Consider the following 143,816-nt stretch of genomic DNA (forward strand, 5'->3'; position numbering starts at 1 on the left):
CTAAGGATTCAGAAAGCAAAGTCAGCCTTAAGCTATAGAGATCAGGCAGTGATAGAACACACTTTTAATTCCAGGACTCAGGATTAAGAGGTAGATGGATCTCTGTGAGTTCAAGGCCACCTAGATCTAGACAAGGCTGATCCAGTCCTAAAGAGAAACAGCTCACACAAAGATGATCCCAGCACCTGGGATCACATGCCTGTAATCCAAGCACTAGAGGGGTATAAAAGATAGGAGCAGGGTCTTTAGTAGTCAGTATCAGGCATTCATTCTCCAGCCACATTGAGGATAGGAAGGCATTGAAGTCTCAGCATTCTCCAACCACACTGAGGAGAGGCTTCAGTCTGAGGTTTGGTGGAGACAGGATCACTGTTCAGTCTGAGGTAGAGTGAGAGCTAGTGACCAGCTGATTTGCTTTACTGATCTTCTGCTTGAAGCTTGAACCCTAACATCAGTCTCTGGGTCTTTTATTTATCATGTTACAGTTCATGTGGTCACAGTATCTCTTCACAGCAATAGAAATTGGTACTAAAACACACAGCATAACAAAAGTAACTGAGCAGACTATATACATGTGCCACCACAAATAGTTTTGTACAGTGCTGAGTGAGGATCTACCCCAGGACTCCACAATGCTAGTCATGCACTGTACCAGCTGAACCTCATTCAGAGCTCTACACAGTTTCAGCTTCTAATTTAGTGGTGCAGAGGCAATATCATACGTCTTCAATAGAAATCCTAAATCACGTGGGGACTCCTGAGACATTCCAGTGAGGGATTTCTGGAAGAGATTCAATGAGTGTATCACATCAGCAGTGTGAAGAGACTTGATTTGTTCAGCAACAGAAGATATAATCTGTGGGACAGCACTGGGCAGCTGGAGAGCCCTCTGCACTTGCTAGTCTCACTGCTGTGAGTGTGGGGAAGTGTTTCTGCATGACTCTGCACGGGAATCCTTCTCATCCTGTCCCTGCTGGGTGGGAAGTCTTGATTGTTCAGCAGCTGCCCTGAATGCAGCTTCCTTCCCTTTCTCATCTTGTAAGTGCCCAAGTCCAACTCCAGAGGAATACTTGTAGAGGCATCTTGCCTTGACAGTGAACTTATAGTAGTGGCCACACCTTTTGGGTGTGGTTTCAGGCAGATGTGACCCCTTTAAGGTAGAGGAGCTGTGGGTGCATGCTCTCTTGGGTAGGGTAGAGCATGGAAACGGCAGAGACTATATCTTCTGGAGCAGGAAGTCCATGGCAGTTATTTACTCATATATGCATAAGTGCTTCCCCAATAAAACACCTATTTAACATTTATCTTGGGTCTGGTGAACTCATTTAAACTCTGCCTTCAGAACACTGCAGTTCTCTGTCCCTTATCTTGTTTTTCTTTCCCTTTCGGCCACACCTGCTACCCAAATCCAGACCCAGCCATGCGCTCAGGTACAAGAAAGTCCACAGAGAAGGCTTTCTTGCTATTAGGCACAGCTTTCCTGAGGGTCAGGATCTTTTAGGGTGATTGTGACATGAACTCGAACAGATGACATACCAAGTTCCTGTGGCACTGAAAAATGTCCCAAGCTCCTGGAATGGCATTGCTGACCCAAGGCAACTGGCTCCCTCTGGTGTAAGAATCTCAAGATATGACGTGGTTGCACCCCATTGGCTGGGAGCTCTGCAGTTTCTCATTGCTCCAGCCCTCAAAGCTTTGAGTTTCATTTCCTCCTGGGTGTCCTGAGGACTCTTCCACTCTAGTGTGCTGCCCTCCATTTTCTCCTCTCCACAGAGTCAGGATCTCTTGGTTGATGTCTGAAGATGTGAGAACAAATTTTGGAAGACTTTGGAACAAAGTTTGGAAGACTTTAGAAGAAAACACTCTTTGCTCTGGTGAGTTTAATTTGAAACTGAGAAGGGGCAGGGAAGGAGGGACTGCTGGCTTTCTGCTGGTTGCTCTAAGGTTGAGGAGCCAAATGGAGTCATGACCTTGAGGAAGCCAGATTTCAAGATCCACAGAGGTCTGGGTATTTCGGTAGATGGAGAGCACTCTGTTCTTTCCTAATATTTAATTTTGGGATTTACAAAGAATTTCCTTTTTCCTAGACAGATACTGCTCTTTATCCATGCCTCCCATCCCCACTGACAGAGTAAAGTTAGAGTGGTGTATGAAAACAGAGTTTAAGGTCTCTCTGTGTAATGGTGTATTTACCCATGATTCTATGAATTCATTTCCTTTGCTTCTGTCTCTGTGGTCATAAGTCCCAAACCTTCTGCAGCCTCTTAAACGTTTACTTGTACTATCAAACAGCTCAAGTCTGTGGAGAATTACTAATATTACTTAAAAGTCATTGCATTTGCCTAGCTTTCCCTTGGTCCATGTCTGTCATGCCTAAATGAAATTCAGCCCAGACTAGTAATTCCAACTACAAAGACAGCTGATGCAGAGAGATCCAAAGTCCAAGACATGCTTGGGGACACAATAAGACCATGTCTAAAGAAAAAAATGCCCAAAGGGTGTTGCTTATTGGGGTGCAGTTAGTGTGGTGGGGGTGGTACTTTCAAGTTTGCACTAGGCCCAGGATAATATCCCAAGGAAAGAGACAGAGATGACAGGGAAAGAAAGAGAGAGTATGCGTGAGAACACTGGGAGAGCACATTCTTTAGAAGTCACAGCTTTTCTGTTTCACTGGGGCATGACAAGACATAGCCCAAGCTAACCTCATGTAACTGCCCTTTGTCAACATGGAGGTATTTTGGTTACCAGGCCCTCAGACCTCTCAGACTTCAGAGAGAAAACTGAGAGCAGGTGCAAGAGTTAGGAAAAAAAATCTAAGTGCAAAATGACTTGTTTCTTTACTGTTCTGTGATCCTCCAAAGTTTCCAGTTTATATACACATACAGACACTATCAGAATTCTCTGGCAATAGCAAGGTTACAGGACCTATATTTTTCTGGGTCATAAGAACAGATAAAGAATCAAGCTTGGATGTGCCACCCCTATCTTGAAAGTCCTGAATGTGACCCATATGAGGGACTCCTATCCTGACTAAATGTCCTGATAAATAGAAGATTATTGTAGGGAGCTGGCTTCTGAGTCTATCTCAGGGATTGGAGCAGAGATTAGACTGTGGCAACCAAGGTCATTGACTGCATGACAAAATTTCTCACCGGAGGTCGAAGAGAGTGCGGTAAGTGACCCACTAAGCAAAAGAACAAGGCAGACTTTTCAATGTCCATAGCCCTTGTGGGACAAATAGATCCAGTTATGAAGTATGTACCAGTATATGTTCTATATATCAAAATGGTATAGCTAAATGAAAAGTCATCTGCCTGACTATCCACAGATATATGTGCTCATAAGTTTGAGTTACAATCATGAGATTACATATACACATGAGATTACACACAACAGTGCAGGTATTGGGGGACACCAAGCTGCTTTAGCAAAAGTGAACAATGGCTTTCAGAGTCCATGGTCCTGCAGATCTTGTCTGAACAGGATTAACCTCCATCAGATAATCATCCCTCTTGAACACTAGTTGACTCCTGCTATAACTCTCATGGCCCCTGACATGTCACCTGACACTGGGTTTACAGGTGGACACTGAAGCCCCAGGACTTTTCTACCTTTCAAGGATCAGAAATACTCCAGATGGATTTAATGGTCTAAAGACTGATAGATGTTTGCTCTTAGGAACATCTTGAGAGTCATGAAAGGTAGGATAGGGAGCAGGGAATCCCAGTTTCACCCAACGCAATGTAGTCACTAGAGGACACAGGACAGGTCTCCTGTGTCCCGGTTGACTTTCAGGATTGTCAGGAGCCCATCCTCTTTCCCTTTACTCTCTCCTGGTTTTAGTCAGTTGTGGATACCTCTCTTCTGAACTTAGCATTGACTATCTTTACAGCCATCTATTAAGAGACAATACAATACTCACATTAGATTTGTCCAGTTTTCAGATTTGCCATCATCTAGGGAGCACACATTACATTGTTCCAGATAACATTACTTAGTTAAGGAACCCTGGAACAATTTCTTTGCCCAGTCTATTTGGAAAAATTTCCATTTCTCTTATGACATCAATACTTTGAAGTTTCATCAACCTTAAAGAAACAGTTTCACCCATAACTTGATATGCCATGCTGGTTGGTACCCATGGGAGTCCTGCCTTTTTTTCTGAAGAGAACTGGAGGGGGGGTGGGAGGAGAGAGGTTGGGGGTAGGACTGTGAGGAGAGGAGGGAGGGAAAATTGGGGTCACTATGTAAAAACAAAACAAAAATAAATAAATGAATCAATACAAAAAAGAAAGAGTTTTACTTGTTACAGAGTTTAAATCCACCAGGAAAAGACAACAGACTCAACTTAAATTATAATTAAATAAGTTTATTAATTACTGCTACTAGGCTTTCAACAGTTTTAAAGACAATTCAAAGGCTAGTCACACAGAAGAAGCTGGAGGAGGAGTTTTTTAGGTGGCAGCACAATTGTCTCCTTTGTGTACAATGTGTATCTGAGTGAGAAACTGCTTGTACTCCCTCACCTGTGAGGAGCTCTCTCACACAACATGCTACACAGCAGAAAGTGGCCACAAAATCCAGAAGCAGTTAATTACATCATAGTACTTTTACAATTTGGGCAATGTTATCAAGGAGTGAGAGTTGCCAGGAGCTTCTCTTTTAGGAATTTAGAATGGGTTTTCCTTAGCTATCACATACTCCATTCACAAAAGAAACAAGCTGTCTGCAGCTTTATTGTTTTAATTGAAAAAAACCTAGTTATCCTTCCTTGTTGTCTTTTTTTTTTTTTTTAAGATTCATTCTTCTGGAATGGGGACCATTTGAAGGATGTTATATCAACCTAGTGCAATGGAAACTAAGTATTGGATGCCTGGTTATTGGGTATCCTCCACCACCGATGCAATAAGCCAATCAAGCCAAATTAACAATTCAGGTTTAATAAATAGGGCAAAGCAACACTCTAGTGACTCTCAGGAAGGCAGGAGGGAAAGCATGTGGCAGGTCTGAGGACCAGGTCTTAAATAGCCTATAGGTATGGCCTTGAGCAGCCCTGAGGGAGGGGTTGACCCTTGTTGGGCTTTCTATGGGGCTGAGTATGGGGATACAGCAGCTCCAGGGGAGGGGCACTAAAGATAGGGTTTGTAATGGGAGGAGTGAGACTTGAGCATTGAATGGGGCCCTGAGCTAGAGATCCCAACAGTAACTGCTTAAGATATATTAAAGCAATCCTAATATTAAAGCAACCCTAATGAGATTTCTGATTAATGGGGGATATGGAGTTGCAACTCCCAATCTCTTGTCACCAAACAAACTTCCAGTGGTGGGACTTGGTTGTATTCATTGAATTGTTGACCAAGGCAGTCACATGGAAATCCCCAAATAACCCAGGCTGTTGACAAACAAATGATTGCCCTCTAGAATCTGACAGTAGAATCTCATTGCCTAGGACAACAGCCACAAAATTCATTAACCATGAAGAACTTCAGCTGGTGCCTACAGGAGCCTTCACTCCTACATTCTAGCCTCTTTGGTGCAGGCAGGTTCTCTGCAGGTGACCAAAAGAAGTGCAAACACCAACCAAGTCACAAAACCTTTACCTACAGTCTGTCCTGCCTGCAAACTCTGCTAGGGCAATGGTGGCACAGAACTTGTGACAGTAGCCAACCAATGTTAGATTTGACTTAGGCCCACTCCACCAGAAGAAACCCATACCTGACACTGCAAGGGTGACCGAGAAGTAGACAGTAGGTATCCCAGAGACCTAGGGTAAAAACCAAACACTATTGGTTTTAAAAGAAAAAAGAAAAACACAAGCAAACATAGTTTCATTTTGTTTTCAGTTGTGTATTTGTGAGTCGCCTGTGTGTATACACATTTGGAAGTATTGTTGGGGTGGTTAGAGCTGGTGGATTCCCTGAAGCTAGAGTTATAGGCAGCTGTGAGATGCTTTGTGTGGGTGCTGGCAACTGACCTAGCATTATCTGCAAGAGCAATAAGCACTGAGCCCATTCTTTATAAATGACCCTTTTTTGATTCATTTATTTATTTTGTTTTAGTGTTATTTTATGTGTATTGGTGTGTGACCTGGATATATGTCTGTGCACCACTTGAATGGTTGGTGCCCACAGATGCCAGAAGAGGGTGTCTGATACCCTGGAATTGGAGTTACAGACAGTTCTGACTCATCTTGTGGGTGCTGAGAACAGAACAGAGGTCCTCTAGAAGAGCAACCAGTGCTCTAAACCTATGAACCATCTGTCTAGCCCCTAGTATAGACATTTTAACAATATGCAAATCCATGACTACAGGTATCTTTATATATAACTGTATCATCTTTGATGTCTTTCAGTACTTTTATAGTTTTTGTGTGCAGGTATTTCATCTTACAGTAATTACTTTTCCCAATCATTCATTCATTCTTGGTTTTGATGGTTTTATAAGTATAATAGTTCTTTTTCTTTTATTAAATTTATTGACTCATTTCTTTTCATTTTATGTCTACAGGTATTTTGCCTGTATGTATATCTCTGCTGCATATGGATACAGTGCCGTCAGAGGCAACAAGAGAGAGTGAGATTTACTGGAACTTGAGTTACAGGTGCCATTGGTTTTGAACTCATTATTTTGCTGGTATTCATTCATGGAGTCTTCCATCAATTCTTTGCCTAATTTCTAGACCAAGATAAATTCTCAACGTTTACATATACATTTTGCTCAGAACCCGCAGCGGTTGGAGGCATAATTCCACATATTCAATGTTCTGGCTATCAATTCTCTTCTGGCTGTCATCTCTTTTTCCTTTGGTGAACTTATGGGGTAGAACAAAGGCCTCCAAACGAAGACTCTAAAGGGATGGTTTTCATTCCCTTTCAGTGTATTAAAGACAAGTGAACCTTGTAACTGGTCATCTTTATATATCTAGTGCAGGACTTGACTTAACCTTGTGTACAAACACATTTGTTGTCATTTCTTAAAAGGCAGTAAGAGAAATCATTGCCTATGAGTCTCAGGAGATGGGACTCCAGGGCAGCACCAGCTCTTTCAGGTCAGAGTCTTGTAAGGAGAGGATCAGAGACAGTCATACTGACTGGTGCTGATGAAGGAGGAAGTACAGTGGTGGAAATATGAGTAGCTTGATGCTTTTAACACTGAAGATGTGATGTTGTCCTGGGAAAGAAAGGGAAGGATAGAAGGTAGGTTACACAAGACTGTTGGAGGGAAACACTTCCTTTCTGCTCCTCAGTAAAAGTAAATAATAATTCTGCATCTGAAATTTGTCATTTGGGACCAAATATAGTAGAGCACTTGAATGTGTGACAAAATGCTCCCATGGCTATGTCACTAAACTTCTTTCCATATTTCTCTCCTTTGTTTTTTAGCTTATCACCAAGGGCCATTCATTCTTCTCTGCACAGTGTCCATGATCATTTTCCCTTTCTTACTTGTCCTGCTTTTCCTCATCCCAGTCACACAGGTACATGAGTAGAAGTGTCAGGAGTCAGACCAGGCAGAAACAGAATCACAGCAACAATGGCCTCATCAGTTCTGGAGATAATCAAGGAGGAGGTGACCTGTTCTATCTGCCTGGACCTCATGGTGGAACCTGTGAGTACAGATTGTGGTCACAGCTTTTGCCGAGCCTGCATCACACTGAACTATGAATCCATCAAAGGCAAAGAAGAGGAGGGCATCTGCCCTGTGTGTGGAGTTACTTACCTGTTTGGGCATCTGAGACCTAATCGGCATGTGGCCAACATAGTGGAGAGTCTACTGGGGTTCAAGTCCAACCCAGAGGAGGAGCAGAATGTCAATGTCTGTGCACAACATGGAGAGAAACTTCAGCTCTTCTGTGAGAAGGACATGGTGGCCATCTGCTGGCTTTGTGAGAGATCTCAGGATCACCGTGGTCACCAAACAGCTCTCATTGAAGAGGTGGCCCATGAGTACAAGGTAAGAAGTGGGAGGGTGTGGGACACAGAGCAGAAGACAGTAACAGTTGGGAATTGTCTATTTGTTGTGACAGATCAATTACCTGGACATCATAGACTTAAGGGTTGATATATCATTCCATTTTTTCCTTATATTTAGAGTCCTAAAAAGACATGGTGATTTATTCCACTCAATTATATGAGAATCTTCTGTACTACAAGTACTAGGTTAGAAAAAAATTTTAATGGAACTGTCCTTGTGAATTTGAGTCAATGGCCAAGAAAAGCCAAGAGCAGAAGAACATCTCATGTATTCCGTATTTATCTTCTTTCAATGCTCATGTCAGATTCATTCATATTACCTAAAATCCAGTCGTGACTATCAACACTGAGTAGTACTCTGTTGTGTAAATGTACCACATAGTTGAACAGATATCCTATGTTGTATGAATGTGCATCTTTTGAGTATATGCCTTAAGAGTGGAATTGCTGGATCTCCCCCCCCATTTTTTATTTAAATAAGAAACAAGATTGTTTTACATGTCAATCCCAGTTCCTTCTCTTCCCTCCTCCCCTACCACCCCCCAACTAAAACACTACCTATCACATAACCTTTCTGTTCCCCAGGGATGGTGAGGCCTTCCATAGGGGGTCTTGAGGGTCTGTTATATCCTTTGTGATAGGGCCTAGGCCCACACCTGTGTGTCTTGGCTCAGGGAATATCACTCTATGTGGAATGGGCTCCCAAAGTCCACACCTATGCTAGGGATAAGTACTGATCTACTACAGGAGGCCCCATGGATTTCTGAGGTCGCCTCACTGACACCCACATTCATGGGGTCTGGATCTGTCCTATGCTGGTTTCCCAGCTATCATTCTGGGGACCAAGAGCAAACCTATGTTCAAGTCACTGTTTCTGTGGGTTTCACCAGCCTGGTCTGGACCCCTTTGCTCTCCACTCGTCCTTCTCTGCAACTGGATTCCAGTTTAGTTCAGTGACTAGTTGTGGGTGTCTGCTTCTACTTCCACCAGCTTCTGGATGAGGGCTATTGGGTGGCATATAAGTCAGTCATCAATCTCATTATTAGGGGATGACATTTAAGGTAGCCTCTCCTTTGTTGCTTAGATTGTTAGCTGGTATCATCTTTGTAGATCTCCAGACATTTCCCTAGTGCCTGATTTCTCTGTAAACCTAAATTGTCTCCCTCTATTATGGTATTCCCATTCTTGTTATCTGCTATTCTTCCCCTGACTCAACCTTCTCTGCTCTCTTATGTCCTCTGCATCCCTCCTCTTCTCCCCTTCTCATTCTCCTAGCTCCCTCCCCCCTCTTCCCATGCTCCCAATTTGCTCAGGAGATCTTGACCCTTTCTGCTTCTCCAGGGGACAATGTATGCCTCTCTTAGGGTCCTCCTTGTTTACTAGCTTCTCTGGCAGTGTGGATTGTAGGATGGTAATCCTTTGGTCTATGTCTAAAATCCACATCTAAGTGAGTACATATCATGTTTTTCTTTTTGTGATTGGGTTACCTCACTCAGAATGGTTTCTTCTAGTTCCATCCATTTTCCTGCAAATTTCAAGATTCCATTGTTTTTGGTTTCACCCCTCCCCCACTGAGTAGTACTCCATTGTGTAAATGTACCACATTTTCTCTATCCATTCTTCAGTTGAGGGGCATCTAGGCTGCTTCCCATTTCTGGCTATTACAAATAGTGCTGCTATGATCATCGTTGAACAGATTTCCTTTTTGTATGGATATTCTTCTTATGGGTATATGCTTAAGAGTGGAATTGGTGCATCTTGTGGTAGATTGATTCCCATTTTCTTGAGGAGTCACCATACTGATTTCCAAAGTGGCTGTGCAAGTTTGAACTCCCACCAGAGTGGGGAAATGTTTCCCTTTCTCCTCATCCTCTCCAGCATAAACTGTCATTGGTGTTTTTGATTTTAGCCATTCTTATAGGATTAAAATGGTATCTCAGAGTTGTTTTGATTTGCATTTCCCTGATGGCTAAGGATGTTGAACACTTTCTTATGTGTCTTTCAGCCATTTTAGATTCCTCTATTGAGAATTGTCTATTTAGTTCTGTACCCCACTTTTTAATTGGATTGTTTGGTGTTTTGGAGACTAGCTTCTTGAGTTCTTTGTATATTTTGGAGATCAGCCCTCTGTCAGATGTGGGGTTGGTGAATATCTTTTCCTAGTCTGTGGGCTGCCATTTTGTCTTGCTAACTGTGTCCTTTGCCTTACAGAAGCTTCTCAGTTTCAGGAGGTCCCATTTATCAATTGTTGATCTCAGTGTCTGTGCTACTGTTGTAATGTTCAGGAAGCAGTCTCCTGTACCAATTCATTCAAGGATACTTCCCATTTTGTCTTCTAATAGGTTCAGTGTAGCTGGATTTATGTTGAGGTCTTTGATCCATTTGGACTTAAATTTTGTACATGGTGATAGACTTGGATCTATCGGCAGTTCTTCCACACACCAGCATCCAGTTATGCCAGCACCATTTGTTGAAGATGCTTTTGTTTTTTTCCATTGCATAACTTTAGCTTCTTTGTCAAAAATCAGGTGTTTGTAGGTGTGGGTCTATATCAGGGTTTTCAATTCCATTCCATTGGTCTACTTGTCTATTTTTGTGCCAATACCAACTGTTTTTAGGACTATAGCTCTATAATAGAGCTTGAAGTCAGGGATGGTGATGCCTCCAGAGGTTCGTTTATTGTACAGGGTTGTTATGGCTATCCTGATAATTTTTTTCTATATATAGTTGAATATTATTGTTCTTTCAAGGTCTGTGAAGAATTATGCTGGGATTTTGATGGGGATTTGAATCTGTAGATTGCGTTTGGCAAGATTGCCATTTTTACTATGTTATCCTACCTATCCAAGAACATGGGAGATCTTTCCATTTTCTGGTATCTTCTTTAATTTCTTTCTTTGAAGACTCAAAGTTCTTGTTATACAGGCCTTTCACCTGTTTGGTTAGAGTTACCCCAAGATATTTTATGCATTTTGGGGGGAGGCTCTTTAAACGGTGATGTTTCTCTGATTTCTTTCTTTTTTTCTTGGTAGAATCATTTCTATTTTATTTATTTATTAATCTATCTATCTATCTATCTGTCTGTCTATCTATCTATCTATCTATCTATCTATCTATCTATCTATTTGTAAGCCCCCACTCAATCCCCTCTCTGCTCCTGAGGGAGGGTGAGGTCCTCCATAGGGGATCTCCAAAGTCTGTCAGATTATCCCAGGACTAAGCCCTCCCCAATGTGTCCAGCATGAGAGAGCATCCCTCCATGGGGAATGGTCTCCCAAAGTCCATTTGTGTGCCAGGGATTAATACTGGTCTACTCCCCGAGGCCCCATATATTGCCGAGGCCTCCTCAGTGACACCCATGTTCAGGGGGTGTGTATCAGTCCTATTCTGGCCTCTCAGCCATCAGTCTGTGGTTCCTGAGCTACCCCTTGTTCAAGTCAGCTGTTTCTGTGGTTTTCACCAGCCTGGTCTCTACCCCTTTGCTCATCACTTCTTCTCTGCAACTAGCTTCCAGGGGTTCAGTTCAGTGTTTAGCTGTGGGTTTCTGCCTCTGCTTCCATCAACCACTGGATGAAGGCTCTAGGAATGCATATAAGGCAGTTATCAATCTCATTATCGAGGAAGGGAATTTAAGATAGCCTCTCCATTATTGCTTAGATTGCCAGTTGGTGTCATCCTTGTAGATGTCTGGAAATCTCCCTAGTGCCAGATTTCTCTTTAAACCTATAATGTCTCTCTGTATTATGATGTCTCTTATCTTGCTCTCCTCTATTCTTCCCCTGACTCAACCTTCCTACTCCCCTATGTCCTCCTCTCCCCTCCTCTTTTCCCCCAGTCTTACTCCCATCTCCCTCTCCCCTCCCCCCATGCTCTCAGTTTGCTCAGCAAATCCTATAAAATTCTCCTTCTCTGGGGTACCATGCATGTCTTTCTTAAGATCTTCCCTGTTTCCCAGACTCTCTGGCAGTGGGATTGTAGGCTGGCAATCCCATGCTCCATGTCTAAAATCCATATATGAGTGGTACATACCATGTGTCTTTTTGTGACTGGGTTACCTCACTCTGGATTGTTTCTTCTAGTGCTATTTATTTGCCTTCGAATTTCAAGATTCCATTGCTTTTTTCCACTGAGTAGTACTCCATTGTGTAAATGTACCACATTTTCTTCATCCATTCTTCAGTTGAGGGGCATCTAGGTTGCTTCCAGGTTCTGGCTATTACAAATAAAGCTGCTATGAACATCTTTGAACAGATGTCCTTATTGGATGAATGTGCATCTTTTGGGTATATGCCTAGGAGTGGAATTGCTGGATCTTGTGGTAGACCGATTCCCATTTTCCTGAGGACTCTCCATACTGATTTCCAAAGTGGCTGTACAAGTTGGCACTCCCACCAGCAGTGGGGAAATGTTCCCCTTTCTCCACATCCTCTCCAGCATAAATTGTCTTTGGTGTTTTTTATTTTAGCCATTCTGACAGGAGTGAGATGGTATCTCAGAGTTGTTTTGATTGGCAGTTCCCTGATGGCTAAGGATGTTGAGCACTTTCTGAGTGTCTTTCAGCCATTTTAGATTCCTCTATTGAGAATTGTCTATTTAGTTCTGTACCCCATTTTTTAATTGGATTGTTTGGTGTTTTCGAGAATAGCTTCCTGAGTTCTTTGTATATTTTAGAAATCAGCCCTCTGTCAGATGTGGGGTTGGTGAATATTTTTTCCCATTTTGTGGGCTGTCATAATGTCTTGCTGACTGCATCCTTTGCCTTACTTCAGAAACTTCTCAGTATCAGGAGGTCCCATTTATCAATTGTCAATCTCAGTGTCTGTGCTACTGATGTTATGTTCAAGAAGCGGTCTCCTGTACAAATTTGTTTAAGGGTTCTTTCCACTTTCTCTTCTAAGAGGTTCAGTGTGACCAGATTTATGTTGAGGTCTTTGATCCATTTGGACTTAAGTTTTGTGCATGCTGACAGATATGGATCTATCTGCAATCATCTATATGCCAGTGTCTAGTTATGCCAGCACCATTTGTTGAAAATGCTTTTTTTCCCATTGTATAGTTTTAGCTTCTTTGTCAAAGATCAGGTGTTCATAGGTGTGTGGATCAGTATCAGCATCTTCAATTAGATTCTGTTGTTCTACCTGTGTGTTTTTATGCCAATATCAAGTTGTTTTCATTACTATAGTTCTGTAGTATAGCTTCAAGTCAGGGATGGTGATGCCTCCAGAAAGTACTTTATTCTACAGGGTTGTTTTGGCTATCCTGGATCTTTTTGTTTTTCCATATAAAGTTGAGAATTGTCCTTTCAAGGCCTGTGAAGAACTGTGTAAGTATTTTGATGGGTATTGCATTGCATCTGTAGATTGCTTTTGGCAAGATTGCCATTATTACTCTGTTGATCCTACCTATCCAAGAGCATGGGATATCTTTCCATTTTCTGGTATCTTCTTTAACTTCTTTTTAATGACTCAAAGTTCTTGTCATACAGGTCTTTCATCTGTTTAGTTAGAGTTACCCCAAGATATTTTATGTTGTTTGTGGCTCTTGTAAAGTGTTATTTTTTTCTGATTTCTTTCTCAGCCCATTTTTTGTCTGTATATAGTAGAGTTTTTTTTTTTTTTGAGTTAATTTTGTATCCTGCCACTTTGCTAAAGGTTATTATCAGCTGTAGGAGTTCTTTGGTAGAGCTTTTCGGGTCACTTATGTAAACTATCATATCATTTGCAAATAGTGAAAGTTTGATTTCTTCCTTTCCAATTTGTATCCCCTTCATCTCTGTTTGTTGTCTTATTGTTCTAGCTGGAATTTCAAGTGCAATATTGAAAATGTATGGAGAGAGTGGACAGCTTTGTCTTGTTCCTGAGTTTAGAGGAACTGGGTTGAGTTTCTCTCCATTTATTTTAATTTTGGCTGTTTGTTTACTGTATATTGCTTTTATTATGTTCAGGTATGTTCCTGTTATCCCTGATCTCTCCAGGACCTTTATCATGAAGGGGTGTTGGATTTTGTCAAAGGTTTTTTCATCATCTAGTGAGATGTTCATATGGCTTTTCTTTTGCAGTTTGTTTATATGTTGGATTACATTGATAGATTTTCATATGTTGAACCATCCCTGCATCCTTGGGATGAAGCCTACTTGATGAAGTTGAATGATTTTTCTGCTGTGATCATGGATTCAATTTGCCAGTATTTTATTGAGTATTTTTGCATCAATGTTCATGAGCGATATTGGTCTGTAGTTCTCTTTCTTAGTTGTGTCTTTGTTTGGCATGGGTATCAAGATTATTGAAGCCTTGTAAAAAGAGTTTGGCAATGACCCTTCTGCTTCTATTGTGTGGAATACTTTGAGGAGAATTGGTATTAGCTGTTCCTTGAATTTCTGGTAAAATTCTGCACTGAAACCATCTGGCCCTGGGCTTTTTTGGTTGGGAGACTTTTGATGACTGCTTTTATTTCCTTAGGGGTTATAGGTCTGTTTAAATTGCTTATCTGTTCTTGATATAATTTTGCTAAACGGTATTCATACAGAAAATTGTCCATATCCTTTAAATTTATTTTTGAATTTTGTGGAGTAAAGGTTTTCTTTTTTTCCCCCCAGTTAAAATGGGAAACTTTATATTATGTATATTTCACAACTTAAATAAAAGAGTACAAATACATTCCATAGCATAGATAAAATTTAAATAACATTATCTAAATTTTGTCATACAGAAAATACTCATGTGAACCTGTTGACAGGAAAATGTTTATAATCTTGCTATATATATCTATGAATATTCATAAAAGCACTGAGATTTAGTTTAAATTGTTTGTGACACATGAATTATACTTCAATGAAACTGTGAGGACCACATTGATTTGACCCCTAAGGAGAAGTGGTATCACATAAATTATAGACCCACTTTCCAATGACATACTGAGAAAGAACAAAGTTAATAAAAAAGGCTGATTCAGGATGGTTGGTAGAAGATGAGGGAAGTCTGTGTCTGTTTGCTTGTTTCTCCAGTCACAGGGCAAGAGCAAAGGCAAAACTGTAAAACAGGAATGAAGCTGACCAAAGACCTTTATCCTGGTCTTCCTCCATCACTGAGCCACTTATGCAGAACAGTCCTTTCATCTCTGCCCCAAGCAGCATCAGCTACATCCAGGCCTGAACTGGAAGACAGTCTCGAATAATGGAAGCCTTTGTGGAGAATGTATCAGAGATTTCTTGTCTTGTAGCGTGGGTAAAGTAGAACAAGAAGATTTGTACACACACAGACTCTCTCCAATGCTGAGGCTTGCACAGGGAATGATGAAGGATGCAGCAAAGGCTCACAAAATCATTCAGCTCCTCAATCAATCCAAGGCCCTTCTAGAAAAGCAAATTCACCCACGGCTTCTATTGCATTATCCAAATCTCTCCTCTGGAGGGTTTTCCTCTTTCCTTGTTGAGCACAGCAGTAGGCAACTTTTGCAATCGTTTCCACGAACAGCTCGGCGGTCTGCGCCAGGATAAAGATGGCTTCCTATCACCTGAGTTTACTTCAGGGTCTGCCTTCACCAAAGCCTTTACTCTTTCGCCAGAGGCAGCCTGGAGAGCCCCGAGTGAACTCGTTGGGGTTTGGGTATGCATAGCTGCTACCTCCCCTCAGGGAGCCTCCTCCTTTCTGGGCATCCCGCTCCCTGCAACAGCTGCCAGTGCTGCTGCCATCCCCACCCTGAATGTGCTGTGTGCGATCGCCAGCCCCTTTCCCTGGTTTATAGATTTTCAAAGTATGACCTGATGATTCTCTGGATTTCCTAAGTTATGTTCCATTATTATGTTCTCCTTTTCATTTCTGATTATGTTAATTTACATGTTCTCTGTCTGCCTTTTGTTTTTGTTTGGATAAAGATTTGTCTATCTTGTTGATTTTCTCCAAGAACCAACTCTTTGTTACACTGATTCTTTGTATTGTTTTCTTTGTTTCTACTTTATTGATTTCAGCCCTCAGTTTGATTATTTCCTGGTGTTTACTATTCTGGGTGAGTTTTCTTCTTTTTGTCTAGAGCTTTCAATTGTGGTGTTAATTATCTAGTGTGACTATTCTCCAGTTTCTTCATGTGAGCACTTAGTGCTATGAACTTTCCTCTTAGCACTGCTTTCAAAATGTTCCGTAAGTTTGGGTATGTTGTGTCTTCATTTTTGTTGAATTATACAAAGTGTTTAATTTCTTTCTTTATTTCTTCCTTTATCTAGGAATGGTGCAATTGCGCATTGTTCAATTTCCATGAGTTTGTAGGGTTTCTGCAATTTGTGTTGTTGCTGAATTCTAACTTTAAAGCATCTTGGTCTGATAAGATACAGGAGGTTATTCCAATTTTTTTTGTACCTGTTGAGGTTTGCTATGTTATTCAGTATGTAGTTGATTTTAGAGAAGGTCCCATGACCTTCTCTGAGAATATACTGAGAAGAAGGTATATTCTTCTGTGTGTGGATGCAATGTTCTATAGATGTCTGTTAAACCCAATTGGGTCATAACTTCTGTTAGTTCCTTTGTTTCTTTGTTAAGTTTCTGTTTGGTGATCCTGTCTAGTGGTGAGAGTGTAGTGTTGAAGTCTCCCCCTATAACTGTGTGAGGTCTTATGTGTGATTTGAGTTTTAGAAATGTTTCTTTTACAAATGTGGGCGCCTTTGTATTTGGGGCATAGATGTTCAGAATTGAGACTTCCTCCTGATGAATTTTTCCTGTGATGAATACGAAATTAACTTTTTCATCTCTTTTGATTGATTTTAGTTTGAAGTCTAATTTGTTAGATAGTAGGATAGCTACACCAGCTTGTTTCTTGTGTCCATTTGATTGGCAAATCTTATCCCAACCCTTTACTCTGAGGTAATGTCTGCCTTTGAATTCGAGGTGTGTTTCTTGTATGCTGCAGAAGAATGAATTCTGTCTTTGCATCCATTCTGATAGCTTGTGTCTTTTTATAGGCAAGTTAAGACCATTAAGATTGAGGGAAATTAAGGACAATTGATTGTTAATTCTTGTTCATTTTGGATTTGTTGTTGTTGGCAGTATTGTGTGTGGATTTACCCTGCTTTTGCTTTTGACTTCTGTTAAAGGGGGATTATCTATTGCTTACATTTTTGTGAGTGTTATTAACTTCCTTAGGTTGGAGTTTTCCTTCCAGTGTTTTCTATAGGGCTGTATTAGTGGCTATGTGTTGTTTAAATTTGGTTTTGTCATGGAATATCTTGTTTTCTCCATATAAAGTGATTGAAAGCTTTGCTGGATATAGTAGTCTTGGCTGGCATCCGTGCTCTCTTAGAGTTTGTAGAATATCTATCCAGGACCTTCTGGCTTTCAGTTTCCATGGTGAAGTCAGGTGCAATTCTAATAGGTTTGCCTTTATATGTTACTTGGCCTTTTTCCTTCATTGCTCTTAATAATCCTTGTGTATTCTGTATGTTTGGTGTTTTGATTATTATGTGATGAGGGGACTTTTAAAAAATTTTTATTAGTTCAAATTCGGAACAAGCTTGCTGCACATGTCAATCCCTTCTCCCTCCCCTCCCCCCAACCCTTTCCCCAAACCCCCACCTGCCCTCCACCACATTCACCCTCCACTCCCCAGGCAGGGTAGCGCCCTTGATGGAGCTCCCCAAAGTCCACCGCATCATCCTGGGCTGGCCTAGGCCCTCCCCCATGTGTCCAGGCCAAGAGTGCATCCCTTCACGTGGGATGGGCTCTCAAAGTCATGAGGGGACTTTTTTGTGGTCTACTCTATTTGGTGTTCTGTAGGCTTGTTGTATTTTCATTGGCATGCCTTTCTTTAGGTTGGGTAAGTTTTCTTCTATGATTTTGTTGAATATGTTTACTGCACTTTTGAGTTGGTTTTTTCACCTTTTTCTATACCTATTATTCTTAGGTTTGGCCTTTTCATGGTTTGCCATCTTTCCTGGATATTTTGTGTTAGGGATTTGTTGGACTTAAGATTTTCTTTGGTCGATGAATCTATTTTTCTTGGTGTATCTTCAATGCCTGAGATTCTCTCTTCCATCTCTTGTAGTCTGTTGGTTATGCTTGCATCTATAGTTCCTGGTCATTTACCCATCTTTTCTAATTCCAGCATTCCCTCAGATTGTGTTTTATTTTTATTGTCTCTATTTCAGCTTTCAAACCTTGCACTGTTTGAATTGTTTCTAGCAATTTTTGGTTTGTCTTTTCTTCATTTCTTTAAAGGATTTTCTCATTTCCTTTTTAGGGTCTCTATCATCTTCATGAAGTTGTTTTTAAGGTCGTTCTCTTCTGCTTCATCTGTGTTGGGATGTTCAGGTCTTGCTGGTGTAGAGTCCCTAGACTCTGGTGGCATCATATTGGTTTTTCTGTTGTTGAATGTGCTCTCATATTGTCTTCTTCCCATCCCTTCTTCCAGTGGGTGCAGTTGGGGGTCTCTTCCTCTCCTGGTGGGTATGGGTCTAAATTTCTCTTCTGGTGGGTGTAAGCAGGTCCAATACTCAGATGGGTCTCACAGGGGGTGCAGGTGGGTCTGAGGTACTCCCTGTCTCAGTGGGTGGGAACTGGACTAGCACAGTGCTGTGAGCAGACTCCCGGTTTCTTTGTTCGCTTGAGGGTGAGTCCACCTGCCTGCAGTCCCCAGGCCAGGAGATCCCAGAGTGGTCAAGTAGAAATCGGGCCTGAGACAGGGGCCCACACTCACCTCTTTCCTGAGTGGGGGCAGTAGTAGCTCATCGATATCAGCACACTCACAGTTGCTTAGTCTGCTAGGGAAAATTCGACCTGCCTGCAGTACCCAGGCTAGGACATCCTAGAGCCAAACAAATTCTTAGCACAAAATATCCAGAAAATCTGGGACACCATGAAATGGGATAGAAGAAGAAGTCCAGTTCAAAGGCACAGAAAATATATTTAACAAAATCATAGAAGAAAACTTTCCCAACCTAAAGGACATACCTATGAAAGTACAAGAAGATGATAGAACACCAAAATAAAAAGTCCCGTCAACACAAAATAATCAAAACACTAAACGTAGAGAATAAAGAAAGAATATTAAGAGTTGCAAGGGAAAAAGACCAAGTAACATATAAATGCAGGTCCCAATTCTCAATGGAAACAATGAAAGCCAGAAGGTCCTGGTCAGGTGTTATGCTGATACTAAGAGACCCTCGATGCCAGTTCAGATTACTATATCCAGCAAAGCTTTCAATCACCACCTAGGGAGGAATCAAGATATTCCACCACAAAACTGGATTTAAATAATATCTATCCATAAATCCATCCCTACAGAAAATACTAGAAGGAAAACTAAAACCCAAGGAATTTAGCTACATCCACAAAAACACAGTCAGTAGATAATCTCACACCTTCTGGGATTATCTCTTTCCTATGAAGAGAAATGCACATACAATGCCATCACTAAGAAAAAAACACACCTTAAAATAACAGGAAATATTAATCATTGGCCATTATTATCCCTTAATATCAATGGTCTCAATGGATGAGCTAACAGATTGGATATGAAAAAGAATCCATCCTTCTGTTGCATATGAGAAACATACCTCAACTACAAAGACAGATATTACCTCAGAGTAAAGGGTTGGGAAAAGACTTTTCCAATCAAATGGACCCAAGAAGCAAGCTGGTATAGCTATCTTAATATCGAACAAAACACACTTCAAACTAAAATCAATAAAAATGTGAAGAAGAGCTTTTCATATTCATCACAGGAAAAATCCATCAAGATAAATTTCAGTCCTGAACATCTATGCCCTAAATAAGAGGACACTCTTATTTGTAAAAGATACAGTACTAAAGCTTAAATCAAACATCAAGCACCACAAACTAATAGTGGGGACCCCACTGTCACCCCTGGACAGGTCTGCCAGACAGAATCCTAACAGAGAAATAAAAGAAGTAGCAGATATTATGACTCAAGTGGGCCATTCCACCCAAACACAAAGGAATATTCCTTTTTCCCATGACCTCATGGAACTTTCTCTTAAATTGATCACATACTTGGTAACAAAGCAAACCTTAAAAGATATTAAAAAATTGAAAGAACCCCCTGTATCTTATCAGACCACCAAGGCTTAAAAGTTGGAATTCAACAACAACACTAACTGCATAAAGCCCTTAAACTTATGGAAATTGAACAATGCTCAACTGAATCACCACTGGGTCAAGGAAGAAATAAAAGACTTCCTAAAATTCATTGAAAATGACAGCACAAAATACCAAACTTACAGAACATAATGAAAGCAGTGATTAGAGGAAAGATCATAGCACTGAATGCTTACATGAAGAAGCTAGGGAAATCCCACATTAACAAATGAATAGAATAACTGAAAGCTCTAGACAAATGAATCAAACCCTCACAGGAGAAGTAGATGTCTGAAAAGAATTAAATTGAGGGCTGAAATCAATAAAATAGAAACAAAGAAAACAGTACAAAGAATCAATGAGACAAGGAATTTGTTCTTCAAGAAAATCAACAAGATAGCAAAACCTTCATCCAAACTAACCAAAAGGCAGAGCTAGACTATCCACATTTACAAAATCAGAAATAAAAAGGGGGATATAAAAATAGACACTGAGGAAATCCAGTGAATCATCATTTCAAAAACCTGTACTCTACTAAATTGGAAAATTTAAAGGAAATGGAAAATTTCCTGGACAAGTACCACATACCAAAATTAAATCAAGACCAGATAAACACATTAAATAGACCTATAACCCCTATGGAAATATAAACAGTCATCAAAAGTCTCCCAACCAAAAAAGCCCAGGCTCAGATAGTTTCCGCACAGAATTCTACCAGAATTTCAAAGAAGACCTAATACCAATACTCATCAAAATTTTCCACACAATAGAAATAGAATGAACGTTGCAAAACTTTTTATGAGGCTACAGTTGCCCTGATACCTGAACCACACAAAGACACAACTGAGATAGAGAATTACAGCCCAATCTTCTCCATGAACATTGACTCAAAAAATTCAATAAAATTCTGACAAACCAAATCCAAGAACACATAAAAAATTATTCACCATGACCAAGTAGGTAGGCTTCATCTCAGAGATGCAGAAATGGTTCAACATAAGTAATTTCATCAATGTAATCCACCATATAAACAAACTGAAAGAAAAAAAAACACACATTAGATGCTGAAAAAGCCTTCAAAAATTTCAACACCCCTTCATGATAAATGTATTGGACAGATCAGGGATACAAAAAACATACATAAACATAATAAAGGCCATATACAGTAAGCAAACAGCCTACATCAAACTAAATGGAGAGAAACTCAATGCAATCCCATTGAAATCAGGAACAAGACAAGGCTGTCCACTCTCTTTATATCTATTCAATATTGTACTCCAAGTTTTAGCTAGAGCAATAAGACAACAAAAGGAGATCAAAGGGATATAAACTAGAAAAGTCAAACTTTCAGTATTTGGTGATGGTATGATAGTATACTTAAGTGACCCCCCCCCCAAAAAAATCTACCAGGGAACCTGTACAACTGATACACACCTTCAGTAATGTAGCAGGATACAAGATTAACAACAACAACAACAACTCAAAATTAGTAGCCCTCCTATATACAGATGATAAATGGGCTGAGAAAGAAATCAGAGAAACATCACCCTTTACAACAGCCACAAATCATATAAAATATCTTGAGGTAACTCTAACCAAACAAGTGAAAGACCTGTATGACAAGAACTTAAAGTCTTTGAAGAAAAAAATTTAAGAAGACATCAGAAAATGGTCTCTCATGCTTTTGGATATGTAGGATTAATACAGTAAAAAAGCTATCTATCTATTTTGACAATTCTATCAAAAGCAGTCTACAGATTCAATCTAATACCATTCAAAATCCCAGCACAATTTTTCACTGAGCTTGAAAGGATAATAGTCAACTTCATATGGGAAGACAGAAAACCCAGAATAGCCAAAAAATTCTGTATAACCCTGTACAAAGGAACTTCTGGAGGCATCACCAACTCTGATTTCAAACTCTACTATAGAGCTACAGTAATGAAAACAGCTTGGTGTTGGCGTGAAAACAGACAGGTGGACCAATGGAACTGAATCGAAGATCTGGATATTAATTCACACACCCATGAATAGCCGGTGTTTGACAAAGAAGCTAAAAATATAAAATGGAAAAAAAGAAAGCTGGCATACCTGAATGTCAACATGCAGAAGAATGCAAATAGATCCATATCTATTGCCATGCACAAAACTCAAGTCAAAGTGAATCAAAGACCTCAACATAAAACCAACCACATTGAACCTAAAAAGAAGAGAAAGTGGGAGGTAGCTTTGAACATAAGTGTATACTAGACATAAACCTACTGAGTAAATTTGGAGCATGGGGAATAGGTTGTAGGGCGGAAGGGGAGAGGGGAAGGGGAATGGTGACAATGTATAGCTCAATAAAAATAAAAATAAATTTAAAAACAAGAAAAAGAATTGATTGAACTGGAAACTGAAGATTTACATACTTTATGTGCATAAATCATGGCATAAGATTTTTGAAAGGAGTTCTTAGGCTTTTTGTCTTTCCAGAAAGGTTTCTTGGCCTTTGGTTAGGAGCAGCAGTCCTACTAAGCACACAGCTTGATTCTGCTACAATTCCTTTCCCACAGGAGAAGCTCCAGGCTGCTCTGGAGATGCAGATGGCAAATGAGAAAATATGTGATGAATGGGAAGATGACCTGCAAAAGGAGAGAACTTTCTGGGAGGCAAGTGTGGACCCAAACTCCTAAGGGAGTTAGCATGATGCCTGGGTGGGACCTGGTCAAGAAGCTCCCTGAGTCTTCATTCCCTGGTAGTTAGTTGATGTGGAGCTGGGGCTGCACAGTGAGTGCATCACAAATGAGTCTGGCTGTGTGAGGATCTGACACCATGGAGGGACCCAGTGAGAATGGGCACTGAGTCCTGGGTCTTATTATGTGGTGTTTTCTAGAACTATGATTGTTAGGGAAGATGATTGGAAATAGTCACAGTTCTGTTCTTGCCGTTAGGCTAACTGAGGGCTTCAGAGGTTGAATGAGGAGTATTGCAGGCAGGAACAGCTGTGTTAACACTGAGCCACACCCAGGCATCCTGCTTTGGTGACCTAAGATCTTTGTTTTGGAATGTCATGAACAGACACTGAAAGGAGACACATGCTTCCCTTAGACTCCCTTCCTTTCCCAAGCTCAGTTCCCTGTGAGAAGTCCCCATCACAACAGTGGTTTTCTGTCCTCCAGTACCATCAGGACAGTGAATTCCTCTCCCTTTTCTTATTCATCAAGAACCAAATACAGAGTGATGTAGAAAATGTTCAGATGGCATTTAAAGGACTTCAGGAATTCCTGGACTTCAAGGAGAAGAGTGAGAAGCAGAAGCTGATGCAAGAGAAGGAAGATGTTATGAACAGCCTGGCAGAGTCTCAAAATGAGCTGATGAAGCAGAGGGAGGCAGTGAGAGACCTCATCTCAGATGTGGAGCATCAGTTGGACTGCTCAACCATGGAAATGCTGCAGGTAAGACTGCAGGATACTCCAGCATCTGAGAGTCAGGAGACCTGGAAGCCACTTCCCTCCCTCTGTGTGGCTGTGATCTCCCTGTAAATGACAGTATGGCTCTCTGTGCCTTCCTGAACTGTTTCCTGAGCCAGTTTCAGAGGCTGGGGAGTCATTGCATGCATGGATGGCAGAGGAAATTGCATTATTTTTAGCTTATCAAGTACAGTACAGAAGCTGAACCTTGTAGAGAAGATGTGTTACATCATGGGTAGTTACTACCCTGCTATAATGCTGAGCATGTGTGAAGCACATTTTCAGCTGTCACTAGTCACTTCACCTGAATTTGAAAATAGTAGACACTGTTTCTCCCTTTGGATATTTGGAGACTTTCACCCCCACTGCCTCTGATTCCAGTGGTGTGGTCAGTGTGAGGGAAATTACCATCCAAGATCTCAGAAAGTTTGCCCTGCTTCCATGTTTGAGTTGCTGAGATGAATAGTGTCTTCTTTTATCCTTACATGTAAAAGTTTGTGTTGTATTTTATCTCTATCACATTTTTAAGTAATTTAAACCAAGGGCATATCCTGGTGATCAATATCTCTGTAGGAATTTGTTTCTTGTGTTTCAATTGTCAATGCTATAGACCTTGGTAGTTCTAGGAACTTTTAATACTCCCTTTATTGGTTGCCATTGTGTTGTTTTAATTATTATTGAGAATACTCATTTATCACCTATATTAGATGGAATTATACATATATGGCTAAACTAAGCCAGTTCACATAGTTACTAACTACAGCTACCATACTCTACAAGACTGAAATTATATCTCTTGACCAAAGAATCTGCCCATCATCCTCTGCCTCTAGCCCTTGTTGTCACAAATTCTAATCATTACTTTGTGAGATCAGTTTTTATACATGACATATATTTAAATAATTACTTAGTGTTGACTCTTCCTGTGCCCAGTTGGTTTAATATAACATAAATTTTTTGAGTTCAGCCATGTTACCACAAATGGCAATACTTCCTTCTTTGAATGTCCCATATTTTAACATATATGTGTAATTTGAAAAATAAAGGATCCAGAAACTGATATTGGGGTTTAAGCTTCAAGCTGAAGATCAGAGAATCAAAGCAGCCAAGCCAGGAGATGTTACCTTTACCCAGCTGAAATGGCAATCCTGTCTCCATGAATTCTCAGGGCCAAAAAGCTCTCAGATCTTGTCTCCTCCTCCTTATATTCCTTTCTCCTCCCAGCCATATTACTCCTGTTTCTACCTACCTAGTGCTGGGATTAAAAGTGTGTGATCCCATGTGCTGAGATCACCTTTGTGTCAGCTATTTTAGGACTGGAATAATTTTGTGTAGTCCATGAGGCCTTGAACAGAGATCTGTCTACCTCTTAATCTGAGGTCCTGGGATTAAATATTTATACCACCACCCCTAGCTCTATAGCTGCTGGGATTAAAGGTGTGTATCACCACTGCCTGATCTCTACAGTTTGCAGCTAACTTTGCTTTCTGAATCCTCAGGAAAGCTTTGGTAATCATAAACAATATATCATCACCACATATATGCTTATCATATCATTTTTATCAATTTATCTGTTGATTAGTTCTTGGTGGATTCTATTTTTATCTACTGTGATAATGACTCAGTGGACATGACCATACAGATGTCTCTATGAGGACAAGTTTGAGCATCAGAATTCACCTATAACTTGCACAATTACTTCTCTCCATAATTCTTTTTACTATGGGATCTATTTTGTTGATTTACATTAAATAAAAATAAAGTCATATGTAGCCAAGCATCTACTACCCACGATCCCAGTACTTGAGAGCTTCTCACACATGGAAACAAAAACATGAGAAGCATACAACAATGGAAATGAAATAGAAGTTTCCCAACCTACAGCCAGGTGTATTGCCTCACTCTTTAATCCTAGCAGCTGGAATGCAGAAACAAATGAAACTACAAGTGTTTAAGACTAGCCTGGTCTATGTACTGAGTTCCAGGCCAAAAGGGTTACATAGTGAAACCCACAACTGGCCAAGTTGGAGAGAGTAACAGACTTCAGAATGTCAAGTTCTAAATGAAATCATATTGGGTTGGAGAGCTGGCTCAGTGGTTAAGATCACTGGCTGCTATTCCACAGGTTCTGAGTTCAATTCGCAGCAACCACATACCATGTTGTAGCTCAACACCATCTATAATGGGATCTGATGCTCTCTTCTGGCATGAAGTCATACATGAAGATAGAATACTCATACATTAAATAAATATTAAAATGGAATATATATACTCCACCTCTAATTTAAAGGCCCAGGGATCATTGCAGAAGAAGGGGCAGAAAGAGTGTAGGAGCCAGAGGTGATGAAGGTCTACAAGGACAACAGTGTCTTCTGGACACAGTAGCAGCACCTATGAACTGAGATTTGTTGTGACACCAAACCCAAGGCCTGTGCAAGCCTAAACCACACCAAATTTCACTATGTAAAGAGGATTTAGGAAGTCCAACCCCACCCAAGGAGCTCCCGGTAATTGTTGTTGTTAGGAGAAAAGTCACATTTATCTAAGAATTATGTAACTTTAGTTAAATCTACCAGTATCCAGGGGTAATCCACACACGTGAGAATACTTGCAGTCTTAGATGTCAAACTCAGGACAAATGGCTAACTGAAGTGCCTGCTTAACATATCAAAGTGGATCTGGTGGGTCAGGTCTTCAAAGCTTTCCCATATAAAAGATCCAAAACAATATTGGGAAGTTGAAGGATATTCATTAATATGAATGCATTTGCAAGTTAGACAAAGAGATAAAAAACAAACAAAAAACCTCTGTCTATCTTCAGTTTTCCTAAGTAAGATCAAAGTTTAAACAGAGAGTCCAGGGTATGCACACAAGAATAGTCCAGGTCAAGGTATGGTCCTGTCTTTCTTCCATCATCATCTTTGTTAGACTCCTTTTATAAGGTAGTCTGGCAAGTAATTAAAACTGTTTGAAATTTTTAGGAGACCAGCTCTCCCTCCAGCTAGATCTTCCTCCAAATCTGAGAATCCTGAAGAAATTGCCATTTTTGGTCATGCTCACAGTTTCAATGGTTTGTCAAATTGAGAGAACACATGTCTCTTTAGATTAACTTCTCTTCCTGAAAGGACAAGTGTAGAGAGAAGAATAAGAGGAAGGGAGAAATGATTAGCTGGGTTTTAAGTATCAGACAATCTAAGCTTCTGGTCCTTGTGGCTTCTTCATTACTAACATATAAAATTTTGTGTTAATGATTAAAATCATATGTAAATCAGCTTCTAATAATGTTAGTTGCAAGCAGGGTAATGGATAGCTAACATGTAGCAAGTGAAAAGTCATATGTTTACGTGTTTAGTAGTACATATGGCAAAACCTATGGAAGCTTTCAAACTATTGTTTTTTTTTTTTTCATCTTTGGTCTCCAAAGTCTTGTAGTATGAGACAGAAAATAGTCGATTAATTTACATGTAAGTCAAGTAAAGAGCCATGCATTGTATTTATATAAAGTCTTGGAGAACTATGGGGGTGACTGGCTTGCTTCTATTTTGACTTTGTCTCTGCTGTCAGTGAGAGCATGACCAGGATGTGCAAGAACATGCAGAACATGTTTTTAACTGTGTTTTTTCCCTCCTCTCTAGGGTGTGAATTCTGTCCTAACAAGGTATGTGTGGGCTGACAGGGAAGATTAGCCCATGGGTGTCATGGGTTTGGGGGATTTAGACAAAGTGTTATTCTGAAGTTCCAGGGAGGAGGAGGAGGAGGAGTGGAGGAGGAGGAGGAAGAGGAGGAGCAGGAGGGGAAAGGCAGAGTCTGGCTCTTTTGTAACTCTTGAGAACAGATTTATTCTCCTTTAGGGGACTGGGTAATGGGGAGCCCCAGAGTTAGGCTCAGCAGTGGGATGAGGCACATGGAGCCACAGGTGCTTTCAGACTCCTTGTGGTTCCAGCATTCTCTCCACGCTGTGTGCTTGTGTCTGGCTCTGTCTGCAGTTAACAAGACTTGATTCATAGATTCATCCTAGCTAGGATGTGTTTTCCTTGTTTGCAATGTTCACAGAATTGCATATTGGGACAATTCCTGGGATCTGTGTGTTTCTCCTGGGGATGGAAAAATCCAGAGTTCCTTTGTTGTTGCATTTAGCATTTTCACAAACAGACTTGAGTCTGTGGGCACAGCTGTTCCCTGTGAGCCACATACTTCAGAAGACTGGAAAGCTGTGCCCTTGTATGTAAAGAGTCACATCCAGGCTGTCGACATCAGGCTCATTCTGAACATGTTATTATTAATTGGGTGCTCCATCTTTGCCAAGATTGTCATCTTGAAAAAGAACTTGAAGATTCAGAAGCTGGAGAGAGTGACCATATTGACAAAAGTATTTGAAATCTTCGCTGACTCCATATGGTTTTCTCACACTGCATGACTCTAATACTCAGGAGCAGTTTCTGCACCCAGACTTTACACTACTCTTGAAAATACACATTCCTTCCTTCCTTCCTTCCTTCCTTCCTTCCTTCCTTCCTTCCTTTCTTTCTTGCTTTCCTTCCTTGCTTTCTTTCCTTGCTTTCTTTCTTGCTTTCCTTCCTTGCCTTGACTTGCCTGGAACTCACTCTGTAGACCATGCTGGACTTGATCTCAGAGATTAACCTGCCCCTGCCCCTGCCCCTTAAGTGCAGGGAATAAAGTCTGTGACTTCATGCCTTGCCCAGACATTAATTTTTAGTTTGATTTGTTTTAGAATTTGCCAATTCATCATTTCTTAAGTGTTCTAAGAGGGAAGAAGTGAGATGAGGGATCAAGTAGTTTGACTGTACAAGTGAGGATTTCTACTCCTAAGAATTAAGGCTTTCCCAACATCACATAAGCAAGTAAGGGGGGTGTGAGTGTGTCTCCCATATCTATAGAATTAGTAGTCTACTTTCTCTTTACCTTCTCACTATTCTCTAGAAAGCTCCAGGACATCTATCATTAGAATGATAGGGAGTCATTTGTGGTCAACGTTACACTGTCTGAGATGTGGAGGGCAATCTTTTGTCCCTAGGAGTCAGACCTTAAGATTAAAACAGCCCAAAATGGTCCTAAGAGAAAAGAGAAGGATCTTCCAAGCTTCAGATCTGAAAGGCATGCTGGAAGTGTTTCATGGTGAGAATGGCTACATTATGTGGTTAACTGGGGGATTCTAGCTGTGGTTGGGGCTGCACTCTCTGGGAAGAGAGTGATTTTTCTGCACATGGGTAGAGGGACACAGAAGAGCACATAGTGTGTCCCAGTGATTTCATCATATTTAATGGAAATAATCATCCATCTGATCCTATATCACAATTTACAATCCTTTCCCTAATCTGCAGAGGAGATTGACTTTAATGTTTTGATTCCTTTGCTTGCTTGTAATGGTGTGAATTTTCATGATTTCAGAGCTCATGGATGCCCAACACTACTGGGGTAAGGAGAATTCACACCACTATATGCCACTCTCTTCTTAATGCCTTTCAGAATTAGTAGTCTACTTTCTCTTTACCTTCTCACTATTCTCTAGAAAGCTCCAGGACATCTATCATTAGAATGATAGGGAGTCATTTGTGGTCAACGTTACACTGTTATTTCTTTATCAAGCCTGATGTTTCATGCTACTTCTCCCAATATACACAGCAGTCTGCCTCTCCTTTACTTTAAACATGGCTCCTCCAAGTTCCTTCTCAGTTTCTTCTTAAGCTTCTGCTCCTTACATCACAAAAAAGGCTATACCTTGTCTCTCATGTGACTCTTAACTTACATGTCTCATTTTCTGCAGTTCATGTGACCCTGCCTCGAGTCTACAAGAAAAATGTTATCATTAATGTGGACAAAAAACAAATACAACATCAAAATAAGAATACAAGAAATAGAAGAATGTTTAGTATTTTTGGGACCTATGATTTAGGTGTCCTTGGATATCCAGCTATCCACTCAGGGAAACATTACTGGGAAGTAGACGTGTCTAGAAGTGATGCCTGGCTCCTGGGATTAAATGATGGAAGATGTGCTCAACCCCAACATCATGGATTGAATAAAAAACCCTTCAAAGTCATGTATAATTCTGTTGTTAAACATTGTGTATATTATCAGCCTAAACATGGCTACTGGGTTATAGGTAAGAAGAATAGGTCTGTATATAATGCCTTTGAAAATCGTTCTGTCACCCACAATGCCAGTGTCTTGGTCCTCTCTCTGACTCATCCTCCCAGTCGTGTTGGAGTTTTCCTGGACAGAGAAGCTTGCACTCTTTCATTTTATGATGTCTCCAACCACGGAGCTCTCATCTATAAATTCTGTGAACCTTCCTTCCCTAATACAGTTTATCCATATTTTAATCCTATGGAATCATCAGAGCCAATGACAGTCTGTGGACCACCCTCCTAAACCCTCATCTATATCTGCACAGTGCCCCCATGTATGGTATATCTCATTACATCTGAGCTCCGTGGAATCATTTCAACATTTTTTTTTTTTTGTATCTTTGGGTACAGAAAACCATGGGGTTGCCTTGGCCTAGATGCCTTGAGAAACATGTGCCATAGGTTTCTCAGGTTAGAGTCCCTGGCTCCTGGGGTACAATGTGAGACCTGAGAGACCAAAGGACTCTCTAAGGCAGTGTAGTATTCAGGCAATTTTAGGTTTCTCTGCATGTTCCCTTAGTCAAGGAAGCATGGAAGCTTCATAGGAAATTGGTCTTAAGACAATAATCTTGTATATCCTGTATAGCTTGCAAATTTCACTGTATCCTGGCAACTGCAACTGTATTGATCTTGGAAATTACCATTATATACTGTTCCTGATAAAGGTATAAAAAGTCTGATTGCGCTCAATAAAATTGTCACAGTCTCAGTCTTGCTCTGGCCCCTCCAACTTGAGTGTGGTTTCATTCCTTGCAGCTATTATCAGGTGACCTTGGGCAGTAAGTAAGCACTGGCACTTACATTTGGTCTGTCTATTTAATAATCTTCATTCCGCAATACAAACCAGTATGGATTTTTTCCTTCATCTAGTTGTCTGTCTGTTTACAGAGCAATAGTAATTCATCATCTCTCACATTCCCAAAGAAAGTGCTATTTTCCTCATTAGGTGAAGTAAAACCTCTGCTACCCTCCACTTCCTGTTTTGTGGTACCACAGATGGAAGCCAGGGCCTTGTGAATGCTGAGCAGGTGCTCTGCCACTAAGTTACTTGTCTCAGCTCTGCCATGTTTCCACAACCCCATTCCTCTGTCACTGACAAAAGATGAAAGAAAATTTTTCTGCAGCTCATCTGTTGGTTTTTGAAAATATATGTAGGCATTGCTAGCCTATGAATGAGTCCTTAGTTGTGGGAGCATTCCCACTGGGCTATACCTGGTGTGGCTCCAGAGTGTGAGCACCTAGCCCTCATCCATCTTTTGTTTAGCAGATACCTTTTCCCCCCTGTTGCCCTATATGTGATTCTTACCTGAGAATTTCCCAAGGATACAAAGCCTATGCAAAACTTGGTTGGGGTAATCCCAGAAAACTGTGGTACATCCAGAGTGGAGAATTTGCAGTTGGTGTTGTCCCTTTGGAAGCTTCATCAGGTTGTTTTGAGGATATGGAAATCAACTTGCTAAGGTGTAAAATTTGAGAACAATAAAAAGAAGCCCTGGGCAAAAGGAAAGTGGTTCAGTTCTTAAAGGCTGAATCCACCCTGTGGCAGAGAAAGGCTATAGTCAGTCTTGAGATGCCTTTGAGTCTTATTTCCAAGGACCTGTGTGAACCCAATACCTGTGCTGCAACACTTACTGCTAGTTTAACCATAATGCTTATGCTTTAAAACTTAAGAAGGAAACATCTCCAATGGTACCCACTCTAATACTCCCACTAAGACTGTGTGTTCTTAAGTACTGGGTTCTAATCCTGCCACTCCACATAGCCATGTCACTCTGCGTAACATCCCCAAAAGCCTATGCTTCGTGGGGGTTTTGTTTTGTTTGTTGTTATTTTATTTTTTACAATTTTACTATAAAGATTTCACACACACTGTAGGTCAGTGTCAGAAAATAAATTTGAAATGTGTTAGAAGGCTCTGAGTATCCAATCCCAGCAACCTGAGTTCAGTCACTTAAACCATCTGGTAGAAGGAGGCAGATAACTCCTACAGATTAACCTCTATGTTCAAACACATGCTCCAGTAGACACAGGCCTAGACACATACACAAATGTAAAATGAATTATGTCATTTTCATAAAAGAGGAAGTTCAATGTATATCAGCCATTCATTGAACACTCAGAAGATGGTTGTTCTGTTAATTTGGGTAGATGTTCTTAGTTTGGTGTTCCATACAAAAGTGGGCAGCTCTGAGGAACGAAGATTTGACTTTCCTGATATCTTGCTATTAGATTCTGGGATCTGTCATCGAGTCTATTCCAAAATTTTGTAATATCTATCATTATTTTTTACTGGTTACATTTTTGAGAAGATAATTGTGGGACTATACTTGTTACTTATCAAGTATCCAAAATCCTATGATTTTTCCACTTTACAGTGGATGTTTGTTATTCTAAATCTTTCTGCCAAAAGCCGCCTGAGCCCCACTGCCACGTGTGAGCTTTACGACAGCCGCCTGCCCGAGTTAGGCCCAAATGAATACACAGAGAGACTTGTATTAGTTACAATGCTGCTTGGCCAATGACTAGGATTCTCATCTGTTGGCTCAGTCTCAATTATCATACATCTATATATCTTATAAGACTTATCTTATCGGACGCCTTATTGGCGTCCCTCCTAGCTGGTGGATCACATCATGCCGCTGGAGCAGGAGCCGAGGGGAAAAGAGGGCCCTTCCTGTTTCTCTTTCACTTAAATATGAGTCTCCTTGCTATGTCACTTCCTGCCTGGATCAGCACTTCTCTACTACATTTCCCAGAATCCTCTTTGACTCCTAGTTCTGTCTAACTTGCTGTCTCATTGGCCAAACAGTATTTTATTCAATAATCAATAAGATAAACATACACAGTAGTACATTCCCCATCAGATGTTAGTGATGATAATGATACTAATAAACTTAGCCTTGTGCTGTATTATGAAATAAAAACAATAGAATGCTCCTAGTCACTTACATTGCTCTGGCATGTAAGTGGAATCCACTAAGGTGCTATCTTGTTTTCTTTTCAATGTGATCAATGTGACTGTACTAAAGGATTTTGAGGTTGAGTACCATAGTCTGGCATGATGGTTCTGATGCAATCCCAGCATTCAAAAGGCAGAGAGAGGAAGATTGCTATGCATCTGAGGCCAAGCTTAGTTACAGTGTAACACCCTGTTTTGTTTTGCTTTTAAAGGGGAATATGCTAGGTTTTGGATGAGGTAGGTGGTTCAAGGGGACACTGTAAGGGATTACTGGGGAATAAGGAGTTTATTGAGGAACCGTACTATTGTAAATAGACAGAGAGACAGAGAGCACAGTGGGTGTTCCCAGGAGAGTTCAGGCCCCAGTACCAGAGAAGATTGAATTGAGGGATTCTGGAGAGCATCAGGATTCCTGTGGTAGAAGAACACGACTTTTCTTATATGCTTTTAGGATGGGGGTAAGTTCACAGCAGAAGCCTGCAGTCAGGATCTCAAATTTCCAGGCAGGAAACAGGACAGATGCCTACAGGACAGTAATTCTATCATGGGTATTCACTTAGGTTAGTGTGGCACCTACAAGGCAGCTACTGGGGATTCACTTTGAGTAGAGCACCATTGTGTCTCTATCTGTGACAGTAGAAAGGCAGTTACAGGGCAACATGTAGATTGGAGATTCTAGTATTACATGCTGGCAGAGTTTGCATCAGCCACTCCTGAACATCACCATGCTGTGTTTTAAGAATTCGAATGCCTGGGGCTGGAGAGATTGATTATCAGTTAGCAGCACTGACTATTCTTCCACAGGTCCTGGGTTCAATTCTTAGCACCCACATGGCAGCTAATAGACTGTAACTCCAAGAGCTGGCACCCTCACATAGACATACATGCAGAAAAAAATACTATTGCAAATAAAAACAAATAAATTACTTTAAAAGAAGAATTTAATACCTGTAATATAAAATCACAGATAATTTTTGGAAAATTATACATTTGTTCAAGAAAAAAATTCTAACTTCATAGCTCTCCAGTGTTCTTTTTGGTTAGTATTTCTTCCATAACTGTATTTCATGGAAAATCCTTTCCTCTGTTTGAAATAAATGCCAATGGGTATTGTGCACAGTTAGAATCACACACATTTGTGGTACTGCTCAATGACAGTGTGGCCAGTGCTGTGTACTCCTGGCCACCTTCATTCTTTTCACTGAGGTTAGAGGCTGATGGCAGACTTGAAGCACAAAGTCAAATCTTTGCACAAAGATGGGAGTGGAATTGTGTTTGCAGAGAAAGGTCATGAAGATCTAGATGGCTGTCTGAGAATTTTATGTTTTTAATTTCCAAGAAGGCCTTAGGAAGAAAAAGGGTGTAAAAGACAGAGACACAGAGCTCATTCCTCTGTGTGATATTTTGATTGTGTTTTGACAAATAAAGCTTTCATGGAATCAGAGGGCAGAGCCTGCCACTAGCTGACCATAGAGATTTAGAGGACTGTAGACAGAGAGGAGACAGGAAGTATTAAGGCTGGGCTGAGAGAGGATCTCATCCCTTTTGGATAGAGGAATGGAAGAGGTAGGAAGCAACTGGTGGTTGCTCCCTGTTCTCTGATCTTTCAGGTTCTTACCCCAGTATTTGACTCCTGATTTTTTATTGATAAATATTAATTGTATTACAAATTCAACCTGTATTTGCCAGTTTGAGGTAAGAATACTGCCTGGAGTTGGAGACTATCCTGAACACTAGTGAGTTTTAACCCAGTCTGGGATATCAAGTAAAACTCTGCCTTGAAAACAAAACTAAACAAAAGCTCTAAAGAATTTTACATACTTATTGACTATTGAGAAGAATGAGAACATCAAAACATTGATTGTCAGCCATTGTGTCCACAGCAAGAACAACAGTTCAGGCTCTTGACCTCATCAAGATGTAAAGGATGGGTAGGGGTGTAGCCCAGGGATGGAGCACTAGCCCAGCATTCATCAGGTCCTGGGTTCAATCCCTGAAATACAACGATCAAACTAAAACAACAAAAGCAAAAGCCCATGGTCTCAGCACTGGGGAGGCTGAGCGAATTGGAGCTCAGACAGAAGTTGGGCTCGGGTGTACTGTGAGAGCCTGTCTCTAAAGAATAAGAAAAGAGGAGGAGACAAGTATGTTAAACAAAACTCAAACTACAGTGTCATATCTGCTGTCACTACCTATGCCATATTTTAGTAGATAGCAGAATATAAGGAACAAATGAGATAGGAGTACATGAGCAGGGCTGAGACTGAAAATGGTGACTGCTCATTGTTCCCGTACACAACTTTCCCTTTTAGAAAGATTCTCTTGTATCTCAGGCTGTTGGCATCAAAGTCCCCTGTTGCTCAGAATGGCTTTTGAGCTCCTGATCCTCCTGCTGCCAACTCCAAGTCATGGGATCCTGTGGTGGTTTGAACAAGAATGGCCTCCATAGGTTCTATCTTTGAATACTTGGTTCCCAATTAGTGGGACTGTTTGGGACAGATTTGGAGGTGTGGCATTATTGGAATATATGTGAAATGAGTGTGAGCTTTGAGATTTCAATACATTTTGGCTATTCCCTATCGAAAAATTTTAAAGGTCTTGCTTTAAATTTTCTCTCAGAGGCAGAGGCAGGTGGATCTCTGTGAGTTCGAGACCAGCCTGGTCTACAAGAGCTAGTTCCAGGACAGCCTCCAAAGCCACAGAGAAACCCTGTCTCGAAAAACCAAAAAAAAAAAAAATTTTTTTCTCTCAGGATTCAAAAAAAAAAAAAAAAAAAAAAGGAACTACAAAAAAATCTGAGGGAAAAGGTATCTATTCACAACATGATCTTTCTATCCATGTCTCTTTCTTCTCTCTTTCTCATTTCTCCCCAGTTCTTGGGGGTATAGGTATATATATATACTTTTGCAACAGTAATTTTTTTTTCTTTTGCAATAAAATGTTAGGCTTGAGTTTCTTAGGGTCAACAAGGCAGATAAGATTTACGCACAGACTAATAAACTAAAACTGGTAGAAGAAACTTTTAGCATCAATTGCTTAGGGCTGTAGGTCAAAGAGAGGGTCTAAGTTTAATTTGTACAAGAAACAAAAACGACCCCTTCCAGTGCTCTGGCCTCAGTTGTAGCACAGGCCTTTAGGAAAGTTTACTTTTCCCTGAGGATGAGCAAATGGGCTGATTATGTTGGTTGTATCTTTCCAGGGGAAGCAGGAAGGAACAGTAAAACTCTGAGCTAAAATCTTGAGTTAATAAAACAAGAAGTTTGAGAATCGTTTAGTGCAGGGTTATCGCTTCTCTATCTGCCAGTGAGGTAAAACCAGGGCATGCTTATTTTTCTATCCATCTAGGCAGCTGTGAATCAACAACTTTGGGCATGTAGTATTTCTATATCCTTGGATATCTGGAAATATCTTACATGGTATGCTTTTGATGGGCCTTAAACACTGACCAAATACCTGTTAATAAGGATAATTTCAGGAAGGCATATCTCTGCAATTTCATAGGAGCAGGGAACAAGGACCTGATGGTGGGAAACAGGTCTCATACATAGCTAAGGAATGTAATCAGTAAATTAGAACCTGTTAGTGGAGAACAGATTTTACACATAGCTAGGGAATGTAATCAATAAATTACAAATGCATGGGAGAAATTGTTCCCAGTAAATGATCAGATAGTGCTAAACTACAGGAAGTAAATCCCAAGTTTGTAGCTGAAAGGAATAAGCTACAGGAAGAAACTACAGCAAGAAACAGCCACTTAATTCACAAGACTATAATGCCAAATGCAGCTTTTGTACTGGTTAAATCCCCTTAATTCTTCTGAGTTGTCTCATGATATGATAGCTGTATAATTAATGTATGATCTTGTGGCTTGTAACAATTTCCAGTGTCTCAGGTTTGTGTCTCAAGGGTGACCTCTTACCTTCTGCACCAGCACCATGCCTTCCTGTTTGCTGCCATGCTCCCCACTGTGATGGTCATGACCTCTAACCTTTTGAAACTGTAAACCCCAAATCAAACACTGTCTTAATAAGGTGCCTTAGTTATGGTGTTCGTTATAGCAATAGAACAGTAGTTAAGATAGACTACAATCATGTGTCGTCATATCCAGGTTTGTGCGGAGCTGAGAATCCACCCCAGGGCTCCAGAATGCTAGGCACGTACTGTGCTAATTGTACCTCATTCCCAGCTCTTAACATTTTCAGCTTCTAATTCAGGGGATGCGGAGGCAATATCAGAAGTCTTTAATAGAAATACTAACTCACGTGGGGACTCCTGAGATATTCCGGTAAGGGATTCCTGGAAGGGATGCAATGAATGTATCACATCAGCACTGTGAAGAGGACTTGTCTGTTCAGCAACAGAAGATATAATCTGTGGGACAGCACTGGGCAGCTGGAGAGCCCTCTGCACTTGCTAGTCTCACTGTTGTGAGTGTGGGGAAGTGTTTCTGCATGGCTCTGCACAGGAAACCTTCCTATCCTGTCTCTGCTGGGTGGGAAATTTTGATTGTGCAGCAGCTACCCTGAATGCAGCTTCCTTCCCGTTCTCATCCTGTAAGTGCCCAAGTCCATCTCCAGAGGAACACTGCAGGTCTCTGTCCCTCCCCTTGTTATTCCTTCCCTTTGGGCCACATCTGCCACCCAAAGCAAAACCCAGCCATGTGCTCAGGTGCAAGAGAGTTCACGGAGAAGGCTTTCTTTCCACAAGGGGCAGCTTTCCGGAGGGTCAGGATCTTTTAGGGTGATTGCGACAAGAACCCGAATAGGTGACATAACAAGTTCCTGTGGCACTGAAAAATGTCCCAAGCTCCTGGAATGGCATTGCTGGCGCAAGGCGACTGGCTCCCTCTGGTGTTAGAATCTCAGATAACATGCTCGCACCCCATTGGCTGGGAGCTCCAAAGTTCCTCTTTGTTCCAGCCCTCAAAATCTTGACTTTCATTTCTCTCCTGGCTCTCGTGAGGACTCTTCCGCCCTTGTTTGCTGCCCGACATTCTCTTCTCTCCACAGGTTCAGGATCACTTGGTTGATGTCTGAGGGTGTGAGAACAAATTTAGAGGGCAGAGTTTGGAAGAATTCTGAATATACTGTCATGGCTCTGGTGAGTTAAATCCAAACTGAGAAGGGGCGGGGAAAGAGGGACTGCTGGCTTCCTGCTGCGTGGAGGAGCCAAGTGGAGGCGTGGCCTTGAGGAAAGACAGGGTTCAAGGTCTGGAGAGGTCCAGGTTTTTCTGTAGATGGAGAACACTATCTTCTTTCCTAATGTGTTATTTTGCGATTTACCAAGAATTTCCTTTTTCCAAGACAGACTCTGCTGTTTGTGTCACACCTCCCCCACTGACAGAGTAAAGACAGAGTGGTGTTTGAAAACAGTTTAAGGTCTCACTTTGTAATGGTGTAATGATTCTATGGGTTCGTTCCCTTTGCTTTAGTCTCTGTGATTAGAAGTCCCGCTCTTCCTGAAGACTTTTTTGTAAAATTTGTTTTATTTAAAATAGAAATAAGCCTGCTTCACATGTCAATCCCAGCTTTCTCTCCCTCTCCTCCTCTCCCACCGCCCATCAATGCCCTAACCCATCCCCCCTCCGCTCCCCAGGGAGGGTTAAGCCCTCTATGGGGAATCCCCAAAGTCTGTCATATCATCTGAGGCAGGGCCTAGGCCCTCCTCTATGTGTCCAGGCTGACAGACTCTGCTGTTTGTGTCACACCTCCCCCACTGACAGAGTAAAGACAGAGTGGTGTTTGAAAACAGTTTAAGGTCTCACAATGGTGTAATGATTCTATGGGTTCGTTCCCTTTGCTTTAGTCTCTGTGATTAGAAGTCCCGCTCTTCCTGAAGACTTTTTTGTAAAATTTGTTTTATTTAAAATAGAAATAAGCCTGCTTCACATGTCAATCCCAGCTTTCTCTCCCTCTCCTCCTCTCCCACCGCCCATCAATGCCCTAACCCATCCCCCCTCCGCTCCCCAGGGAGGGTTAAGCCCTCTATGGGGAATCCCCAAAGTCTGTCATATCATCTGAGGCAGGGCCTAGGCCCTCCTCTATGTGTCCAGGCTGAGAGAGCATCCCTCCACATGAAATGGGCTCTTCCTGAAGACTCTTACACATTTACTTGTCCTATCAAACAGTCTCAAGTCTGTAGGGAATTGTTAATATTACTTAAAAGTCATTACATTTGCCTGCCTTTCCCTTGGTCCATGTGTACCATGCCTAAATGAAATTCGGGCTAGACTACTAATTCCAACTACAAAGATAGCTGATTCAGTAAGACCCAAAGTCCAAGACCTGCTGAGGGACCTAATAAGACCATTTCCAAAGAAAAGAAAAAAGAAAATACCCAAATGATCTTGCTTATTGGGGTGCAGTTAGTGTGGTGGGGGTGGCACTTTGAAGTTTGCACTAGTCCCAGGATTCTATCCCAAGGAAAGAGACAGAGAAAGAGGTGACAGGGAAGAGAGAGTATGCATGAGAACACTGGGAGAGCACACTCTCTAGAAGTCACAGCTTTTCTGTTTCATTGGGACATGTTACCCTTATATAGCCAGGATAACTTCATGTAACCGCCCTGTGTCAACATCGAAGTCTTTTGGTTACCAGTCCCTCAGACCTCTCAGACTTGAGAGAGAAAACTTAGAGCAGGCGTAGGAGTTAGAAAAAAAAAATCTAAGGGTGAAATGAATTCTTCACTATGTACTTTAACGAACCAGTTTCTTTACTGTCCTGTGATCCTCCAAAGTTTCCAGTTTATATACACATACAGACACTATCAGCAATTCTCTGGCAATAGCAAGGTTACAGGACCCATATTTTTCTGGGTCATAAGAACAGATAAAGAATCAAGCTTGGATGTGCCACCCCTATCTTGAAAGTCCTGAATGTGACCCATATGAGGGACTCCTATCCTGACTAAATGTCCTGATAAATAGAAGATTATTGTAGGGAGCTGGCTTCTGAGTCTATCTCAGGGATTGGAGCAGAGATTAGACTGTGGCAACCAAGGTCATTGACTGCATGACAAAATTTCTCACCGGAGGTCGAAGAGAGTGGGGGTAAGTGACCCACTAAGCAAAAGAACAAGGCAGACTTTTCAATGTCCATAGTCCTTGTGGGACAAATAGATCCAGTTATGAAGTATGTCCCAGTATGTGTTCTATATATCAAAATGGTATAGCTAAGTGAAAAGTCATCTGCCTGACTATCCACAGATATATGTGCTCATAAGTTTGAGATACAATCATGAGATTACATATACACATGAGATTACACACAACAATGCAGGTATTGGGGGGACACCAAGCTGCTTTAGCAAAAGTGAACAATGGCTTTCAGAGTCGATGGTCCTGCAGATCTTGTCTGAACATGATTAACCTCCATCCAGATAGTCACTCCTCTGGTGGGTTGACATCTGAACACTAGTCACTTGCTATAACTCTCATGGCCCCTGACATGTTACCCTCCCCAGACACTGGATTACAGGTGGACATTGCAGCCCCAGAACTTTTCTATCTTTCAAGGATAGCAAAGCTCCTGATGGATTTAATGGTGTGAAGACTGAAAGATGTCTGCTGTTGGAAGATCTTGAGAGCCATGAAAGAAAGGACAGGGGTCAGGGAATCTCAGCTTCATCCAAGGAAATGTAGACACCAGAGGACACAGGACAGGTGTCTGTGTCCACATTGACTTCCAGGATTGTCATGGGCCCCATCCTCTTACCCTTTGCTCTCTTCTGCTCTTTTTTTTTTCCCCCCCGAGATAGGGTTTCTCTGTGGGTTTGGAGACTGTCCTAGAACTAGCTCTTGTAGATCAGACCAGGCTGGTCTTGAACTCACAGAGATCCGCCTGCCTCTGCCTCTGCTGGGATTAAAGGCGTGTGCCACCACTGCCCGGTCTTTCCTGCTCCTAATCAGTTGTGGACACCTCTCTTCTGAACTTAGAAATTGACTTCTTTTACCACCATCTATTATGAGCTATTACAATGCACACATTAAAGTTGTCCAGTTTTTAAATTTGCCAACATCTAGGGAGTACATATTAAGTTGTTCCAGATAATACTACTTAGTAAATGAACCTTGGGACAATTTCTTTGCCCAGCCTATTTGGAAAAAGTTCTGTTTCTCTTATGACATCAATACCTTGAAGTTTCATCAACCTTAAACAGTTTCACCTGCAACTTGATATGCTATGGCTGGTTGATACCCATGGGAGTCCTGTCCTTTTCTGAAGAGAACTGGTGGAGGAGTTGGTGGGAGGGGAAAGGTTGAAGGTAGGACTGGGAAGAGAGGAGGGAGGGAAATTTGTAGTCAGGATGTAAAAACCAAGCAAAAATAAATGAATGAACTAATACAAAAAAGAGAAAGAGTTCAAATCCACCAGGAAAAGACAAAAAAACTACTAAGTTATAATTAAATGAATTTATTAATTACTGCTAGTAGGTCAACTACAGCCTTAAAGAGAAGTCAAAGACTTGTCTCACAGAAGAGACTGGAGGAAGTGTTTTTTTAGGTGGGCAGCACATTTGTATCCTTTGCATGGAATGTGTATCTGAGTGAGAAACTGCTTGTACTCCCCTCAACTATGAGAATTGCTCTTACTCCCTTACACACAGCAGGAAGTGGGTCACAAAAGCCAGAGGAAACAGTTAATTATCTCATAGCTTTTACAATTTGGGGGAGGATAGCAAGGAGTGAGAGTTGCCAGGAGCTTCTTTTAGGAATTTAGAATGGGTTTTCCTTAGCCATCCTATCACAAAAGAAACAAGCTGTCTGCAGCCTTATTGTTTGAATTGAACAAACCTAGTTATCCTTCCTTGTTGTCTTTTTTAAAAAAAGATTCATTCTTCTGGAATGGGGGCTCATTTGAAAGATGTTTTTATCAATCTAGTGCAATGGAAACTGTAAGTATTGGATGCCTGGTTATTGGGTATCCTCCACCACTGATGCAATAAGCCAATCAAGCCAAATTAACAATTCAGGTTTAATAAATAGGGTGAAGCAACACCCTAGTGACTCTCAGGAAGGCAGGAGGGAAAGTATGTGGCAGGTCTGAGGACCAGGTCTTAAATACCTATAGGCATGGCCTTGAGCAGGCCTGAGGGAGGGGTTGACTCTTGTTGGGCTTTCTAAGGAGCAGAATATGGAGATAGCAGCTCCAGGGGAGGGGCCACTGAAGGCGGGGTTTGTAATGGGAGGAGTGAGACCTGAGCATGGAATGGAGCCCTGAGCTAGAGATCCCAACAGAAACTGCTTAAGATATATTAAAGCAATCCTAATATTAAAGCAACCCTAATGAGGTTTCCGATTAATGGGATATGGAGTTGCAACTCCCAATCTCTTGTCACCAAACAAACTTCCAGTGGTGGGACTTGGTTGCATTCATTGAGTTCTTGGCCAGGGGGGTCACATGAAAATACCCCCCAAACCCAGGCTGTTGATAAGACAAAGGGTTGCCCTCTAGAAACTGACAGTAGAATGTCATTGCCTAGCACAACAGCCACAGAATTCATTGAACATGAAGAAATTGAGCTGGTTAGTACATGGACCCTTCACTCCTACATTCTAGTCTCTTTGGTGCAGGAAGGTTCTCTGCAGGCGACCAAAACAAAAATAAATACCAACTAAGTCACAAAATCTTTACCTACAGTCTGTCTTGCCTGCAAACTCTGCTATGGCAAGGGTGGCACAGAACTTGTGGCAGTAGCCAACCAATGTTAGATTTGACTTAGGCCCACTCCACCAGAAGAAACCCATACCTGACACTGCAAGGGTAACCAAGAAGCAGAGACTAGGTATCCCAGATACCTAGGGTAAAAACCAAACACTATTGATCTTAAAAGAAAAAAGAAAAATACAAAACAAGCAAACACAGTTTCATTTTGTTTTCAGTTGTGTATTTGTGAGTCTGCCTGTGTGTATACACATTTGAAAGGATGGTTGGGATGGTGATAGCTGGTGGATTCCCTGAAGCTGGAGTCACAAGTAGCTGTGAGCTGCTTCATGCAGGTGCCGGGAGATGAACTAGCATCTTTTGCAAGAGCAAAAGCACTGTTAACCCACTGAGCCCTTTCTGCAGCCTTAGATAGTGTGGATTTTTATACATTCATTCATTTATTTGTTTTAGTGTTGTTTTATGTGTATTGGTGCCTTATCTGGATATATGTCTGTGCACCATTTAAATGTCTGGTGCCCACAGATGCCAGAATAGGGTGTCTGATACCCTGGAATTTTAGTTACAAACAGTTTGACTCATCTTGTCGGTGCGGAGAACAGAACAGAGGTCCTCTGGAAGAGCAACCAGTGCTCTAAACCCATGACAGCCTGACTAGCTCTTAGTATAGACATTGTAACAATGTGCAAATCCATGACTACAGGCATCTTTATATATAACTGTATCATCTTGGATTTCTTTCAGTACTTTTAAAGTTTTTGTGTGCAGGTATTTCATCTGGCAGTAATTACTTTTCTTAATCATTCATTTATTCTTGGTTTTGATGGTTTTATAAGTATAATAGTTCTTTGTCTTTCTTTTTATTAGATTTATTGACTCATTTCTTTTCATTTTATGTCTATGTGTGTTTTTCCTGTATGTGTATCTCTGCTGCATGTGGATACAGTGCCGTCAGAGGCAACAAGAGAGAGATTTACTGGAACTTGAGTTATAGGTGCCATTGAGCAGCCATCTGAGGTCTGGACATGGAGCCCAGGCTCTTTGTGACAACATGTAGTTCTCAACCACTGAGCCATCCCTCTAGTCCTGTCACCACATTTAAATGTAACACTGTTTTGCTAGAGAGTCTTGAACTTGCCATCCTCTGGCATCGGCTTCCCAAGAAGCCATGGTTAGAGGCCAGCACCAATAGGCCCAGCTTCTTAGTTTCCTTTCAGGTCCTTCACTATCTATGACTTTTTTTTATACTATTATATGTGAGTCTCTTACTGAGCTTACTGCCTTTTCTTTCATCTGGAAAACAAATGTGACCTTGTGGTGGTGGTGGCACAAGCCTTTAATCCAAACACTCAGGAAGCAGAGAGAGGTGGAACTCCTGGAGTTCAAGGCCAGTCTACTCTACACAGTAAGTTTCAGGACAGCCTGAACTACACAAAGAAACCCTGTCTTGAAAAACCAAAAAAGAAAAAAAAGTCTAATATGCACAAGTTTATTTATTTTTCCAGGCTTCTTGTGTTGCTGGTACTGTATCTGGCCCTGCTATGTTCCCTAGAAATGACAACAACAAGCACCATTGTTTTATGCATAATTTTATAGAAAAGGCTTTCCATTGCTTTAAATTTGTTATGAGATTAGCAGTGGGCTTTTCACTATGGTTTAAAATAAGGAAATTTATGTCTATACCTAAACACATGTAGAATTTTTATTCCTGAAATAATGGTTCGTATTGTCAAATAGTTTGATGCAAGGAATGGGCAGAGTTTCTTATCTTCCACTTGCTAATGAGGTGTAGGTCACCCATTGCTTTTGCATACTGAACTAATATTGTCTGTTATTGGGGAAAATTAGTTTAATTTGAATGATTAGTATGATTTTTGGTGTGGTTTTGAACTCATTATTTTGCTGGTATTCATTCATGGAGTATTCCATCAATGTCTTTGCCAAATTTCTAGATCAAGATAAATTCTCAACATTTATAGACACATATTGCTCAGAACCCGCAGTGGTTGGAAGCATAATTCCACACATTCAGTGTTCTGGGTATCAATTCTCTTCTGGCTGTCATCTCTTTTTCCTTTGGTAAACTTATGGGGTAGAGTAGGGACCTCCACAAAAAGACTTTAAAGGGATGGTTTTCATTCCCTTTCAGTGTAGTAAGACAAATGAATCTTGTAAGTGACCATCTCTATACATCTAGTGCAGGGCTTAACTATGTGTGTGCAAACACATATATTGTCATTTATTAAATGACAATAAGAGGAATCATTGCCTATGTGTCTCAGGAGATGGGACTCCAGGGCAGCACCAGCTGTTTCAGGTCAGAGACTTGTAAGGAGAGGATCAGAGGCAGTCACACTGACTGGTGCTGATGAAGGAGGAAGTACAGTGGTGGAGATATGAGTAGCTTGATGCTTTTAACACTGAAGATGTGATGTTGTCCTGGGAAAGAAAGGGAAGGATAGAAGGTAGGTTACACAAGACTGTTGGAGGGAAACACTTCCTTTCTGCTCCTCAGTAAAAGTAAATAATAATTCTGCATCTGAAATTTGTAGTAGAGCACTTGAATGTATGACAAAATGCTCCCATGGCTATGTCACTAAACTTCTTTCCATATTTCTCTCCTTTGTTTTTTAGCTTATCACCAAGGGCCATTCATTCTTCTCTGCACAGTGTCCATGATCATTTTCCCTTTCTTACTTGTCCTTCTTTTCCTCATCCCAATCACACAGGTACATGAGTAGAAGTGTCAGGAGTCAGACCAGGCAGAAACAGAATCACAGCAACAATGGCCTCATCAGTTCTGGAGATAATCAAGGAGGAGGTGACCTGTCCTATCTGCCTGGACCTCATGGTGGAACCTGTGAGTACAGATTGTGGTCACAGCTTTTGCCGAGCCTGCATCACACTGAACTATGAATCCATCAAAGGCAAAGAAGAAGAGGGCATCTGCCCTGTGTGTGGAGTTACTTACCTGTTTGGGCATCTGAGACCTAATCGGCATGTGGCCAACATAGTGGAGAGTCTACTGGGGTTCAAGTCCAACCCAGAGGAGGAGCAGAAGGTCAATGTCTGTGTACAACATGGAGAGAAACTTCAGCTCTTCTGTGAGAAGGACATGGTGGCCATCTGCTGGCTTTGTGAGAGATCCAAGGATCACCGTGGTCACCAAACAGCTCTCATTGAAGAGGTGGCCCATAAGTACAAGGTAAGAAGTGGGAGGGTGTGGGACACAGAGCAGGAGACAGTAATAGATAGGAAATCTCCACTTGGTGTGACAGATCAATTACCTGGACATCATAGACTTAAGGGTTGATATATCATTCCATCCTTTCTTACATTTAGAATCCTAAAAGGACATTATAATTTATTCCATTTAATCATATGAAAATCTGCCTGAACTACAAATACTAGGATTGAAAAAATGTCATGGACTTAATTTTGTGTATGGCAACAGATATGGATCTATCTGCAATTTTCTACATGTCAGCTTCAAGTTATGCCAGGACCATTTGTTGAAGATGCATCTTTTTTCCATTTTATAATTTTATCTTCTTTGTCAAAAATCAGGTGTTCATAGGTTGTGGATTAATATCAGGGTCTTCAATTTGATCCCATTGGTCTACTTGTCTGTTTCTGTGCCAGTACCAAGCTGTTTTCGTTATGATAGCTCTATAGTAGATCTTGAAGTCCTCAGGGATGTTGATGTCCTCAGATGACCTTTTATGGTACAGGGTTGTTTTGTCTATCCTGGGTTTTCTGTTGTTCCATATAAAGTTCAGTATTGTTCTTTCAAGATCTGTGAATAACTGTGCTGGGATTTTGATGGGGATTGTAAAGCGTAAGTCCAAATGGGTCAAAGGCTTTAACATAAATTCAACCACACTGAACCTCTTAGAAGGAAAAGTGGGAAGTGTCCTTGAATTCATTGGCACAGGATACCACTTCCTGAACAGAACACCAGTAGCACATGCACTGAAATTGACAATTGATAAATGGGACCTCCTGAAACTGAGAAGCTTCTGTAAGGCAAGGGACACAGTCAAAAAGACAAAACAGCAGCCCACAGGATAGGAAAAGATCTTCACCAACTCCACATCTGACAGAGGGCTGATTTCCAAAATGTACAAAGAACTCAAGAAGCTAGTCACAAAATCACCAGAAAATACAATTAAAAAATGGGTTGTAACTTTGGAAATCAGTATGGTGACTCCTCAAGAAAATGGGAATCAGTCTACCACAAGATGCAGCAATTCCACTCTTAATCATATACCCCAAAGAAGCACATTAATATAACAAGTACATCTGTTCAACGATGTTCATAGCAGCAGTATTTATAATAGCCAGAGACAGGAAGCAGCCTAGATGCCCCTCGACTGAAGAATGGATAGAGAAAATGTGGTACATTTACACAATGGAGTGCTACTCAGCAGAAAAAAACAAAAACAAAAACAAAAACTAAAACAATGGAATCTTGAAATTTGCAGGAAAATGAATGGAACTAGAAGGAACCATTCTGAGTGAGTTAACCCAATCACAAAAAGGCAAACATGGTATGTACTCACTCATATGTGGATTTTCAGACATAGAGTAAAGGATTACCAGTCTACAATCCACACTGCCAGAGAAGCTAGTAAACAAGGAGGACCCTAAGAGAGACATACATTGTCCCCTGGAGAAGGGGAAAGGGTCAAGATCTCCTGAGCAAATTGGGAGCACGGGAAGAGGGGGGAGGGAGCTAGGAGAATGAGAAGGGAAGAAGATGAGGGATACGGAGGACATGAGGGAGCAGAAAGTTTGAGTCAGGGGAAGAATAGAAGGTAACAAGAATGGAGATACCGTAATAGAGGGAGACATTTTAGGTTTACAGAGAAACCAGGCACTAGGGAAATGTCTGGAGACTTGCAAAGATGACACCAGCTAACAATCTAAGCAACAGAGGAGAGGCTACCTTACATGTCCTCCCCTGATAATGAGATTGATGACTGACTTATATACCACCAGATAGCCCTCATCCAGAAGCTGGTGGAAGTAGAAGCAGACACCCACAGCTAATCACTGAACTGAGCTGGAATCCAGATTCAGAGGACAAGTGAAGAGAAAAAGAGTCCAAACCAGGCTGGTGAAACCCACAGAAACAGCTGACCTGAATATCATGGAACTCTTTCTCCCCAGACTGATAGCTGGGATACCAGCATGGGACTGATCCAGAGCCTAGGAACATGGGCTTTAGTGAGGAAACCTCAGAAATCTACAGGACCTCCTGTAGTAGATCGTTACTTATCTCGAGCATAGGTGTGGACTCTGTGAGCCCATTCCACATAGAGGAATACTCCCTGAGCCAAGGCACACGGGGGCGGGGGTTGGGCCTAGACCCTATCCCAAAGGATAGGATAGCCTCTGATGACACCCTATGGAAGGCCTCACTATCGGGGGGAGTAGAAAGGACATGTGATAGGTAGGGTTTTAGTTGGGGGGGTGGTAGGGGAAGAGGGGCGGGAGAGGGAACTTGGATTGTCATATAAAACAATCTTGTTTCTAATTCAAATAAAAAATCTGTAACCCCCCAAAAAAAACCAAAAAAAATGGGGTGTTGATGAAAGTTTCTGTTCTGCTTAGTCCCACAGCCATTTAGCCCCAAATAAACACACAGAGACTTCCATTAATCGTTAAACTGTTTGGCTGATGGCTTAGGTGCCTTACTTGCTAGCTCTTTCTTAATTATTGACCCATTTCTATTAAACTGTGTATTGCCATGTGGCTGTGGATTACCTGTAATCTGGCATGTCACTCCTTTGGCAGCATGGTGTCTCTCCCTAGTAGTTGTTCTCTCTTTCCTCTCCCCATAATTCTCCTTGTCTCCTAGCTCTGCCTATACCTCCTGCCTAGCTACTGGCCAATCAGTGTTTTGTTCATCAGCCAATAAGAGAAACATATATACAGAAGGACATCCTCCATCATCTTCTCTTATCTGTCTTAATAAAAAGGTTTTAGCTTTAACATAGCAAAATTAAATATAATAAGACAGTTATCAAGTAAATACTATAGTTAATAATATTTAGTCCATTAACATTTGGCAAAATTTAAAGGAAATATTCTGGCATCTATCTTATCTTTGTGAGTCTAAAGTTTTATACATAACTTATCTTTTATCATAACCAAGGAAAATCATAATCATAACTGTTTTCCACTCGTCAAAGACATCAGAAGGATAGTATATAAACTCTAGAACTGACAGAGACATCTTGCTGCCTAGACATTCACCCAAAGTTCCTCTGTAACATTGGAGCATTCATCTTCAGCCCCTAGGCCATAGTATGTCTGGCAGACTTCCCTATGGAAATTTTAAATTGTCCACCTGTATTGGCAGTTTGTCAGTCATTTTTCTCTGTGTCCTGCAGAATATCTGGCAGATTCTTCCATGAAGCAGGAACCCTGCAGGACTGTCACATCTTATATTGGCAAGTTCAGCAGTCACTTTCTTGTGGGTCCTGCATGTACAGTTTGTACATCATATAGTCAAACAGTCCAAGCAAGAGCAGTTTCTTTCTTTCTTTTCTTTAAGTGTATTTTTTATTTCCTTTTAAAATTTTGAATTAGAAACAATCTTATTTTGCATGTCAGTTCCAGTTCTCTCTTCCTCCCCACCTGCCCTGCTCTCCCCACCCGTTGTTTCATACCCTTTCTGCTCCCCAGGGAGGGTGAGGCCTTCCATGGGAGATCTTCAAAGTCTGACAAGAACAGTTCCTTGCCCAAATAGCCAGTCTCGCCATATTGAAAGCAAACTCCAATTGGGTCATAACTTCTGTTAGTTCCTTTGTCTCTTTGTTAAGTTTATGTCTGAGGGTCCTGTCCAGTAGTGAGAGTGGGGTGTTGAAGTTTCCCACTATAACTGTGTGAGGTCTTATTTGTGATTTGAGTTTTAATCATGTTTCTTTTACCAATGTTGGTGCCTTTATATTTGGAGCATAGATGTTTAGAAATGAGACTTCTTCCTGATGGATTTTTCCTGTGATGAATAGGAAATGACCTTCTTCATCTCTTTTGATCGATTTTAGTTTGACATCTTATTTGTTAGATACTAGGATAGCTACCCCAGCTTGTTTCTTGGGTCCATTTGATTGGAATATCTTATCCCAACCCTTTACCCTCAGGTAATGTCTGTGTTTGAATTCAAGGTGTGTTTCTTGTATGCAGCAGAAGGATGGATCTCTTTTTGTATCCACTCTGTTACCCTGTGTATTTTTATAGGTGAGTTAAGGCCATTATTGTTGAGAAAAATTAAGGACCATTGAGTGCTTAATCTTGTTTTTGATTTGTTGTTGGTAGTGGTATTGTATGTGGATTTACCCTGCTTTTTCTTTTGCGTTTTGGTAAAGTGGGATTATCTATTGCCTATGTATTTGTGAGTGTAGTTAACTTCCTTAGGTTGGAGTTTTTCTTGCAGTACTTTCTGTCGGGCTGGATTAGTGGTTACATATTGTTTAAATCTGGTTGTGTCGTGGAATATCTTGTTTTCTCCATTTATAGTAATTGAAAGCTTTGCTGGGTATAGTAGTCTATAAAACTTTCCACCCAAACACAAAAGAATATACCATCTTTTCACCATCACGTGGAACCTTCTCTAAAATCGACCACATACTCGGCAATATAGCAAACCTCAACAGGTACAAAAAAATTGGAATAACCCGCTGTGTCCTATCAGACCACCATGCCTTAAAGTTAGAATTCAAAAACAACACAAATTGCAGAAAACCTACCAACTCATGGAACTTGAACAACACGCAATTGCAACATTCCTGGGTCAAGGAAGAAATAAAGAAAGAAATTAAAGACTTCCTAGAATTCAATGAAAATGAAGACACAACATACCCAAACTTATGGGACACTTTGAAAGCAGTACTAAGAGAAAAGTTCATAGCTCTAAGTGCTCACATGAAGAAACTTGAGAATAGTCACATCAGAGAGTTGACATCACAGCTGAAAGCTCTAGAACAAATGGAAGCAGATTCACCCTGGAAGTAGACACCAGGAAATAATCAAACTGAGGGCAGAAATCAATAAATTCGAAACAAAGAAAACAATTCAAAGAATCAATGTACCAAAGAGTTGGTTCTTCGAGAAAATCAACAAAATAGACAAACCTTTATCCAAACTAACCAAAAGGCAGAGAGAGAACATGCAAATTAACAAAAACAGAAATGAAAAGGGGGACATAACAACAGACACTGAGGAAATCCAGAGAATCTTCTGGTCATACTTTGAAAACCTGTACTCCACAAAATTTGAAAATTTAAAGGAAATGAACAATTTTCTGAACAGATTCACTTACCAAAATTGAGTCAAGAACAGATAAGCAACTTAAACAGACCTATAACCTCTAAGGAAATAGAAGCAATCATCAAAAGTCTCCAAACCAAAAAAAGCCCAAGGCCAGATGGATTCACTGGCAGAATTCTACCAGAAATTCAAAGAAGAGCTAATACCAATACTTCTCAAATTGTTCCACACAATAGAAGCAGAAGGTTCATTGCTAAACCCTTTTTACAAGGCTACGATTACCTTGGTACCCAAGCTAAACAAAGACACAACTAAGAAAGAGAACTACAGACCAATATCCCTCATGAACATTGATGCAAATATACTCAATAAAATACCGGCAAACAGAATCCAAGAACATATCAGAAAATTCATCCACCATGATCAAGTAGGTTTCATCCCAGGGATTCAGGGTTGGTTCAACATTTGAAAATCTATCAATGTAATCCAGCATATAAACCAACTGAAGAAGAAAAACCACATGATCATCTCAATAGATGCTGAAAAAGCCTTTGACAAAATCCAACACCCCATTATGATAAAGGTGTTGGAGAGATCAGGGATAACAGGAACATATATAAACATGATAAAAGCAATATACAGTAAGCCAACAGCCAACATCAAACTGAATGGAGAGTAACTCAAAGCTATTCCTTTAAAATCAGGAATAAGACAAGGCTGTCCACTCTCTCCATATCTCTTCAATATTGTCCTTGAAGTTCTAGCTATAGCAATACGACAGCAAAAGGAAATCAAGGGGATACAAATTGGAAAAGAAGAAGTCAAGCTTTCATTGTTTGCAGATGACATGATAGTCTACATAAGTGAATCAAAAAACTCTACCAGGGAACTTCTATAGCTGATAAACACCTTCAGCAAAGTGGCAGGATACAAGATTAACTTAAAAAACTCAGGAGCCCTACTGTATATGGATGATAAATGTGCTGAGAAAGAAATCAGAGAAACATCACCCTTTACAATTGCCACAAACAACACAAAATACCTTGGGGTAATGCTAACCAAAAAAGTGAAAGACCTGTACCATAAGAATTTTGAGTCTTTAAAGAAAGAAATTAAAGAAGATACCAGAAAATGGAAGGATCTCCCATCTTCTTGCATAGGTAGGACCAACATAGTAAAAATGACAATCTTGCCAAAAGCAATCCCCAGATGCAACGCAATCCCCATCAATATCCCAACAAATTCTTCACAGACATTGAAAAAAGAATTCTCACCTTTATATGGAAAAAAAAATGACCCAGGATAGCCAAAACAACCTTCTACAATAATAGATCTTCCAGAGGCATCACCATCCCTGACTTCAAGCTCTATTGCAGAGCTATAGTCCTGAAAACAGCTTGTTATTGGCACAAAAATAGACAGGTAGACCAATGGAATAGAGTTGAAAACCCTGATATTAACCTGCACACCTATGAACACCTGATATTTGACAAAGAAGCTAAAGCTATACAATAGAAAAAGAAAGCATCTTCAATAAATGTTGCTGGCATAACTGGATGCTGGCACGTAGAAGATTGCAGATAGATCCATGTCTATCACCATGCACAAAACCTAAGTCCAAATGGATCAAAGACCTCAACATAAATCCAGCCACACTGAATTTATTAGAAGAGAAAATAGGAAATAACCCTTGAATGAGTTGGTACAGGAGACTGCTTTCTGAACATAACACCAGTAGCACAGACACTGAGATCAACAATTGATAAATGGGACCCTCTGAAACTGAGAAGCTTCTGTAAGGCAAAGGACACAGTAAGACAAAACGACAGCCCATGGATTGGGAAAAGATATTCACCAACCTCATGTCCAACAGAGGGCTGATCTCCAAAATTTACAAGAACTCAAGAAGCTAGTCTCCAAAATACCAAATAATCCAATTAAAAAGTGGGGTACAGAACTAAATAGATAATTCTCAATAGAGGAATCTGAATGGCCTTAAGACACATAAGAAAATGTTCAACATCCTTAGCCATCAGGGAAATGCAAATTAAATCAACTCTGAGATACCATCTTACACCTGTCAGAATGGCTAAAATCAAAACCACCAATGACAGTTTATGTTGAAGAGGATGTGGAGAAAGGGGAACACTCCTCCTCTGCTGGTGGGAGTGCCAACTTGTACAGCCACTTTGGAAATCTGTATGGGGATTCCTCAGGAAAATGGGAATCAGTCTACCACAAGATCCAGCAAGTCCACTCTTAGGCATATACCCAAAAGAAGCACATTCATACAACAAGGATATCTGTTCAACAATGTTCATCACAGCATTATTTGTAGTAGCCAGAACCTGGAAACAACCTAGATGCCCCTCAACTGAAGAATGGATAGAGAAAATGTGGTACATTTACACAATGGAGTACTACTCAGCAGAAAAAAAATAATAATGGAATCTTGAAATTCGCTGGCAAGTGAATTGAACTAGAAGAAACCATGCTGAGCAAGGCAACTCAGTCACAAAAAGACAAACATGGTATGAACTCACTCATATGTGGATTTTAGACACAGAGTAAAGGATTACCAGCCTACTGTCCACACTGTCAGAGAAGCTAGTAAACAAGGAAGACCCTAAGAGACACATACATGGTCCCCTGGAGAAGCGGAATGGGACAAGATCTCCTGAGCAAATTGGGATCATGGGGGGAGGGAAGAGGGAACTAGGAGAATGAGAAGGGAAGAAGAGGAGGGGTGAGGAAGACATGATGGGGCAGTGAGGTTGAATTGGGGGAAGAACAGAAGAGAGCAAGTAAAGAGATAATATAATAGAGGGAGACATAGGTTTACAGAGAAATCAGACACTAGGGAAATGTCTGGAGAGTTACAAAGATGACACCAACTAGCAATCTAAGCAACAGAGGAGAGTCTACCTTAAATGCCCTCTTCTGATAATGAGATTGATGACTAATTCATATGACATCATATAGCCTTCATCCAACAGCTGGTGGAAGTAGAAGCAGACACCCACAGTTAATCCCTGAACTTAACTGAAATCCAGTTGCAGAGAAGGAGGACTGATGAGCAAAAGGGTCCATACCAGGCTGGTGAAACCCACCGCAGCAGCTGACCTGAACAAGACAGAGCTCTTGGTCCCCAGACTGATAACTGGGAAACCAGCATGGGATTGATACAGACCCCCCTGAATGTGGGTGTCAGTGAGGAGACCTTGGAAATCTATGAGACCTCTTGTAGTGGACCAGTACTTATCTTTAGCATAGGAATGGACTTTGGGAGCCCATCCCACATGGAGGGATATTCCCTGAGCCTAGACACAAGGGGGTTGGCCTAGGCCCTATCCCAAAGAATAAGAGACTTTGAAGAACCCCTATGGAAGGCCTTACCCTCCCTGGGGACCAGAAAGGGTATGGAATAGGTAGGGTGTTAGTTGGGTGGGCAGGGGATGAGGGAAGGGAGAGGGACCTGGGATTGACATGTAAAATAATTTTCTTTCTAATTAAAATAAAAAAGAATAGAAAAAAGAAAGCAAACTCGATATTGAGTTTCTGCAATGCCCATCTTCCTCTCTGACAAAATTGGTGTATGTATGTAGTTACAAATTTGAGGTCATTGTCCCTATGCTACACATTGGTTTAAAGATTGTTTAAATTATATTTGGGAAGCTTCAGTCACTGAGCAATTATGTTTCTGAGAATTACAGATTATAGTTACCCTTGATTCTTATACCGAATAATGTTATTCAGGTTCTTTATGTGCTCAGAGATGCACCCAACAAGATATTTGATCTTCAAACACTTCAAAGACCTACAGAATATGGCATTCAGATGTTTTAATAATTTAGAACTCCATTGACATGAGACAAAATTGCCCCTGACAGCACCGAGCTATTCCTGAGAGTATGAATGGCACCAATGACACTCCATTTGGAGTTTGTTTTCTTCTTGACTACTGGCTTTTTGAGCAAAGAAGTGCCCCTAACTTGACCATAGACTTTGGACACACTGTCCTAATAGCAGAATATAAATAGCAGAAAATAAACTTAAAGAGATTGTTGAACCTTGCCAAGTTGGGGTAAGACAGTCTTTCAATTTTCTGAGATGGTCTATCAGATACTCTAGGCCTTAGCCAAAGTTGGTTGCCTGGAGGTTACTTTGAGACCCTGGATGACTGTCCAGGTAGCCTGATGTTTCTGTCTTTGCTTGCTCATTTAGGAAGTAGCACACTTGCACTTCCTGCTTATCCTAGTAATGTTATTTTCCTTCTCAGGTCTTTGATGAGGTTGAAGACTAGACTGTCATAGCTAATATCTTCTCTTCTCTTATATAGAAAATACAGGTACAAGACTTAGACTTTCCAGATTAGGACAACTATCGGAGTAATCTCTGTTATATGCCTTTAACCCTGGGACTGGACTTGTAGAATGTGTCTATTGTTCAGTGTTACTCTTGCTCATTGTAGGTCTTAATTTGTGTATGTTTTTACCTTTCCTTCTCCTGGAATATGTTTGATATTTATTATCATTGTATATAGTTTTTGTATCAGGCTTAAAACCTTCTTTTGACAAAAGGGGAATGTGGTGGCATCTTGTCTTGCCAGTGAACTTGTAGCCATACCTTTTGGGAGTGATTTCAGGTGCAGATCTGGTCCATTATAAAATAGAGGAGGGGCTGGCTCACGTTCTCTTGTGCTTTGGAGAGCATCGGAAGGGCAGAGACTGCATCTTCTGGAGCAGGAAGACCATGGTGGTTAATCTTATCTGTGTAAGTGCTTCCTTGATAAATACCTATTATCATTTATCTTGGGTCTGATGGACTCATCTAAACCCCTTCAATGGGGTATATAGATCTCAACAGAGGGATCTCAAATCACTGAAAGGCACTTAAGAAACTGCTCAACATCCTTAGCCATTAGGGAAATGAAAATCAAAAAAACAACTCTGAGTACCATCTTACACCTGTCAGAATGGCTAAAATCAAAAACATCAACAATAGTTTATGCTGGATAGGATGTGGAGAAAGGAAAGGGTGGGAGTGCAAACTTGTACAGCCAATTTGGAAATCAGTATAGTGGTTTCTCAGGAAAATGGGAATCAGTCTACCACAAGATCCAGCAATTCCACTCTTAGTCATATACCCAAAAGAAGCACATTCATACAACAAGGACATCTGTTCAACTATGTTCATAGCAGCAGCATTCTAGCCAGAACCTGGAAACAACCTAGATGCCCCCCTCAACCAAATAATGGATAAAGAAAATGTGGTACATTACACAATGGAGTACTACTCAGCTGGAAGGGGGCGGGAACAATGAAACCTTGAAATTCGAAGGCAAATGGATAGAACTAGAAGAAACCATCCTGAGTGAGGTAACCCAGATACAGAAAGAAAAATATGGTATGTACACACTCATAACTGGATTTTAGACATAGAGCAAAGTAGAACCAGCCTACAATCCACACCTTCAGAGAAGTTAGGAAACAAGGAGCACCCTAAGAGAGACATACATGGACCCCACCACTCTTAAGAAGGGGAAAGGGACAAGATTTCCTGAGTAAATTGGGATGAGTTAGGGGGAGGGTAGGAGAAATAGGAGAGGAGAAGTGGAGGGGAAGGAGAAATGAGGGATCAAAAAGCCTGAGTTGGAGAAAGAACAGAGAAGGAGAACAAGGAAAGAGACACCTTAATAGAGGGAGCCATTATGGGCTCAATGAGAAATCTGGCACTAGGGAAATCTTCAGGGACCCAGAAGGATGAGCCCAACTAAGAATATAAGCAATAGTGGAGAGGCTACTTTAATTGCCTTTCTCCTATAATGAGATTGATGACTACCTTAAATGCCATCCTAGGGCCTTCAGCCAGTAGCTGATGGAAGCAAAAGCAGAGATTCATAGCTAAGCACTGAGGCAAACTCCTGGAATCCAGTTGTTCAGAGGGAGTAGTGAAGAACATAGGTGTCAAGACCAGGCTGGGGAAACCCACAAAAAATAGCTGACCTGAACAAGGAGGTGCTCATGAACCCCACTCTGACAGCTTGGGAACCAACATAAGACAGACCCAGGCCCCCTGAATGTGGGTGTCATTTGGGGCCCTGGACAGTCTATGAGGCCTCTGGCAGTGGAACCAGTATTTATCCCTATTGCACAAATGGGCTTTGGATGCCCATTCCCCATGGAGGGATACTCTCTCAGCCTAGATGCATGTGGAAGGGCCTAGGCCCTGCTCCAAATGATGTGACAGACTTTGATCATCCCTCAAGGGATGCCTCACCCTCCAAGGAGTGGATAGAGGTTGTGATGCGGGTTGTGATGGGAGTTGGTGAGGAAGTGGAAGGGCAGGAGGGAGAGGGAACCTAAATAAGAATGTTATTAATTTAAATAAAAATTAATAAAAAATAACAAACAATGTGGTGGAATTGTCCTTGTGAATTTAAGTCCATGACTAAGAAAAGCCAATACCTAAGATCCAGTCTAGTGACTATCAACACTGGGGTTAGTAAATGAATGACATACAGCAGCAAATAGAATGTGCATATGACAATTGAAATATCTAGGAAGAGGGGAAAGAATTCCATAATGAAATCCACCGGGGCAATGTCTGTGTTAGATATTTGTTTTCTGTTGTTTGTTTTTGAGCCCCCATGTAAATCCACAGAGACTGTTGCAGCATGCACAGGACCTGCAAGGGTCTGCACCAGATGGGATCCTGGAGCTGGAAGAAGTGGGCACATGCCCCCACCCCTAACCCACATGTGATCTCCAATTGATAGTATCTTGTAAATGAAAAACATTACTTTTCTCCAAGGGAGTCTCAACGGGGAAATAAACCACTTACTTTTAAGGATATGTTCCATACCCTGCCATTGATAGATGACCACACAAAATGTAGTGAACCTAAATTTGGAGGTTTTTTTCCTCTCTCATAAAGTTAAGTCTAGGCTGTAGTGATATGTAAAGTAAAGCCTTTATGTCTGGTTTTGAGTGAAATGTTTCAGCAAAACCTTTGCTATGTTTGTGTTAATCAGTAGAGGCTGAGAAACAGATGCCTGTTTTGAAACAGGAGACATAAAGGGTGTGGATCTGAATGGGAAGGGAGGTAGAGAGGAACTGGGAGTAGTGTCAGGGGAATCTGTAATCACAAGGTAATGTATGAAAAATCTATTTTCATTGAAGAAAAAAAACTTAATTACAGTAAAAAGGAAAAGAAATGACAAAGAAAGTACATGTGGCCAGTGTGCTGGTGCATGACTCAATCCCAGAACTCTGACAACTGATGAGTTTGAAGGTATATAGGTCTACACAGGAATTCCAGACCAGCCAGGCTACATAGAGAGATTCAGTATCAAAACAATTTGCCTGTGTATATTGTGGGGCATGTGATATATGTCGCAAGGTATGTGATGTATGTATATATTTATATGAACGATCAGAAAAACTAATACAATTATCCTAGTTCTCTGATGCCAGAATCAAAGTAACAGGTTTGTACTTGGTGGGATGATTAAGAGAGATTTCTGTGTCTTTGTAGGGAGTTGTGTGTGTATAAATACAAGAATTGATTGAGGCCATGCGCCACTCCAGGAGAGACACAGAGGAAATAGCTTCTGAGCTGGGAAAGACATAGTAGAAGCCTCCACATGTGGCTTCTACATTGAATCTCTTAGAAGAGAAAGTGAGAAGTAGCCTTGGACACATTGGCACAGGAGACCACTTTCTAAATATAACACCAGTAGCACAGACACTGAGAGCAACAGTTAATAAATGGGACCTCCTGAAACTGAGAAGCTTCTGTAAAGCAAAGGACACAGTAAATAAGACAGCAGCCTACAAAATAGCAACCCTATAACTGATAGAAGTCTGACCTCCAAAATATACAAAGAACTTAAGAAACTCAACATCAAGAGACCAAATAAGCCAATAAAAAATGGGGTACAGATCCAAACAGAAAACTCTCAACAGATGAATCTCAAATGGGAGGAAGACACTTAGGAAAATGCTCAATAACCTTAATCATCAGGGAAATGCAAACCAAAAGGACTCTGAGATACCATCTTACACCTGCCAGAATGGCTAAGATCCAAAACACTAATGAAAGGTTATGCTGGAGAGGATGTGGAGAAAGGGGAACACTTCTCCATTGCTGACAGGAGTGCAAACTTGTACTGCTGATTTGGAAATCGGTATGGCTATTTCTAAGGAAAATGGGAATCAATCGACCTCAAGACCCAGCAATTCTACTCTTAGGCATATACCCAAAGGATTCATACTCACACCACACAGACACTTGCTCAGCTCTGTTCATAGCAGCATTATTCGTAATAGCCAGAACCTGGAAACAACCTAGAGCCCCTCAACTGAACAATGGATAAGGAAAATATGGTGCATTTGCCCAATGGATGGAGTACTACTCAGTGGTTAAAAACAAACAAACAAAAAAAATGACATCTTGAAATTTTCAGGCAAATGGATAGACTCAGAAAAACCCATCCTTAGTGAGGTAACCCAGACCCAGAAAGACAAATATAATATTTACTTACTCATAAGTGGATATTATACATAAAGCAAAAGACAACCAGCCTACAGGCCACAATCCCAGAGAACTTTTGTAACAAAGAGGACCCTAAGAGAGACATACATGGATCTGCCTAGGAAGAGGAAATAGACAAAACCTACTGAGTAAATTAGGAGCGTGGGGGATAGGAGATAGGGTGGAAGGGGAGATCGTAGGAGGGAAGGGGGGTGGAGAAAATGTGTAGCTCAATAAAAAGTAAAAATAAAAAGATTGAACTGGAAACTGAAGATTTACACACTTGCTGTGCATAAGTCCTGGCACAAGTTTGTAAAAAGAGAATAGTCTTAGGCTTGCTGTCTTTCCAAAAGGGTTTCTTGACCTTTGATTAGGAGCAGCAGTACTGCCAAGCACACAGCTTGATTCTGCTACAATTCCTCTCCCACAGGAGAAGCTCCAGGCTGCTATGGAGATGCAAATGGCAAACAAGAAAAAATGTGATGAATGGGAATGTGACCTGCAAAAGGAGAGAACTTTCTGGGAGGCAAGTGTGGACCCTTACTGAGGGAGTTAGCCTGATGCAAGGGAGGGATCTGGGCAAGAAGCTCCCTGACTCTTCATTCCCTGGTAGTTGATGAGGCCAAGGGGCCTTGATTAGTCCTCTCTACCTGTTCCCTTGGAGCTGGGGCTGCACAGTGGGTGCATCACAACTGAGCCTGGCTGTGTGAGGAGCTGACACCATGGAGGGGCCTGGTGAGAATGGGCATTGAGTCCTCGGTCTTACCCCTGTGGTGTTTTCTAGAACTATGACTGTTGGGAAAGATGATTGGAAACTGTCACAGTTCTGTCCTTGGGTGTGTCTTCTCTCAGATGTTCAGAAGTAGCATGAAGAGTATTGCAGGAAGGAATAGGAGTCTGGGCAGCTGTGTGAAAACTGAGCCACACCCAGGCATCCCACTTTGGCTCAGGTGGCCTTGGTAAAGGTGACCTAATATGTCTGTTTTGGAATGTCATGGAAAGACACTGAAAGGAGATACATGCTTCCCTAAGATTCCCTTCCCTCCTCAAGCTCAGTTCCCTGTGAGAAGTCCCCACCACAACAATGATTTTCTGTCCTCCAGTCCCATCAGGACAGTCTGAATTCCTCTCCCCTTTCTTATCCCTCAAGACCCAAATACAGAGTGATGTAGAAAATGTTCAGATGGAGTTTAAAAGATTGCGGGGATTCTTGGACTCCAAGGAGAAGAATGAGGTGCAGAAGCTGATGCAAGAGAAGGAAGACGTTATGAACAGCCTGGCAGAGTCTCAAAATGAAGTGATGAAGCAGAGGGAGGCAGTGAGAGACCTCATCTCAGATGTGGAGCATCAGTTAGACTGCTCAACCATGGAAATGCTGCAGGTAAGACTGCAGGAGGTCCCAGCATCTGAGAGTCAGGAGACCTGGAAGCCTTTTTCCTCCCTTTGTGCTGCTTTGATATTCCTGGTGAAGACAGTAGGGCTGTCTGTGCCCTCCCTGAGCTCTTTCCTGAGCCAGTTTCAGAGGCTAGGGAATCATTGCATGCATGGATGGCAGGGGAAATTGCATTTTTTCAACTTTTTTTTTTAATTTGAATTAGAAACAGGATTGTTTTACAAGATGATCCCAGTTCCCTTCTTCCTCCCGTCCTCCCTACCACCCCCCCAAAAACTAAAACCCTATCTATCACTTATCCTTTCTGCTCCCCTGGATGGTGAGGCCTTCCACAGGGTGTCATCTGAGTCTATTGTATCCTTGGGGATAGGGCCTAGGCCCACCCCTGTGTGTCTTGACTCAGGGAGTATTCCGCTATGTAGAATGGGCTCCCAAAGTCCACACCTATGGTAGGGATAAGTATTGAACTTCTATAGGAGGTCCCGTAGATTTCCGAGGATACATCACTGAAACCCATGTTCCTGCCGTCTGGATCAGTCCCGTGCTGGTATTCCAGCTAACAGTCTGGGGAGCAAGAGTTCCCCGATGTTCAGGCCAGCTGTTTCTGTGGGTTTCACCAGCCTGGTCTGGACCCCTGTGCTTTTCACTCGTCCTTCTCTGCATCTGGGTTCCAGTTCAGTTCAATGATTAGTTGTGGGTTTCTGCTTCTACTTCCACCAGCTGCTGGATGAGGGCTATAGGATGGCATATAAGTTAGTCATCAATCTCATTGTCAGGGGAGTGCATTTAAGGTAGCCTCTCCTCTGCTGCTTAGATTGTTAGCTGGTGTCATCTTTGTAGATCTCCAGACATTTCCCTAGTGCCTGATTTCTCTGTAAACCAAAAATGTCTCCCTCTATTATGGTATCTCCATTCTTGTTATCATCTATTCTACCCCTGACTCAACCTTTCTGTTCCCTCATGTCCTCTGCATCCCTCCTCTTCTCCCCTTCTCATTCTCCTAGCTCCCTCCCCCCTCTTCCTGTGCTCCCAATTTGCTCAGTAGATCTTGACCCTCTCCCCTTCTCCAGGGGCCATGTATGTCTCTCTTAGGGTCCTCCTTGTTTATTAGCTTCTTTGGCAGTGTGGATTTTAGGCTGGTAATCCTTTACTCTGTCTAAAATCCGCATATGAGTGAGTACATTCCATGTTTGTCTTTTTGTGATTGGATTACCTCGCTCAGAATGTTTTTTCTAGTTCCATCCATTTTCCTTCAAGATTTCATTGTTTTTTTTTGCTGAGTATTACTCCATTGTGTAAATGTACCACATTTTCTCTATCCATTCTTCGGTTGAGGGGCATCTAGGCTGCTTCCAGTTTCTGGCTATTACAAATAGTGCTGCTATGAACATGTTGAACAGATGTCCTTGTTGTATGAATGTGCTTCTTTTGGGTATATGCCTAAGAGTGGAATTGCTGGATCTTGTGGTAGACTCATTCCCATTTTCTTGAGGAGGCGCCATCCAAAGTGGCTGTACAAGTTGGCACTCCCACCAGCAATGGAGAAGTGTTCCCCTTTCTCCACATCCTCTCCAGCATGAACTCTCATTGGTGTTTTTGATTTTGGCCATTCTGACAGGAGTAAGATGGTATTTCAGAGTTGTTTTGATTTACATTTTTCCCTGATGGCTAAAGATGTTGAACACTTTCTTTCGTTTCTTTCAGCTATTTTAGATTCCTCTATTGAGAATTATCTATTTAGTTCTGTACCCCATTTTTTAATTGGATTGTTTGGTGTTTTCGAGAATAGCTTCCTGAGTTCTTTGTATATTTTGGAGATCAGCCCTCTGTCAGATGTGGGGTTGGTAAATATCTTTTCCCAGTCTGTGGGCTGTCGTTTTGTCTTGCTGACTAGGTCCTTTGCCTTACAGAAGCTTCTCAGTTTCAGGAGGTCCCATTTATCAATTGTTGACCTCAGTGTCTGTGCTACTGGTGTAATGTTCAGGAAGCGGTCTCCTGTACCGATTAATTCAAGGGTATTTCCCACTTTGTCTTCTAATAGGTTCAGTGTAGCTGGATTTATGTTGAGATCTTTGATCCATTTTGACTTAAGTTTTGTGCAATGTGATAGGCTTGGGTCTAACTGCAGTCTTCTACATGTCTGCAACCAGTTATGCCAGCACCATTTGTTGAAGATGCTCTCTTTGTTTCATCGTATAAATTTAGATTGTTTATCAAAAATCAGGTGTTCATAGGTTTGTGGGTTAATATCAGGGTTTTCACCTCTATTCCATTGGTCCACCTGTCTATTTTTGTGTCAATAACAAGCTGTTTTCAGGACTATAGCTCTGCAATAGAGCTTGAAGTCGGAGATTGTGATGACTCCAGAAATTCCTTTATTATACAGGGATGTTTTGGCTATCCTGGGTCTTTTGTTTCTCCATATAAAATTGAGAATTGTTTTTTCAAGGTCTGTGAAAAATTGTGTTGGGATTTTGGTGGCACTTGCATTGAATCTGTAGATTGCTTTTGGCAAGATTGCCATTTTTACTATGTTGATCCTACCTATCCAAGAGCATGGGAGATCTTTCCATTTTCTGGTATCTTCTTTAATTTCTTTCTTTAGAGTCTCAAAATTCTTATGGTACAGGTCTTTCACGTTTTTAGTTAGTGTTACCCCAAGGTATTTTATGTTGTTTGTGGCAATTGTAAAGGGTGATGTTTCTCTGATTTCTTTCTCCACCAATGTGTCATTGGTATATAGTAGGGCTACAGATTTCTTTGAAGTAATCTTGTATCCTGCCACTTTACTGAAGGTGTTTATCAGCTGTAGGAGTTCCCTGGTAGAGTTTTTCGGGTCACTTATGTAGACTATCATATAGTCTGCAAATAGTGAGAGTTTGACGTCTTCCTTTCCAATTTGTATTCCCTTGATCTCCTTTTGTTGTCTTATTGCTCTAGCTAGGACTTCAAGGACAATATTGAAGAGGTATGGAGAGAGTGGACAGCCTTGTCTTGTCCCAGATTTTAGAGGAATTGGACTGACTTTCCCTCCATTTAATTTGATGTTGGCTGTTGGCTTGCTGTATATTTCATTTATCATGTTGAGGTATGTTCCTGTTATCCATGATTTCTCATGACCTTTATCATGATGGGGTGTTGGATTTTGTAAAGGCTTTTTCGGCATCTAGTGAGATGATCATGTGGGTTTTTTCCTCAGTCTGTTTATATGGTGGATTACATTGATGGATTTTCGAATGTTGCACCTTCCCTGCATCCCTGGGATGAAGCCTACTTGATCATGGTCTATGATTTCTCTGATGTGTTCTTGGATTCCATTTGCCAGTATTTTATTGAGAATTTTTGCATCAATGTTCATGAGGGATATTGGTCTGTAGTTCTCTTTCTTAGTTGTGTCTTTGTATGGCTTGCATATCAAGGGTATTGTAGCTTGGTAAAAAGAGTTTGGCAATCTTGCTTCTGCTTCTATTGTGTGGAAAAATTTGAGAAGTATTGGTATTAGCACTTCTTTGAATTTCTGGTAGAATTCTGCAGTGAATCCATGTGGCCCTGGGCTTTTTTTTTTTTTTTTGTTTTTTTTTTTTTTTGTTTTTTTGTTTTTTTTTTTGTTGGGAGACTTTTGATGATTGCTTCTATTTCCTTAGAGGTTTTAGGTCTGTTTAAGTTGCTTATCTGTTCTTGATTCAATTTTGGTAACTGATAACTGTCCAGAAAATTGTCCATTTCCTTTAAATTTTCAAATTTTGTGGAGTACAGGTTTTCAAAGTATGACCTGAAGATTTTCTGGATTTCTTCAGTGTCTGTTGTTATGTCCACCTTTTCATTTCTGATTTTGTTATTTTGCATGATCTTTCTCTGCCTTTTGGTTAGTTTGGATAATGGTTTGTCTATCTTGTTGATTTTCTCAAAGAACCAACTCTTTGTTATATTGATTCTTTGAATTGTTTTCTTTGTTTCAATTTTATTGATTTCTGCCCTCAGTTTGATTATTTCCTGGTGTCAACTTCTCGGGGTGAATCTGCTTCCATTTTTTCTAGAGTTTTCAGCTATGGTGTTAAATCTCTGGTGTGGCTATTCTCTAGTTTCTTCATGTGAGCACTTAGAGCTATGAACTTTTCTCTTAGTACTGCTTTCAGAGTGTCCCATAGTTTGGGTGTGTTGTGTCAACATTTTCATTGAATTCTAGGAAGTCTTTAATTTCTTTCTTTATTTCTTCCTTGACCCAGGAATGTTGCAATTGTGTATTTTTCAATTTCCATGCGTTGGTAGGTTTTCTGCACTTTGTTTTGTTTTTGATTTCTAACTTTAAAGCATGGTGGTCTGATAAGACACAGGGGATTATTCCAATTTTTTTGTACCTGTTGAGGTCAATTTTTGAGAAGGTTCCATGTGATGCTGAAAAGAAGGTATATTCTTTTGTGTTTGGATGGGAAGTTCTATAAATATCTGTTAATCCCAATTGGGTCATAACTTCTGTTAGTTCCTTTGTCTCTTTGTCTTGTCCGGTGGTGGTCTTGTCCAGTGGTGGTCTTGTCCAGTGGTGGTCTTGTCCAGTGGTGAGAGTGGGGTGTTGAAGTCTCCCACTATAACTGTGTGAGGTCTTATTTGTGATTTGAGTTTAATAATGTTTCTTTTACCAACCTTGGTGCCTTTGTATTTGGGGCATAGATGTTTAGAAATGAGACTTCTTCCTGATAAATTTTTCCTGTGATGAATAGGAAATGACCTTCTTCATCTCTTTTGATCGATTTTGTTTGAAGTCTAACTTGTTAGATATTAGAATAGCTACCCCAGCTTGTTTCTTGGGTCCATTTGATTGGAATATCTTATTCCTCTGAGGTAATGTCTGTCTTTGAATTTGAGGTGTGTTTTTTTTGTATGCAGAAGAAGGATGGATTCTGTCTTCGTATCCAATCTGTTAGCCTGTGTGTTTTTATAGGCGAGTTAAGACCATTGATATTGAGGGAAATTAAGGTTTATTGAGTGTTTATTCTTGTTTGTTTTTGATATGTTGTTGGTACTGGTATTGTATGTGGATTTACCCTGCCTTTTATTTTGTGTTTTTGTAGAGTGGGATTGTCTATTGCCTATGTTTATGTGAGTGTAGTTAATTTCCTTAGATTGGAGTTTTCCTTCCAGTACTTTCTGTAGGGCTGGATTAGTGGTTATGTATTGTTTAAATCTGGTTTTGTCGTGGAATATCTTGTTTTCTCCATTTATAGTAATTGAAAGCTTTGCTGGGTATAGTAGTCTGGCCTGGCATCCGTGTTCTCTCAGAGTTGGTAGAATATCTATCCAGGTCCTTCTGGCTTTCAGAGTTTCCATGGAGAAGTCTGGTGTAATTCTGATAGGTTTGCCTTCATATGTTACTTGTCCTTTTTCCCTTGCTGCTCTTTTAATATTTTTTCTTTATTCTGTACATTTGGTGTTTTAATTATTATGTGATGAGGGGACTTTCTTTTGTGGTCCACTCTATTTGGCCTTCTGTAGGCTTCTTGTACTTTCATTGGCATGTCTTTCTTTTGGTTGGGAAAGTTTTTTTTCTATGATTTTGTTGAATATGTTTTCTGCACCTTTGAATTGGATTTCTTCACCTTCTTCTATACCTATTATCTTTAGGTTTGATCTTTTCATGGTGTCCCATATTTTCTGGACATTTTGCTTTATGGATTTGTTGGACTTCAGATTTTCTTTGCTTGATGAGTTTATTTCCTCTAGTTTATCTTCAGCGTCTGATATTCTGTCTTCCATCTCTTGTTTTCTATTGGTTATGCTTGCATCTGTGGTTCCTGATTGTTTACTCAGCTTTTCTACTTCCAGCATTCCCTCAGTTTGTGTTTTCTTTATTGTCTCTAATTCAGTTTTCAGGTCCTGAATTGTTTCCTTCAGCTGTTTAATTTTGTTTTCTTGACTTTTTTGGCTTTCCTTGAATTCTTGCATCTTTTGGTTTGTCTTTTCTTCCATTTCTCTGAAGGATTTTCTGATATCCTCTCCCAGGTTCTCTATCATCTGCATGAAGTTGTTTTTAAGGTTGCTCTCCTCTGCTTCTTCTGTGTTGGGATGTTCATGTCTTGCTGGTGTAGAGTCCCTAGATTCTGGTTTTGTCATATTGGTTTTTCTGTTGTTGGATGTGTTCTTATATTGTTGTCTTCCCATCTCTTCTTCCAGTGGGTACAGGCAGTGTCACTTCCTTTCCGGGTGTGTATGTGTCCGGTGTTCTCTTCAGGTGGATACAATTGGCTTGGATACTCTGATGGGTCTCAAGGTGGGTGCAGGTAGGACTGAGGCACTCGCTCTCCAGGTGGGTGAGAGCAGGACTGGTGCAGAGATGTCAGCAGACTCTAGGTTGCTTGGTCTTCAGGGATCGAGTCGTCCTGCCTGCAGACCCTTGGGCAAGAGTTTCCAGGGTGGGTAGGCGAAAGTTGGACCCAAGGCAGGGGCTGAAACAGCTCACCTCTGCACTCTCTGCACTCTGTGGGGGTAGGAATAGCCCAACAATCTCAGCAGAGTCAGGGTCCCAGGGTCCTCCGGAAATTGCATGTTTTACCTTATCAAGTACAGTACAGAAGCTGAACCTTGTAGAGAAGATGTGTTGCATCATGGGTAGTTACTACCCTACTGTAATGCTGAGCATGTGTGAAGCACATTTTCAGCTGTCATTAGTCACTTCATCTGAATTTGAAATTAGTAGAAATTGTTTTTCCCTTTGGATGTTTGGAGACTTTAACCCCCACTGCCTCTGATTCCTGTGATATGGTCAGTGGGAGGGGAGTCACCATCCAAGATCTCAGAAAGTTTGCCCTGCCTATGTCTTCAAGTTACTGAAATGTAATGTGTCTTTTTTTATCCTTATAGGTGCAAAGTTTGTTTTGTATTTTCTCTCTATCACATTTTTAATTAATTAAAACAAAAGTCATATTCTGGTGATGAATATCTCTGTAGGGATTTGTTTCTTTAGTCTCAATTGTCAATCTTATAGACCTTGGTAGTTCTAGGAACATTTCATACTCCCTTTAATTAATTGCTTTCCATTGTGTTGATTTAATTATTATCGATAACACTCATTTATTACCTATATTAGATAGAATTATAGATATAGACTAAACTAAGTTAGTTCACATAGATACTAACTACAGCCACCATACTCTATGAGCCTGAAATTGTATTTCTTGACAAAAGAATCTGCCCACCTTTCTCTGCCTCCAGTCCCTAATGACACAAATTCCAGTCTTTACTTTGTGAGATCAATTTTTGTACATGACACATATTTAAAAAGTATTACTTGGTGTTGTCTTTTCCTGTGCCCAGCTGGTTTAGTGTAACATAAATTTTCTGAGTTCAGCCAAGTTACCACAAATAGCAATACTTCTTACTTTGAATGCCTAATATTTGAACATATACATGTAGCTCAATAAATAAAGGTCCCAGAGACTGATATTGGGGTTCAAGCTCCAAGCTGAAAATCAGAGAAGCAAAGCAGCCAAACCAGTAGCTCTTACCTCTACCCAGCTGAAATGGCAATCTTGTCTCCACAAATCCTCAGAGGTAAAAGCTCTCAGATTCCATCTCCTCCTCTTATATTTCTTTCTCTGTCCAGCTATATCACTCTTGTCTCCACCTCTCCAGCGCTGGAATTAAAACCATGTGATCCCAAGTGCTGAGATCACCTTTGTGTGAGCTGTTTGTTTTAGGACTGGGTTGATTTCATGTGGCCTTGAACTAACAGAGATCTGTCGACCTCTTAATCCTGAGTCCTGGGATTAAAGGTTTGTACCACCACTGCCTGACCTCTATAACTTGTGGCTGACTTTGCTTTCTGAATCCTCAGGCAAGCTTTAATAAATGATAAATAATATATCACCAGAATTGCCCCTCTCTGTCTAATACAAAAGAAGGCTACAACTAACATAAGAAAAGCTATGTACAATAAGTACAATAATAGAGACAACAAGTTCATTAAAAATGTCTAGTCCATTTGCATTTGACAAATTAAGAGAAAATGCTCCATTATCTATTATATCTTGGTGAGTCCAAAGTCTTGTACCTAATTTAATTTTGATTCTAATTTGCATTATCAAATTATATTTTAATGTCTCTCAACCCTTTACATTTTACATATCTTTAGTGAATTTCTTTTCTGAGTTTGATAAACAAAGAAAACTATCTAGTCTTCCACTCCATCAAAGAACTGAGAAAGAAATAATATTAACTAAGAAAGCAGGAAGTGCAAGCAGGTGACTTCCAGAAAATGTGAGAAATGACAAAAACAGCTGGCTTTCTATATAGTCACCCAAGTTTCTTCTGCAATGTTGGGGCTTCCATCTTCGGCCTGCAGGCCAAGCATATCTAACAGACTTTTCTGTGAAGCAGCATTTTCTGAAGGTCTGTCCTGCCTTGTCTTGGCAAGGTTTTGCAGTCAATCTCTTTTGTGTCTTATTTGATCAATTTGGACAGCATACTGTCAGCAGTCAAGGCAAGGGCACTTTCTTGGCCAGTGGCTAACTTTTGCCACAGAGAGAGAAAACTCCTTGTCAAGTTTCTTTAATGTCCATCATCTTCTCTGAAGTAGATTGATGCTCATTGTCATAAAAAAGAAAAACAAATGTTAGTAAATATTTTAATGTCATATTCTGTAGATTTCTGAAGTGTTTGGAGATGACGTGTTTATCCAAAATACATCTTTGTTTGAACTTGAATACATAACTAATGTGACTATAAGTTTGATTGTAATAGGTAACTAATTACTAACCTACAATTCCTTATTATCTTATACAGTTGGTAATAATAATTTTCAAAAGCTAACAATTTGCATTACATTGTTCAATGAGCTGTATGCTTTGAACAGTATTAGAAATGTGTGAAAAATATGTTTTAACAAATTAATCTCAAATTTGTATCAGTATACAATGTTTATATTATAATACACATAAGTCCAATTCATTGTAAAATATTTAAGAATAGTAGTTGCTTTTTGAAAGTAGATTCAATAATCTACATCTTTATCTTATCATATCTATATCTTCCTTTTTTCTTTTCAGAGTAGATTCAATAATCTACCCTTTTTTCCTATCATATCTGTATCCCTTTTATTTCAAAACAAAAACCTTTGTTCAACTTTCTTCCTGACTGTAACCAACAATACTTGGTAACCAATCTCCCTAAACAATGACAAATATCCATAACACAATAAGTGACCAAAAACTATCCACCCCACCTTTTGGGAATGTGGGCATCATGTTCTTAAAGTTACTTCCTGCTGTCTTGGGGTGATAGCATCTTTAAGGGATACCGAAGAGAAAGATTTGGGTTAACTGTCAAGCTATATCACTTTTTCCAGTCTAAGCATAATGGGAAAGTGCAGGATTTGTTTCAATCTGGCTAGAGTAGTCTGTTAGGCTGGATCATCTCAGCTAGTCTCCTTGAATATACTTGTATAGTCTTAGGTCTCAAACTCAGGACAAATGGCTAACTGAGGTTCCTACTTCACATATCAAAGTGGATCTGGCAGGTCAGGTCTTGATACCTGTCCCATAAAAAGAGCCAAAATAATATTGGAAAGTTGAAAAGGATGTTCATTAACGTGGCTGCATTTGGAAAATGGACAAAGAGATTAAAAAAATAAATAAAAAATACCCTCTGTCCATCTTCAGTTTCCCCAAGTGAGATCAACATTTAAACAGAGAGCCCAGGATGTGCACACATGAGTAGTCCAGGTCAAGGTGTGGTCCTGTCCTTCATTCTGCTATCATTATCAGGGTTACAGATTCCTCCTTTAAGGTAGTATTGCAAGTAATTAAAAGTGTTTGAAATCTTTTAGGAGGCAGTTCTCTTTCTGGCTAGAGCTGTTTTTCTTCTCCCAGTGTGAGATTTCTGGAGAAATTACCAGTTTTGGGCATGATCATTCTTTCCATTTTCTGGTATCTTCTTTAATTTCTTTCTTTAGAGACTCCGAGTTCTTGTTATACATGTCATTCACCTGTTTGGTTAGAATTACCCCAACATATTTTATATTGTTTGTTGTACTTGTAAAGGGTGATGTTTCTCTGATCTCTTTCTCCATTATTTTTGTCTATATATAGTAGGGCTACTGATTTTTTTTGAGTTAATCTTGTATCCTGCCACTTTGCTGAAGGTGTTTATAAGCTGTAGGAGTTCCCTGGTAGAATTTTTTTGCGTCACTTATGTAAACTATCATATCATCTGCAAATAGTGAAAGTTTGACTTCTTCCTTTTCAATTTTTATCCCCTTGATTTCCTTTTGTTGTCTTATTGGTCTAGCTAGAGCTTCAAGTACCATATTGAAGAGATATGGAGAGAGTGGACAGCTTTATCTTGTTCCTGATTTTAGAGGCATCACATTGAGTATCTCTCCATTTCGTTTGATGTTGGCTGTTAGTTTACTGTACATTGCTTTTATTTTGTTTGGGTTTGTTCCTGTTATCCCTGATCTCTCCAAGACCTTTATCATGACAAGATGTTGGATTTTTGTCAAAGGCTTTTTCAGCATCTAATGAGATGATCATGTGGTTTTTCTTTTTCAGTTTGTTTATATCGTAGATTACCTTGTGGGATTATCATATATTGAACCATCCCTGCATCCCTAGGATGAAGCCTACTTGATCATGGTGGATGATTTCTCTGATGTGTTCTTGGATTTGATTTGTCAGTATTTTATTGAGTATTTTTGCATCAAGGTTCGTGAGGGATATTAGTCTGTAGTTCTCTTTCTTAGTTGTGTCTTTGTTTGGCTTGGGTACCAAGGTAATTGTAGTCTTATAAAAAGAGTTTGGCAATGACCCTTCTGTTTCTATTGTGTGGAACAATTTGAGGAGTACTGGTATTAGCTCTTCTTTGAATTTCTGGTAGAGTTCTGCACTGAAACCATGTAGCCCTGGCCTTTTTTAGTTGGGAGACTTTTGATGACTGCTTCTATTTTATTAGGGGTTATAGGTCTATTTAAATTGTGTTCTATATATGTCTGTTAAATCCAATTGGGCCATAATTTCTGTTTGTTCATTTGTTTCTTTGTTAAGTTTCTGTCTGGTGATCCCATCTAGTGGTGAGAGTGGGGTGTTGAAGTCTCCTACTATAAGTGTGTGAGGTTTCATGTGTGATTTGAGTTTTAGTATTTTTTTTCAAATGTGTATTTGGGGCATACATGTTCAGAACTAAGACTTCATCTTGATGGATTTTTCCTGTGATGAACATGAAATGACCTTCTTCATCTCTCTTGATTGATTTTAGTTTGAAGTCTAATTTGTTAGATATTAGGATTGCTACACTATCTTGTTCCTTGGGTCCATTTGATTGGAAAATCTTTTCCCAACTCTTTTCTCTAAGGTAACATCTGTATTTGAAGTTGAGGTACATTTCTTGTATGCAGCAGAAGGATGGATTCTGTCTTCATATTCCTTCTGTTAGCCTGTGTCTTTTTACAGGCTAGTTAAGACTATTGATATGGAGAGATATTAATGACAATTGATTGTTGATTCTTGTTTGTTTTGTATTTGTTGTTGTTGGTGGTATTGTGTGTGAATCTTCACCCTCCTCCACTTTTCATTTGGCTTTTGGTAAAGTGGGATTATCTATTGCCTTTTTTTTTGTGAGTGTAGTTAACTTCCTTGGGTTGGAGTTTTCTTTTAAGTACTCTCTGTAGGGCTGGAGTAGTTGCTATGTATTGTTTAAATCTGGTTTTGTCATGGAATAGCTTGTTTCCTCTATCTATAGTGATTGAAAACTTTGCTGAGTATAGTAGTCTGGGCTGGCATCCGTGATCTCTTATTGTTTGTAGAATATCTATACAGGACCTTCTGGCTTTCAGAGTTTCCATGGAGAAGTCAGGTGTAATTCTATAGGTCTGTCGTTATATGATACTTATCCTTTTTCCTTCTCTGCTTTTAATATTCTTTCTTTATTCTGTATGTTTGGTGCTTTATTATGTGGTGAAGGGAGTTTTTTTGTGGTCCCCTTTGTTTGGTGTTCTGTAAGCTTGTTGTACTTTAATTGGCATGTCTTTCTTTAGGTTGGGAAAGTTTTCTTCTATGACTTTTGTTGAATATGTTTTCTGTACCTTTGATCTGGGTTTATTCACCTTCTTCTATCCCTATTATTCTTAGGTTTGGCCTTTTCATGGTGTCCCATATTTCCTGGATATTTTGTGTTAGGGATTTGTTGGACGTGAGATTTTTTTTGGTTAATGAAACTATTTCTCCTAGTGTATCTTCAATGCCTGAGATTCTCTCTTCCATCTCTTGTATTCTGTTGGTTATGCTTGTATCTATAGTTCCTTGCCATTTACACAGCTTTTCTTTTTTCACCATTCCCTCAGACTCTGTTTTTTTGTTTGTCGAGACATGGTTTCTCTATGTAGCTTTGTAGACCAGGCTGGCCTGGATCTCATAGAGATTCACCTGCCTCTGCCTCCTGAGCACTGGGACTAAAGGTGTGCACCACCATCACCCAGCTGACTTGTTTTTATTGTCTCCATTTTAGCTTTCAAGCCTTGAACTGTTTGAAATGTTTCCTACACTTGTTTGGTTGTTTTTTTCCTGACTTTCCTTGCTTTCTTTAAGAGATTTGTTTATTTCTTTTGGTTTGCATTTTCTTCTATTTCTTGAATTCTTTTGTTTGTTTTTTCTTTCATTTCTTTAGGGAATTTTCTCATTTCCTCTTTGAGGGTCTCTATCATTTTCATGAAGTTGCTTTTTAGGGTATTCTCTTCTGCTTCATCTACCTTTTGATGTTCAGGTCTTTGTGTGGAGTCCCTAGACTCTGGTGGCATCATATTGCTCTTTCTGTTGTCGAATGTGTTTTTATATTGTTGTATTCCCATCCCTTCTTCCAGTGGGTGCCAGTGGGGTCTTTCCTTCTCCTGGTGGGTACACGTTCAAGGTTCTCTTCTGGTGGATGCAAGCAGGTCTAATACTCTGATGGCTCTCCCAATGTGTGAAGGCAGGTCTAAGACTCTCCCAGTGGGTGGAGGGTGGGGACTAGCATTTCGATGTCAGCAGACTCTGGATGGCTTCAGCTCCCTGGGTGGGTCCACCTGCATGCAGTCCCCAGGCCAATATTCTCCAAGGAGGGCAAGCGGAAGGTGAGTCAGAGATGGGCCCACACTCTGTCTCTGGGTGGGAGGAGGTAGGACTAGAACTTCGATGTTGGCAGACTCTGATGCCTTGGCCTACTGGTGCAAGTCCAGCTGTGCACCATCCCCAGGCCAGGAGACCCCAAGGAGGGCAAGTGGAAGGTGGGTGGTTAGCTGGGTTTTAAGTATCAGACAAACTAAGCTTCTGATCCTTGTGGCTTCTTCATTACTAATATATTAAATTGTGTCTAAGTGACTAAAATAATATGGAAATCAGCTTCTCATAATGTTAGTTGCAAGTAATGTAATGTATAGCTAACATGTAGCAAGTGAAAAGTAATTTGTTTATGTGTTTAGTTGTACACACAGCAAAACCTATGGAAGCCTTCAGACTATTGTTTATTCATCTTTGGTCTCCAAAGCTTTGAAGTATGAGACAGAAAGTAGCTTATTAGTTTACATGTAAGTCAGGAAGGGGCCATGTATCATATTTATATTATGTCTCAGAGAACTGGGGGTGACTGACTTGATTCTCCTTTGACTTTTTCTCTTTGGCCAGTGAGAGCATGACCAGGATATGAAAGAACATTCAGAACATGTTATTAACTGTGTTTTCTTCCTCCTCCCTAGGGTGTGAATTCTGTCCTAACAAGGTATGTGTGGGCTGACAGGGAAGATTAGCCCTGTTGTGTGGTGAGAATGATTCAGTGTCCAACTAGAATAAAAGTTTCATGGGTTTGGGGGATTTAGACAAAGAGTTATTCTGGAGTTCCACTATGGAGGAGGAGGGGAATTGTAGGGTCTGGCTGTTTTGTAACTATTGAGAACAGATTGATTCTCCTTTAGGGGACTGGGTAATGGGGAGCCCCAGAGTTAGGCTCAGCAGTGGGATGAGGCACATGGAGCCACAGGTGCTTTCAGACTCCTTGTGGTTCCGGCATTCTGTCCACGCTGTGTGCTTGTGTCTGGCTCTGTCTGCAGTTAACAAGACTTGATTCATAGATTCATCCTAGCTAGAGTGTGTCTTCCTTGTGTGCAATGTTCACAGAATTGCATATTGGGAAAATTCCTGGGGACCTGTGTGTTTCTCATGGGGATTGAAGAGATCCAGAGTTCTTTTGTGGCTGTACTTAGCTTTTTCACAAAACAGACTTGAGTCTGTAGGCACAGCTGTTCCATGTGAGCCACACACTTCAGAAAACTGCATAGCTGTGCCCTTTTATGTAAAGAGTCACACCAAGGATACTGGCATCAGGTTCATTCTGTACCTATTGGGCTCATGTCAGCATTACTTTGATGTTCCTATCTACTTATCCAAAAAAGAACTTGAAGATTCTGAAGCTGACCAAGAGTGTTCATATTGACAAAATGTGTTTGAAGTCTTGGCTTTCTCCAGATGGTTTTCTCACACTCCTTGAGTCTATTACCCAGGAACAGTTTCTGAATTGCCCATATCTCTTGCCTTTGCTTGTGTGGAACTTACTCTGTAGACCATGCTTGATCTCAGAGATCAACCTGCCTCTGCCCCCTAAGTCCAGGGATTAAATTCTGTGACTTCATGCTTGGCTCAGAAATTAATTTTTAGGTACCTTAGTTTGATTTGTTTTAAAATTTGCCAATTCATCATTATCAAGTTTTTTACTATACAAACGAGTAGTTCTGCTCCTAAGAATTAGGATTTCCCACCATCACACAGCAAGCAAGTAGGAGGTGTTATGAGGGTGTCTCCCATGTCTACAGAGTTAGTAATCTACCTTCTCTTTCTCTTCTCAGAATTCTCCAGAAAGCTCCAGGACATCTATGATTAGAATGATAGGGAGTTGGTGGTGGTCGAGGTCATAGTGTTTGATATGTGGAGGTCTCTCTCTCTTTTGTCCCTAGGAGTCAGACCTTAATACTGACACAGCCCAAAATGGTCCCAAGAAAACAGAGAAGGAACTTTCAAGCTTCCGACCTGAAAGACATGCTGAAAGTGTTTCATGGTGAGAACAGCTACATTCTGTGGTTAAATGGGGAGGGGGGATTCTAGCTATGGCTGGGGCTACACTCTTTGGGAAGAGAGTGATGGGTACATGGGTAGCTGTGCTCTGAAGAACAGAGAGTGTGTCCCAGTGATGTCACCCTATTTAATGGGAAATCATCATTCATCCCTTCCCATATCACAATTTGCAATCCTGCCCCTGATCTGGAGAGGAGACTGACTTTAATGTTTGATTCCTTTGCTTCTATTTAATGCTGTGAATTTTCATCATTTTAGGGATCATGTATGCCCAGCGCTACTGGGGTAAGGAAATGTCACCACTATATGTCACTCTCTTCTTAATGCCTTTCAGAATTTATATCCCCATTAAGCCTGATTCATGTTACTTCTCCCAATATACACAGCAACCTGCCTCTTCTTGACTTTAAAAACGACTTCTCTAAGTTCGCTTTCACTTTCTCCTTGGGCTTCTGCTCTTTACAACAAAATAAGGCTGTACCTTACCTCTAATGTGACTCTTAACTTCTATGTCTCGTTTTTTTCTGCAGTTCACGTGACCCTGCCTCAAACCTACAATAAAAATGTTGTCATTAACATGGGCAAAAGACAAATACAATATCGAAAGGATTATAGAAGACATTTGCAAGATTATGAGACCTATGATTTAGGGGTCCTTGGATATCCAGCTATCTATTCAGGGAAACATTACTGGGAAGTAGATGTGTCTGGAAGTGATGCCTGGCTCCTGGGATTAAATGATGGGAGATGTGCTCAACCCTACCTTCATGCAGTGAATGAAATGCATGGCTTCCATGGCTTCAAAATCATGTATAATTCTGTTGTTAAACATCATGTAACTTATCAGCCTAAACATGGCTACTGGGTTATAGGTATGGTAAATACATCTTTATATCATGGCTTTGAAAAGTGTTCTTTCACCCCAAATATCCTCTCTCTGACTCATCTTCCCAGTCGTGTTGGAGTTTTCCTGGACAGAGAAGCTTGCACTCTCTCATTTTATGATGTTTCCAATCATGGAGCTCTCATGTATAAATTCTGTGAACTTTCCTTCCCTGATGCAGTTTATCCATATTTTAATCCTATGGAATCATCAGAGCCAATGACAGTCTGTGGACCACCCTCCTAAACCCTCATCTATATCTGCACAGTGCCCCCATGTATGGTATATCTCATATGCCTGAGCTCTGTGGGATCATCTTAACTTTTTTTTTCTTTTTAATCTTTGGTGGCAGTGAACCATAGAGTTACATTGCCTAGCTGCCTTGAGAAACATGTGTGGTAAGTTTATAAGGTTAGAGTCCATGTTTCCTGGGGTACAATGTGCCTTCCAATTCCTGACAAACCAATGTACTCACACAGGCAGTGAAGTGTTCAGGCAACTTTGCATTTCTCTTTATGTTCCCTTGGTAGTCGAGGAACCAGGGAAGCTTGACAGGACAATTAGTCTGAGACATTAATCTTGTGTACCCTGTATAGCTTGCCAACTTCATTGTTTCCTGGCAACTGCAACTGTATTGATCCTGGAAATTGCCATCATATTTTGTTTCTGATAAAGATATAAAAAGTCTGATTGCTCTCAATAAAATTGTCACAGCTTCAGTCTTGCTGTGACCCCTCGAACCTGAGCCTGGTTTCATTCCTTGCAACCAATTCAGGTGACCTCAGCCTGGTAAGTAAGCACTTACATTTACATTTGGTCTCTCTATTGTAATAACCTTCACTTTTCATACAGACCAGTATGAATTCTTTTCCTTGATCCAGTTGCTTGCCTTTTTATAGAGCAATAGTAATTCATCATTTCCCACATTCCAAAAGAAAATAACTGTTCTGCATTAGGTAAGGTAAATCCTCTGCTACCCTCTACCTCCAGTTTTGTGGTACCACAGATGGAAGCCAGGGCCTTGTGAATGCTGAGGTGGTGCTCTGCTACTGAGTTACTTGTCTCAGCTCTGCCCTGTCTCCACAACCCCATTCCTCTGTTACTGACAAGGTCTTCACCAGCTCATCTATTAGTTTAAAAATTCTATGTAGGAGTCTCTAGCCTAGGAATGAGCTCTTAGCTGTGGGAGCATTCCCACTGGGCTACATCTGGTCTGGCCCCAGAATGTGAGCACCTAGCCCTCATCCATCATACTGTTGTATATAGACAAAGAGACAGAGAGGATATAGCATAGTGGGTGTTCCTCAGAGAGTTGAAGCCCCAGTGCCAGAGAAGATGTCTGGATGGCATCAGGGTCCCTGTGGTAAAAGAACAAGATTTTTTTTATATGCTTTTAGCATGGGGGTAGGTTCACAGCAGAAGCACACAGCCAGGCTCTCTGATTTCAGGCAGGAGGCAGGACAGACATGTGACACAGGACAGGTCACTCTATCATGAATACTCACTTAGGTTAGTGAGGCACCCACAAGGCAGCCAATAGGGACTCATTTTGAGTAGAGCTCCATCGTGTCTCTATCTGTGACAGTAGAAAAGCAGTTACAAGGCAGAATGTACATTGGAGATTCTAGCATTACATGCTGACAGAGTATACACCAGCCACTCAAAAACATCACCATGCTGTGTTTTAAGAATTAGAATGCCTGGGACTGGAGAGATGGCTTATCAATAAGGATCACTGACCACTTTTCCAGAGGATCTGGTTCAATTCCCAGCACCCACATGGCAGCTAACTGTCTATAACTCCAAGGGCTGGCATCCTCACACAGACATACTTGCAGGCAAAATATCAATGCAAATAAAAATAAATAAATTACTTTAAAAGACTAATTTAGTGCCTATAATATAAAAATCATAGATGATTTTACTTTTGTTAGATTATTAATTCATTCAGGAAAGGCAATGTTCTAACTTCATAACTCCAATTTTCTTTTTGCGTAATACTTCTTCCATAATTGTATTTCATGGGAAAGCCTTTCCTCTGATTGAAATAAATGCCAATGGGTATTGTGCACAGTTAGAATCACACACATTTGTGGCACCGCTCAAGAGCGTTGTGGCCAGAGCTGTGCTCTTCTGGTCACTTTTATTGTTTTCACTGAGGTTAGAGTCTGATGCCAGACTGAAGCACAAAGTCAAATCTTTGCACAGATATGTGAGTGGAATTGTGTCTGCAGAGAAAGTTTATGAAGATCTAGATGTCTGGCTGAGCATTTTATGGTTTTAATTCACAAGGAAAGGGAGGGGAGACATTGGTTAAAATCTTTAAAAGACAAAGACATAGGGCTCATTCCTCTAACACCTGTTGTTCTGTGATGTTTTGATTGTGTTCTGACTAAAAAAGTTGTTGTGGAGTCAGAGGGCGGAATTAACCACTAACTGACTATAGAGATTTAGAGGACTGTCGACAGAGAGGAGACAGGAAATAGGAAGGCGGGGCTGAGAAAGGATCTCATCCCTTTTGGACAGAGGAATGGAAGAGATAGGAAGCAACTGGAGGTTGCACCTGTTCTCTGATCTTTCATGTTCTTACTCCAATATTTAACTCCTGATTTTTATTTATAAATATTAATTAGATTAACGATTCAACCTATACTCGACAGTTTGTGGTAGGAATACTGCCAGGAACTGGCACCCAGAACACCAGTGAGTTCTAAACCAGTCTGTGATGTCAAGTAAACCTCTGCCTTGAAAACAAAAGTTGTAAAGAATTTTACATTAATTATTAATAACTCAGAAGAATCAGAACATCATAGCATTGATTGACAGCCATTGTGTCCACAGCAAGAACAACAGTTCAATTTCTTGACCTCATCAAGATGTGAAGTTTGGGCTAGGGGTTTAGCTCAGGGATGGGACACTACTAGTCCAGCATTCACAAGGTCCTAAGTTCAATCCCTGAAGTGCAAAGACCAAACTAAAACAATAACAGCAAAAGCCCATGGTCTCAGCAGTAGGGAGGCTGCTGGAGTTAGAGCTCAGATAGAAGTCAGGCTGGGGTGACTGTGCTAGCCTGTCTCTAAAGAATCAGAATAGAGGAGAAGTAGACAAGTATATAAAACAAAACTCAAGCTACAGTGTCATGTCTGCTGTCACTCCTTATGTCTTATATTAGTAGATCTGAGAATATAAGGAACAAATGAGATAGGAGTACGGGGGGGGGGGCAGGGTGAGACTGAAAATGGTGACTGCCCATTGTTCCCTATTGTTTCCCTTACACAACTTTTAAGAAAGTTTCTCATGTATCTCAGGCTGTTGGCATCAAAGTTCCCTGTTGCTGGGGATGGGCTTTAAGAGCCTGGTCCTCCTGCTGCCAGCTCTGAGTCATGGGATCCTGTGGTGGTTTGAATAAGAATGACCTCCATTTGCTCTATCTTTGAATACTTGGTTCCCAGTTCCCAGTGGGACTGTTTGGGACAGATTTGGAGGTTTGGCATTATTGGAGTGTATGTGAAATGAGTGTGAGATTTCAATACGTCCTGGCCATTCCCAGTGTCTCTCTATCTCTGCCTCAAGTTTGTGTCTCAAGTGTGACCTCTCACCTCCTGCACCAGCACCATTCCTCGATATCTGCTGCTCCCTACCATGGTGGTCATGACCTCTTACACTTTGAAACTAAACTCAAATTCAAACACTGTCCTTATCAGGTGCCTAAGCCATGGTGTTTATCAAAGCAATAGAAGAGTAACTAAGACAGACTACATGCATGTGCCACCACACCTGGGTTTGTACACAGCCAAGAATCCACCCCAGGGCTCCACTGTGCTAGGCATGCACTGTGCCAGCTGAACATCATTCAGATCTCTAACCATTTTCAGTTTAATTCAGGGGATGCTGAGGCAATATTAGAAGTCTTCAATAGAAACCCTAACTCAAATGGTGACCTCCTGAGACATTCCGGTGAGGGATTCCTGGAAGGGATGCAATGAGTGTATCATATCATCAGTGTGAAGAGGACTTGGTCTGTTCAGCAACAGAAGATATAATCTGTGGGACAGCACTGAGCAGCTGGAGAGCCCTCTGCACTTGCTAGTCTCATTGCTGTGAGTGTGGGGAAGTGTTTCTGTATGGTTCTGCAGGGGAATCCTTCCCATTCTTTCCCTGCTGGGTGCGAAAACTTGATTGTACAACAGCTTCCCTGTATGCAGCTTCTTTTCTGTTCTCATCCTGTAAGTGCCCAAGTCCATCTCCAGAGGAACAGTGCAGTTCTCTGTCACTCACCTTCCCTTTGGGCTACACCTGCCACCCAAAGCAAAACCCGGCCATGAGCTCAGGTACAAGAGGAGCCCAGGGGAATACTTTCTGTTCATCACTGGCAGCTTTCCCAAGGGTCTGAATCTTTTAGGGTGATTGTGACATGAGCCTGAACAAGCGATATAACAAGTTCCTTTTTTATTTTAATTTTTTTCACTTTACATACCAATCATAGTTCCCCCTCCCTCTCCTTCTCCCACTCCCTTCTTCCCTATTCCCCTCCTCAAAGAGGGTAAGGGTAGTCAACAAAGTTGAAGCAGGACCAAGCCCCTCCCTGTGTATCAAAGCTGAACAAGGTATTCCACCAATAGGGAATGGGATCCAAAAAGCCAGTTCGTGCACCTGGGATAAATCCTGGTTCCACTGCCAGGGTCCACACAAACAGGTCAAGCCACTCAACTGTAACCCACATTCTGAGTGCCTAGTTCAGTCCCATAAGGCTCCCCAGCTGTCTGTCCAGAGTCCGTGAGCTCAGTGAGCACTAGCTCAGGTCAGCTGTCTCTGTGCATTTCCGAATCTTGATCTTTCCTCCCTCTTTTTGACTGAACTCCAGGAGCTTGGCCCTGTGCTTAGCTATGGATGTCTGCATCTTCTTCCATCAATTAATAGATGAAGGTACTATAATAACAATTAGGGCAGTCATTAATCTGATTACAAGGAAGCCAGTTTAGGTACCATCTCTATTTTGGCTAAGAGTCTTAGCAGAGTTCATCCTTGTACATTCCTTGGAATTTCTCTAGCACCAGATTTCTCCTTAACCCCATAATGGCACCCTCTATCAAGATATCTCTTTCTTCGCTCTCCCTCTCTGTCCCTCCCCCAACTGGACCATCCTGCTTCCTCATGTTTTCATCATACTCCTCCACCCCTCATGCTCCCAGTTTCCTCCTTCATAGGGAAATTCATGCATCCCTCTTAGGTTCTCCTTGTTACCTACCTTCTCTAGGGTTGTGGATTGTAGCTTGATTATCCGTTACTTTATGTCTAATATCCACTTATGAGTGGATAATATCACTTATAAGTAATATATTTTTTCTGAGTTTTGGTTACTTCACTCAGGATGACTTTTTTCCCCCTAGTTCCATCCATTTGCCTGCAAATTTCAGAGGTTAATTTTTTTCCCACTGAGTAAATACTCCATTGTGTAAATGTACCACTTTTTTTTTTAAATCCATTCTTTGGTTGAGGGACATCTAGGTTGTTTTCAATTTCTGGCTATTATAAATAATGTAGAATAGATAATAAAACCCAGAGATAGATATTAGGGTTCAGGCTTCAAGCTGAAGATCAGAGAAGCAAAGCAGCCAAGTCACTAGCTCTTGCCTCTACCCAGGCTGAAGCAATTCTTCCCTCAATGTGACTTGAGACTAAGTGCCCAAATGTGGCTGGAAAACAAAATACCCCAGACTATATATATCTCCTCCTATCTTATGTATCTCTCTAGAGCTGGTATTAAAGGCATGGGATCCCAAGTGCTGAGATCTCCTTTGTGTGAGTTTTTTTCTCTTTTAGACTGACTCAATCTTGTGTAGTTCTGGGTGGCCTTGGAGTCCCAGAGCTCCATCTGTCCTTGTCTCCTGAGTCCTGGTATTAAAGGTATGTGCCACCACAATTCCCCCTTTTTATCTAACACAAAAGTAGTCTGTAATTAACATAAAACTATATACAATAGGTATGTAAAATAAACACAGGCAATAAGTATCAGCAATGTCTAGTCCATTTGCATTTGACAAATTTGGAGAATTTGGTGAGACTTCTTGGTGAGACTAGTCTTGTATGTAATTTATTTTCTATTCTAATTTAGCCAGGTGTTGGTGGCACATGCCTTTAATCCCAGCACTCAGGAGGCAGAGGCAGGTGGATCTCTGTGAGTCTGAGACCAGCCTGGTCTACAAGAGCTAGTTCCAGGACAGCCTCCAAAGTCACAGAGAAACCCTATCTTGAAAAACTAAAAAAAAAAAAAAAAGAGCATTATCAATTTTTTTTATGTCTCTCAGCCTTTTATACTTCACATATCTTTAGTGAGTTTCTTTTCTGAGTCTGGTAAACAATGAAAACTGTAACTATAGTATCTAGTCTTTAACTCCCTCAGAGACCCAAGAAGGAAATGTTATTAACTGAGTAAGCAGAAAGTGCGAGGTAGGGACTTCCAAAAAATGTGAGAAATGACAAAAAAAGCTGCTGCCTTTACAGTCACCTAAGTTTCTTCTGCAATGTTGGGGCTTCCATGTTTGGCCTATAGGCCTAGCATATCTGACAGACTTCTCTGTGAAGCAGGATCATCTCAACTGGCCACTTTGAAATTGTTCTGAGCAATTTATAGTTCAAAGCTGATCTTTAGTTGGAGTTGTCAGCTTAATGGTGTTGCCATAGTCCTGGTGAAATTGTCTTTGTGGAACCCCAACTGCCTTTTGGAGACTTCAGAGGTTGCTATTAGGTGTGGTCATGGTTTACTGTAGAAAAATGGTAGAGACTCAAACCTGAAATCATGTACAGGAAGGTAGATGAAGCATTTTTCTAGAATTAGTTAGCATTCTATATAAATATTAATATCATGACAAAAGCTTTAAAACATATATATTAATCATATAAAATTTTATATAAATATAGTATATATGCTTTAAGAAAAGCTGTTAAAAGTCAATGTAAAACCAAAGGATTAAGAGATAAGTGGCAATACAATAGTCCTTTAATATTTGTTATTTTTCTGTTCCATGTCATGTGGCTTTTCTGACATGAGACAGAGATTTTTTTATTTTTCTTTAACAAGCATACTTGAGTTTAGAGAAGGAGAGAGCCACGTTCCAACTCCAAAGCCAGCTTTAATCTTTAATTGGATTGGAATGACAAAAAGACCATTTGCCTTATATGTCTGTAGAGAAGAGCAGAAATAAACATCTGGGAAGATTTATGAAATTTTATACTGTTGGAAATAAGATATATCAACAGGCTAATTATTTTCTTGGGGTAATTTTCTGAATTATTTGTCCCTTTTCTTCAGATGTTTTGATTGTTCAGTGGCCTCTGGATTCCTAGTTGGATCCCTTTATTCTCCTGAGAAGATAAAAATAAATCCCTTCCCAATGATAAATTTTAGAGAGGTTCTCTTTTGACAAATTGTATCTGCTTAAATGAAAAGCATTTGTTAGGGTTATAGGTTATTTTAGATTAAATGGCCATGTTGCTTGATGAACTATTATCTCTATTTAAGAGGTGTCTTGTTCAAATAGAATCTTTATCAATTTTGATGGTGTGTATAGCTTTTCTTTACCTGTGGAAACAAAAACAAAACCTCTTCCTCAATGCAGCACATGTCCTGGTTTCCAACAAAAAATGTTTTATTTTCTTAAAGACATATGCTGGAACATTGTCTGTTTTGTGCGGGTATACTCATGATGGCCATAACTTCTAGCAAATGTGGAATTACCAAATCAGCTCTTTCCAAACTCAAAGCAGTTTCCCAATGAAAACCTGAATAGGTATCAACGGTGTGGTGTACATATATTAATTTTCCAAATTCTACAAAATGGAACACAGTCATCTGCCAGATTAATGCCCCTTGGATTACTTCTGGCAGGTAGTGGAGTTTGGTTGTATAAAGAACAAAAAGGACATCTTATAATTTTCTTGGCTTGTTGCCATGTGATGAAAAAGTCTTTTTTTCAAACTTTTGCTATAGACATGGTGTTTTTTTTATGAAATTAAGAAACCTTTAGCACATTTCCTATCAATAGTTGATCAATTTCATCATTACCTTGTGCTAAAGGGCCTGGTAGACCCATATGAGATCGGATACATATATAACTGAATAAATAATAAAGTCAATTCTGCTATAAATTCAGCAGGTTCAATATGTATAACTCTGCATACTGTGAATCAGTAACTATGCTGAGAGGTTCTTTATGATTCATTAACACCATGATGGTAGCATATAATTCTGACATTTGGACAGAATTATAAGGACTTAGATCTACTTTACCTAAATTTTATGATTTGTAATCTGCCTTTCCTGATTTATTTTATATCAGTATAGAATGTACGGGCTCCAGTTTTTGGTGTTTTCCTTATAATGCAAGGAAGGATCCAGTTAGTTCTCTTTATAAGATGAATTCTCTTGCTTTTGGGATATTTATTGTTAACCTCTCCCAAAGAATTACTACAAGGTCTTTGCCAGTGTTAACTTGCTATCCATAGTCAGTTTTATCATTAGTAAAAGGTACTGTAATTTTTGCTGGATCTATTCCTGCTAATTAATGAGGTCTCAATTTTCCTTTTAGTATCAACACTGAGATCGTTTCCACATAAGTTTTAAATTTTTTATTTGGTTTATGTGCTAAAGGACTCATTCTATGATAATATCTTCCCTCTGTATTGAAGTTCCTGTAGGGGAATGTTTAGAGGGTAATATGACTAGATTAGGGTAGTTAAGATTTGGATCCACATGATCTACATGTGAAGCCTGTGATTTCTCTCCCATTACAGCCAATTCTCTCTCAGCTTCAGCTGTCAATTCCCTGGGACTATTTAAGTCCTTGTAACCATCTAAGGTTTTGTTTAAATGAATCAGTTGATCAAGTTTTATCCCGATAATGTGCTATAGATGACAAATGTGTCTTAACAATCTTTGAAAGTCGTTAAGAGTCTGCAGTTGATCTCTCCTAATTTGTACCTTTTGGAATCTAATTTTTTGTAAACCTATTTTATAGCCTAAATAATTAATACACTCTCCTCTTTATACTTTTTCAGGAACATTTTCTAGTCCCCAACAAGGCAAATTTTTCTTTACTTCTTCAAACATTCTTTCTAAATTATCTACATTTGAATCAGATAGTAAAATGTTGTCCTTGGTAATAACAAACTACAGACTGAGGAAATTGCTTGTGTATTATTTACAATGGTGGCCATATAAAATATTGGCACAGGGTGGGGCTTTTTAACATTCCTTGTGGGAGAACCTTTGATATCTCTTATCAGGCTGAGAATTATAAGTAGGCACAGTGAGTTCAAAATTTTCTCCATCCTTTTCTTGTAATGTTATACTAAAGAAGCTGTCTTTTTAAATCAATAACTATGAGAGGCCTTTCTTTAGGCAATAGAGAAGGCAAAGGAATTCCAGACTGTCAAGAACCCATTGGCTGTATCACCTTAGTAACAGCTCTTAAATCTGTTACCATTCTCTATTTTCCAGATTTCTTTTTAACAACAAATACAGAATAATTCCAAGGGCTGGTTGATTCCTCTATACGTTGAGCATTTAGTTGCTCCTGTCCAGCTTTTTTTCTAAAATTTAAATTCTTTAATTACTACTCATATTTACATATCCATAACACCCCCATTCCCTCGCCATCCCATCCTCCCATGTTCCCCCCCAACCCACCCCCACCTCCTTCCCAGAGATAGTGAGGATACCCACAGGGGACCTTCAAAGTCTGTCATATCATTTGGGGGAGAGCTTAGGCCCTCCTTGCTGTATCTGGTCTGCACTAGTATCCCTCCATAGGGAATGGGCTCCCAAAGTCCATTTGTGCTCTAGGGTTAAAGACTGGCTCCACTGTTAGAGGTCACATAGACTGTCTTTGCTTCCTAGCTGGCACCCACATTCAGAGGGCTTGGTTTGGTCCAATGCTGTTTCTCCAGCTTTATGACTAGGTTCTCTATGCTCTCAGTAAGTCAGGTCAACTGTTTCTGTGGGTTCTTGCAGCACCACCATTTTGGCTCCTTTGCTCATTCCTCCTCCCTCTTCACAACTGGATTCCAGGAGTATGGTTCAGTGCTTAGCTGTGGGTGCCTGTTTCTGCTTCGAACAGCAACAGGATGAAGGCTCTAGGAATGGTAACCAAGGTAGGCATCAATCTCATTATAGGGGAAGGGCATCAATGGCATCTTCTCCATCACTGCCTGGATTCTTAGTTGGGGTCATCCCTGTGTATCCCCTAACATTTCCCCTGTTCCAGACCTCTCTCCAAACCTGTACTGTCTCCCTCTATCAAGGCATCTCCTTTCTTGCCCTCCTCTATTCCTCCCGTCTCAATCCTTTTGTTCTCCTCCTCCCTCCCCTTCTTCCCTTCCCACCTCCTTCCTCTCCCGCTGCCCCGTGCTCCCACTTTGCTCAGGGTTCTTCCCCCCTTCCCCTTCTTCTAGGGACTATGCAATCTTCTCTTGGGGTCCTCCTTGTTTCCAAGCTTCTCAGGCAGTGTGGATTGTAGACTGGTAATCCTTTGCTCTATGTCTAAAAATCATATGTGAGTGAGTACATATTGTGCTTATCCTTTTGTGTCCTGTCCAGCTCTTTTAAAGCCTCCAGTTTCTCTGTTGTTAAAGGCCATTGTACAACCCATATAGGTTTGTCTATGAGCCATTTTAAATATAGGGCTGTTGGTGTCTATGGAAGATTAGCAGCTCCATTGTAGTAGTGTTTCCCTTTTTTTTAATGTGGGAAAAACTCTCTCTTTTAATGATTCCTTCCTTTACCAATTCTCAATAGACTTACCAAATCTGCTGACAGTGGCAGTTATCTGTGAGGCATAGCTCATCTAATCTGAGAACTAGTATGTGTATGTAAACTGAGAGCATCAGCCCAAGGATAGAGGCTGTAGGAAAACCCCAAAAGCCTTCTGAGTTTGCACTTTAAAGTCTATGAAGAATCATGTTGGGATTTTGAGGTGGATAGCATTGAATCTATAGAGTGTTTTTGGTAAGATTACCATTTTTATTATGTTGATCCTACCTATCCAAGAATATGGGAGATCTTTCCGTTTTCTGATATCCTCTTCAATTTATTTTTTTAAAGACTCAAAGTTCCTGTTATACAGGTCTTTCACTTGTTTGGTTAGAGTTACCCCAATATATTGTATATTATCTGTGGCAATTGTAAGGGGTGATGTTTCTCTGATTTCTTTCTTGGCCCTTTTATCATTTGTATATAGGAGGGTTTCTGATTTTTGTTTTAGTTAATCTTGTATCCTGCAACATTACTGAAGGGGTTTTTCAGCTGTAGGAGTTCCATGGTAATATTTTTAGGGTGACTTGTGTATACTATCACATCCTCTGCAAAAAGTGAAAGCTTTACTTCTGTCCTTCTAATTTGTGTCCCCTCCATCTCCTGTGGTCTTATTGTTCTACCTAGAACTTCCAGTACTATATTGAGTAGATACAGAGAGTGGACAGCCTTTTCTTGTTTCTGATTTTAGTTGAATCACTTTGAGTTTCTGTCTATTTAATTTGATGTTGGCTGTTGGCTTGCTGTAATTTGCCTTTGTTATGTTTAGGTATGTTTCTTGTATCCCTGATCCCTCCAAGACCTTTATCATGAAGGGGTGTTGCATTTTGTCAAATGTTATTTTTCAGCATCTAACTAGATGATCATGTGTTTTTTTTCTTTCAGTTTATTTATATGGTTGGTTACATTGACAGACTTTTGTATGTTGAACCATCCCTGCATCTCTGGGATAGAGCCTACTTGATCATTGTGGATGATTTTTTTTTGATGTGTTCAGTATTTTATTGAGTATTTTTGAGTCAATGATCATGAGGGAGTTTTGTCTGTAATTCTTTTTCTTAGTTGTTTCTTTATGTAGTTTGGGCATCAGAGCAACTGTAGCCTGATAAAAGGAGTTTGGCAATGTTCTTTCTGATATATATATATATATATATATATATATATATATATATATATATCCACTCCCCATCATGCCTGAGGAAGGTGGAATAGCTGGCCCTGAGATCATAGGAGAGGGGAGCTGTCCCTGCCCCTAACCAGCTGCAACATTGGGGGGAATGGCCCCTATGCCATGCCTGATAGAGCGGGCCCTGAAAACGTAGGTGTGGGAGAACTGACCCTGAGGACATGGAAGCATGAGCCCTTTGCTCATCACTATAAGGTGTGAAGTAGCCGGGGCAATGCTGAGTGTTCACCATGGTGGTGAGGACAAGGGAGAGCTAACAGGCTGACCAACTCTGCAACTACCCAGGCCCAGAACCAGGGTTATGTGTTTACCCACTCCAACATCTAATCCATCTGTGATCTGCTGGTCCTGCAGACCCAAAGCTGTGAGATCTCCATGACCTAGATAACCAAGAGTTCTAGTGAGAGCCCAGCATCAATAGTGTAGCAGAAACTAGAGCCTGGAACCAGATCAATGACACTTTGAAATGAACATGTGCAATTAAGGACATATGGATAAAAGGGTTTACTGTGTGACTAACTGTGTCACACTACAGCTTTCATGACGATATTGATTTTTCCTTCTTTTTTTCTCTTAAATTTCATTTCATTTTACTTTGGGGGAAAGCTTGCAGTGGCAGAAGATGGATACAAAGGGACAGGGACATGAATGGGATGGAGATGCAGGATGGGAAAGACACAAAGAATAAATAAAAATAAAGTTTAAAAAAGATGGATTATGGCATGTATAAGAACTGCCGAAGAATTTTCATACCTCATGAGGGCTGAATCACTGAGAACTGATTCTGGAAGGTCTCCATCTGTGTAAACTAAAAGAATGAGACTTAAAAGGAAAACAATCAAGCACATTCAGTAACACAGGTTCCCAGTTTAGGTTTATTGTAAACCAACTTCATTGATTCCTATGTAAGAATAGGGACTGCTCTGGGTGTCTAAGACTGCTCTGGGTGTGTAGGATGGCCTGGGTTTTGTCAGCAGGCTGAAGTAGTTGCAAGTGCTCTGGGAATGGTGAATTTTGTCTAGCCCCAATATTTGGATTTCTTCACCATAGGAACATAGTTTTGAGGAAGGCTATTGTGAACAATGGGTTATGGTCTCTGGGAAGTATTACCTTGTGAAACTCACCTTTTATCAGCATCCACTCTCTTTAAGTCTGACTTCTGTCACAACTGATTAGGACTGATCTATCACTGCTATAAATCAGATTAGTTTATACAACCATCAAGGGAGTTTATGCTGGAATGTCTGATTAATGCCTTGGTTTTGAGGTATCCTAGACATTTAACATTTCAGTTTCCCCAAGCCTTTTCTTTTCTTTTTTCTTTTTGCAGATTTTTTTATTTGAATTAGAATTTGAATTAGATTGTTTTAAATGCCAATCCCAGTTCCCTTCTCCCTCCCGTCCTTCCCTACCACCCCTCCCTCAACTAAAACTCTACGTAACACATATCCTTTCTGTTCCCCTGGATGGTGAGGCCTTCCATAGGGTGTTATCAGAGTTTATTGTATCCTTTGGGATAGGGCCTAGGCCCATCCCCATGTGTCTTGGCTAAGGGAGTATCCCTTTATGTGGAATGGGCTCCCAAAGTCCACACCAATGCCAGGGATAAGTACTGAACTACTACAGGAGGTCCCATAGATTTCCGAGGTTCCCTCACTGAAACCCATGTCCCCAAGCCTTTTCACAAATCCTGTGTGTCATTAGAAGTTAGCTGGTGGCCCTATGCTTTACGGCTCTGGGTGTGCTTTACGGACAAGTGCACAGCAATGACGTGCAGAGCATAGCAACCACCCTGGGAGGGCCTATGGGCCATAACAACCAGTTGACCAATCAACACAGAGCAAGCCCTCCAAGCCTGGAGCCACACCAATCCTGAGCCTGTGCTTACCCCTAGACACTCCCCTTACGCTGCCCTACAAGATCTCTATGCAGACGCTTCTAGCTGTCTTTCCTAGCCATCCGCCATGGTGGATGGATGGAAGGCCTGAGTTAACATGGGGTTAGCTCGTTAAACAACTATAATAAAGCCTCAGGCTGTTTGCATAAAAAAAAATCTTGTGTGTCTCTTTTCTGCACTGCCCCTTTCTTGTCCCCACATTTTGATCTTCTTTTTTGAGCTCCCTGTACCAATACACAAAGCCCTGGCTCCTAGTAGCTCCTGGTAGACTTGTATTTACAGATTACCATGGTGCTCTTTATGGCCACAGCTGACACTCATCTTCTAGTTTTAGCTGTGAACATTGTGATAATTATCCCTGAATTGCCTTGCCGGCTCAAAACAGTTCTTTAACTTTGTCTTGAGTCTATGGATGAGCAGTCTCAGTGGAATAGAAACAAGTAACAACTGAGTTACTCAGTAGTGTCTCAGTATCAGTCTATGTGCTCAACAGGCTTTTAAATGGCTCATCACAGTAGCATATTGAATATACCATATGTTTATTGACTCAACAAAGATTGTTATGCATACCAGCATGTTGTAACAATTCTGTCACATTAGCTGTTTATTGATTCTGTATCAAGCACAGATTAAATGCCTGCTGTGATGCAATTTTGAATAACAACCAACCAACAAAGAAATAATCACTATATTATTTTGTCATGTCATACAAATCTGTGAAGCACACAGATCTCTTAAAAAGATTTTCAAAAAATATTTATTGAAAATTTATGCAATAAATTTTGGTCACAGTTCATGCTTCCAAATCTTCCCTACCTCTCCTCTTTACCCAACCCCACACCTTCTTTCTTTCTTTAGAAAATAAACAAGCCAAACAAACAAACAAACCAGAATTTAAAAAAATGGAAAAACATAAGAAACACACAGTCATACAAAAACCATAACCCATAAAACCACAATATCAGAGACCATTATACTCAAAAATGATCAGTCAGATTTAAAAAATGCACAAACAAAACATTATAAGACAAAAACATCTACAAAAACACCATTGAGTTTGTTTCATCTTGGCCATGTGGCCTACCCTTAAGTGTGGTTTATGTAGTTGGTAAGCCTCCTTTGAAGAAACTAATTTTTTCTTTGAAAGTAGATGCCAATTGGAGATGACTTTTGTTTAGAGATGGGAGACCAGAAACATGTAGCTCTTCATTAACTTAAACTGTATTAATTAAATACCAACAACTACTACCAGTCTGAATCCAGTGCTTGCTTTGTTTCAGATACCATAATAAGCATTTACTGAGGCGGGGCTGGTTAAATAGGATGTTCTGATTCGTGCAGCCAGAAGATGAAGCAGCTGAAATTTAAGCTTCTGTTCACCAGGGTCCAGGAGCTTATATTATTTTCATTACAAAAGGCTATATAACATACAAGATACTGTCTATGTAAATGTGTAACCTTGGGTGTTTTCTTGAATTACAGGCTCTTATTTTGAAATGCAAATTTTAGTCATCATCTGTTTGAGCAGTGTAGGTGAATCTGTAAATTTTAGAAGTGAGATTACTGATAGAATCTGACTCAGCTCCCTGGGATGTTAGTAAGGGGTACCTTTAGGACTGAAATGAACAAGATCTCAAACCGGAAGACTGGAGAAATGGTGGGAGGATATTCAGTTTTATTAGAAATCAATTACAGGGCATTGGTGGCACACACCCTTAATCCCAGCACTTGGGAGGCAGAGGCAGGCCTGTGAGTTCGAGGCCAGCCTGGTCTCCAGAGTGAGTGCCAGGATAGGCTCCAAAGCTACACAGAGAAACCCTGTCTTGAAAAACCAAAAAAAAAAAAAAATCACATTGGATGGGGTGGGGGGTAGGTTGGGGGTGGAGGAAGAGGGATGGGGGTGAGGGGAGGGAGAGGGAGAAGGGACTTACATGTGAAACAAGCTTGTTCTCTAACTTGAACTAATATATATATAAAAGGAATCAATTACACCTTAAACACCATTTACAAATTACATGTTTGTTCTATAATGTAGTTACTATAATAACTCCATGAAATACAATAATGTTAAAAAGAGGTAAAGAAGTTGCTTACTAGTATTTAGAGAAGTTGTGTTTTTCATTCTATTTGCTTATTGAACCTTTACAAGCAATACCCTAAAAAAGTTACCCACATTTATTGACATATACATTCATACCCAATATGAGTTAGATGCTAATACACCCATAACTGGCCAAACTAAGGCATATAGACACTGAGCATCATGTCCACAGCTACACAATTAGTAAGTAAAAAAGTTTAAGTTCAGGCACTCTGACTGGACACTTTGGGCTGTAATTGCTACCTGAAGGGGTGAAGTGGCAGAACTCATATTCAAACTCACTGTAAACTCATTTTATTTTCAATTAGACTCCCTGGATGGTGTCCCTTTCACAAAACCCAGACTTTTCATAAGGCTGGTAACTGACTTCTTTAGTAACTAGTAGCCACTTTACTTAGTTAGCTTTACTACTTCTGTGATGAAACACCATGACCAAAGCAACTTGGGGAGGAATGGGTTTATTTCACTCACAGTTCTATATAACTGTTTGTTATCAAAATCAGTGAAGGCAGGAACTCAAGCAGGGAAGGAACTGATGCAGAGGTTGTGAAGGGGACAAGTGCTGCTTACTGACTTGCTCCCCTGGTTTTCTCAGCCGACTTTCTTATAGAACTCAGGACCATCAGCCCAGGGAATGCACCACCCACAACAAGCTGGACCTCCCCCATCAATCACTAATTCAGAAAAGCGTAATCTTATGGAGGCACTTTTTCAATTGAGATTCCCTCCATTTGGGTGACTCTAGTTTGTGTCAAGTTGACATAAAACTAGACAGGACACCACTTTTGAGATAAGAGTGAAAATATCATCCTTCTGCTCTATTCAGAATTCCTTAAAAAGACCCAGAAAAAAATGGTCTGATAATTGTCTATTCCTTCCAGAGATCTAATGATAGAACACCCAAAATATTTTATTTTTCTTATTTCCAACCTCTTCTCAGATTTCATACCAAGTCCTTCCCCAAGTAAACCAGTCTTACAAGCCGACTCTGAATCTCCTTGGTTCTTGCTCCGTAGATAATGGGATTGAGCACAGGAGGCACAAGCACATAGAGGTTAGCCAGGAAGATGTGCACGTGCTTGGGAACTCGGTTGTGACCAAAGCGATGGGTGAGGAAGGAGAAGAAGGCAGGTATATAGAAAACCAAGATGACACCAAGGTGAGAGCCACAGGTACTCAGAGCCTTGTGTTGAGCATCACGGGATGGAAGACGAAAGACAGCCTGGAGGATGAAGCCATAGGAGATGGCAATGAGGATTGAATCCAGGCCCATGGCCAGCAAAGCCACAGTCAGCCCATAGACAATGTTGACAGTGATGTTGGCACAGGCAAGCCTAGCAATGCCCATATGCTCACAGTATGTGTGAGCCATGACATGGTGACCACAGTAAGGCAGTCGCTTCAACAAAAAGATGAAGGGTGATACAATAGCCACACTACGGACTATCCCAGCAAAGATAATTTGGCCTATGACAGTATGGTTGAGAATGGTTGTGTATCTCAGTGGGTTGCAGATAGCCACATATCGATCAAAGGCCATGGCAAGGAGAACTGAGGACTCTAGAGCATAGATAGAATGGACACAAAACATCTGTGCTAGGCATCCACCAAAGGAAATCTCATTAGCATGGAGCCACAGAATGGCCAGCATTTTAGGTACAGTGGTAGAGCTTAGAGCCAGGTCAGTGAGTGAGAGAAGGCAGAGGAAGAGGTACATGGGTGCATGAAGAGCACTCTCTGTCCCAATGACAAAGATGAGGGCAGCATTACCAAGCAGTGCTACCAGATACATGATACAGAAAGGGATGGCAATCCAAAGGTGGGCAAACTCCAGCCCTGGGATCCCAGTGAGGAAGAGAGTGACTGGAAGACTGTCACTCATGTTGGAGGCTGACATCCGTCTTGGCACAAGAAGGGCTCTATCCAAGGGGTGAAGGCATGCCTGCCCTGTAATATTAGGTATCAGGTTTATTCACATGTTTGTAGGCTGAGAAAATTGTCTGTCACTTGCTTGAGAATCCTTTTAAGCCACTGATATTTCCTATATTATTCATCAATGCTTACTTTTATATTCAACACAGGGTTTATGTTTCTAAACAAATACTTCCTGACGCATTTGTGAAATGTCCTGAATGTTATCTAGAGACTTTTAGCCTGTTCCCTTGGATGGATATTTCTTACTTTCCTTTACTCATACCCCACCCACTCTATTATTTGCAGTTTTCTTTATTTACCCCTTTTATATATTTTTTTCTTTTTTTCATTAATTTATTTAGTTCATAAATAAAGTCATGCACAATTATAATACAGAATACAGTATGTTCACAATGGCATGGCTAAATTAAACCAATTAACATGTTATATCACACATATTCATCATTTTTGTTTTGAGAATACTTAAAGTATACTATCTCACAACTTTTAAAATATAGCATATTGTTATCAACCATATTTATCATGCTCTCAGTAGACCTCAAGACTTCATCGAGTCCATGCCTCTTGTCCAACTGCAGTTTTATATCCTTAAACCAATCGTTTCCCCATTGTTAAAAGTCCCACATTGAAGCCCAATAGCCACAATTCTGCTCTCTGTTCCCATAAGTTCATCATTTCTAGGTTACACATAAAATTGAAATTGTGTGACATTTGTCTTCCAGTGTGTCACTTATTTTTTTTGGGGGGGAAGCATATAACTTTACTACTTACTAAAGATGAAATCAAATTTGCATGCACAGGAGAGCACTCACTGAAACACCTTGGATTAATCACATATTTGAGTTTCAATTAGCATATCTATCTATCTCTCTCTCTCTCTCTCTCTCTATATATATATATATATATATAGAGAGAGAGAGAGCAATAATGGCAATATGTCATGCATCAATAGCAGCAACAGCTTTTCCAGATTCTGCAGTTCTTTGAACAAAATTGTAGAGACACCCAGCACACTCCATTTTAAAAAAACAAAAAACAAACAAAAACAAAAACAAACAAACAAACAACAACAACAACAACAACAAATTAAAAAACAGAATCCCAGAAAACAGCACAGTTCTGTTACTCTTGTGGTACTTGGCACCAATTTTTTTTTAAATTAGTTTCTCAGTCATCATCTTGGAGGAAACCATTCTGAGCAACATCATTAAAAACAGCTCTGATAAAGCTTGGTCATTACTATGTATCATAAAGCAGGTCTACATATGAGTGAGTACATATCATGTTTGTCTTTTTGTGATTGGGTTACCTCACTCAGAATGGTTTCTTTGAGTTCCATCTATTTTTCCTGCAAATTTCAAGATTCCATTGTTTTTTTCTGCTGAGTAGTACTCCATTGTGTAAATGTACCACAATTTCTCTATCCATTCTTCGGTTGAGGGGCATCTAGGCTGCTTCCAGTTTCTGGCTATTACAAATAATGCTGGTATGAACATGGTTATGTTTTTCTTATTTCAATTAAGTTTCCAGGTGCCTTCTGTCTCTATTATGATTCTTAACCATCTTTAAACTCTTGCCTATTTGATATGGACTATATGTTATTTGTAGGACTTAAACCTGGTTTCATATATCCAGATTCTGAGTTGGGACTTTTTACCCAATGTCAATATTTTATTTTGTCTATCACTTCCAAAGAAACCACTCTATTCCATGTCACTTCCTTATGTTATGATAGCTTTACTCAGTTTCTGAACTTAAGACTTTCATCCTACTTGCCTTGGGATTTTCAGTGATTAAAATCGGGTGGTTTTGACTCACCCTAGTTCTGGTCTGTGGTGGTAGAATCTGGCAAGCTGGAATCACTACACTCTCCTTCCCCCTCTTTTTGGCCCAGTGCAGGATCTCTAACTATTGTAAGAGATCTGCTACTCTGTAGGCATCTATGGCTGAGAGGATGGGGACAGATAGGGTACAAGCACAGTTTGGTTTTCGTCTGTTAAGAGGCAGTGTGAAAGCTTACTGAGCCAGGGTCTCACTTGGTTACACAATGGGGGCCCCCTTCCAAATTTGCCCCAGTCATTTTTGAGTCACTTTGTTGATTGGATTTTTGAGATCTTGCTTAGGCAAATACAGTTTAGTCAAACTTAGACATCAGTGCAATAACCATGAGAGGGTTATTTTTTTTTCCCCTTTAAATCAAGCAGAGTTTTGTTTTGGAATCAGATTTTAAAGACTTACCTGTGCAAGAGGCATCCATTTTGGTGGAGTGTTGGTGGCTGTAAAGGAGTACTGTGTGGGTGCACAGCTGCTCTGATATGTATCACATGAACACACAGCTGGGGAGAGGAAAAAGAGGTGCAGTGGTTTGAGCAGGTATGTACCCGTGCTTGAAGTGGAGTGGAAGGTGGGTGTCGCTGCAAATCCAGATGGGTGTGGCATGAGAGAGTGGGGAGACTCAGGGTTCTTCCTGTTTGATTGTCTGCTCCTTTTAAAGTCTTCTGAACCCTCTAAATGCCTTCAGCTCAGCTCTGTATTCTAGCCCCCTCTGGTCACCAGGCTTATTAAATGAGGTTATTTATTGAATCATTCCTTAATGCTCAAGGGTAAAGACTCAGGTGTCCTCATCTGTGGAGGTACCTGCTGTGTATCTCTTGAGGGAGAAAGAGCAAGTAAGAAGTTGATAAATGAGGAGACATTGACTGAGAAAAAAAAAAAAAACTTTGAAGGGAAGTAGGAATTAACTACTTGTCTGTGCTTTGTTCCCTGTCCTGGTCCTGGTCTTTCTTCTTTCATTGCCTCCCTTTTCTTCCTTTCATTCTGGGTTTTCCTGAGTGCCCAGTTATTGTGGCTCACTAGTACTCTGTGCTTGTGCTGAAAGATTTGTGTGGATAGAGTGGTAGGTGCTGGTGAATGCCCTTGAGACACTACATGCCACTTAAAAACACACAGTCAAAGGGGCTGCAGAGATGGCTCAGCAGTTAGGAGTAGTGGCTGTTCTTCTCGAAGACCCAGGTTTGATTCCCAGCACTCACCTGGCAGCTCACAACTGTAAGTTTAGTTCTAGGGAGTCTGATGCCCACCTCTGGCATCTGAAGGCACTGCATGCATGTGGTGCACAGGAATATATACAGGCAAAACCCCATAAATATAAGACAAAGATATGTACAGTCAGCACACACAGGGCCTACACAGGTCTAAGCCAGATAGGGTCCGACAGCAGAGAGAGGAAGTGAACACCAGCCCCCGTGTCTAACCCGGAAGCTATCTCTAATTGATAACCACTCACAAAGGAAAATCAATTTTCTCATATCATCAGTTATTAGTGTTAGACCCCCAGAAAACTCAGGTATCCGGGGGTCCCAGGCCACGACCTCGGTCACCCCAATCACCAGGCAGATTCGAGAGCTTGCTGCAAACTGCACGAGGCTTTATTGTAATTTAACGAGCTCGGGTCTTTTGTCCACCCACCATGGTGGTTGGCTATAAAAGACAGCTCCTAGGGGCTCCCGAGAGATCTTGTAGGGCAGCATAAGGGGAGTGTCTAGGGGTACCCACAGGCTCAGGATTGGTGTGCCCTCCAGGCTTAGAGGGCTTGCCCTGTGTAGATTGGCCAACTGGTTGTTATGGCCCTCCCAGGGTGGTTGCTATGCTCTGTGCGTCATTGTGGTGAGATTGTCCGTAAAGTACACCCAGGGTTGTAAAGCATAGCGCCACCAGGTAACTTCTGATTGGTTCCTTGTCACGAGGCAGGCACCTAACCTCTAGTGATTAAGACAAGGCCATAGTGAGCACGTGTAACTGTCATGGCTGCTGAAATGGGGGGGCCAGTCCCTTCATTAGACAGAGGGACAAACATTCCAGGAAAACATTTTCCATAATTAGGTGAATACAGCTTCCTCTTTTCTTTCAAATTGTTTCATGTGTCCAGCATTGATGAAGTTGAACACAGTTCCCAATCAATCACTCTTAACTTTATTTATGTAAAATAGTAAGCTGTAAGAATGTGGCTGATAAAAACAAATTTACTGGGAAGGACTCTTATTTCTGCCATGTAGGATGTGTTCCACAGCTAGAGGTCAGTGACAGCTTTACGAATTCTGGATGTCTGAAACCTACACCCCTCTGTAGGGAGGTATGGTATGCTGGTGTGATGAGGCTGGCTAAAAGGGAGAAATAGGAAAATCAACTACTGTTGCTAATGAAAAATTAGGTGCTTGAGTGATACTACAAATTAAGACATGGATGGTAACAGCCTAGACGTCTTAACCAGAGCACAGAGACTGGATTCAGAGCTAATGGAAATAGCTCAACAATCCTCACAGTGACCTTCGGTACCTGGGTGTGGTGGTTTGAATGAGAAATGCCTTGTTTAGTCTCAGGCATGTCAGCATGTGGTTCTCTGTTGCTGGTGCTATTTGGAGAGTTTCAGGTGATACAGTCTTGCTGGAGGAAGTGGGCCGGCTTTGAGATTAAGAATGCTTGCCTCCTTCCAGTTTGCTCTCTCTGCTTCATGCTTGTGAAGATGTGAGCTTTCAGCTTCCTGATCCTAATGCCATGTTTGCTGTTTGGTGCCATCCCTCCATTCCAACAACATGGACTCTTATCCATCTGGAACCATATATCAAAATAAACTTTCTCTAAAGTTGCCATTGGTCATGATGATTTATCACAGCAACAAAACAGTAACTAATACACTAATAAACATATGTAGAATAAGTTGAGTGATATTTTATGACTAAATAAATATGAAGTGTGTAAAAACTAGAAGTTAGTTAATTTTGTTATATCTTAACTGTAGTTTTAAAATATCATTTATTGTAAGAAAAACTGTGCATTTATAAATATTTTATGGGACTAAATTCTATTAAGATTGGATATAACATTAAAATATTTCACAAAATAGTTTTTAATTGAGTATTTATGCTATGTATATCTTCTTGAGAATGCAAAAATGTATGTGTATTTAACATTCTTAGTTTTCTTTAAGTATCATTTTCTGAGTTTTGAGGATAGACATGAGTATGTGGGTATTTGCCTAACCATTCTCAATGAAGACCTAAGTTCTCTTCACAGTTCTTAGCACCTTTGTGTCTACATGGTAGCCATGGCTACGATTTCCACTCTGTTAATACCAAATGGTGAATGGGTGATGTTAAGGGAGAGATAACACTCAAGGCATTCCTGTTGTGTGACAAGTTAAGCAAAGAATTCATTTGTACTTATGATATAATTGTGAAATGTACAAGATATTCTAATTTCCATTTTTAGGGATCTGAGTACACTGTAGATTATGACTTAGGATCATACAACTGGCAACTGAAGCACTTGGTAATCACACCAAATCTAGTCCAAAAGCTGTTTCCTAAAATATAGTGCACTTCATTCCTTTTCTCCTATGGTGTTCTTGGGTAACATGGTAAACAAATAAATGTGTGTGTGTTTTGTATTTGTGTAGCTGATGTTTGTGTGTGTGTACAGAGATGATCCCAGTTTTATTGACAGTGTAAAGATCTCTGAAAAATTTAATTCTTTTAAAGAAATGAGGAAATGTTGAAAATATGTTAGGGTCAACTTTTTTTTAGAACTTTAGCTATTAAACAATTGCTTGCTGGGTGTTGGTGGCGCATGCCTTTAATCCCAGCACTCGGGAGGCAGAGGCAGGTGGATCTCTGTGAGTTCGAGGCCAGCTTAGTCTCCAGAACGAGTGCCAGGATAGGCCCCAAAGCTACACAGAAAAACCATGTCTCAACCCCTCCCCCAAAATAAATAAATAAACAATTGCTTGTGTTAATGTAAAGTTTTATGTAAAAAAAAATAGCTGAATTTTGTTAGTATCAGTGGATATGTGCATTGTATTTCTTCCTCATCCAGTTCTCTATTTTGGAGCTTTGCATGCCATGTAAACAACAGCTTGGGTTCACAGTCAAAAACCGTAACCTGCTGCCACTCAAAGGATCATCCACAGGTGAAACTCTTTGTGTCTGTTACAGTGACTTTGATGCTTGGGCCTCTGCTTTTTTTTTTGCCTGAAAACGAAGCTTGCAATTCTGTCTAAATATGGTAGGATCCAGAGCTACCCTACGTGAATGGCCTTTTCCCATGGGTTAAAGGCAATTATACACAATTAACTTCGTGGTGCCCTGTGACTTCAGAACACTTGGGACAGACAAGGAGTTATCCTAAAGATAAGACTTAAAAGTTGGGGAGTAAGTATTTTTATTAACCTGAATGAATCATACAATCTAGTGGGTTTCATGGGATATTTCCATACAGTGTATCATGTTACTGTCTTTTCTATTCCCACCTGTCTTCCCCTATCTCCAGTCTCCCTGGTCCCCTTTCCATTTGTATTGCTTCAAGAATGCATGTGTTCTCTTTGTATCAGGACCATATAACCTCCCACCACTCCAGTTTATTATATGTGTTACCGAAGGAAGCACTAAAATACTTTACAAGGTTTAGAAACTTTTAATTGTGTATCCATAGGTATATAGCAGTCTGTGTCCATGTCTGGACATTTACATATCACCAGAAAACATTTGAGAAGACATGATTGTTTTCTTTGCATGTCTGAAGGAGATGAGACTAAAGTTGCAAAATAAACTCCTGAGAGCTGAGGTTCTAGCCCAAAAATTTGCCCTCATCAAACACAGCCCTTCTGCTTCTGTCCTCTTAGAGAAGTATCTCAATTCTTTTTCTTTCTTTTCTTTGGTTTTTAAGGTGCCAGAAAATAATTCTCAGCAGTAATGCATGTGAGTCCCAGTTGTTTTGCCCCTTGCCAACCAATGGCACAGTCATTTAAAAATTTAATTTTTTTCTTTTATTGAAAATTGATTTTTTATTATATAATATATTCTGATTACAGTATCTGCCCCCACTCCTTCTAGTTCCTCCCTCCCCTCCCCTTTCATCCAGACACACACTCTTTCTGTTTCTCATTAGAAAACAGACAGACATCTTAGGAGCAGTAATAAAATAATAAAATAAAATAAGTAAAAAACAAGCAAATTCTAATGTGATGAAACAACCAAATAAGAAAAAGAGCAAAAGAAAAAGCACAAGAAACACATATAGACACAGAAACACATATGTCTGAATACATAGAATTCTACCAACCCTTCCTCACCAATGCAATGGTTACTCTGTCTCCTTGTGCTTTGCTTTGCAGTTCTCTGATGTCTCATGAGCTATTTACCTTCTGTGTGTCTTTGGATAGTGTACAACATAAAATTTTCATATATACAAAGAAAGAAGGAAGCATTGCCCAAACACATACAAAAAATTATCAAGATGAAATGTTGTTGATGAAAATCAAATTTGGGTTTACTAAACCAAGAATTTGACTAGGTATTTAAATATGATTAGTCAATGGATATTTCCTCTCCCAGTAACTGATAAGAGAAAAAAAAATGAAAGGGAATAGGCAGAGAGTCTGTGAGATCCTGAGACACACCACAAATATCCATGTACATGCAAGGATATTGTAGGAGGAAAGAGAAATGAAAGGGAAATTAGTTAAGAATCACAAGCTGAATATTTTCTACATTCAATGAAAATCATTAATGCTCATTCCACATTTGAGAAGCACAACTTCTTAGTGGGAGAAGCTTTCACAAATCCTTAGTGACTGAAGTCAAAAGAGACGGCACAAAAGCAACTTGAACCCAAATCAGTTTCCCTTAATTCATTCACTATTAAAAGAAAATAAAACTCTGAAGTGAAAGACAAAAAATTCATTGGAAGAAAAAATAATTTTATTAAGCACCCATCGTATCAATTGTTGTCTATTTTAGATAGATACTATAAAATAGTTATTATAATTATATGATGGGAGATTTTGCAAAAAGTCTAATGTAAGTTGTAAAGCTAGATTAATAATATTTTGAGATTAAATAAATTTTATAATTCACATTTATTTATTGAACATTTTACATTTTAGGGGTCACTCCAGGTTTGGGGCATACACTGTGATTTATTTAGTACTTATCACAACCCTAAAGATATTACCATTGTACCTGTTTCACGATTGACCTTGCTTGGCAGAAGAAGATTTCATAAGTGGGTCAAGGCTGAAAGCCAAGTGAGAGAGAACATGTTCAACTACAAGTGCTTCTTCAGACCTGTGGGTGCACCCATGACCTAGAGCTTTTTACAGTTTGGATTTATGTTCACTCTGAATGCCATTCTGATTTCTTTGTTTTATTCCCCAAATTGTGTCAGCAGACTATTTTAACCTTGAGATGCAGTTGCAGTATTTGTTTCAGAACATACCTCCTTCACCTTCTGTTTCCCCTCCTCCTCTGTGTCCTAAAAAATTACATTCCTAAGATGAAAGAAAAAAATGTAATCACCTATATGTTTAAGAGCGGTGGTCAGAGCACTTTACTGTGATGTTTAACAATCCACAGTCACCAGACTATTTCTCTTCCAGCATTTCTTCCCCATGTCATGTTGTCATTAGCATGTCACATTGCCATTCGCACATGACTAGATGACTAACCTGCCCATGTATTTTTTGTCATCTTCAACCTCTGCTCAGAATTAATACTGAGCCTTTCCCCAAGCGAAGCAGTCTTACAAGCCGACTCCGAATCTCCTTGGTTCTTGCTCCGTAGATAATGGGATTGAGCACAGGAGGCACCAGCACATAGAGGTTAGCCAGGAAGATGTGCACATGCTTGGGGACTCGGTTGTGACCAAAGCGATGGGTGAGGAAAGAGAAGAAAGCAGGGGTGTAGAAAACCAAGATGACACCAAAGTGAGAGCCACAGGTACTCAGAGCCTTGTGTCTGGCATCTTGAGATGGAAGACGAAAGATAGCTCGGAGGATGAAGCCATAGGAGATGGCGATGAGGACTGAATCCAGGCCCACAGCCAGCAGAGCCACAGTCAGCCCATAGACAATGTTGACAGTGATGTTGGCACAGGCAAGCCTAGCAATGCCCATATGCTCACAGTATGTGTGAGCCATGACATGGTGACCACAGTAAGGTAGTCGCTTCAGCAAAAAGACGAAGGGTGATACAGCAGCCACACTACGGACTATCCCAGCAAAGATAATTTGGCCTATGACAGTATGGTTGAGAATGGTTGTGTATCTCAGTGGGTTGCAGATAGCCACATATCGATCAAAGGCCATGGCAAGGAGAACTGAGGACTCTAGAGCATAGATAGAATGAACACAAAACATCTGTGCTAGGCATCCATTAAAGGAAATCTCTCCAGCATGTAGCCACAGAATGGCAAGTGTCTTAGGCACAGTGGTAGAGCTTAGAGCTAGGTCAGTGAGTGAGAGAAGGCAGAGGAAGAGGTACATGGGTGCATGAAGAGCACTCTCTGTCCCAATGACAAAGATGAGGGCAGCATTACCAAGCAGTGCTACCAGATACACGACACAGAAAGGGATAGAAATCCAGGTGTGGAAAGCCTCCAGCCCTGGGATCCCTGTCAGGAAGAGAGTGTCTGGGAGACTGTCATTAGCATTGGTGGATGACATCCTTGACAGAAGAAATGGTACACCAGTTCTGTAGCATCAGGTATGTAGTTGATTCACCTAAAATAATGGCCTTTGTATAAAAAACTTTCTTTGAAACAAATTATTCATTTCTATTAAGTAGATTGAGTATCTGAGCAAATGCTGTCATATATGGCAGGTTTTTCTTTATATGCTCATCATTAGTGGTATGCATTTAAACTAAATGTTTGTCTGCTCACATCGATCACCTCCCACACCCCACACACAATTTGCTTCTTTTCTGCACACACAGCTAGGGGCATTGCTTGTTTGTTTTTTTTTTCAGTTTATATTATAAGTCTAGGTAGCTGTCCTTTTTTTATTTGCATTCTTGTCAGGTTTTTGAAGTTCACTGTCTCATCTAATTCTTAGTCACCTTTTAATTTCATTTTATCCACTACCTTTTCTAAAAATCCTAGTTTGAGATTATGTTTATTCAGTTCTAACTTCTACCTTTTCATTGACACTGTTGACACCTAGCCTTCGATCAGCTTCACTAAAACAATTAGTTGGCAATTCATAGTAATATAACATTGCCAATTTGTCTCAGTATCTCCATGCTTTAGTACCTTCTGTATTTGAAAATATCTACCTAATTGTATGTCAAACAGCTTGTTTTCATATTGTAAATGTTAGCCAACCTGAATATATCCATCTACTTTGGGAGTATCTACAGTAATTTAAATATGCAATACATCACACGTTAGGTGCCAACTTACTGCAAAGCCAGTGTACGGCTCCGCAGCACAAGGTGTTGACCAGGCAGCAGCCAAGGTGTCCTGAAAGAATGAGCTGGTTTTGTTGAGGAAGGCTGGTGTGTATTGCATGTATCTTCCTTTAGTGACACGTCATATACCCACAGTTATCTTTTTGTTCAGCTACAAGAAATATGAGCCTTAATTCAAACATGAATTTTGTATGGCTATTTTCAAATCTCTGTGCCATCTCGACATATGCACCGGTGTAATCCCTGCCTCAGCTCATCTGCCCCTTTGATTTTAGACACCATATGAACCCTACAACCTTGCTGAGGTTTTTAAAAATTCTTTCTGAATTGAGAGTGGCAACATTTGGTTTAACTATCTCATACATCTTTTTGGCATTGAAGAAAGTAGTTGAGTAATGGGATTAAAAGTTTTAACCTCAGGTCAATGCCTGCTGCCTCTCTCTTCAGGCAGCTCTGTGGGATTTCTGCCATGTTGCCTGCCCATTTTTTTTTTTTTTTCCGAGACAGGACTGAAGAGAATGTTACTTCTCTTTCTTTGTTAACTCCCTTTTGGTATTGTCCAAAAGCTAAACATACCTTTCCTGGCACTTTGGGCTTTTTCATTCTTTCTCTGAAGCCACCCTCTTCTTTTGCCCCATGACAGCTCATTGACACTTACTACAATAGGCATGGCTTTCTCTCTATCTCTTCTCCATATCCCTTCTGGCAGATGCTTATATCCACAGCTTGCCCAGTCTGCTGTTTTTCTCTTAAGCTCAAATAAAATTGTCCTCAAACTTAAAAAAATTCTAGTGGTAGAAGTAGTACCTTCCATATCTTACAAGCTCCTTGCCTCAGAGCAGCACCCAGAGTGGGGGAGGTTAATCATTAATCTTACCTTGATCTCACCAACAGCTCCAAACTCACAGAAATGAAACGATGAGATGCAGAGCACAGCACTGGCAGAATTGCAACCAGCTCTCTTGATTCTAACTTCAGCATTTCTCTTCATTGAACTGTAGATTTAGAGTTTAGCACTAGAATCCCAATGTTTTTCTCCCATGGCATTACTTACGATATTTATACCCATTTCTGAAGTCACTCACTGTTTTAAAGAGAGAGATAAAAGGAGAGAGAGAGAAAAATACTATTTGTTGGAGGATTTTCTCTGACAGCCTGTTCCTAGGGGAAAAACAGTTGGACAGTGGAAATCAGAGGCTTAGACTTCCCTCAGTGTTTTCTTTTTAGCTTATTGTTACCCCCAAGAGAATACTTCAATTGTCAGTTGTAAGGAGGATGCTCTGCCATGAATGAAAATGGATGTAGATTCTGGGAAGGTGGAGTACAAACAAAATCTGTATTCCAGGGGAAAGTTGGAAGCAGATACTGAGTTGCAGTAGCCCTGTGCTCTGAATGGGGCATGTTCCTGATGTTCCTGATTCAGCCTTGCTACAAGACGCTTTAAGTTTTGTCCCCGACACTTTTTTTTTTTTTTTCAAGGAGAATGCCATTTATTTCAGAGGGGAGTAGACTTATATACCAACAGGAGCCACAGTGGAAATTTACTCAGATCAAGGTCCCTGTCCCCAGTTCCCCAGCAATGGGCAATGGGTCGATAGTTTGCATACTGGCATACAGGCCTAGGTGGAAGGAGGGAATAAAGAAGTAAACACCTAGTCTCCAGGCAGACAGAGAACACCAAGGGCACCTTAGGTCACCCAGCAGGGACTCAACAGGAACAGCTAGTACCAAGGCAGGACTGCCAACCTCAAGCGCACCTTAGGTCACCCAGTAGGGTCCCAACAGGTCACCCCTTTTATATATAAACAAAAAATGAGCATCTGGCTTAGGTTGACCAGGACGTTAACATCTATTTTACTTGTCAAAGGGAAGTCTGCCCAGGCTTTGCAGACCCCCTGTTTTAGGTCTATAGATGTCCCTTGAATCTTACCTGTGTATCAGCAGGAACACACAACATTCCAGAACCCAAATTGGGGACTCGCCATCATGTGGGGAAATGCAAACGGCCCACACCAAAACCGGATCTGGACATTCAAAGGCCTGAGAGAATCTCTCTCCAATTAACCAGAGGTCTATTCTGTGCAGTGGACTGCCAATGACGGTCTGCCACAGAGTTACCAGAATCATCCACAATTTAAAAATTTGAGATATAGAGAATAAGTGATAGAGTGAGGGGAGCCAAGGGATACTCAAGGTCCCCCTTCTTTACTTCAGCTAAATAGGCTTTTAAAGTTCGGTGGGCATGTTCCACAATAACCTGTCCTTGGGGGTGCAAGGAATACCAGTTTTGGGGGTAATATCAACATCTTGACAAAATTGATTGAAACCTCTACTGACATAGGCAGGGCCATTATTCTATCCAAACAGGTTCATTTTTCCAGGTGATAGGAATTGGAGGTATACAAGGCTGCGGAACAATGGCCCCCATTAAAAATGTTCCAATCCTCTCTGGTCTCTAGGAGCCCTCTGCACCAGGGGTTTATCCAATGTAGGCATGGGTTCGCCCTGTAAATTCTACCCAATCCCTTTTCCTGGGCAATAGCCTTGCTCTTTAAGCATGCACTGCACAGGAGGCGTGGCCAGTATGGCACCCCTGGCTCCTATGACATCTGGGTTCATACCTAAATTAGTTACAGATAAATATTGTGGGCACACCTCATTGTTTGGCATTTTTGACAAGCAGTCTCTCTAGATAAACCAAATTGTTTTCTTACACTTTAGTTATTTAATGGTGAAAGTTATGAGACTATAGAGTTCTCTCGACCTGAGACAAATCTACCAATTCAGGCTTTTCCCTGCCTACTGGCTAAAGGGAATGAGTCCCCTGACACTTTTTAGATATTAGCAATTGAACCCTGACTTCTTTCTTTGAACAACTGCTTTAAGAGACTCTAATACTAAGGGCATTCCGATCATAGACTGGCATGATAGGCTTTATCTGTGGTGGGTTGTCATGTGAGGTATGAACAGTATAACAGCTGTGTGTATAGGCAATGTATAGGGCATATGATGCTTTGTTTCAGGACGTGAAAGCTGAGTGTGTGATGTGCATGTAACCATCTATCTAGCCTCGGTTTTGCAAATTCAGGGACTGTGTTTGGTATAGTTCTGAATTCCATCCTTTTTACTCAAAGGATGTGGTTGTGTGTAGATTGAGATATACTCAAGTCTAAAACTCAGAGGACCTGCTCAGGATTTGATTCATGGTGCTTACTTTTCTGGAAATATTAGGGAAGTGTTGAAAAGAGGAAAGATGAGTAAGGGAGGTTTACCATGGGGGCATTTATGAGGAAAAAATTGTAACAACACTTGCATTTTAAAAAAACTTTTGCATTTTTTCATCCTAACCAAACCCTCCTTCCCCTCTCCTTATGCCCTGCTACCCACTCTTTCACTATTTCTCTTCAGATACAGGTGGGCATTCCATGGATATCAACCAGCCATGGTATATCAAGCTGCAGTGAGACCAGGCACCTCTTCCTCCACCAAGGTTGGATGAGGCAACCCAACAGGAGCAATGGGTCCTCAAATCAGGCAACAGAGTCAGAGGCATCCCGCTCTCACTGCTAGGAGTCCCACACAAAGATCAAGTTACACAACTATAACATATATGCAGAGGGCCTATGTCAGTCTCATGCAGGCTTTCTGGTTGTTGGTTCAGTCTCTGTGAGGGTCTATGAGCCCAGGCTTGTTGGTTTTGTGAGTTTTCTTGTGGTGCTCTTGACACTACTGGATCCTAAAATTCTTCCTCTCCATCTTCTTCAGGATTCCCAATTTTTATGCTCATTTTCTCACCCCTTTCCTTCCCTTCTCTCCCTTTCTCCATAACAGTGTTGGTGTCACTGAATTTCCTATGCACTGTATGTTATGGTTTCTATGGACTCGGGTCATCTCTACGGTCATGTATCAAGAGATAATCATGGACATGTGCATGCTCCCTGACCATTAGCCTTCATTTCACAAAAACGCCTTAAAATTATTAATATGTCAGAAGCACGGCAGTAGAATATTGAATCATGATCAAGGCTCTTTCAGTGTAGGACCTCTTGCTGCTTCACGTTATGAGCCATAGGTGTGAGCCATGTTGGTACTCTGGCCAGGTCTTCTCATATCTCTGCTACTGTATTAATAAAGGCAACACCTAACACTAAAATCTCACAAATATCAGTAGATTTTAATGTGTATATAATCAATGTGTATATAATTAATGTTAACGAATTTGAATAAATCTGTTACTCCTGGTTTTAACTTTCTTTCTATTTATTCTTTGTGTCTTTCACATCTTGACTACTAGTCCCACCCTTCCCCCCCAAAAAAAATAAAATTTAAGAGAAAAAAGGGGTAAAAAAGGAGAAAGGGAAAATCTTACTATGGAAGCTGCAGTGTAATGCAGTGAGTAACACAGTAAAACCCTTTATCCATACATTTTTACTTGCAGGAGTATATCACAAAGAATCATTCATCTGTTTCAAGGCCCTTGGTCTCTGCTACACCATCAACGATGGGCTCCCCCTAGGACTTTTCCTGGACATCTTGTTGCTGCCCTGTGTTGTGGAGCTCCTGCAGCACTGGATCTGCAGGACAGATTACCTCTCCATCTGTCCCAAGGCTCAGAGATCTACTGTAGAAAAGGGTGTGGAAAGAGTGTAAGAGACAGAGGTGGCAGATGACTAAATATTATTTTCTAGACACAGTGGGGAAGCTGCACGTAGAAACTCACAGAAGTTGAAACAGCATATAAAAATCTGTACAAGCCCAAACCAGACCAAGTCTCAGTATGGAGAGAGAAGTTGGGCACAAAATCCATGGAGCTATTGACAACTATCAGCTGCTTGGGAGAGGGAGAGACTGTTTTCTCTAAGAGTGTAGCCCCTGTTAGGCCAGCCACTCTCCAGTGGAAAACAACACATCCAAGAATCAAAAGGACACAAAGTTAGATTAGTAGGGAAGGAGGTGTGGATCTGGGAAGAGTTGAATATGATCAAAACACATTGTGAACTTTCAAAGTAGTAATAAGAATTCCACAACAACAGATACTGATGAGTATAGGGAAAGAGAGGGACTCATAACTTCTGACAGGAATATGAACTAGTGTGTCTATTACATATATTAGTACAGTACTAAAATTCTAAAAATAAATCCACCTTATGATCTCTATCTAGGTATGTATCCAAAAGAGATGACATCTGTGTAACAGTGACACATGCAAGCTAATGCATATTTTAGCAATATTTACAACCATTAAGGCATGGAATCAGCCCAGATACTAAAAGCTGCTAAACAAAAATTAAAATATGTACTATATATGCATGATAGAATGTTTATTCAGCTTTGGAGGAGGATGAATTCTGGTCATTTGCAGCAAACTGAGTGTAACTAGAAGACACTAAATGAAATAGCAATGTGTTATTTATTTATGGAGGCAGAGTATGACTATGTTTCTGTCTTGCTGACCAAGGCCTTAAACTCAATCAGAGTAGTCTCCAATTTACATTCCTTTTGCTTTAGTCTCCCTGTGCTGTGATTAAAGGTTTGCATTATCATGTCTGTCTGTTATGTGTTGTGATATGTAAGTGAATAAATGAATGGCCTGTGTTTAAAAGCAGCCTTGTTACTTGGCACTACTTGAGTGTACTTTGACTTTCTGGGCTTCCAGTTTTTTCATGTGTGAAGTGGGAGGATTACTTGTCTGTGAGCTTGTTTGTGAAGATTAATTAAGGCAATGTCCTTCAACTTTGATGGGGTCCTGAGGACACCGAAAACACAGGGCATCATCGATGAGCATTTGTTTCTATTGGCTATGAGATTAGCGAGCTTCTGCTCCTCACCTGGGAAGGGGTCTTAGGGTGGGAACTAGACTTGGAGGAAAGGACTCCATCTAGCTGGAGGTGAGGAAGAATGAATATTTGTATGTTAGCATTTACTAATGTTGGGCTCCTGGGTACTCAGACTCTGATTTGATACGTTGTTTTCAGGACCCCAGTAGTCACAAGGACATAAACAGGTGCATGTAAGTGCTGTTTGACTGGGAGGAGAGGGACTTTTGTCGTGTTCTCTTCACAGAGCTCTGAAGTACCCCAGGGAATAGATGGCAGGTGGTAAACACCAGGGTCCTGTGGTAAAGAACCTATTCCCAACAGTTATTGGCTGAAGAATATTAGGTCACAGGGTAGGCTCTCTACTGCTCAGAGGTTGAGAGGTGGGTCCTGAGAACTTTGGCATGAATATGGGTTCCATATCCTTCACCAGGCCTGGGGTGAGTATAGTACACAATTCCAGGAGCATGAGGCAATCCCCTTGTAGCTGTTTGTGGTGGTATTTGTATTTCTCTTAATCTTTATTTTCAGTGTTGCTGTTATTGTCTTCCAAAATTTTCTTCTCTGAACTAGCATCCTGTATCTTGAATTTCTTTACTTGACCTTTCCCCTTTTCATATTATTTCCTGTTTAAAAAACAAAAGTGAAAACAAAAAAAAAAATGCTGGGAGTAAGTGGTGCACACCTTTAATCCCAGCATTGGGGGGGGGCACAGGCAGATGGATATTTGTGAGTTTCAGACCAGCCTGGTGTACAGAGTGAGTTCCAGGACAGCCAGGATTACACAGAGAAACCCTGTCTTCAAAAACCAAACACTACCCCCCCAAACAAACCAACAACAAACAAGCAAAACAATCTTATTTCAGCATTCCCTCCTCTTTCTATTATTGTCTTTCTAACTCTTTATCACGTCTTCACTCCTTCTCATTTTGTTCCTTGGTGTAAATACCTGGAAAATAACTGAGAAACAGAAATGGCTCTAGTGTCAGCCAAGGCTACTGGGGCCTCTTTAGCTTCTCTAGTTACAACAGGAACAGACATGAGTGCTATTCTTTTTTCTGTTAAGACAATTTTAGATTTCCTTAAAGTGGAATCAATTTCATGGTGGAATTATACTAGGGTGTTCAAGAAGTCTTTTCAACTTGAGACAGTTTCCCCTAAAATCAGCAGTGTTCTTTCTTTGATTGCATGGCGCCATCAAGGGTTGAACACTCTATAGATTTCCACAGTATTTCTGGTCTGTCTTGCTTACCTCTTCAAAACTAATGCTGTTTCTTTGAAAACTCATCCTTCATTCATGGATCCTCATGACTCTTTCTCAAACCCTTGTCCCCAAACAGGTAATTTCCTTCTGATATTTAGTATTAGTATTCCCTGACACAATATTTGACTTCTGTCACAGAAGAAAACTATATTTACTGAGGGTTGTATGGGATAGTAAATATCCAAAGACAATGATATTCAATGATGGATATCTGTGTTAATGATTATTTGTGAGACACAGAAATTGATTGGGACCCCAAACTCCGAAGTCACTTTTTTACATGGCATTAAAGGTTTGCAGGCTTGCCATAGAAATGTTACAGAATATTGTTAAATGCAGCTTCTTTCTCAAATGGGTGGGTCTAAAACATAAATAAGAGAGCAAAAGAGAAGGATGTAAAATGAAAAAGCATGTCTCTCTTTTGCCACATCTTCTCACTGGACTGGTGTAAGGTAGCATTTCTTATCTCCTATCTTGGGGAAATTTGAAATTGTAATAGAGGAACAGCAATGGTATGTTACAAACATGAAAGTATGTGATTTTTTTATCAATTTATAGGAAAACACCTAGGGATTGAAGTTGGATTAGAATTTAAGTTCTAGCTGTGTAGCTTCTTTATCAAGAAATCTGGGGTAATTTACTTCTTTATTTGGACACTTGTTTCCTTATTTTTCAGAATGGATACTTAATTTCCTATAGATCAACTTAGGTCATGGTTATGAAGTGTGAGGCATATGGAAGTGGCTGGCTGAATGACCATAAAGACCAAATTCAGGAAGCTACTAAGAGACTGGATGAGATGGTCAACTCCCATGGAAAGTCCAATTTATTCTTCTGAAAGAGCCTGAGAAAGAAGCCTCTTCCCATAGCTAGAGTTTCACAACTCTATAGGTTAATGGACTTCAGAGATCAAATACATGTGCAATCATTATGAAAAAACCTGTGTGCTGCCTTTCCCTCCATGGAGATAGTAGTGGTATTGGACACATGGTGTGATTTTCCAAAGCACCCATCTGACTGGTGACAAATGACCCTATTCTCTCATGGGCCACTTCAGGATCAATGCCTCTGAGGCACCCAGCTTTATTCTGACAGGCTTTCCAGGAATGGAAGCCATAGAGCCATGGCTGTCCCTCCCTTTCCTTTTATTCTATGCCATCTCCATTGTAGGCAATTCCTTGATCCTCTTCATTGTCAAGGAGGAGCAGAGCTTGCACCAGCCCATGTACTACTTCCTGTCCCTACTATCTGTGAATGACTTGGGTGTGTCTTTTTCCACTCTGCCAACTGTTCTGGCTGCCCTTTGTTTCCATGCCCGAGTGATCACCTTTAATGCATGCTTGGCCCAGATGTTTTTTATACATCTCTTTTCTTGGACAGAGTCTGGCATTCTTCTAGCCATGAGCTTTGATCGCTATGTAGCCATATGTAATCCATTGCGTTATGCCACAGTGCTCACCAATGCCCGAATTGTGGCAATGGGCTTGGGGACAGTCCTCCGCAGCTTTGTTCTCATTGTGGTCTTCCCAGTACTTTTGAACAGACTTCCCTTCTGCCACCCTCAGAACATCCTCTCCCATGCTTACTGCCTACATGTGGACATGATTAAACTGGCATGTACTGATGTTTCCCTCAATAGTCACTATGGGTTGTCCATTGTGTTGCTCACTTTTGGCTTGGACTCGGCACTCATCCTCATCTCTTATGTGCTTATCCTGCGATCAGTGCTGGCCATTGCATCTCGGGAGGAGCGCCTCAAGACACTCAACACATGTGTGTCCCACATCTTGGCTGTGCTCATCTTCTATGTGCCCATGGTTAGTGTGTCCATTGTGCATCGTTTTGGGGCTGGCTTACCTCATGCAGTCCATATCCTCATGTCTATTCTCTATCTTTTTGTGCCTCCCATGTTAAATCCTGTCATCTACTCCATTAAAACAAAGGAGATTCGCCGGAGACTTCTCAAGATGCTTTTCAGGGTCAAGTTGTGACTCTGGCAAAGACAGAAATGGTATATGTTGGAAGTATAGACAGCCAGGTGCCAGACTAGGGTGAGATTAACTAAGGGATTTGAGGTGTGTGCTTAAAGTTCTAGGATCACTGATAAGAAGTTTAATGTACATTATTAAGCTAGTACCTGCCAACACCATTTGGGGTCATACCCAGAATTTAACTTTGCTAACTTTTCTTTAGAGACAGAAAGCAATCTTGTTTTTAAAGATAACCAACATCACTTTTCCCATCAAAACAAGGAAATGTTATTTTCTAGAGAAGCCAAAGACTAATATCAAAATGCTTGGTGACATTCTGAGACTTCAAGGGATGTGCATGAAACACACAGATAGGGGTCACTGCAGACTGGGCTATGTCATCCATACCATGGAAGTCAAAGCAGTAGTGACTTGATACCTGGGATCTGAATAGTTGCAAAACTCTGGTGTCTTGCTTTGATTTTAGGATTCCTTGCATGTTTTCCCACACATGGGAGACCAGAGGCATATCAGCATTTAGTTTCACCTCATGGAAGTTAAGAACCCTACACTTATAATTCTCATGACTGTTCTGTCACTCTTTCTATTTTTATTTTTTATTCTGTTACTCTTCATAGATATGTTTCTCCTCAAAGAGTAGAAACTCCCTGCAGCAATGATTTTGTGTCCATCTACATTAGACTTGCCATGATCCTTCCATTGAGATAGGATCTTTGAGACTAATAATAAAGGATTAAGAGAAACATGGTTGAATAAAGGAATAAAAAATGAGTTACTAAGAGAAGAAAACAAGGTTTGAGCAAATCAACAAACCTAAAAACCAATGCTGTCTTTTTACAAAGTAGTTTCATATTGGAAAATGTTTCCTAGCTCTCTGAGTCTCTCACTGCCCAATAGGAGAGAGCACAATGAAATTTGAGATTTCACCAACTTGATTCTTCTTCATGTGTAAAATGAAGTATCAGGCTTTCTTCTATCTACCTCGTTGACTTGTTTTGAAGTGTAAACAGAATAATTCACTTTATCATTCATATAATAACAAACATAGCTTATTTATGCACTTTAATTTTTTATTTAATGGTAACAAATACAAGATTCCATGTTGAGTTTTAAAATAGGACATGTAGATCAGTAACTTGCTCCCATGGGTAAAGGAACTAACTGGTCACTAAGCTTGGCTTCCCAAGTTTGGTCCTGCGGATCCACATAGTGAAAGGAGTGAAACAACTCCTGCAAATCGTTGCCTTCTGACCTCTATGCACACTGTGATGTGATGCACCTGTCCTTAGTAAGAAGAAAATCCAAAGTGTTAAAAAAATCCTTTGAAATATGATATGTGTGAGTCTAAAGAAATGTTTTGTCTGAACTTTCCTGAATCTTAATCCAAGTGGAACTAACTGCTCGCTACCTGCGTTGTATTCACATTGTCCTCAGTGAATATACTTTAACCACCTCAGTATGCTTAATTTGTCCTTGCCACCTATGTTTTGTTCATCGTGTTTCTCTTTAGCCTCCATCAAGGGGCCTGCGATGCATCTGACAGATACAAAGTGAGGAGTGAATTAATAAATACTTCCATTCTCATCTATTTGTGTGTCAGTAACCTTCTTATGTTGAATTATTATATCAAAACATCTTTTTCTAAAATTGATCATACTTTTACTAAAGATTAATTTTATATTGATCTTTTGTTATTTATCATATTGTAAATATTATATGCACCACAACTGGATAAAAGTGAGCTTTATTTTCAAATATTTCATAAATGTATCTTATATATTTATATAGAATATACCCTATGGACTATGGTTTATATTAATAGCAATTAACAGAGTCAAATATACTTAAATCTTTTAAAATTTCTTTTCATTTATTCTTTATGTCTTTCACATCATGCATCTCCCTCCCATTCATTTCCCTGTCCCTTCCTATGTACCCTCTGCCCTGCATGCCCCCCAAATAAAATAAAATAAAATTTAAGAGGAAAAAAGAAAAAGGAAAAGTCAATCTTGTCATGAAAGCTGTGGTGTAACAGTGAGTCACACAGTAAATGCTTTTATCCATTTATCTTTATTTGTAAGTGTTCATTGCAAAGTGTCATTGGTCTGGTTGAGGCCTCTGGTTTCTGCTACACTATTGAGGCTGGAACCTCACTGGGACTCTTCTTGGATATTCTGTTGTTGTCCTGTGTGGTGGAGATGCAGCTTTGGGTCAGACCTTTTCATGTAACCCAGAAGATCACAGAAGGGTTGGATGTTGGGGTAGGCCAACTTATAACCCTGGTTCTTGGCCTGGGTGGTTGCAGGGTTGGTCAGTCCGCAAGCTCTTCCTTGTCCTCACCACCAGGTGAGTTCTCCAGCATTGCCGTGGTGAGTTCACTCCTTGCAGCAAAAATCAAGGGGCGGGGCCAGTTCTCTCACACCTACACCTTCAGGGCCAGCTCTGTGTTGCCCAGATAAGGTGCAGGGGCCACTCTCCCCAGTGATGCAGCTGATGAGGGGCAGGGACAGACAGCTTTCCCACTCTTATGACTTCAGGGCTAGCTCTCCCACCTGCCACATGTGGTGAGGGGTGGGGGGTGGGGTACATCTCTCCCCAAGGCATACCACCATATGGCAGATGAGGGGTGGGGCCAGATCTCCCACACTCATTTTCTTGGGGCAGTTCATCTACACCCCCATCAGTAGTGTCAGCTCTGCTGTGCTTCCAGGTTAGGTGCAGGGTCTACTTTCCTGAGTGCTGCAGGTGGTAAGGGGCAGGGTGAGCTCCTTCAATAGCTGGAGGCAGAAGGGGTAAGGGGGGAGGGTTAAAGAAATCTTTTTTAATGGATTTGGCTGTTTAGTGATTTTGATTCTATCATAAATATGACATAATGAATTAGTGCTGTCATAATGCCATGGCATTGTTTTGACTTGCCACTGCAATTCTAAAAGACTCCGATGCAAAGCTTTGGGTCTTCAATGTGCTTGTGAAAAGCTTATGGAAACATTAAGAAAAGGCTAATTTTTCCACAGCACATTTGATAAGGACACTAAGAATCTACCTCTTAGTCTTCAAAGCCTTTTGCATCTGGAGAGACTCATAGATATTTCCTAAGGAGAGTCCTGTTCTCAGACCAATAAGCAGGAAGTCCATGGCTCTGTCTTGGTCTGTCTCTGCCTTATCCAGAGATATATCCAAGGCCAATTCCCTGGTCCACTGATAAGAACTAGGTTTGCAGTGAAACCCACAGGGCTATGGGTACCAGTTTCACAGATGTAGTCTTTAAGTATTGTCTTTATTTCCTTCTCAAGACTAAGCCTTCACTATTTCAACAGTAATTAACATCAAGACTCATTGTTTTAATAGATAACAAATGCTCCTGGTTTTGTTGGGCAAGAGAAGGTACACTTTGGTATATGATATGGAAAGTAAGTCCAAGGACTATCTAGTCTACATACCTGCTCAAGACCCTGGAAGAAATCTATAGAGCAGCAGAGGAAGCCATCTTTCAAAATGATGCACGGAGAACCAACTGGGCTTATGAGATTAGAAGAGTGTTGGATGAATGAAGTGTTACTGAGTACACACCTATGTAGTCTCAGTGAAACAGCAGTTTAGGTGCTATTCCTTCTGCGAGTTGCTTTTACAGGTTCTACAGAGCATACCTTCTAAGTGTGCAGTTGGAGCTCAGGTGATTCAGCTCTCCCACTTCATTCCAGCAGAAAGTGCCACCAAACAAATTTTCACAAGTCCTTAACTGAACCTTTCCTATTGTTCTACTAAAAATTCCTGCCAAGATTACTGAAACAATTCAAAGTTAGGTCTGAATTAAGACTTCAGAGCAATGGAAATAAAACCTCAAATAACCAGACACTGTCTTGTCCGTTTGCTTTGTTCTATATCATAGGGGAGGAAGGTCCCATAATTAGTGCATCCATAAATATGTGATTGTATTCTTTCTCAAAAGCAAAGAGATCAGCAGTGTTATGTGGTGTCATTTTTATAGCTCAACATCCAGGTGAAGTTTAAAGTCCTCTGAATACGCAGTATAGTACATAGTACAGAAAAGTTCTTTATATACAGTTGAGGAAAGAAAAGGAAAACTGAAGATTATATTGGAATGAATCTCATAGTATTTAATTTAAAATGCCTGGAAGACATTATGATACTAAAAAGCCAGCTACAGAAAGCTACCTCTTATTTCATTCATGTGTGGAATTTTAGGCTGAGCACAGAGGAGAAAGAAGGATGTTTGGCCAGTGGGTACAATGTCACAGCTAGATAAAAGGAAAATATTATAGTGTAACACAGTAAAGAGACTATAATTAACAATAGTTTATTGTGCATTCCAAAGTAGTTGAAAGAGTTTCAATGTTATTAACTCAAGGAAATAACAATTATTAAAGGTGAATATATGCTAATCACTTTGATTGATAATTGTACTGTATATCTACATATTTGTATCAGCACAAATTGGATTTTTATCTCACTTATTTCCAATAATGCACGAAAAAGAAATGCCCTGAGGGTTGGGTGGTGGTGGTTCATGCCTTTAATACCAGCACACAGGAGGCAGAGGCAGGTGGATCTCTATGAGTTTGAGACCAGCATGATCTACAGAGCGAGCTCCAGGATAGACTCCAAAGTTACAGAGAAACCCTGTTTTAAAAAACACAAGTAATGAAATGTGAATCCTTTGCTATTCAACATTATCCCTTCACTATGTACCTGCAGGTGTGTTAGCAAGGGGAGATTTTAAGCCATTCTGTAATCTTTAGTCAGTGTTGATTTCCTATTAGAACTTAATGTTAAGAACGTGTACACAATGACTAACCTCACTGTGTGCTACATGGCAGTCAGTAGACTAAATTATTTCTCATATTCTTCTTTATCACCCAAATATTCTATGAAATAAGACTATATCTATTTATAGGTGAAAATGAAGTTTTGCAGGGAAAGGTTAGATATTTTCTTGAGCAAAGGGTAGAACATAGACTAAAATTCAAGGCCATCCAATGTCTTCATTGTTACCTTCATCTATCAGTCTCTATTACCCTAATATTTGCCTAACAGGTATTCCAAAGCTGTTTGTGAAGAAAAGAACAGAGTGAAGTCTCAACATCTTAGTAAGAGAACATTTTCTATGACACAATCTGTATACACATTTTATGCCTGACCAGCAGTGTGCACTATTCTCACCAGGGTTCAGAACAGCTTCTGGGATGATCGGGTGTGATTTGCATGTGTTCTGATCAAGTTAAATGCTGAAGCTTATATGGATTTGAGTTCTCTTTACAGGATTAAGCATGTTTGGTAGATACTGACTATAAGTGTGCCTGTGTGAGCACACACACACACACACACACACACACACACACACACACACACACACACACACGCGCGCATGCTGGAAAGATCATAAACTGAACTGGAAGATTTTGATTTAAATAATACATTGTTATCAAACTACAAAAAATTAGGGAGTCATTTCATTCTCTCCTGTGAATGAGGGGTGAGATACAGTCTTCTTACAGGTCTCTTCCAGTTCTGAATGTTTCTACTCTGGCATAGACCCATGAGAGATGCTGAGTCCAGGAAACATGGATGCTACTGATGTTCTGTATTCCCAGAAGTCCATGAGCACTGTGCTGATAATAACCTAAGGGACTTTCCAGATACAATCATATAGCTCTCAGGGCAGAGTTGAAAGAAGCAGCAGGGGACCATGAATAGGAGGTGCAGGTTCTCCGGAATTGCTCTTTCATTCTTTATACAGCCCATGTATATGACTTTCAGATAAGAGAGATGAAGTGCTCCAAATTCAAGTCCTAAGACTCAGCTGTCAGTTTAGGAATTCCAGCACTACAACGTTTGCTTCTAAAGAAGGAAATCTCTCCATACCCAATTCTTGTCTCTATCTCTCCTGCAGACTCTCTTCCTCTCACCTTTCTGTTCCTACGTTTTCTATCTATTGCTTTTGGTCGAAGACAACGCCACTGGCTTCAGCATCAGATATTACTTTCTTGGAAAGAATACTCCATCAGTCTGTGCTTTGAGTATGAAAGCTTTGTGACTACTCTCCTTCAATATTTGCCTCAGAAAAATCTAGTATGTGGCATATTCATCAAAGACCTTGGCTCTTTTAGAATTGTTCATTTGAATCCTAGTTAATATTAAAAGACTATAGTTTATGGGTGGCTGTTTATAGTATGAAGGGAGAAATAAAATGAGTATGAAAAGCTTGTATGTAAGAAAAACAAAGGGGACATTACTAAATGGTACATGATTAAAAGCATCCTCAGGATAAAGGAGAGGAGTCCTGTGCATACCCTCTTCTGAGTGAGGGTAGATGAGAGCCAACTTCAGAATTCAGACTCACAAAACCTTTCGTCTGAAGAATTTATACATCTGTTCACTTTCTGGCTTCCACTACCCTTTTAGGTTAGTTTATTAACATTTCTGTATTACAATGTGTGAATCAAAATCCAGGAACAAATCTGTAGTCCAGTGTATGGATCAATGAGTAGCTCTCCTGGTCAAGCCTTTGTGCTAAGAACAACATAGCAGGAAGTTAGTTGTGAAGGAGTCAAGGTTGGGTTCTTGAGCTGGCTAGAGAGCTCCATTTAAGGTATGACACACAGTGCTGTAAGAAGGGCATGTAGAGAAGTGCTCACAAAAGGAGGTGCTAGCTCAACATGATAAAGGTAAGAGGGGAACCACTACTGCTTATATTAATTTTATGCCAAGAATTCATGGAACCATATGTTATAGCCCTGAAAAGTGTGGTTTTTCTTCATTTTCACTTTCATTATTTAATATTGATTTATAGATTGGTGGTTTATCTATATTATTTCCTGACATACATGTATGATGATGTTTTCAGCACACTTCTATTAAAACACCCTCTCCTCCTCATTTTGTTGTCCTTTCCCTTCCATAATAGCCTATTCTACTTTCAGCTAGTTCTTGGTTTTTAAAAACCTATGTTCTATATGCAGACAAAACATACAACCATTCTTAATTTTTCATGTTTGAGTTACTCTGAAACATGATTTGTATGACTGTGGTCATGTATTCATGAGCACCATTGGAAACTGGGAAGCTGCAAGCAAATATTGGGGTGAAAAAAAAGAGAGTGTGTACCTGGAGGCACAGAAAAAAAAGGTGTTTCTGAGAATTAATGCTAGAAACATTAAGAAATAACCACAGAGGCCTTCATCTCTATGCTAAAGAGTTGAATATCATCATTTGATAAGGGATTATTTAAGTTTTCTAGTGAGAAATGTGCCTTTTCATACATGTCTTTAAAAATACCTTCTGCTAGATTATTGATGAGTTAGAGAGAGGTAAGTGATGTTTGCAAGACTTTTGTAATGGACTACTGATATGATATCTTGGGTGTGAAGCGAAGCAAGGGCTACAGGTTGAATGAGGTAGAGAGAGGTGCTTGCAGAAGCACTTTGGGTCAGCATGGGAGTTAACTGGTTAATGTAGTCAGCAAAGGAGATGCCTGGGCAGTATTTGGGATTGAGTTGTAACCATAGACATAATGATAAGGTCATCCAAAGAGAGAGCACCCATGCAAGCAATGTTGTAGTTTACAGAAGTTACTAGTAATTTCATTGATTTCAGGAAACAAGTACAACATAATTTTGAAATAAGTTTTATGAAATCACATAAGCCAAATTCTTCATGATGAAAAGTAGCACACTGCCATGAAGGGACAGAAGAATAAGAAGGTGGCAGGAGAGAATGAGCAGGGCAGCTGATGAGTGTCTGGAAGTCTATCTCCTTAGGATTTTTGTTTTTTAATTGAGATAGGCTCTGGTTTTCTATCCAAAGCTTACTGGAAGTCACAATCCTCCTGTCTCAGGTTCTCAAGTACTAACATGGGTGTGATTCAGGCTTGGGTGGATATCCTTCTGGCTATTTACTATTCACCTGATTTTTTTTAATAAAACCTTTTCTTTTAGTTTTTATTTTTTGAGATTATCATATAATTATAGTGTATCCCCATTTCCATTTTTACCCCCAAACTCTCTCATATAACCCTGTTTGTTCTCTTTCAAATTTATGGCCTCTCTTTTCATTAATTGTTACATGTAAATGTGTGTATGTATGTACATATAAATATCCATAAATACATAAATACAACCTTCTTAGTCTACATAGTGTTACTTGTGTGTATATTGAGTGGGGAAGAACTAGGAGAATGTGTAGTGTTATTGAACTAGAATTTGTAACTGGACATTGGCGGCTCAGTAGCATGGAAGTGTAGAAACAGCAAAAAATGATTGTGGTCTAATGAATGTGTCTTTCCTCAGAAAAGAGCATAACTGAAGAAGTAGAGAGAAAATAAGTTTTATTTCAGTTCTTAAAAAATAATACTCGTACATTGAAAAGGAAATAATTTATCCTATAGAGGGAAAAGTGATAGGCACAGGTAAAGAAAGAGGAGGGCAGAAACTTGTTTCAGATAACTTCATGAAGGCAGCTCATCGATTTCAGAAATTTTGGTTCAATTAGAGATAGGAATGAGGGATGAGCATCAAGGTAGATTAATGATCTCAAATGAAGAATTAGATGGCATATGAGGAACAAAATTTTATTTACCACAGGCCAAGCATAATATGCTTTTATTGTCTTTACAGGATAGAAGACCAAGCATCTATCTTCACCTCAGAATGGGAGGTGAAGCCCAAAACAGCTCCAGGTGGCCTCCCTTCATCTTGACAGGACTGCCAGGGTTGGAGACCTCTCAGCATTGGCTGTTTCTGCTCCTTGGTGTCCTCTACACCATCTCCATAGCAGGCAATGGCCTGATTCTTTTCATCATCAAGGAGGAACAGAGTCTGCATCAGCCCATGTACTACTTCCTGTCTCTGCTGTCAGGCAATGACCTGGGAGTGTCTTTCTCCACATTGCCCACTGTCCTGGCTGTGTTTTGTTTCCACTTAAGAGAAATCAGTTTTAATTCTTGCATGTCCCAAATGTTCTTTATCCACCTTTTCTCTTTCATGGAGTCTGGGATCCTGCTGGCCATGAGCTTTGATCGTTATGTAGCTATCTGTAACCCACTGCGCTACTCCACAGTGCTCACTGATGCCCGGGTGGTGTGGATGGGTGTGTGTGTTTTCCTTCGAAGTTTCTGCATGATTTTCCCATTACCTTTCCTCCTGAAGAGGTTGCCTTTCTGCAAGGCTAATGTTCTCTCCCACGCCTACTGCCTTCATCCAGATCTGATTCGCCTGCCCTGCGGTGACACCTCCATTAATAACATATTTGGTCTGTCCATTGTCATCTCTACCTTTGGACTTGATTCTGCACTCATTCTCCTCTCTTATGTGCTCATACTTCGCTCTGTACTTGCTATTGCCTCCCGGGAAGAAAGGTTGAAGACTCTGAACACTTGTGTTTCACATCTGTGTGCTGTGCTAATCTTCTATGTGCCTAAGGTAGGTGTCTCCATGTTTGCTCGCTATGGGAGGCATGCTCCACATTATGTACATACACTTCTGTCACTTATTTATCTCTTTGTGCCTCCAATGCTCAACCCTGTCATCTATTCCATCAAAACCAAGGAGATTCGTAGGAGGCTTTCCAAAATCCTGCTGAGAACCAAGTTTTGACTAGAATGTTGTAATATCAATGTTCAGAGTATGTTTATCCCAACCCCACCAGCTTGCATTTTAAAGACCCACTCAGACAATGAATTTTCACACCATTTGGTCTCCTACCTTACCACTGTGATTCCTGTTATCAGATATTGTACAACAGAGTGATAGTACTTAGGATTTAAATCACAGTCTTTCCCATGGTAAGATGGGTAATTTATTATTTACAAAAAATATAGGTGTTCCATTTCCTTCTTTTAAATAAAAATAACATTCTCATAATTGTTTCTCATTATGTCACAATATGTCTCCATTTTCTTTATTAGAAATCCTAAAAAAAAAAAAAAAGGAAATCCTACATCACCCTCGATTTCTCACTAATATGGAAACACTATTATAATGGCAATTAGATTTCCTCCCCAAAGATTATAGTCAGGTAACAGTAGTTAAAAATCTCTCTCTTGGTGGGTGGTGGTGGCGCATGCCTTTAATCCCAGCACTTGGGAGGCAGAGGCAGGAGGATCTTTGTGAGTTTGAGATCAGCCTGGTCTACAAGAGCTAGTTCCAGGACAGCCTCCAAAGCCACAGAGAAACCCTGTCTCGAAAAACAAAACAAAACAAACAAAAAAATCTGTCTTTCATATACCGACTCAGCTGCACAATACCTATGCACATAAGTATTTATTTTACACAGCACATGGTGTCTATTTAGCCTTTAAAATGAGATACATGAACTTCTATGTGAATTTTATTAAAAAGTATTTTGGTAATAATGATTCAGATAAATTTTATATTATAATTTAAATTGTATATAAATATACATAGTATCAATAATATTAATGTATAACAAAACACAACAAATAACTTAGAGATGGAGGAGGCAGGGGAGTGCTGGGAAATGCTGTCTTCTGGCCATGACATGGAAATTACACTCATGTTGTGGAGAGCCACAGCCCTAAGATGGCGCCTGGCTGGATGCCAGGTAGTCTGAGCTTAGCTGTAAACAAGCCTTATTTGGAAGTGCTTGAGGCATCTGGTGCACTTCCTCCTTCTGTGGCCTATCCGGGATTGCCAGATGGCATGAGCGGGGGCTGGGAAAAGAGAGAAGCTGATGTACAAGGTTCCTGAATAAACTGCTTAAAGAAGAGTCGTGGTCATGTTTCTCTTGCTGGTCGAGATAGACGCGACATCATGTATTTACAGCAGCTATGATATTTGCAAAAGGCAGCAAGATTGAGCCAGCCTAAATTCCTGTGCAGAAGAGGGAAGTCCTCTCCAGGCCCCACCAACTACTGAGGAAGCATTGGCAGGTGACAGTTGTTGGTGACGGTGGAATCATTCTTTCTGAGGAAGTGGCCTCTGATAAGATTCCCATGCTCCAGAGGATGGCCCACACCCATGCACATATAAGCAGCACTATTCGGGTTTCCTGGCTTAACTCCCCTGCCTCCTCCATCTCTTAGACTCTTTCAACCTTGTTTTCATGATGTTTACTGGCTTTTATGGAAGTGGGGTTGGTAAAGGTGTTCCTTTTAGGGAAGAGTACTTAGTCACTTATTCTTAGCACTTTGATCTCCCATGTATCTTTCTGTTGAATGCTGCCCAATGCAAAAAGGTTTTCTGACTAGTTTGACAGTAGCCAAGGTCAATGAGAATAGATATAAAATTTATAAGACAATTGGACTTCATGAGGACAGAAGAAAATAATGCTAGTAGGTTGTTTCTTAGAGCAAAATAATGTTAGTAGGTTCTAGTGTAAGGTCTATAACCTCCGTACCTTGGGCCTTTGATCTGAACTATAATATCAGTCATGAAATTCTCACTTTTGTAGCAGATCTCAGCAGTTAGTTACCCCATTACCATCATGACACTGTTGCATCAGTGGGCATACATGCCACTTGGTAGGTCAATATTATGGCACAGTGCTTTATGAATTTTTATAAATTGATTTAAGTCCTGGTTAAATTGATAATGAGGGGAAATAATAAAATGTGGACTTACTAAGAGTTAAATGGTAACTGAATCAAAGTTACCAATTACACTAAAACCCATGTGTAAGATATTTTATTACACATTTCTTTTAACTATACTTTTTTTTTTTTACAAATTTTGATTGTTTCTGTCATATTATAAACACACACACATATATATCTCTATCTATCTATCTATCTATCTATCTATCTATCTATAAAGTTATGCCAAATATAGCCCTGGTGAACTATACATAAAAAATTCTATGAGCAAATAGTCTTGTGAAAATATAATAATACTGTCATGAATGCAAATAAACAACATAAAATATAGACACTATATGTCTATAGAATATGTATATACACATTTAAACATACGTGCACATACACTCACATAAACACACACACACACACACACATACACACATGCATCCAGTGAAAGAAGAGTGTGGGTCAGAAGGAGAGGGAGAGGGTCCTGCTTCAGTCCCACTAATGGTAGGTTTACAGGACTATGCCACAACATCTGTCTTAGTCTACATATATCCTAGATTTAAAACAAGTACTCAAATTACAGAAATCTTTCAATACATATCTTCTTCTTCTTCTTCTTCTTCTTCTTCTTCTTCTTCTTCTTCTTCTTCTTCTTCTTCTTCTCCTCCTCCTCCTCCTCCTCCTCCTCTTCCTCCTCCTCCTCCTCCTGCCTCTTCTTCTGCTTCTTTATTTAAATTAGAAACAAACTTGTTTTACATGTCAATCCCAGCTCACTCTCCTTCCCTCCCCTCCTCCCCTGCTCCCCACCAACCCCCTATCCCATCCCTTTAATATTCCCCAGGGAGGGTGAGGCCTTCCATGTGGGATCTTCAAAGTCTGCCAAATCATCTGAAGCAGAGCCTAGAACCTCTCCCTTGTGTCTTGGCTGAGAGAGTATCCATTCATATGATAGTGATAAATACTGATCCATTACCAGAGGCTCCATGGACTGCCCAGACCTTCAAACTGACACCAATGTTCAGGGGGGTTCTGGATCAATACTATGCTGGTTTCCTAGTTGTCAGTCTGGGATCCATGAGCTCCCACTTGTTCAGGTCAGCTGTTTCTGTAGCTTGGTCTTGACCCCTTTGCTCATCACTCCTCACTCTCTGCAACTGGATTCCAGGAGTTTGGCTCAGTGTTTAGCTTTGAGTGTCTGCTTCTGCTTCCATCAGGTACTAGATGAAGGCTCTAGGATGGCAAATAAGGTAGTCATCAATCTCATTATCAGGGAAGGGCATTTAATGTAGCCTCTCCACTATTGCTTAGATTGTTAGTTGGGGTCATCCATGTAGATCTTTGGACATTTCCCTAGTGGCAGATTTCTATTTAAATCTATAATGGTTCCCTCTATTAAGGTATCTCTTCTTGCTCTCCTCTATTCTTTCCCTGATTCAATCTTCCTGCTCTATCCTGCCCTCTTCTCCCCTCCTCTTCTCCCCTTCTCTTTCTCCTAGCTTATTCTCCCCTGCCCCCATGTTCCTAATAACCTCAGGAGATCTTGCCCCTTTCCCCTTCTCTGGGGACCATGTATGTCTCTCTTAGGGTCCTCCTTATATCCTAGATTTTCTGGCAGTGTTGATTGTAGGCTGATAATCCTTTGCTCTATGTCTAAAATCCATGTTTGTCTTTTTGTGATTGGGTTACCTCACTTAGGATGGTTTCTTCTAGTTCCACCCATTTGCCTGCAAATTTCAAGATTCCATTGTTTTTTTCTGCTAAGTAGTACTCCATTCTTCAGTTGAGGGACATCTAGGTTGCTTCCAGGTTCTGGCTATTACAAATAATACTGCTATGAAAATCGTTGAACAGATGTCCTTGTTGTATGAATGTGCATCTCTTGTGTATATGCCTAAGAGTGGAATTGCTGGATATTGTGGTAGGCTGATTCCCATTTTCCTGAGGAACCACTATACTGAATTCCAAAGTGGCCAAATGAGCTTTCACTCCCACCAGCAATGGAGAAGTGTGCACCTTCTCCACATCCTCTCCAGCATAAGCTGTCATTGGTGTTTTGATTTTAGCGATTCTGATAGGATTAAGATGGTATCTCAGAGTTGTTTTGATTTGCATTTTCCTGATGGCTGAGGAAGTTGAGTACTTTCTTTAGTGTCTTCTAGCCATTTTAGATTCCTCTATTGAGAATTGTCTATTTAGTTCTGTACCCCACTTGTAAATTGGATTATTTGGTGTTTGGTGACTAGTGTCTTGAGTTTTTTGTATATTTTGGAAATTAGCCCTCTGTCAATTGTGGGGTTGGTGAATATCTTTTCCCATTCTATGGGCTGCCGTTTTGTCTTGATGACTGTATCTTTTGCCTTACAGAAGCTTCTCAGTTTCAGGAGGTTCTATTTATTAATTGTTGATCTCAGTGTCTGTGCTATTGGTTTTATGTTCAGGAAGCAGTCTTTTGTACCAATTCATTCAAGAATACCTCCCACTTTCTCTTCTAAGTGGTTCAGTGTGTCTGGATTTATGTTGAGGTCTTTGATCCATTTGGGCTTAAGTTTTGTGCATGGTGATAGATATGGATCTATCTGCAATCTTCTACACCCCAGGGTCCAGTTATGCCAGCACCATTTGTTGAATATGCTTTCTTTTTTCCACTGTATAGTTTTAGCTTGTTTGTCAAAGATCAGGTGTTCATAGGTGTGTGAGTTAATATCAGGGTCTTCAATTTGATTCCATTGGTCTACCTGTCTATTTTTGTGCCAATACCAAGCTGTTTTCAGGACTATGGCTCTATAATACAGCTTGAAGTCAGGGATGGTGATGCCTCCAGGTGTTCCTTTATTGTAGAGGGTTGTTTTGGCTATTCTGGTTCTTTTGTTTCTCCATATAAAGTTGAGTATTATTCTTTCAAGGTCTTGAAGAATTGTGCTGGTATTTTGATGGGGATTGCATTGAACCTGTAGATTGCTTTTGGAAAGATTGCCATTTTTACTATGTTGATCCTACCTATCCAAGAGCATGGGAGATCTTTCCATTTTTTGGTATTTTCTTTAATTTCGTTCTTTGAAGACTAAAAGTTCTTGCTAAACGGGTCTTTCACTTGTTTAGTTAGTGTTACCCCAAGATATTTTATGTTGTTTGTGGCTATTGTAAAGGGTGATGTTTCTCTGATTTCTTTCTCAGCCCATTTATTGTCTGTATATATTGGGGCTGCTGATTATTTTTTAGTTAATCTTGTATCATGCCACTTTGCTGAAGGTGTTTATCAGCTGTTGGAGTTCCCTGGTAGAGTTTTTCAGGTCACTTATGTGAATTATCATATCATCTGCAAATAGTGAAAGTTTGGCTTCTTCCTCTCCAATTTGTATCCACTTGATCTCCTTTTGTTGTCTTATTGCTCTACCTAGAACTTCAAGGACAATCTTAAAGAGATATGGAGAGAGCAGACAGCCTTGTCTTGTTCCTGATTTTAGAGGAATCGCCTTGAGTTTCTCTCCATTTAGTTTGATGTTGGCTGTTGGTTTAGTGTATATTGTTTTTATTATGTTAGGTAAGTTCCTGTTATCCTTGATCTCTCCAGGACCTTTATCATGAAGGGGTGTTGGATTTTGTCAAAGGCCTTTTCAGCATCTAGTGAGATGATCATGTGGTTTTTCTTTCTCAGTCTATTTATATGAGGGATTACATTTTCATATGTTGAACCATCCTTGCATCCCTGCGATGAAGGCTACTTGATCATGGTGGATGATTTTTCTGATGTGTTGTTGGATTCTATTTGCCAGTATTTTATTGAGTATTTTCGAATCAATGTTCATGAGGGATATTGGTCTCTAGTTCTCTTTCTTAGTTGTGTCTTTGTGTGGCTTGTGTACCAAGGTAATTGTAGCCTTGTAAAAAGAGTTTGGCAATGACCCTTCTGCTTCTATTGTATGGAACACTTTGAGGAGAATTGGTATTAGCTGTTCTTTGAATTTCTGGTAGAATTCTGCACTAAAACAATCTAGCCCTGCTTTTTTTTTTCTTTTTGGTTGGGAGACTTTTCATGACTGCTTCTATTTCATTAGGGCTATAGTCTCTTCAAATTGCTTATCTCTTCGTGATTTAATTTTGGTAAGTTATATCTATCCAGAAAAATTTTCATTTCCTTTAGATTTTTGAATTTTGTGGAGTGTAGGTTTTCAAAGTATGACCTGATGATTCTCTGGATTTCCTCAGTGTCCATGTCCCCCTTTTCATTTCTGATTTTGTTAGTTAGATGCTCTTTCTTTGCCTTTTGGTTACTTTGGATAAAGGTTTTTCTATCTTGTTGACTTTCTCGAAGAACCAACTCTTTGTTTCATTAAGTCTTTGTAGTGTTTTCCTAATTTCTACTTTATTGATTTCAACCCTCAGTTTGATTATTTCCTGGCATCTACTCCTCCAGGGAGAGTTTGCTTCCTCTGGTTCTAGAGCTTTCAGTTGTGCTGTTAATTCTCTAGCATGACTATTTTCCAGTTTCTTCATGTGGGCATTTAGTGCTATGAATTTTCTTCTTAGCCCTGCTTTCAAAGTGTGCCATAGGCTTGGGTGTGTTTTGTCTTCATTCTTGTTAAATTCTAGGAAGTCTTTCATTTCTTTTTTTTTTATCTTTTTCTTGACCCAGGAATGGTGCAATTGCGCATTATTCAATTTCCATGAATTTGTAGGGTTTCTGCAATTTGTGTTGTTGTTGAATTCTAACTTTAAAGCATGGTGGTCTGATAAGATACAAGGGGTTATTCCAATTTTTTGTATTTGTGTAGCTTTGCTACATTGCCTGAGTATGTAGTCAATTTTAGAGAAGGTTCCATGTGGTTCTGAGAAGATGGTATATTCTTTTGTGTTCAGATGGAATGTTCTATAGATATCTGTTCAACTCAATTTGGTTATAGCATCTGTTAGTTCTTTTGTTTCTTTGTTAAGTTTCTGTCTGGTGGTCCTATATAGTGGTGAGAGCAGGGTTGAAGTCTCCTACTATAAGTGTGTGAGGTTTTATGTGTGATTTGAGCTTTAGTAATGTTTCTTTTACGAATGTGTGTGCCTTTGTGTTTGGGGCATAGATGTTTAGGATTGAGATTTCATCTTGAAGGACTTTTCCTGTGATAAGTATGAAATGACCTTCTTCATCTCATATGATTGATTTTTGTTTGAAGTCTAATTTGTTAGATATTAGGATTGCTACACCAGCTTGTTTCTTGGGTGCATTTGATTGGAAAATCTTTTCCCAACCCTTTACTCTGAGATGCTCTTTACTTTACTCTCTCTTTGAAGTTGAGATGTGTTTCTGTTTGCAGTAGAAGGATGGATTCTGTCTTCATATCCATTCTGTTAGCCTGTATCTTTTTATAGGAAAGCTAAGACCATTGACATTGAGGGCTATTAATGACCATTGATTGTTGATTCTTGTTTGTTTTGGATTTGTTGTTGTTGGTGTTATTGTGTGTGCATTTCCCCACTTGTTTCTTTCTTTCTTTTTTTTTTTTTTGGTGTTTGGTAAAGTTTGATTATCTATTGCCTATGGTTTTTTGAGGGTAGTTATCTTCGTTTTGTTGGAGTTTTCCTTCTAGTAATTTCTGTAGGGCTGGAATAGTAGATATGTATTGCTTACATCTCCTTTTGTCATGGAATATCTTGCTTTCTGTATCTAGTGATTGAAAGCTTTGCTGGATACAGTAGTCTGGGCTGGCATTCATCCGTGTTCCCTTAGCATTTGTAGAACATCTATCCAGGATCTTCTGGCTTTCCAAGTTTCCATTGAGCCACCTTGTGGTTGCTGGGAATTGAACTCAGGACCTCTGGAAGAGCAGTCACTGCTCTTAACCTCTGAGCCATCTCTCCAGCCCCAATGAGAAGTCGGGTGTAATTCAGATAGGTCTTCCTTTATTTGTTACTTGGCCTTTTTTCTTTTGCTGCTCTTACTATTTTTCTTTATTCTATAAGTTTGGTGTTTTGATTATTATGTGGTGAGGGTACTTCTTTTTGTGGTCCAATTTATTAGGTGTTCTGTAAGCTTCTTGTACTTTCATAGACATATCCTCCTTTAAGTTGGCGAAGTTTTCTTCTATGATTTTGTTGAATATATTTTCTGTACCTTTAAGCTGAATTTTTCACCTTCTTCTATACCTATTATTCCTAGGTTTGGTCTTTTCACAGTGTCCCATATTTCCTGGATATTTTGTTTTAGGGACTTGTTGAACCTGAGATTTTCTTGGGTCAATGACTGTATGTACTCTAATGAGTCTTCAACACCTGGGATTCTCTCTTCCATCTCTTGTATTCTATTGGTTATGCTTACATCAGAGGTTCCTGATTGTTTACCCAGCTTTTCTATTTCCAGCATCCCCTCATTCTATGTTTTCCTTATTGTTTCTAATTCTGCTTTCAAACTGTAAACTGTTTGAATTGTTTCCTTCACTTTTTTGGTTGTTTTTTCTTGGCTTTCTTTAGATTCTTTAAGAGTTTGTTTATTTCTTGGTTTGTCTTTTCCTCCATTTCATGTAATTTTTTGCTTGTTTTTCTTCTATTTCTTTAAGGGATTTTCTTGTTTCCTCTTTAGTGGTCTCTATCATCTTCATAAGATAATTTTAAGGTCCATCTCTTCTTCATCCTCTGCGTTGGGCTTTTCAGATCATGCTGGTGTGGAGTCCCTAGATTCTGATGGTGTCATATTGGTCTTTCTGTTGTTTAGTGTGTTCTTATTATGTCTTCTTCCCATCCCTTCTTCCAGTGGGTGCAGGTGGGTCTCTCCCTCTCTCAGGCAGCAGGCAGAGGGCAGAGGGCAGAGGGCAAAGGGCAGAGGGAGGACAAGGGTGAAGTGTGTCCAGACTCAGGGTGGGCCTTCCCGTTTGGGCAGGTGCACTCATGCTAGGGGGAGGCTCAGGAAGCAGTGTGCATGGATTGATGGGGGAGGTTGGGGGCAGAGCAGCGCCCAGACTCACCTCAGGGGACAGGCAGAGGGCAGAGGGCAGAGGGCGGAGCCACAATGAACCCTTTTGTGAATCTCCATCCTCTATCATTGTACCATTAGGACTTATTGTTAAGAAAGTCAACAATGGGTAACCCCACTAGTACCAAATTGCAGCCTGTAGTTTGCATGCTTACATATACTTCTGCAGTCATTCCTGTCATTGTATGATACATTTCATTACCTATTTGTAAGAGAAAAATGAAGTTTATAGGGGTGAGACTTTTTTTCTCAGTCAAGGGATAGATTACACAAAAAAATTGAAATTCTTGTAATGCTTTCTTATATGAATCTTTTGAACCTTTACTGTCTCCCTAACAGGTATTCCATAGCATCTGTGAAGAACACAGGACAATTTTTCTGCATTTTTTTTATAACACCATCTGTATTCACGTGTGGTGTGTGACCAGCAGTGTGCACTAGTGCTTTTTTCCATGGTTCAGAACAACTCTGGTGGTAATTTGGTGCAATTTCCCTAAGTCATGATCAAGTGAAATGTTGAAATTTACATGGGGTATGAGTTTTGTTATGGGTTTCAGCAGTTTTGTGGCTTTCAATGCCACATGCCAACACACTCGTATATTGGAATGGCCATAAAATACATCGAAGACAAATTTAAACAATTGCTCACTATCAAGGTGTATGAATTTGAGGAGTCATTTTCACTCACTTCTAGGAATGAAGGTGAGAAAAGATCTTCTTAACAGGTCTCCACCAATTCTTATCATTTCCACTCTGGCATAGCCCCATAAGAGATGAGATGCTGAGTCCAGGAAGCATGGTTGCTGCTGATGTTCCCAGAAGTCCGTGAGCACCTGAGTTGATAATAACCTAAGGGACTTTCCAGATACAGTTATATAGTTCTCAGGGCAGACAGTTGAAAGAAGCAACAGGGGGATATGTACAAGGCATGGTTCCCAATGATGCTCTTTCTTTCTTTACTGCCCATTCTTGCGCTTCTCAGGTGGGTGAACTGAAACACCTGTTGCTCCAAAACCAATTCCTAAGATTCTGTCATTAGCTCAGAAACCACAGAAGTGCACTATTGCAATCTGAAGAAGGAAAGCCTATGCCTCCTTCTCTCCTCTTCTGTCTTCTCCTTTCCTATCCTCTCCTCTCACCTCATCTCCTCTTTTTCTTTTTCCTTCCCTTCTTTCCCCTTTACTTTTTTTCTGTATGCTTTCTTCTTCATCTTTTTTCTCTGCTTTCTAGCTATTGCTCTTTATCTAAGAAACATTACCTGCTTCCTCATCAGATATTACTTCTTAGAGTACCAAAGGAGGGTGTACTGTGAATGCTGACTATGTGAATATGATACCCACATACATAATTTTTTAAGAGAAAACTAGTATTTAGGATCCATCAAAAGACCTTAGCAGAGAAATGTTCATAAAGGAATTGTAAGCCTAAAGGACTAGGGGAAAGAAGGGAGATATCACTGCTTATAATAGTCAGACATATGTAATAGAAGATTGTGTCTTCTGATTATAAACATGTAAAATGATTATTTTCTAATATTTTTGTTATTAATTTATGTCCTTTGTACAGCATACTGAGTTTGCCAGTGGTTTTTTTCAAAGTCCATGTACTGTGCTGTGCTTTTTTTCAATCCATGTTCCTTAAAACTCTTTCTTGCTCAACTTCCTGTTCCCCTTTGTGTAGTCTATCTCCCCCTTTCAGATATTTTTTCATCTTAAGAAGTTTTCATATTTAGACAATCATATGGTCCTTCTCTTCCTGTGTTTGGTTTTCTTTGGAAGATGATTTGAATGGGTATGTCCAGTGGTTATATGGAATGGGTGTATACCATGAGTTTATATACAATCATGGAATCCGCTGGGCACTGGGGAGCTACATGCAAAATTTGAATGATAGAAAGCAGACTGGGTACCTGGAGTGACAAGGAAGATAATTTTGAAGATTAAAATAATAAGTACTGACCAGAAGTTTTAGTCTGAGGCTAATGAATATGAATTTGGTCTTATAATGAGACTTCACTTAAGGTTTTAAGTCAGAAAATTCTGCTTTCACAATACTTTTGAAATAACATCTTTTAGAATAGAGGTGAATTTTTGGAGATGCAGGAGGTTTGAAGAGGTTGTTGACATGGGCTAGTGATGTGGTACCCTGGGTCTTAGGCAGGAGCTGCAGATGAAAGAGGTTAAGAAAGATGCTGGAAGAAGTACTTTGGGTCAGTAGTTTTATCTAGTGTTACCTGCTTAATATAGTGGACAATAGAAAAGGTGTCTCAACCTTGGATAAAATGTTGAGGTTGTTCAAAGACAGAACTTCTTGCATGAAAGCAATGTTGTTGTTTAGAGAAGTGACTATTCCATAGCTTTCAGAAATTAAGTACAAGTTGATTCTGAACTTTTAATTGTTCAGGGTTGTTAAGAAATTACTTTCAGGGTGGTGGTGGTGCAAGCCATTAATCCCAGCACTTGGGAGGCAGAGACAGGCGGATCTCTGTGAGTTCGAGTCCAGCCTGTTCTATAGAGTTCCAGGACAGCCTGGTCTGTGAGTTCCTGGACAGCCTCCTTAAAAGGTACATAGAAATCCTGTCTCGAAAAACCAAAAAAAAATTACTTTCAGTAAATTATAATGTTCAGGGAGAAAAGCAATGTCATGAGCTGAATGGGTAGAAGAATGAGAAAGAGATGAGAAGGGAAGAAGAAAGAGTAAGCATAGCTAATGGATATGTGAATGGTTATCACTATGGATGGCATTTGAAAAGACAGGGTCTTCCCATGGAGCTGAATAATGTCCAGGACTTCCAGTTTTCTAGTCTCAACTTCTAAATGACCATGCCAGTTCTGAGCCACCACATCCAGCTTGTATATTTATCTTTCTGGCCATTTACTTTCCATCTGGATAAATGGATGGAGCCAATGGGCAACTGGACTATAGGACTAAGGACCTCAATGTATAGAGGCTCATTTCCATCAAAATGAAGAGAGAGGAAAAGATTGCGGTCTGAAGAGTGTTTTGCATCAAAAGAGGGCATAATAATTGAAGTCATTGACACCAAGAGTTTTACCTTGGTGCTAGAAAAGACTAATTCAAAATACCAACAAGATGAATTCACAACCTTAAAGGTAAGAAAAAGTAATAGACACTGTTGAGAAGGAAAGCAATTGTCTAGTTCTGGGTGAGTTCAATGGGACACTAAAGAGATCCCAGAAGTCTTTTTTACCACAAGAAACAAAGTTGAGGGCTATTGAAATCAAAGCTTCTCTAAATGTGGGACTATATGCATATGAGAAAAAATAATATTGGCACATTAAACTGCCTGTTTGTTTTCTTTATAGGGCAGAAGTCTAAGCATCTAAGAGGGAGTCCCAGGATGGGAGGTGAAGCCCAAAACAGCTCCAGGTTTCCTCCCTTTATCTTGGCAGGGCTGCCAGGGCTGGAGACCTCTCAGCATTGGTTGTTTCTGCTCCTTGGTGTCCTCTACACCATCTCCATAGCAGGCAATGCCCTGATTCTTTTCATCATCAAGGAGGAACAGAGTCTGCATCAGCCCATGTACTACTTCCTGTCTCTGCTGTCAGGCAATGACCTGGGAGTGTCTTTCTCCACATTGCCCACTGTCCTGGCTGTGTTTTGCTTCCAGTTAAGAGAAATCAGTTTTAATTCTTGCATGTCCCAAATGTTCTTTATCCACCTTTTCTCTTTCATGGAGTCTGGGATCCTGCTGGCCATGAGCTTTGATCGTTATGTAGCTATCTGTAACCCACTGCGCTACTCCACAGTGCTCACTGATGCCCGGGTGGTGTGGATGGGTGTATGCGTTTTCCTTCGAAGTTTCTGCATGGTTTTCCCATTACCTTTCCTTCTGAAGAGGTTGCCTTTCTGTAAGGCTAATGTTCTCTCCCATGCCTACTGCCTTCATCCAGATCTGATTCGCCTGCCCTGCGGTGATATCACCATTAATAACATATTTGGTCTGTTTATTGTCATCTCTACCTTTGGATTCGATTCTGCACTCATTCTCCTCTCTTATGTGCTCATACTTCGCTCTGTACTTGCTATTGCCTCCCTGGAAGAAAGGTTTAAGACCCTAAACACGTGTGTGTCACACCTGTGTGCTGTGCTAATCTTCTATGTGCCCATGGTAGGTGTGTCAATGGCTGCTCGCTATGGGAGGCATGCTCCGAGCTATGTGCATACACTCCTGTCACTTGTTTATCTCTTTGTGCCTCCAATGCTCAACCCTGTCATCTATTCCATCAAAACCAAAGAGATTCGTAGGAGGCTTTGCAAAATCCTGCTGGAGACCAAGTTTTGACCTGGGGAAGATAAGGAGAAGGTCAGCATACAGAGAATGTTTAACCTGACTGTACTGCCTTGTACTCTGAAGACCTTCTTTAACCTGGAATTTTAACAGCTCTCCCACCCCCATCTTTCTATCTGACATTTCTAATTGGGATTCTTGTTAGCAGATGCTATATGACAGCATCATCATGGTTACAATTCATCCCAACAGGCTTTGGTGAGGTAAAACAGGTCATGCCATAATTTAGCAAAAGGCATGTGTTCCATTTCCCTCTTTATAAAATAAAAAGATATACATTCTTGTAAACATTTTCCTATTATGTCAAGTATACCCCTGTTTTCTTTAAAAATCTTGCATCTCCTTAGATTTCTTATTAACATAGAAACATTGTCATAATGGGAATTAGATTGCTTTCCCAAAAGAGTTTAGTAGAGGCATTAACTAAATTTTCTATTTCTCTCTTTCTCTCACTCACACATGTACTCTAATTATGTGTAAATATTTTATACAGTATGGTATCCATTTGGCCTTTAAGATTAGCTAAATGTTATTTTATATAAACTATATTAAGTGATCTAATTTTTAGTAATTTTGAAATTTAGCTAAACTTCATATTACTGTTTAAATTGTATGTAATTTATGTATCAATTTATTAATAAAAGAATTAAAATGTTAGGAATGCTGTGTAATGAAATACATGTTATATAGGATGATGATTTGATTTGAGATGTGGAAAAATAATGTAATGTACTACTTTATAAAATGGTGGAGATACTTTAAAGTAGTTAATCAGAGGGTATGGAAAAGAGAACAATTATTCAGTTTTCATCCTTTAATAAACTTTCAGATTAGACCAACCTCTAGAAAATGCAACCCAATTTAACACACACACACACACACACACACACACACACACACACACACACACAGTGGGTACATTATCCCACTGTGGGGGTATAACTGTACTAAAACTGTATATGTGTATATATGTATGTATTTTATACATGTATTTTAAAGTAAGCATATAAAATGGTATGTTTCCATATGGTGTTTCCAAACATCCTTAGTGTTATTTATGCTTTCTTCTTCTCTCATCCTACTATCCTCTTATTCCACCCCAGTTAAGTATCACCCAATTTCACAGTACCTCCCTTCTTAACACCCTTATCCTCACCTCGCTAGTGCTCTTCCCCCTTCCCCAATGGTCTTTATCGACTTTCCAGGTTTATGAAGTTACTCCAAGTTACACACAAACTTAAAGATTCAGGTTTAGAATCCACAAGTAAAAGAGAATATAAGACATTTGACTTTCTGGTTGTTGATTACTTTACTCAGCACATTATTTTTCAGTTCCATCATTTACCGGCAAATTTCATTTTTCTTTACAGCCAAATAGAATTCCAGTGTTTATGTATACCACAGTTTCATTACCCATTCATCAGCTGACAGTTATATAGGCTGATTTCATTTTCATTTTCTTGTGAGTAAAGCAGCATAGATACTGAACATAAATGCGCAAGTACCAGGGATTATGAGCATCATCTGAAAGCTTGTGCAATGTGAATTACTGCTTTCTGTTTGGATCTCCATGAACACAGCTTTGTTTTTAGTCATTCTCACATGCTGCTGTTGTTGAAATGACACCTGTTTTCTCTTTGGGTTTAAACGGGAAATAAAAGGAGAAACAACTAATTTTTTCTTAGTTCCCCCATTTCCATCTGCTATTAGAAATGGGGAAAACCCCACTAATATATTTCCAATGATGACAATAGAGAGACATTTGTTTAGACTGTTTTATTTGTTGACAACTATGTTTTTTGAGTGGTGGTTGTTCCATTCCTTTGTACTTTGTAATATTATTTAATGTTATAGTAATAACAAACTGATTTTTAGTGCAACAGGTTCAATTTAGTACATAATTAATGCAACTGTTCATTTTTACATTTTATTGGTATATATTCATTGTACATACAGATGAATTTCTTAATGATATTTGTATGTCATGAGTGTACTTTGTAGATGTTCTCTCCTCCCTTTTCTTTCTACTTCTTCATTGGGTAATTGTCCATTCTTTCAGACTCACTTTTAGTTTCATGTCCTGTATACACAAATCATTTTAAATATCTATACAAAACATATTCACAAACAAGAGAAAACATGGTAATTTTATTTGTGAGTCTGACTTGTTTAGTTTAACAGGATATCCAGTTGTATTCATTTTTTTGCTAATGACATACCTTCATTATTCTTTACAGATTAATGAGGCTCCCTCCCTTCCTTCTCCTCTCCACATATATATATATATATATATATATATATATATATATATATATGAATACATATATTCTTTTATCCATTCATCTATTGATGGACACCTAGGCATATTCCGTATCTTTCCTATTGTAAATAGGGGTGCAATAAGCAGATGTGCAATCATCTCCATAGTATGCCCATTTTGTCCTTTTAAAAGGCCAATAACATGAAAAATAAGTTCAACATTCTTAGACATTAGAGGGATGCAATTTGGAACAATGAAATTTCACTTTACCCATTGAAATGGCTTCTACTAGAAAACAAGCAACAAGTGTGTAGGAGGCAGTGGGGAAAACTTACATACTTACAGTGAGAATATAAATTAGTGTAGGCACTACAGAAATCAGTATAGAGGTTCCTCAAAAAACGAAATTCAACTATTATATGACCTTTCTCTGTCACTCTTGGGTATACCCAAAGAACTCTAAACCTGCTTTTGATAGTGCCAAAAGAACCCACATTTTGCAAGTCATCCATGGTATTGCTTAGGCATTTTATCTTTGTTGAAATTGTACAAGAACAGTGGCTTGTTTCATGATTTACACATTATTATCTATTATACGTTTAACACAATGGATGCAATGCATCATATGGTTACAGCCTTCTGAAAAAGTCAACTTTTGAGAAATTGTTTTTCAGAACTTCAATAAAATATTTTTTAAATTAAAAAGAAGTCATGTTTGAAATTCATGTACTAAATTCCAGAATACAATGCATTAGCATATTGAATCTTTTGGTGAGTGGGCCAGTTCTGATGCTTTGGGATTACTTCTTCAAATGATGTCCTTCAAATCTCATTTTTCTTTGTGTCATTGCATCCTTTATTTTGTGATAGTGTGTATGTCTTTGTTTATACACAGTCATAATTTTTTATCTTAGATAAAAATTTTATCTTTAAAAATTAAATTCTCAAACAGGTATAAGAGTTTTGCAGTTTCAGTAAGGAAAACTTCAATACATAAAATTGTATTTAAATATAAGTAACTTACAAGGGTGTAAAATATGTGCCTTTTCTGTTACCCTAAATGAATGTGCTTACTTTCTCTACTGAACAATCTAGTATTTATCTTAGGTGAAATAAGTTAATTCATAAGATTTCTTCCTAGGTGTTCATTGATGTCTCTTTTATTCTCTAACTTTGATAAGAGATAGCATGGACCATGCAGATAATTTAGAAGTGCATCAGAACAATTTATGTTCAAATTCTGATATTGTAAATCACTTCTCTGTGCATAGCAACAAACTTTTTTTGCCCAAGTCTCAATTTTTCCATTATAAAAGTTTGGTCATGGTACATGACAGCCAAAGAACTCTTTTAATTTTGACACTTTAAATTAAATTCGTGTATAAGAAATCAGTCTGTGTTTAGAAAGAATTGGCCTTTCTACTATTCAACTTCTTTTCTGGGAAGAAAAATTAGTAAGTTTTTCAACAGTTTTAAAAGCTCTTGCTGTGAAGTGTTGGATCATATGTGTTTAGATCTATGAGAATTTGTCCTTCATTTTACAACAAAGGAATCCAAAAACCAAAAGAATTAAATAAACTTAATGTCACTATCTTACAGAAGCAGCTCATTTTCAAAAATGTATTTTTAAATGTATTTATTTTCATTTTATGTTCATGAATGTTTTGTGTGCACATATGTATGCAAATCACTTGTGAGATAGGTACCCATGGAGACCAGAAGAGGCCATTAGATCTCATGTAACTGGAGATAGTTATGAGCTGCTATGTGGGTACTGCCATCCAACCTGGGTTATCTTCAAGAGCAGTCACTGCTTTTAACTGTTGAACGATTTCTTCAGCCTGAAGAAGCTAGCTTTGAATATAGGTCTGGCTCCATGGCAACAAATTGTCATGCAGATTCTTGTCTTGCAAGACTTTTAACAGTTAATCAGGTGGCTTTCCAGAAAGACCAGGATATTTTGATCTGTTTGCTGACACCACATAGCTAGGTGTGCTATTCCTTTCTTGAAATATTTTTGAATCATGGCATGGTTAACAGGAAAATGTCTCTTCTGAGAGACAGTTGGAACCTATGGGTCTGAGATTCTACCCAGCTCTGATGCTGAGTTACAGAATAAGCTGTTGGTGAGTCTCAGTTCTCCCAAAGGAAGAGCTGAACATATAGATCACACCAGCTTTCACTCTCAACTTTAGTATCTTTAAGTGGGAGGAATGACAAAGCACAAGGGAGCACAATTACTCAAGAGTTTTCATACTTCCCATTCCCTAACCATCTCCCCAGGCTGTCCCAACCAGGCTCAATGGACTCTTAAGAGGCAGCTTCATAGATCCCAGAGCAGGAAGTGAATATAGACTAGCACATCATGTAGTAGAGTATTTGGTGTTTATTCTCTGGGCAAGCACCTTGACTACCTATTTTTTTTTTTTTTTACAGCTACTAGATCTACCCTGAAGAGGTAAGTGGGAACCTTGGCCCTTATCTTGCAGGGATGCTCACAGGTCCTGGTACGGAGCCTCAGAGAGGCATCTAGGTTTTTGTTTGTCAAAGACAGTTTTGATTTGGATCAATGCTTCAGTGTGATTAACTCAGTTATTCTCATTAGGTAATTAGACAAGAACGATACAAAAGATGAGAGTCTTTGAATGGGAAACTGGTTGGAATTAGAACAGTAGTTTGGACACAAGACCAGGTATTCTAACACTCTAAGAATCTGCTTTCCTTGCTACTTTCTTATCTGCCATTTATTTAGCATGTGACTTGTAGTAGAAGCCTGAATATTCACTTCAAGTACTTTATTCTATATTATTTTTATATTCTTTTAATGAGAAAATAATTTATTATAAAGTTAAATTTACAGTTGGTGTGTGGGAATTGAGTTCATATTAATTTACTTGTTTCATAATTTTACACTTAAAATGTAGGTGTTAATGTATTGTTATTAAAGCAGTTTATTAGTTTAATACCATTTTGTAAAATTGAAAATAGACCTAGCAATCACTGAGTCCTAGTTTAGGGATTTGTATGCCAATTTACCTGCCTAAACATTGAGGATAAAATGAAAAGAATGGAGATGTGAGATGGCTTAGCAGGCAAAAGCATTTGCCCCGAAGCCTCATAGTCTGAGCCTGGTACCTGGGACCCACATGGTAGAAAGGGAGAAACAACTTTGGTAAGTTATCTTCTGATTTTCACATGTGTCATGGTACATGCTCTTCCACTAAATAGGTAAATGCAAATATGATATAATTTAAAAATAAAAGGAAATGCATGTCATGATGGGAGCTCATAATTGATTATGGGAGAAAGACACTAATCTAGGAATCACATATCTGTCACTGTCATTACGTGTGATAAAAAAATGAATGAATAAAACACAATAAAGCAAGAGCCAAACTGAAATTGCCTTACAGGTGTGCCAGTCTACAAATATGTAAAGGAAATATGATACACACACACACACACACACACACGCACGCACGCACGCACGCACGCACGCACACGCACGCACGCACGCACGCACACATACACTCACACTTGCATACACACGTGTACATGTGTGTATAAGAATGAATTTTATTCTTCTATAAGGAACAATGAAATTACATCATTTCAAGAAAAATATATGTACTAAAGACAATAATATTAAGTGAAATAAGCCAGAGTGGGAAAGAAACATTACATTATCTTTTTTTAGTGGATTCCTTAGTTCTTCTTCCAGGCTTTCACATGCAACTGCTATGCATGTGGCCTGAACAGCATTTTTAAGCCCCTCAAGTTGATGCAGCATACAGTTCAGTTTGAGAGTATTTGATCCAAGGAAACATATAAACATACAGGAAGCAAAATCAAAAGCAACCAGGAGTGGCAAAGAGTGGGGTTATTGAATACTAGGGAATAAATGAGGGGCTTAAACAACAAAGAGGAGAAGAGTTACTGGGATGCTATTTGAATTCAGGAGAAAGAAGACAGAACAGAATCTTGTCAAGAGGTGTCATAACTTGCATAGAAGAGAATAAATCAGCCCTAATATATTAAGAACTAAATTCATTGAGCACTTGCTGTATGATGATGTCTAAAAACCAGAGGCAAGAAAGACCATGTCATAAAGATATAAGCACCTGTAAATAACATGACAGGAAGAATAAAGAATAATGTTTAAAAAAGAGTCCAGAGAATTCTCTTGGGAAAGGGAAAGGGCTCATACAGTCTGTTCTTTCCTGATCTTTCCATAGTCTTTGGTGCAGGAATCTAAGCATTACTTCTTTCTGTTCTCAAGACACTTACCACTCTTTACTTTTTCCATGGCCCAATCTCACTTCACTCTGGTATATCTCCCTACAGTTGTTGGGTAGCTACTCAGCAATCCTGATGAGGAGTGTCCAGACTAACACCTCAAGCATTACTAGCTTCACACTAACGGGCTTCCCAGAGATGGAGAGTATGGAGCACTGGCTAGCTGCCCTCCTGCTGCTGCTGTACATTATCTCCATTGTAGGCAATGCCCTGATTCTCTTCATCATAAAGGAGGAACAGAGTTTGCACCAGCCAATGTACTACTTCCTGTCCCTTCTATCTGTCAATGACCTGGGGGTGTCCTTTTCTACTTTGCCCACGGTGCTGGCTTCTATGTGCTTTCATGTCCCAGAGACTGCCTTCGATGCCTGCTTGGCCCAGATGTTCTTCATACACTTTTTTTCCTGGACAGAGTCTGGGATTCTGCTGGCCATGAGTTTTGACAGGTATGTGGCCATCTGTAACCCCTTGCACTACTCTTCAGTGCTTACTGATGCCCGTGTGGCCCATATGGGCATGTCTATCATTATCCGCAGCTTCTGCATGGTCTTTCCACTTCCTTTCCTACTGAAGAGGCTGCCCTTCTGTAAGGCCAATGTTCTGACACATTCCTACTGCTTACATCCAGACCTGATCCGCCTACCCTGTGGAGATACCACCATCAACAGCATGTATGGTCTGTTTATTGTCATCTCTGCCTTTGGTGTAGATTCATTGCTCATCCTTCTCTCCTATGTGCTCATTCTGCA

The 143,816-nt window shown here is 40.1% G+C and overlaps 9 protein-coding genes across 22 annotated transcripts in view; 6 read left to right on the top strand and 3 right to left on the bottom strand.

Moving 5' to 3' along the window:
* Nucleotides 1–1,691: 1,691 nt before the first annotated feature.
* Nucleotides 1,692–30,384, top strand: LOC113830641 (tripartite motif-containing protein 30A). Of its 10 annotated transcripts, XM_035442320.1 has the most exons (10): nucleotides 1,692–1,874; nucleotides 6,508–6,601; nucleotides 7,470–7,953; nucleotides 22,609–22,704; nucleotides 23,260–23,490; nucleotides 27,141–27,163; nucleotides 27,559–27,874; nucleotides 28,541–28,641; nucleotides 28,915–28,941; nucleotides 29,291–29,406. In XM_035442320.1, coding segments are annotated over exons 3-9 (1,188 nt in total). In that variant the 5' UTR covers nucleotides 1,692–1,874; nucleotides 6,508–6,601; nucleotides 7,470–7,533; the 3' UTR covers nucleotides 28,916–28,941; nucleotides 29,291–29,406. The 10 variants fall into 10 exon arrangements, 9 of the variants coding, with proteins under 9 accessions (XP_035298211.1, XP_027263705.1, XP_027263706.1 ...); XR_004769113.1 differs by having other exon boundaries at nucleotides 28,541–28,941; nucleotides 29,291–29,305; XM_027407904.2 differs by lacking the exon at nucleotides 27,559–27,874 and having other exon boundaries at nucleotides 29,291–30,384.
* Nucleotides 14,727–15,812, bottom strand: LOC103163165 (DNA polymerase epsilon 4, accessory subunit). Its single transcript, XM_027407911.2, is given in 2 exon segments — nucleotides 14,727–15,480; nucleotides 15,483–15,812. Coding segments are annotated over 2 exon segments (357 nt in total). The 5' UTR covers nucleotides 15,664–15,812; the 3' UTR covers nucleotides 14,727–15,304.
* Nucleotides 30,385–37,542: 7,158 nt separating the features above from the next.
* LOC100752691 (tripartite motif-containing protein 30A) lies at nucleotides 37,543–77,186 on the top strand. Of its 5 annotated transcripts, XM_027407899.2 has the most exons (8): nucleotides 37,544–37,713; nucleotides 45,005–45,480; nucleotides 59,518–59,613; nucleotides 60,238–60,468; nucleotides 74,195–74,217; nucleotides 75,446–75,546; nucleotides 75,822–75,848; nucleotides 76,094–77,186. In XM_027407899.2, the coding sequence occupies exons 2-8, from the start codon at nucleotides 45,061–45,063 to the stop codon at nucleotides 76,690–76,692; spliced, it is 1,497 nt and encodes a 498-aa protein (XP_027263700.1). In that variant the 5' UTR covers nucleotides 37,544–37,713; nucleotides 45,005–45,060; the 3' UTR covers nucleotides 76,693–77,186. The 5 variants fall into 5 exon arrangements, with proteins under 5 accessions (XP_027263702.1, XP_027263700.1, XP_027263701.1 ...); XM_027407901.2 differs by lacking the exon at nucleotides 59,518–59,613 and having other exon boundaries at nucleotides 37,543–37,713; XM_027407900.2 differs by lacking the exon at nucleotides 75,822–75,848.
* A 16,197-nt stretch (nucleotides 77,187–93,383) lies between these two features.
* On the bottom strand, nucleotides 93,384–94,349 carry LOC100772390 (olfactory receptor 52D1). The gene has a single exon (XM_027408038.1). It carries the CDS (start codon nucleotides 94,335–94,337, stop codon nucleotides 93,384–93,386), a length of 954 nt encoding a protein of 317 aa, XP_027263839.1. The 5' UTR covers nucleotides 94,338–94,349.
* Nucleotides 94,350–102,899: 8,550 nt separating this feature from the next.
* On the bottom strand, nucleotides 102,900–103,871 carry LOC100774133 (olfactory receptor 52D1). The gene has a single exon (XM_027407519.1). It carries the CDS (start codon nucleotides 103,869–103,871, stop codon nucleotides 102,900–102,902), a length of 972 nt encoding a protein of 323 aa, XP_027263320.1.
* An 8,868-nt stretch (nucleotides 103,872–112,739) lies between these two features.
* Nucleotides 112,740–113,687, top strand: LOC100771820 (olfactory receptor 51I2). The gene has a single exon (XM_027407897.1). The coding sequence runs from the start codon at nucleotides 112,740–112,742 to the stop codon at nucleotides 113,685–113,687; it is 948 nt and encodes a 315-aa protein (XP_027263698.1).
* An 8,636-nt stretch (nucleotides 113,688–122,323) lies between these two features.
* LOC100772101 (olfactory receptor 51I2) lies at nucleotides 122,324–123,512 on the top strand. The gene has a single exon (XM_027407898.2). The coding sequence runs from the start codon at nucleotides 122,354–122,356 to the stop codon at nucleotides 123,296–123,298; it is 945 nt and encodes a 314-aa protein (XP_027263699.1). The 5' UTR covers nucleotides 122,324–122,353; the 3' UTR covers nucleotides 123,299–123,512.
* Nucleotides 123,513–135,560: 12,048 nt separating this feature from the next.
* Nucleotides 135,561–136,561, top strand: LOC100771529 (olfactory receptor 51I2). Its single transcript, XM_027408037.2, has one exon. It carries the CDS (start codon nucleotides 135,561–135,563, stop codon nucleotides 136,503–136,505), a length of 945 nt encoding a protein of 314 aa, XP_027263838.1. The 3' UTR covers nucleotides 136,506–136,561.
* Nucleotides 136,562–143,142: 6,581 nt separating this feature from the next.
* The window catches only part of LOC100771237 (olfactory receptor 51I2), a 945-nt gene continuing 271 nt past the window's right edge, over nucleotides 143,143–143,816 (top strand). Inside the window, exon 1 of the mRNA XM_027408035.1 lies at nucleotides 143,143–143,816. This exon is cut by the window's right edge and continues 271 nt beyond it. Coding sequence (XP_027263836.1) covers nucleotides 143,143–143,816 — 674 coding nt within the window.

Source organism: Cricetulus griseus, chromosome 3, assembly GCF_003668045.3.
Source record: "Cricetulus griseus strain 17A/GY chromosome 3, alternate assembly CriGri-PICRH-1.0, whole genome shotgun sequence".
Taxonomy (NCBI): domain Eukaryota; kingdom Metazoa; phylum Chordata; class Mammalia; order Rodentia; family Cricetidae; genus Cricetulus; species Cricetulus griseus.

Excerpts from the sequence above, each read along its gene's own strand:
- LOC113830641 (XM_027407904.2), top strand. The coding sequence starts at position 7,534 with ATGGCCTCATCAGTTCTGGAGATAATCAAGGAGGAGGTGACCTGTTCT. Across the intron at positions 22,705-23,259 it reads AGGAGAGAACTTTCTGGGAG|AACCAAATACAGAGTGATGT; the intron begins GCAAGTGTGGAC and ends TTATTCATCAAG. Across the intron at positions 28,942-29,290 it reads GGATGCCCAACACTACTGGG|TTCATGTGACCCTGCCTCGA; the intron begins GTAAGGAGAATT and ends CATTTTCTGCAG.
- LOC100752691 (XM_027407899.2), top strand. The coding sequence starts at position 45,061 with ATGGCCTCATCAGTTCTGGAGATAATCAAGGAGGAGGTGACCTGTCCT. Across the intron at positions 45,481-59,517 it reads AGGTGGCCCATAAGTACAAG|GAGAAGCTCCAGGCTGCTAT; the intron begins GTAAGAAGTGGG and ends CCTCTCCCACAG. Across the intron at positions 74,218-75,445 it reads GTGAATTCTGTCCTAACAAG|GAGTCAGACCTTAATACTGA; the intron begins GTATGTGTGGGC and ends TTTTGTCCCTAG.
- LOC100772390 (XM_027408038.1), bottom strand. The coding sequence starts at position 94,337 with ATGTCAGCCTCCAACATGAGTGACAGTCTTCCAGTCACTCTCTTCCTC.
- LOC100774133 (XM_027407519.1), bottom strand. The coding sequence starts at position 103,871 with ATGTCATCCACCAATGCTAATGACAGTCTCCCAGACACTCTCTTCCTG.
- LOC100771820 (XM_027407897.1), top strand. The coding sequence starts at position 112,740 with ATGGGCCACTTCAGGATCAATGCCTCTGAGGCACCCAGCTTTATTCTG.
- LOC100772101 (XM_027407898.2), top strand. The coding sequence starts at position 122,354 with ATGGGAGGTGAAGCCCAAAACAGCTCCAGGTGGCCTCCCTTCATCTTG.
- LOC100771529 (XM_027408037.2), top strand. The coding sequence starts at position 135,561 with ATGGGAGGTGAAGCCCAAAACAGCTCCAGGTTTCCTCCCTTTATCTTG.